Source organism: Chrysoperla carnea, chromosome 1, assembly GCF_905475395.1.
Source record: "Chrysoperla carnea chromosome 1, inChrCarn1.1, whole genome shotgun sequence".
In the NCBI taxonomy this organism is placed as follows: Eukaryota; Metazoa; Arthropoda; class Insecta; order Neuroptera; family Chrysopidae; genus Chrysoperla; species Chrysoperla carnea.
The window spans coordinates 93,971,728-94,115,906 of record NC_058337.1 but is presented as its reverse complement, the minus strand read 5'-3'; the positions used below and the strand labels follow the sequence as shown (position 1 = coordinate 94,115,906).

At 29.2% G+C, this 144,179-nt stretch overlaps 5 protein-coding genes and 2 non-coding genes across 9 annotated transcripts; 3 read left to right on the top strand and 4 right to left on the bottom strand.

The window, feature by feature from the left end:
* Nucleotides 1–76,027: 76,027 nt before the first annotated feature.
* Nucleotides 76,028–76,120, bottom strand: Trnay-gua. The gene is made up of 2 exons: nucleotides 76,084–76,120; nucleotides 76,028–76,063 (listed from the first exon to the last, which is right to left on the bottom strand). It is a non-coding gene; the product is annotated as a tRNA-Tyr (tRNA).
* A 1,427-nt stretch (nucleotides 76,121–77,547) lies between these two features.
* On the top strand, nucleotides 77,548–77,702 carry Trnaf-gaa. Its single transcript has 2 exons — nucleotides 77,548–77,585; nucleotides 77,668–77,702. It is a non-coding gene; the product is annotated as a tRNA-Phe (tRNA).
* A 1,287-nt stretch (nucleotides 77,703–78,989) lies between these two features.
* Nucleotides 78,990–79,712, bottom strand: LOC123306072 (protein lethal(2)essential for life-like). Its single transcript, XM_044887947.1, has one exon. It carries the CDS (start codon nucleotides 79,590–79,592, stop codon nucleotides 79,041–79,043), a length of 552 nt encoding a protein of 183 aa, XP_044743882.1. The 5' UTR covers nucleotides 79,593–79,712; the 3' UTR covers nucleotides 78,990–79,040.
* A 1,660-nt stretch (nucleotides 79,713–81,372) lies between these two features.
* On the top strand, nucleotides 81,373–82,180 carry LOC123306073 (protein lethal(2)essential for life-like). Its single transcript, XM_044887948.1, has one exon. It carries the CDS (start codon nucleotides 81,514–81,516, stop codon nucleotides 82,048–82,050), a length of 537 nt encoding a protein of 178 aa, XP_044743883.1. The 5' UTR covers nucleotides 81,373–81,513; the 3' UTR covers nucleotides 82,051–82,180.
* Nucleotides 82,181–84,227: 2,047 nt separating this feature from the next.
* Nucleotides 84,228–103,541, bottom strand: LOC123306060 (diacylglycerol O-acyltransferase 1). Of its 2 annotated transcripts, none has more exons than XM_044887931.1 (9): nucleotides 103,196–103,541; nucleotides 90,523–90,651; nucleotides 89,362–89,456; nucleotides 89,237–89,289; nucleotides 88,516–88,624; nucleotides 88,264–88,440; nucleotides 86,972–87,258; nucleotides 85,486–85,758; nucleotides 84,228–85,257 (listed from the first exon to the last, which is right to left on the bottom strand). In XM_044887931.1, exons 1-9 carry the CDS (start codon nucleotides 103,327–103,329, stop codon nucleotides 85,024–85,026), a joined length of 1,491 nt encoding a protein of 496 aa, XP_044743866.1. In that variant the 5' UTR covers nucleotides 103,330–103,541; the 3' UTR covers nucleotides 84,228–85,023. The 2 variants fall into 2 exon arrangements, with proteins under 2 accessions (XP_044743866.1, XP_044743865.1); XM_044887930.1 differs by having other exon boundaries at nucleotides 86,972–87,303; nucleotides 88,288–88,440.
* Nucleotides 103,542–111,878: 8,337 nt separating this feature from the next.
* On the top strand, nucleotides 111,879–114,123 carry LOC123292336 (zinc finger protein 429-like). The gene is made up of 2 exons (XM_044872963.1): nucleotides 111,879–112,535; nucleotides 114,109–114,123. The coding sequence occupies exons 1-2, from the start codon at nucleotides 111,879–111,881 to the stop codon at nucleotides 114,121–114,123; spliced, it is 672 nt and encodes a 223-aa protein (XP_044728898.1).
* A 3,373-nt stretch (nucleotides 114,124–117,496) lies between these two features.
* LOC123306070 (protein slowmo) lies at nucleotides 117,497–127,837 on the bottom strand. Of its 2 annotated transcripts, XM_044887945.1 has the most exons (4): nucleotides 127,576–127,779; nucleotides 127,343–127,508; nucleotides 119,366–119,702; nucleotides 117,497–118,959 (listed from the first exon to the last, which is right to left on the bottom strand). In XM_044887945.1, the coding sequence occupies exons 1-4, from the start codon at nucleotides 127,605–127,607 to the stop codon at nucleotides 118,949–118,951; spliced, it is 546 nt and encodes a 181-aa protein (XP_044743880.1). In that variant the 5' UTR covers nucleotides 127,608–127,779; the 3' UTR covers nucleotides 117,497–118,948. The 2 variants fall into 2 exon arrangements, with proteins under 2 accessions (XP_044743880.1, XP_044743879.1); XM_044887944.1 differs by lacking the exon at nucleotides 117,497–118,959 and having other exon boundaries at nucleotides 119,204–119,702; nucleotides 127,576–127,837.
* Nucleotides 127,838–144,179: the final 16,342 nt, after the last annotated feature.

Below are 144,179 nucleotides of genomic sequence, written 5' to 3'. Positions count from 1 at the left end.
AAAAGACAGGACGTAAAAAGTGAGGTCGAGTTCATAAATGAGCATCATAGGTCAATTGGGTCTTGGGTCCGTAGGATCCATCGTGTAAACCGTTAGAGATAGAGCAAAAGTTTAAATGTAAAAAATGTTCTTTATCAAAAAATAAACAACTTTTGTCTGAAACATTTTTTCGTAAACATCACTGTTTACCCGTGAGGGCGCCAATTAGGCGGAAATTTTATAGTATGTACCATACTTGAATATCAGTTATGTATGTGTCACATGTATGTATGTGTTATGTGATAAAGAAATCAAACTAACTATGCATGGTATTTCAACAATTAATTCAGTCAATTGTATGTTTTTACTTGTTTTTTTTGCAATGAAACTCGATAAAACTTGCATACGATAATAAGGACATATCTACTTGATATTATTTGTTATATGTGTGTTATGATACATTATTTTGGGATATTAAGGAATAACTTTTTTTTAAGAATTATGGGAGTAACATTCCACTGTTCATTGTAAATGTTCATTAAAACATTCTCCGTTTACACGTGGAATGCTACTATTATAGGTACGCCATGATCATTGTATGAGGTATAAACTCAATAATACAATAATATTTAAATAACATTACTGTTTAAATTAAATTTAACTGACTGAACTAAGTGCGTTATATTTGATTAGAATAGAGAAATATTCTAGAATAGGTACTTACTGTTATAGGTATTATATTGATTGAAGCTATACATATTAGGAACTTTTTGTACCAAGTATTGCAGGATAATGGATTACTTCAGATGCAATCAAGCAAATATAAAAATACATTTCTAAGCATATGCATTCCAATTGACAATCACATAAAAATCAAAAAATTTACAATAAAAATTCATTTGACCTGGATTTAATTTTAGTTTATTACAATATTAATTCTATCCACGACTTTTTCACGTGCATTATAAAACCAAGGTTTTGTATACACATTAAAAAAAAAATAAATACGTTTTGTAAGTTTATTTTAATTTATTGAAGTTAGTCGTAAGGAAATAAACAAGAAACCACCCTTTTTGAAAAATAATTCGATTGTAATGTAAATATAGCACGTTTATCTTGGCAATATTCCCAAGCACTTATCGTAATTGCCCAAATTCATCAAGGGTTAAGAGAAAATTATGTAAATGTTCGATTAGAAAATCAACGGAAACGTCATTGAGAATATTTCCGATATTTCTACAGCCTTGTTATGGAACTATAAAAGATATAATGAGGCTAAGAATAATGTTACCAAGAAGCTTCAATTTGTTGTTTTATTGAGCTTAACATCATGTGAAACCCATCCAATAATATAAAAAATGTTTAATCATGTGCCAAAAGTTATAAGTTATATAACTCCCAAATCTTATTTCAAAAAACAGAATTTCTTGTAGATAAAATTTTTTTTTTTACTCATAAAGGTACGTGTACGCTCTTTTTGCCCTGCTTTCTGTGCGACAAATAACCAATCGGCTTTTATATTTATCAAATTGGTTCGTAATTATAATTGTCATTGCGCGGAAAATCTTGTAGAACTAAAGATCTCGTGAAAAAAGTTTGTGTATTTCGGGCAAATTGTTTATTCATTCCCGTGTGTACACTACACGATTTTTGAACTTGTGTCACAATATGTTTAAAAAAGTACTGCAAAATGTTGATTTTCCTAATACGAAAAATATATTTCGGCAAAATAAATACGCTTTCTTTCCATCAAATTAAATTAAATTTTAAACCTTTTTTATTCCCGGAAAAATTCTTTTCGGATCATATTTAATACGCTTCGCTCGACATCTCAACGAAGTCGATACTAATTTTTGCGCTCGATGTCGATGACGAAAAAAATGACCACAAACGTTTGTACTTCCGTACAAACACACATAAACACACACATACTTCTTCTCCAAATTAGTGTTAATGCCTTGTTTAAACCATGAAACGTAATGATATGTTGATAATTTCGATTTCGAAAATCGGACCCATAACAATAAGTTCCTATTGTGGGAAGTTAATACCAAAGTATACTTGAAATACCCTGTATAAATATCATTCATTGAACATCGATGGATACATTATATGTATAATATATGTTACAATCCAAACATTTAGTAATAGTTATTTAGTTGTAGTTTTGGTCGAATGTATTTCAATATCTGTAATGTTTGGTTAATAATACCTATTACCAATTGGTAATATTCTAAGTACACAAACAAACAACACAACAAACAGTATAATATCATTTATATTTAAACACAATATGTAAAGCTGGTAAATATCGACAAATGTTTGGAATAAATATTAGTTGTATTTAATAATATGTATCCAAAGTATAGAGACTATAGGTAGGTACTGTACCTACTACTAGCATTCGAACATATTTGTACAAAATAGAATTCAATAAATGAAAATAAATTGAAATATAAAATATATACAGGCTGTTCCATTTATGTATCGACAAACTTCCGAGGGCTGGCAGATCTGGCTTCCGTTTCTCACCCATAGACGTCAATAACAAAGGCTAACCACATCATTATTTTTAATTTTTATTTATTTAACCTACATCCTAATACATACAATTAAATTATCCAAGCGACACCATGTGATCAATTTACCGCCCATTAATTATAATTGATCAGACTGCCGCTGCCTGGATCCGAAGCCTGTTAAGGAACATCGAATTGGTAAGGGACATTAATATAAATAAATTAATGCCAATTAAAAACGCTTCGTTTTCGATGTACAGAGTGTTGAAATTAGGGAAAACAAATTTATTTTATTAGTATCTATAAAATAATTCTTCGAATATTAATCAAATAATAGCTCTATTAAAATCGCTTACCATGAACGTTTTAAATTCATTACAGTTGAATACAATAATTCTAGGGACGCACTCACGGAGCAATTTTTAAAATTTCACAACACTGAAATTAAATTACTCCAACGGCCCTAAAATTACTATATTTAACTTTGGATCCAAAAGATGTCTGGGTTGCAACAAATTGAAACTTTTATTAAAATCAAATTTATTTTTGATATATAATAATAAAAAAATATTTGCTTTCATTTTCGAAAAAAATATTTGCAATCGAAGCATTTTGACCTACGTTTTTGGTCTAAAAATGTATATTTTGTAAGAACTATTTGCTTTCGAACTTCAAGATTCTGTATCTGCAAAACTAAACCTATTGGTGTATAAAGGATTATTCAAATTGACTTTCCTTAAATTTTAAAAAATACACAGAAAATTTAATATTTACTTTCTTGTATTTTTACTAACCGAACTTTAAGTACATATACTCAATTTAATATGAAAAATTATGCCAGCCATATGGCTGCCTCTGGGTGTTCTGCAGCAATTTTGTCGTTTGATGTAATTTTCTTTGAAATTTTGCCATTTTCTATGACATTTTTGAGTTATTTCGGCTAGCTGCGATACGCCTGCCCTACTCTATCTTCAATCCCTACAATTTCCTCGAACTTTTTCACGATGATACGAATTGTTCGCTCACTAGAACGATTGAATTTATCATAATCTTCTCGTATTATTCTATACACAGTTCTTAGAGAATTTTTATTGGAGTATAACAAGTGAGCCATTTCACCGTTGAGCGTTATTGAGTATTAATTAAGATTCACATCGTAAATAGAATGTTTCGAACTATTACTTGTCTTTAGAAACCAGCGAAAGTATTCACAACATTCTAAGGTACATAGGAATCCAAATTTGATCACTGTTTACATGAAACACCCAGTATGTACTTAGAGAGTAGATAACAGTTCATTACCACAAATATCTGTATGTAAAACGAAAAATATCCATTTCTGTGATATTTTGAGTAAAATTCGTAAATTTCATATATAGTAGCAATTCAATAAAGAATAATTAAGAATTATCTAATTAAATCCTATTCTACTATGACCCTAATGGGCTTTCCTTTTTTCTAATACAGGGTTGTTCAATAAGATATAATAGAACATTAATCGGAGAAAATTTGTCCAAAAAGATGTTATCACTTAAACGGCGGTGATAAGTATTTTAATAATGTAGTTTTATGTTAATTTATATATTATTAAATATAAGTTATTGTACAAAATAGAATATATATAGGTATATTATAGGTACTATACTACGGGAGTGAGTTTGTTTTAATGACCTATTTGAATTTATTGAAAATACTTATATTATTTAAAATGAATAAATTTCTACATAAATTTCAGTCAACTTCTTGTGAAAATAGTGAAACGAAACCAAAGAAAAAAGGTCTATATGAAGATTTTTTGATATTTGCTTCCTTTTACTGAGCCTTTGCGATCATCCGCAACTTCCTAGTAGAGGCTATCCAACATTTAAATTACTAGCAGTGTTTTGGTGTACGTGCTTATCCTTTTTTTGCGTTTAATGTAACGATAAAATGGTAACTCCAAATACTTTTAACTAATCGTAATCGTACAAATCCTTTCAATTTAGTCATCGCTCAGCCTTCCTTTCCATTGAATTCTTCCGCCTTCTTTAAAGGCCTCGTGGTTTGCAAAAGTTTCACAGAAAGCGATTTTCCTATACTAAAACTATATTCTCAGCTTTGACCGCCCGTAACTGGAAAACTACTCGTTAAATTTTTGTGGCCATGAGAGCTTTTGGTCAGAAAGATTCAAAGAACATTTTAAGATGGGTTAAAAAAATTTTTACAGAAAACCATTTTCCTATCTAATATTGCGGGAACCATTTAAACACCTGTTTCCTGTTTCTTTTTTTTTTTGTATCTATAAATCAACCTTAATAAAAATAATTGTTTACTTTAGTTTTTTATCTTTGAAATTACTATTACAGTACATTAAAATAATTGATGTATTTATTTGATAATTATTAAGTAAACTATGTATATTTTCATATGGTCGATACATTAACATGACACGAAACCATTAAATAAATAAATAATTGTACATAAACCAGAATAACCACAAAATATCATTAATATTAAAACCAAATGATGAGAAATTGTTAATCGAATTGTTATAACAAACATGGCAGGAGTAGAAGGTATACATATGCAGAAAAATTCACCTAGAAACTAGTCTTGGAAAATTTTTATTTTGTAGATAGGTATAGATTTTTTGAATCGATAATCTGAAATTCCTATTTTTAATTATTTGATTCGATATAGATGATTGAAGCAAAAACTTTTTAAAAGCTTTTATTTAGTTTCACCTGCCCCGTTGTCTGCCTGTAATCAAGTCAAATTTGATTATTTGAAACTTCCCGATTTCCGATTGAACTGAAATTTTGCATGCACATTTAGTCTAGATGACAATGCATGGTAAGGTTGTGGTTTTTGGTCTTAAATTCAAAATTTTCATAAAAAAAACTTTTTAAGGGGCAAGCTTTTATTGTACTTAAAAGTAGAAAATAATTTTATCTCTGATTCATTCACACCTGACTATTTGTAAAAGCTTGAGGCACTTAATATCAAGAATGAACCGAAAAATGATTAGGCATGTGGAGTAGATGAAGAGTTCCGATTCATTTTAGATTTTTTTAATTGAGCGCCTCAAGCTTTTACAATAGTCGGGTATGAGAGACTCATAGATAAAATTATTTTCTACTTGTTAGTACAATAAAAGTTTGTCCCTTAGAAAGTATAACTTATTAAAAAATTTTTAACTTCATAGTATAGAAAATTTTTGGCACGAGGTCCTTTTTTTGAATCGAAATTTTCAACAAATCCTTACGTTTCATCTATCAATCACTCAGCGTAATATATCTCAAATATTTGATGTATATATTTACGAAAATTAAATGTATGCGTTACACTTTTAATCGACAAAACAGATAGTCAAATAATTAACTGATAGCCGCTACATAAGACATTTGAATATTCAAAAATGACAACACGCAAAACTCCCACAAATAATTGCCCAATCTTCAATAATTTGGAAAAAACTATTGTAACCTAATATTTATTGGATGTACTCTTCTTCATATATTAAAGGCAGTTATTGTTCGCATAAATTACTTATGTCAAAATTAGTAAATCACCTCCATTGGTAAAGTTCAAAATATTTTATGGACGATTTGCTCAGAGCTATCGTCAAACGCGATACTTAACTAAAATAGAACGATGAACTGTCGAGACTATGTAAGCCTTCGTGTCAAGCATTAACAATTTAAAAAAATAATTTTTTTTTTTTTGCTTTAATGAAAATTCTTCAATTCAAACTATAAAAATTTAAATAAATTGAAATGTTTCTTAGCCGTAAATTACAATTCTAACAAATGAAAATACTATGCTTGTTCAGAATAAGATTTGTGTAATCTTCTTTGCCAACTCGTTAGCTACACAGATAATGATGTAATTTGGAAAAAATGGTGAATATTACACTATGAGAACGATTTTTTATTCAGTCAAAAAAATGATATGTTACTTCTGAAAAAAATTAATATTTCCAACAAACTCACACGACATACATGGAGTATTTTTGCCAAATAAAATTTGTAAAACCATAATTTGATAAGAATTTGGCAACGTCTTGGCACATTTTGTAAGGTATAAAACGTAGAATTAAAACCAAATCGCAACAGTAGAAGAGTTGCATATTACATAATCGATGTGAAATGAAGATATTAATTATTCAAAATTCAGGTTTCCGAATAATTTGCATTGCTGTCAATTTTTTTTGCTCAAGTTCTATCACCTATTTGTAATTTCGTAGTTTATTGTTCGAATTTATTAACTTCATGACAGTCATCAGAATCCAAAAAATTTAATTCTGTTCACTTTTGACATCACATTGACATCACAAGTTAGTGGATTTCAAAAAAAATTCCAATTAGATTGGATCTTTACCTGTATTATCAAAAAAATCACATCAAAATATGATATCACATCCAAATTTTATTCAATTTTTCTAAACCCAGTATGTAATCCTACTAAATTAGGATCATACTTTTCAAATTTGAGATCAAAATTAACCTAGCTCTAATTGGTTTCCAGAATGTGACACCCTGGTTCCGGAATTCAGCACATAAGTGATTACTAACGAAAAACTGGCATCACAGCTGAAAAGAATGAGCCAAAATTAGTGGGTTTCAAAAAAAATTCCAATTAAATTGGATCAAATTTGCCTGTATTATCAAAAAAAAACGAATTAATTAGCTTCATGACGTCATCAGAATCCAACAAATTTAATTTTGCTTTATCACATCCACATTATATGCAATTTTGCTAAACCAAGTATGTAATCCTACTAAATTTGGGTAATACTTTTCAAATTTGTAACCAAAGTTAACCTAGCTCTAAAAGGTTTCCAGAATGTGGATTCCTGGTTCCGGAATTGAGCACAAAAGTGATAGTTAACTTTTTAATTTAACTTTTCGACTTTATGTAAATTAATGAGCGCTTTTTACATTAGAAAAGAATGGCCCAAATTTATTAGAGCTAGGTTAATTTTGTATGACATTTCTCAATTTGTTTTCCATAAAAGACATCGCACATCATTGAACATACCTACGCGAAAGTGAAATAAAGATGAAAAGTAATAAAGGCAAATGTAAATAACGCTCTTCGAAAAAAAATGACACAGAAAATGAAAGGAACATGTAGGCGTTAAAATATAAATAATAATATCATATCATTTAAACGACGATATGATAATATAAACGCAATGAGAAAGTTTTATCATTGATCTGTCATATTATTTTAGGTTATGTCATTTTCCACTATATTACAGAGTGTCATAGCAAAATTGCATTTCCGTAAACTATTATAGATATTATGTAAGCCTACTATATCTTAGGCCAAAAGCATTTAACGACAATCTGTTTCAACTCTGTAATGCAACTCTTACATTCGAAGAATATTGGATTTATGGTGCAAGCAACATACTGTGTTAAATTCCAGTCAAGTCAGGCTACTAGAGATTTTTTCTCGACAAAGCCGGTTTTAGTAATTTATCCCCGTATGTTTTAAATCCTGAAGTATCCTTGACTCGTTCTGTTCAATTGAGTTTTATAAGCAAAAGTTTCGACAATATACACAAAAATAACCTAAATATATTCAAAAATTTTACACTCTGTATCTAGGAAAAAAAGTATTGGGAAATTGATTCGATTTAAACGTTATCTACCATTTGATGAAGTTCTGCTGTTTTAACTTGTACTACCCCTGCATCTCATCCTATCGACCAATTTTCATCCAAACTCAATCTCTTATCTAGTGCCGTTTTGCAACAACATTCATTCTAAGGAGCTAATTGGAACGAAAATAAAATCTTGAAAGTTATTTCAGACAATATCGTGGTTAACATTTAAATAATATGAGCATTTGTAATTAGAGCACTCAACTGATGTTATGCAATCTTTAAACGTCTTGTCGATCCAAAACAAGTATCTGGCCGTAAAATGCTCTGTTTGAGAATATTTCGTCCATTTCATGCTGACTATGTGGAGTCTGGATGATGACACTCTCATAGAAAAACTAACTCAGAGTTCATGAATACATGAGTATTACGGATATTGTGGCAAGTACTGGAGTTAATTGTAAAGATATTCTGTTTATATGGTGTGTGCAATATCAGTGCTTGTATTATTTTTTTAATTAGACAAATTCAAAAACATTTATATAGATTGAATTGGCGTTTTGCAACTACTCTGATTTCATATATACTAATAATAAAAATAAAAATTAAGCCGTTTATTTGCTTCACAATTATTGCAGTAATACAGTAAAAATATTCTCAATAAATAATAAAAAATGAAATGAAATTTCTCAATATTTAAATATATATATATCATGAAGCCCCCAAATTATTCCATTCTTCTCGATTTTGACAGGTCTTCTTCTTGAATTTACCAGCAATCTTGTTAAAACATCTCGCCACCGTATCTTTTGTCCCCCTTGTTTCGTTTTAAGATTGAGCGGGATACCGATTTCATATATACAAAGTATAAAACTATAATAATATACAAAGTATAAAAATATAATAAAAATAACAAATTTTTGTGTCCATTTTTATATGAGTTTATGCTGTATGTTAAATTATGATCATAACATTAATTTTAATATTATCTTTTTATATATTATTTTAATTTTAATAAAAATATTGTTAATCATTTGTTCAAACATTTTGTGCATTATTTTTTTAATATAATGTTTTTTGCTTCATTGTTATGTTAAATATAATTACTTTAAAGTACTTAAATTAAGTACTGTTGTCATGTATAACCATAAAATAGAAGTTTAACAATTATAACTCTCATGCCTTTCCTGTAAATGAGTCCCGTATTTGAATAGAATATAATATACCTACCTGTTTGTACATCTTAACAAATTTTTTCATAGTGAATAATGTATATTCCGATTTTTCTAGATTGATATGTTTGGATTCGTACTTTCATACCAAATTTTTAAAGAAAACACGATATACACGAGGTAAATTCTGTTGGACTTGTTTTTTTCTTTTCAATTTTTAGTTACAGTTCATTTTTTATGAAGTTTGGTTCACTTTTTACTCAGTCGGATCTGTTTGATTTTTTAAATTAATATTTTTATTTGTTTTTAGAGAGTACAGAGGGGCATTACAATCTTCACCGACAACCAAGCAGCCCTTAAATCCTTCAGCTCAGTCTATCTAACCTCAAAGGTAGCACAGGGCTGCCCTGCATCCTTAAATGAGCTGGCGGAACAAATGAATGTAAAACTGGTAGTGGTACTGGGGCACAGAGACATTCCCAAAAATTGTGAAGCCGGCGAGCTTGCTAGAAATGGCACAATGCTGCCAGGCACAAGCATCAAAAAATATCCGGGAGTCCCATTTGCGACCTGCAAGTTGCTCTTCAAAGAGGATATCTTAAAAAAAGTCTATCTTAAATGGATGGAGGAACGTACTTGTGATACTACAGGACAGATATGGTCTGAGTACAATTGTAGGCGCTCCCAAGATCTTATATCACTTCCAAGGGCCTCTATTACTGCGCCTGGCAGTTTATCAAATCTTGTCATGAGTAGATGGTCTTACTTGAGCCAGCCTCTCTTTGACGACCTCTCTGACCTAAAGTCCGTCGACGTCAAAGCACTCCTGCTGTTCTTAAACGGCTCTAAATAGTTAATGGAGTAGTAGCCGGGGATGGACCAACCCTTTTTTGGTATAATGGACCCTATGGTATAAGTGTGTCTCACCCCAGGACAGCAACTCTAACCTAACCTAACCTAATCTAGAAATTACACTTTTTTCATGAAGGAGTTGGAACCTAACTTGGAAAGATGGAAGTTTTATGATTACTCGATGAAAGTATTATATAAGTTTATAAAATTTTTATTCACAAAAAGTTGCAGATTTGTACCGATTCCTATTAGAGTAAGTATTTTGTAAACTATCTGTAATAGTCGCAAGAAATTCGATGAAAAATCGATAGTTATTAAAAATTTTGAAAGGAATGTTTTTAACATTAAAATTTTTTTTTTACTTAATGAAACGGGAAAATTATTATAAAAATATTTAAATTTATTTAAGACTCATTTTCTCGAAATAATCTAGAATATTTAAAGTACAATTTCCATGCATATAATTTATTTAGAAATAGTTTTACGTATCCGCAGTCTTTACCAATTCAAAATACCATTGAAAGTAACTTATATTAATTACATTAAAAAGTCGGTCATATTAGGAATATTTTTGCTCCATAAATTTTAATAGTGATTTTCTTGAAAACTTTTGAAAATATTAACAATTTAATACATACTCTTACTGTCTGTTATAGTATAGAAATATTTTAAAATTTAATTTAGCAAGTTTTTCACAACAAGTCCTTTGAGATTCTTTTTGAACACAAACTAGTTGTTAACTATCATCATATGGTTTAGTAAATTATCTTCATATAGAAATATTATCTTTGATAATAATATTTGTCCTATTGTATAGAAAGTTAAGCTTTTCGAACTTAGGATTATATATGCATCCACTTCAATTTACAAACTAACTGAAATATATTAGATACCGTAATGGAAATCATATTGTATTTATTAACTTCCCAGAGGAAGTTAATGTAATGGGACTGATTTTGAAAATTTTCATTTTTACATATTTCCGCGGTTTGAAGGCCGCAATATGATGTCTGTGTCTGAATTCAATGTGATGTCTGTGTGTTTGTGTGTACGTATGTTCGTATGTTCGCTCGGATTATTTCGCCTCGATTATCTCGCGAACCAGTTATGACATTAACATGGACCAGGTTTATTCGACGCGTTATCGCGTATTTAAGAACTGAAACAATTTTCAGCAGAATAAGTTGAGCCGTTTTTTAATGGTGATAAGAAACTGAATAACCAGAATCTGAAAAGTGGATAAAACAAATCATTTATCTATGCAGATAATGATCGTTCCAGCATAAGCTGCAGTACATGTTCGAAGAATAATCTATGAAGGCTAACAAAACCTTTTTTTAATGTTTTTTCCCTCTGGGAAGTTAGTCGTGTGGACTACAGGGGACGCACTCACACAACTTCAGTACCACACCGACTATGTACTGCCAATTTATTATTATACAAATTGAAGTATCAACATTCCATCTATGGTCTATCAACATTCATTGTTCAAATATTTCAATGATTTTCTTAAAAAAATATAGCTTAAAATATAAGAAAGAATACTTTGAAAAAAAAACATATGCTCATTAAAATACCAGCTAATATACGTCCGCTTTGCTAGACGATGGCAACTATTTTCTAAGATAATAACCACACGCTTTTATCAATATTTTTAAATATTTAAAATCCCAAAAAAAAACATAACGTGTAGAAATACGCCCAAATGGAACATCTTAGTTTACCTAAATCGGCCCCTTGAATGTTCAACTACACCTGTTAGAACGTTGTAGAGACCTAGTGAGTCTCTATTTTGAAAACAACATCAATAATAGCGACAAATAAATTAGTAACCGTGTTAATATTCTTGTTTTCAACTTGTTTTTTGAACATGCTAAAAGAAAGTAATTGACATAATTGACAGTTCAAAAAGTAAGAAAAATTGCAGGAAAGCCATATCTCTTAAAAAGGATTGAGAGCTGAAGTGCAATTTTACGAAAAAACAATACGATTTATCAACCATTTCGATAGTTGCAAGAAAAATTGTACCGAATTACATTTCATTCAACGTAAATGTTTCATTACCATTTCCATTATGGTAATGCTGTTACGCTACACATTAATGTACACACTATATCTACACATATAGCAGCCAGCACTAAAGGACTATTCCTTTCTGTATTATATCCTTTTTTTGTATTACGTCACACATACAGCAACATACAATATTATTTTAATATTTTATATTATACAAGCTTGATACCCGCCCGCTTCACTGGACTTAAAAGTAAAAACCACCGCTTTATAGCCTCCACCTCTCTTGATCTCACTTATCCCCCTTCCATAACACTTGAAGGGATTATTTTATGCAGCTAAAAGATATGTACAGTTTTTAATTTTTTAAATTTAGTAGTTATAATTCATTGAGTATATCAGAAAAGGTGGCCATCGTTTGACATTTACTGTTTTAAATTTTTAATTTTTGGTTCAAAATGATGATCATTCTGCTCTATCTGTGATCATTATTTGGAACCATAAATAAAAGATTTCTGTAAAAATTTAAAATAGTAAATGTCCGATTAAATTTAATTTTTTTTATTAAATATCTTTATCTTTATTATTTAGAGCTCATGTATTATTCTGATGTATGAGCTATATTGCTATACAGTTTCAATAAAAACAGTTCACTGGTTTTGGCGTGAAAGCGTAACAAACAAACAAACAAACATCCTCACTTTCACATTTATAATATATAGGGATATTCGTATATAGTGTGGTAAGTTTCGCCACTAAAGTAGGTTCTTCAGGTTTTATATATTCACGGCATCATCAACAATAGGAATAGAATAGATTATGTGTGTATATACGTAGTTGTTATAAAACTTCATCAGTATGCAAATTTTATTTATAATATATAAAGTTTTACTGTACAAAATAGTTCACACTTAATACACGATCTATACGGAGTGAACTGAAAAAGTATGCCAAACTTCACATATACGAAACTGGGTTAATCTTGATCTCGAAACTAAAATATCTTCATCATGAAACGTTAATTAATTCTTAAACAATCTTCATCTATGTTTAAACTAATATTGGTCCTGATGTTATTTCTAATATAGGGACTAGAATTAAATTTTATGCCTCCTCTACTAAAAGTATTATTCTCTTAAATAACCAGGGAATAAACTCCACTTCAGAAGTTTTATATGGGAGCCGGTGGAAATTGTTTGCCAGAGTGTACTTAACAAAGTCATATACATACAAATTTGTGCTTTTTTAAATTGTCCCCATAGAGTGGGACAGAAATATCCTACTTCCGGGTACCACATTCTCTTTATTTTTATTTAAAAAAAACTATTATATTTCATTTTATGGGCAATTCACAGTATTTTTTTATTCTTGACATTTTTTATCGAGCCTCACCATTTTCGAAATAAAAGCATTTGAAAAAATAAAATGCGTTGAAAACTCGTTATTGTGAAGAGTAATTAAGATTATTTTGTAGTCCCGGTCAATTTGATTTTAAACCAATTACTTATTATATTTTGGACAATTCTAAGCACTTCTAGACTCCTGATATTTTTTAACTCATGTCATCGTTGTCGATTTATAAACGTTTGAAGAAAAAAAGACGTGTTTTTGCAGAAAATTGTTATTATTGTTAACGAATATAAAGGTTCTTTTGTGATTTTGGCTAAAAATTTTATTTTAAAAGCACCTGACTTTATATTTTGGACAATTTTAAAGACTTTTTGACACTTGACACTTTTACCTTACCTCATCGTTTTCGATATATAAACGTAAAAAATAAAGATAAAAATGTTAAGAATCAAAAATTGCTGGGAATTTTCCATAATATAAAATATAATAGTTTTTTCGAAAGTAAAGTACAGAGACCGTGGTGTCCAGAAGCAGGGTCTTTCTGCCCCATCATATGGAGGTTATAACGGTTACATCTGAAAATGCTGAAATTTAAAACACGAAATAAAACCAAAGCACTATGGTTGGGAATTTATTCCGCAATTATATAGAGAAAAAACAACAAGCGTTGCTTAGGTAATATTTGTCTACAAACCAAAGTCATATCTATCGAATGTACATACTTTGTTAAGAACACTCAGGCAAATATTTTCCACTGGCTCCTATAAAAATCTTCTGACGACTAGTCTAATCCATGGTCAAATGCTTTATTTCCTACAGTAATTATAATGTAAATTCTTAAACAATCTTCGCTCAGACTTGGCCCGATGTTAGCTCAGTTGTTATTACCTACATAGACACTAGAATCCAATTTTACGTCTCTTTTATTCTTTTAAATTATAGTATTAATCAAAAAGAGTTTAAATATTTGTATACCATATATATGAAATATATCAAGGTATACTAACTTTAATCCCAAGTTCGTAACGCTTAAAAATATTGATTCTATGAACAAAATTTTGGTATAGGTGTTCATAAAATCATCTAATTAGTCCATTTCCGCTAGTCTGTCTGCCTGTCGTCTGTCACTCGAGAGCGCAAATTGTATAGTATGTATTATACGGGAATATCAATTATACATATATGTGCGACATGTATGTATATGTCATGTGACAGAGTAATCAACACTGTCTATACATGGTATTTCAACAATTAACTCAGTCAATTGTTTGTTTTCACTTGTTTGTAATACTGTGAGTAAATTCTTGTATTATATTCCATATAAATCATATGAAATTTTACCTTCTTAACGTCACAAGTACGAACAAAGTTAAATTCTTTTTATGGGAAAAATGTCATTTATATAAAAAAGCTCATGCATAATTAGATAATGAAAAAAAACATTTTTTCATAAAATATATATTTAGCAATAAATCATTTGAAAAGTTTTTTTTAATGTGAATATTATTACATAGGCGAAATTTTTAAAACAATAAATCTCCTAAGAAGAAATTGTTTTAAAGTGTTTACTAAGTTGGATACAGAGTGAGGAAGATTATTGTATTGCAAATATGCATACTCGGTTCAAACTGCTCGGTAATAATGAGAGCAAACTTTACAAAACACCGAAAAATATTTAGAAAGTTCCATGATAACTGGGAGTTAAAATTTTTAGAATAATAAAAAACAATTGAAATGTCCATACTTTCGTATAGTTTAGTCTGAATAGTCCTTAAAATGCTGTAAAAATCATATCGATGTTAATCTACTTGTGATGTTTTATCCTTTAAATTAATTTGGTATCATTTTGGTTTATTATTTGTAATATTATCAATAATTGTTTATGAAAACATCCCGCATAGAAGAGCTTTCAAACAATATGCGACTAAACTTGTGAAATAGTTTTTAACATTAAAAATTGAATAAAATTTGAAGCAATTCATCAAATTTTAAATCATTTTTATGTGTATATGAAATATATTAGATGTCATATAACTACTTTGTACGAAAAGTATCAGGCAATGAATATTGAGTTTAGTCTCAAGTTTGTAACGCTTCGAAATATTGATGTTACAAAAAAAAATTGGCAAAGGTGTTCATAAAATCACCGAATTATTACAATTCCGTCTATCCGTTCGTGAGCACGATAACTCAAAAATCAAAAGAGATATTGAGCTGAAATTTTTAATGGGTATTAAGGGCGTAAAAAGTTACTTTCAGTTCGTAAACGAGCAGCACAGTTCAAAAATAAGATTTTCTTAAGCTTGATTTGCATAAACGTTGCCTTGCATATCCTAGTCTGTATGCCTATTCAATATAACTCAGACTTATTTTTTCTTTCCAAATTGATATGTATTTTATAACTGTTCGTTCAATTTATTTTTGTTCTCAATAGATGAATGCTACTGTAAGTCATGCTCATGCAATTTCATTAGGTATTAACTTTAAAACGTTTGTCACATGCATATACAAAACAAACTCTTCAATCCCGTTCGAGTTAATTTTGGTGGTGTGTGGAAAAGCGAAACTAATTGTTAGTACAAAACTTTTGTTCAGTACAATTTTGTAGAAGATTTAACGTTCTTCAAACCAAATTGCTTTTGTGCTTATTTTAGTTGATATTTGCAAATAAAGTTTTTTTGAAGGAAAAAAAGTGACAAAATCATTTGAACTGCCACGTTTTTTTGTCAGTTTAGAGCTCTATCTAATACGGATCGAGAATGACGAGATTTTGCGATCTTGTGATCTATGAAACTAAACTCAGGATTACTCTTTTGTATGTTATTTTATTTTGTATCTAGAATTTCCATTAATAATCTTACATTGGAAAATGCATTGGTATTAATGAAACAGATCACATCCATTTCTCAATTTAATTTTTAATATTTTCGATGGGTACCAGTGGTATAGGTAAGATCTCAAAAATTGATCCCTTTTTCGAGATTTTACACCCTGCCTGCAGCTTAAAAACCGGTTATGGTACATCTATCTACAAATTTTGAAATAGAAAACGGGGGAGGTTGCATCTACGTAACAAAATAAACCAATTCAGATTAGATATCTTATAGATTTCGCTAGAGTACTCGAGCTTTTTACTATTTTATAAGTTATTAAAACCATAAAACACATACACAAGGTGATGTAACCACTATCGACACCCAATGTTAACATTGTACAAAAGTATGGGAACAGGCAAATAACTTGAAGAGAACAATTCGTTTTGAAAAACGAAAATACACGAGCCAAATATTTTTTTTGAACATATCTAATGAAATGAAAAGTTAGTTTAGTTTTTCAAAAACTGCCTTTTTTACGATTATAGTGTTAACGAACGCTAATCGAAAAAAACTACTACGAATAAACAACTGCATGATAATTTCATGGGAATGAACTAGCAAATGCTTTTTTATTTAATTATTTTTTCCGGAAACAAAAACGCATTTACATCAACTATGCATCGGAAGTACAATGCCCTATAGAAATAAAAAATATAATTCTTTATAGCTCTATAATACCTTCAAAAATTACGAAAACAAATTTTGAAAGAAACGATTATGGCGTAAACTATTAGAGAACCTGAACAAGTTTTCAAAAAATATTAAATTGGATTGAAGATTTTAAGGTTTAACCCTGCTCCTTCCAAACAGATCCAATTTTCAGAGATAAGAAAGATTTTTTTTTATATATTACTTTTTGAATGATACACTGAAAAAAAAAATTAACATAATGGCCACCTCATCTCGAAGTTGACCGTTTCATATTGAAATAAAGTAAAAATACTTTCAAATACTTGCCTTGCGATTGGAACAAGTACAGCTAAATATTTGTATTTACAATAGAATGGGATTGCATTTAAAATATAAATTCATTGATACAAAATCACTGAAGTTAAATAAACAAAATCATTACTTCTATGAAAGAGATTTTAGTTTAAAGTCATGCATTTAATTGATGGGAAATAAAATTGTACTTAGTTGGAATATATAATCGTGTAAATAAAGCGAATCGATGAATTAAAAGAAAGCTTCTTTGCGTTTGCTTTAAATAGAGTATTCGGTTATTATGATCTATCAAGTCTAGTCTATATGTGATTGAGAAAATTTCATGAAGATTGTTGTAACCAGTTAACAAAGAGTTTGAAATGAACATATTGATCATTTTTTTAAGATTTACCATATTTTTTTGCTATATATGTAACAAGCATCGATAGCGCAGTTGGATAAGCTGTAGACTTAGAACACTAAAATCAATAGTAATCCATTTATAGTTGTTTTTTTTTAACTAAACCTCTTAGCAGGTATAAACCTTTCATTTTTTTTACCTGCTCGTGTAGTTGTAACAATCACATCAGTATTTTGTTATAATATTTATAAGTGGTAGAACCAATCACAAAAAGATTGTTTAAACTATGTTGCAAAACAACAATATTTGAAATTTGTTAGACAGTTTATTACTTTCATACAAACGACTCATGAGTTTGTGTCAACTTTAGCACTCAATGCCGTACGGTAGTTGTATCATATTCGTGGCACCATTCGCCATATATGATCTCGCGATGAGGTTGAGACAACCTCATATCGGTTGATATTAAGAATATTTTTTCAGTGTACCGAAACTGGCCAAATGTATTCGGTTGTTCTCTAAATGAATACATTCTATTAAAAAATCAAAATGAATTTTTCGTGATTACAATACTTTCTTTTTTTTTTTTTTTTGTACCTGCAAGAGAGTAAAAACAGAGAAAATATTCATATATTCAGATATTCATATAAAAACATATTCTACTTCTATACACACAGGTATTTTGCCTACCATATATTCATTCTGTTTTAAATAATTTAAATAAGCATTTATTATAATATATAATGCCAAAAATGTACAACACGTTCCTGTATAAACTTCAGCCGCTTCTTCTCTTTGCAAAACAAAGCTCTATAACACACATCATATTAAATGTCCTTTATATAAAATAACAATCTCTTACTATAACTTACTTTTTCTTCACACATTCCTGTATTCTGTGCAAAGAAAAACTTTTGAATTTTAAGCGGCGTGAAAATAGTGTTTCTAAAAAAGCTTTGTGGTTTTCTTATGTTCATATATTTTTTGTAACATACAAACTTTTTAACAACATTATATTATGAATATCAAAAATATAATACGGAACAGAAATAAAATTATGTAAATACTGTGATTTATATGTAACTTTATATTCTTTTTATTAGTTGTACCCTGACAGGTGAGCTCAAATTCGCAATACAAGTGTACAAGATAAAAGTCTGCAATTAAAGATCGTCATCTATAAGAGAGGGTATGTCAGGGATAGGCTAGGTCAATGGGCTTTGAGCTTATTAAAGTGTAGCAGCCAGCTAGATTGTAGGAAAATAACTGGAGAAGATGACAAAAATACTCCCATTTTCTACTGCATGCCTATTTAAGAATTAATAATTAACCCTAATATATATAAGATAAGAGGGGTTATTGACAGCTGCTTGCTCGTCATAAGGACTTTTTGCAAAGCATTTTAGTGTTTTCCGCATATTAAATTGCATTGATGGCATGCACGGCGGAACACTCTGCGAAAATTGATATGGCCCCTCGTATGACCAAGGATGGAAAATTTGGGGAAACATGTTTTCCAGTAGAAAATGGGAGCACGTTATGTCATCATCTTCAAGTCTAGTACGCATTAGCTTCTAAGCAAGTGATCATATCAAATGGTGAATATTTTTCAGAAAACTATATTTTTCAGCGAATTTTATCATACCACAGGTGTAAATTAGGGTCTATTAAACGAACAAAATGGAAGGAGACACTATATATCTGTCAACATGATGGAAGCTTAATTACACCAAAAAAACAGAGATACATTTTCCTCGGTTGCCTCGGTTCTGTGCTACCTGTTAATACATTTCTTTTTTGTTTGATTAATTCCAGAGAAAAATTACATATTACATGATTCAGACGTAGATCTAAAGGATTAGATGTAGTACATTCTGATGAACAACTCATCCAATTGATTTTAACATCTGTTTAGTGAATGTACGTAAATTTACCATTTGATTCAAATATTGCCACTGCCGAGTGTTAGTGCCACTTCCGAGTGATAAGTTAAGAAATAACTCTTTTGATTATGTGTTTAATAAAGTTTTAAAGCTTACAGTATATATTATATATACAATGTATTATATGACAATTTTTCATATGAAAGTAAAAAATATATTCAACAAACTTGGCGTAAATATATGAAAATTAATAAAATTATTATATTAAGTCATTTGGACTGTGCCACTAATGAACGAATAGACTTTATATAATGATAGGAAGTTAATTGGGTACCTTTGATCGCAGTTAAAAATCCTAAAGTCTCCAATAATTTTATCCGTCAAAATATTTTAAGAAAGTTGAATCACGTAACTATAAACGGCTTGCATTCAAATTCAGTAGGTAGAAAACATGGATTAGACCGAAATAAAAGGTTTTCCTTGTAGTAATAACAAAATAGCGGCTGGTATAAAGCGAAAAAAAACCATTTTTTTGGTTTCTTCGCAATTGACTTAAGCCCAATACAAAAATTGTAGAATTTTGAAAAACCTATAAAATGGCGTGCAGCAGAAGTGAAATCGGTTTAGTAGTTGATTTGTAAAATTACGAAATACGGTAAAAAAACGCATTGTTTTTCAATTTGTTTATTTAAAAGTGCACTTTTTTTAAAATTAAATTGTTCCACTTTTAATGGCCCGATTGTAATTTGCAAAAATCCATTTACCCTAGACCCGGGTTCGATTCGCTGCAACAGTGTTATTTTTTCGTTTCTGCTTATTTGTTTAAATCATTACTGTAATAATTATAACGGATTGAGTATTGTTTTTTCTTCCTAAAATAGACGTAAAAAAATGTCCAGTTTACTTATGGCGAAAAACACGAACTAGTTGATGTGTGATAGGTGGTTAGAAAATTTTACCGTCCTTATACACAATTATGCGACATATATCATGTATAATAAAATTTTATTAAAAAAGTTTTCTGTGTTAATAAAATCGTATAGTTAAGTTGAGTTGGTTTTGTTATATAATATGGTGGAACATATGACATGGTAATATTTTTAATTAAATATTAATTTATAAAATATAACATATATAGAATAATGTTATATAAAATGAATAATTGATAATATACAGTTAAAACTTTGCATAATAACGACACTTTCTAACTCATTTCAACGAAAGCAGCATAATCTTACTTAAATGCCATAAAGTGATAAATGGGTTTTTATAACCGTGAGAAATGTCCCCAAGGCATTGCATCTTGGAGTTCATAGTGCTCTTGAATCACAAAATTCAAAAGTAAAAGGTCAGGTGTGGATTTATTTCCTTAATGTGATTGCATAAACAAAACGCTGGCAGTGTGAACAATTTATAATTAATGGTAGTGCAGATTTGATCACATTGTCGTCGCTTGGATAAGAACGAAGTAACCGACTCCACCCACATCAAAAATGTAATTGTATATGTTTGTAATTGATTAAATAAAGATTAACAAATAATGATGTGGGTGGCCTCTGTGATTAGGCATGCGTCACAAAAACGGAGATTAAACCCCCATTAAAAAAACAAAACGCTGTTCATGTGAGTACAATCCTTACGGTTCACACTGAATTCAACTTCTCCGGTGATGAAAATAAATTTCCCTAACTCTCAAAAACTGCAATACGTATTATTGTATTGGAATAGAAATGTGCCGGGTAGATTTAAACACGCACATTCTATGCGAAAGATACTGACATTTTCTCTAGGTCCGTGAGAGTAGAAGTACTTTTGTCGCTTGTCGCAATTTATGGTTCAAAATGATGATCACAGATGGAGCAGTAAAAATATCAAAATGAATTTAATTTTTTTTAAATATATCTTTATAAAAATATAACTCATGTGTTATTCTGATGTATGAGATACGTTATTGTACTGTTTCATTAAAATACATTCGCTAGTTTTTACGTGAAAGCGTAACAAACAAACAAACAAACATCCTTACTTTCACATTTATAATATATATATAGGGTTAGGGATTTTATTGGCGTAGATAGGGTTTTATACGACATGCGTGTGATAACACCATATTAACGCACTTCAGCGATTGTCCAATTGCTACGCACTCGTTGTGCAAATTTCGTAAGTGTGCGTTAATAATGCTGTTATCCCACTAGTTTCGTAAATAACTCTTAAATATTTCTGTAAATATTACACTCTGACGAAACATATTTTCGGCAGGAATGTTTTTTCACTACCCTAATTGTTTGACGTGTTCAGTTTATCGACAAGACTCATTTGTCTCGCTGACTAAATCTCGCTGGAAAGCAGGAATATATCATAGCTCTAGAAACTTGTCCTACGGCGTACGGTTGACCCACATTTATTTTATGGATTCGTAATCTGCATACTCTGAAATGTAAAAATAGAAAATTTGGGGCGCTTTTGAAATTTTTCCACTAATTCGATTGCTATGACTTCTATTTATTGTTTTTTTTAAAACATTATTAGAAGTTAAAAACAGCAGCTAAAGCTGTTAAATACTCGGTAAAAAAGATACCTTTAAAAGATACTTGTAAGGTTTTCAATGTTTCAATCACGTACATCGTACGATTATGCTACTTAGAGTGTACATATTTGAAAGATTGTATGTCAAAGAGAGCCTCTTCAGATTTCAGACATCTCACATCCTGTATAATTTTCTTCACACTTTTCCCGGTATTTGTTTAGTATTTAATTCTAAAAAATATAATTAAATTTAATTTAGAAAAACATAATGCTGAGAAATAACAGTGCTATAAAAAGAGACAATTTCCATTGTGATGTTTTAAAAAATAGCTTTACAAAAAGACATTATTAATTTTTCCCCACGTAGTAACTTATAAAGTAAAAAGAGGCTTTGTTACAACATAGATAAATCTAATTTTAAATCCAGTTAATAAATATATTTACTTTGACTCTGTCATATCGGATATAAAATAATATTATACAATTTAATGTCATATGAAACGATGTCGAAATGTGATTATTTGTATAAATATGAAAATGAAAAGAGATAAAATTCTGTTAAAAAGTTTGTCATATTTATCGGAAATATCTCCAGGCTGTACAAATGTTCCATAAATTCAATAATAATGATTAATATTATTTGTATTCAAAATTTTCTAGGAACTATTTATATTTTCACATTTGTATGAGGTAGTTATTATTTGTTTTGTTTGTTTTTTTATTCATTTAAAACCTGTTGAAAACTGTACGCCTAAACTTTCTGTAAATGTACAGTAAATGGGTTATTAAATTACCCATAATGTTTCAGTCGACATTTAGGGTGTTTAAGTGGAAGTGTCCGATCAGCATGTAGGAAAGACATTCCAACTATACAATTTTATATCCGATGTGTAGGATCTTTCCGAAGGGAAAGTTTGCCTTAATTTGCACCTTCGTAGGAAGATACTGATTATCACAAAAAAGGCTTCAAATACAAACAAAATTTTTGAATAGAAAGTTTACAATTACATACCAAAAATTATATTTTAGAACTATAATAGCTTACAAAAATTTTTGAAAACGTTAAAATAGTCCTATAAAAAACAAGATGTAACACCCGTCAAATAAAATATAAAAGAACGAGAAACAAGGTTGACCAGTAGAACCACAAATGTCGGCAACTTTGCGTTTGGCTACCTCAATTGTTTATTAATAAATTATTTAAAACAAATCTTGTATTAACATAAGTAAGAATATATATCAAACTAATCTTAAATTTACGACAAAATTCTACAAGTAATTTTTTTTCTTTTTCAAAAATTTAATTTTGCTCTATCACATCCAAATTTTATCCAATTTTGATAAACCAAGTATGTAATCCTGCTAAACTTAAGTCATGCTTTTCAAATTTGTGCTCAAAATTAATCTAGCTTTTATAGGTTTCAAGAATGTGGAGTGCTGGTCCCGGAATTAAGCACATAATTGATAGCTAGTGAAAAATTTACATCACACCTTCAAAGAATGACCCAACTTAGTGGGTTTCAAAAAACATTCCAATAAGATCCTTGAATACATGTACATTTGTGCATTACACCTCAAAAAAGACAAAAGGATCCATTATAGTTGAAAATTTAAAAAAATAGAATTCATTATGTGAGTGCTACTATTCTTTGTGTAGTTAGAAACGATTAGATCGTGGAGCAGAAAGGGTGCTTTGTTAATTGATTAGTACATACTTGAAACTTCGTGTGAGGCTTCCTTTTGGCGAGTCTAACAAACTTCTCTCTACGACTGTTTTCGAAAATGATGCGTTTTCAAATGAGCATGATACCAAAAATCTCCAGCGATGCTTAACTACCACCTCGAACATGCCGTACTTAAGTATTTTTGTTTTTGAATAAATACATAATTCACTTTTGCCAAATTGTTTATTAATAATTAATGTTTTCAAGTGGTGTTATTAATGTGGTAGTGTACAACAAATTCCATGCCGCGTTTTTCAGATTGATAGCTTAAATATGGCTATCACCCTTTCTCTCTCACGGTCTATATCCGATTATAACGAAGTGAACTAAGCAAGACGACACCTATCAATATTATATCATATCATGTGAATGTACTTTAAACAAACACATTTCCTAATAAAACATTCACATAATATTATTATGACTAGACTGAGAAATATCTACTATTATATTGAAAATTTTATTCTCAAAATAAGGAGAATAGGTATTCGAATATCTCTCAAAGTAGGTGGTATATGTTATTATAGAAAGCGTATATTATTTGTTTTTCACTTAGAATTTGTGTGAGAATTCTAATGTATGTCAGCGTGTTTGTTATTCATACAAATGCAGCTGGCACTAACAATATCAAAGCTTTCTAATACACTTAAAGTATAGTACACTTCACCGAAACTTACGCTTTCTTCAACTTAAAAAATATTCCCTTTTAAAAAATTTAAATATGATGCAGCAAAATTTAAGTTTGCTTTAGAGAATTGCGAACTTTCGCACACACAAATAATGCAAATGTAATGACAAGTGAAATTTACAAAATTTAAAAATCCCCCGACAAATTTTTTGGGTACGGAACTCTAAACTCACACTTGAAACATAGCTAAGAATAGTCTCCGTTAAAATACCTTTTAAATGAAACCAAAAAAATTAAAATCGATTAATCCGTTTAGGCGCTACGTTGCTACAGACAGACAGACACATAGACACACAGATAGACATACACGCATAGCGGTCAAACGTATAACACCTCCGAACTAAAAAAGGGGTGTTATACGTTTGTATTTTTATGCAGTTGTTTGTTATGCATAGAAGTCACTGACATCAAATTTAAGAGAAAAAAACAAGTCTCATGAATTTGACACCATTCATATCAATTTTGTATAAAACCGATTTTTTCCCAATTTTTCACTATTCATTTTTGCTTACACTTGATATTTAATGTTCTATGTTCCTGATATTTAATGTTCTATGTCTATCAGTATCTCAAATATGGCAATGTTCATGATTACTCTAAAAAATTTTGCTATGGAATGTTGGAGGACAAATAATTTTTTTTTAATATTGAAATTAGGGCACAAATTTAAAACTTATATACAGCACTGAGGTTTGTTCATTCTTATAATGATATTACCTTCACTGCACTGCTTCACAAGCTAGCCATATCTTTAGTTTTCTGGTGATATCACTTGTGTTAAGGTGATAGTTACCTCGTTGGCGTGATACCTTAGCCGTTGAAATATGATGCACGACTTGTCACTTGATAGCTTCGTTTATAGTTTCGATTAGGAACTCTTGGTGAAGACGTTCCTTTCTTAGCACATTGTTCTGAAATCTAACAAATGATTCTAGAATCTAACGCCCATATATGATCATGGTAACATTAACATATTTAACTTTCTTATGGTAGAGTAGAATTTGATATAACTGCCTTTTTCTATCATCTACACCATGCACTTTACATTCTACTACATTATCTAAAAAAGAACTCCATGGCCCATCTCCGACCATTACTCCATATACCATTTCAAGCTGTTTAAAAACAACTAGGAGTGCTTTGACGTCAACGGCCTTAAGGGCGGAGGAATATCTGTCAGGTCAAGGCGTTCAGCAAGCTTGCTGTCTAACCACTTTCTTGTAATACCCGCAACAATTTTGCTGATAGAGGCCCTTTAAAACAGTATAAAATCTTCGAAACACCTGTACTCAGAAAATACATGTCTTGTAGTACCACAAGTACCACCCTCCATCTATGATTTTTTTAAGGTTTCAGTGTTCATTTAAGATTAAAAATGCGACAAAAAATTTAAAAAGAATAATACTAACAGAGCTCAGTCAACTTTATTGGCATTCTCGTCACGTATCCATTGTTAGCATCAAAACTTCTTATAACAATTACAGCTTAATTGTTGTAAAGCAATAAAAAAATGTTTAACCTATTTGCGATGACTTTCAAAGAAGCTTTGTATTACTCCTTAAAAAATTATATGAGTATGAATAAATTAAATGAGTTACTTTCAAAAATCGATTATAATTTCCCAGAAAATTTACAGAAATTTAAACATTTTTTAAGGTGTATGGGTTCAAATGTTTCTGATCGAAATTGTAGAATACTTTGAATAGTGAGACTATATCATCTCCAGCTAATACATATTGTATAGAAGTATTATAATATACGTAGAGCTTTTATCACCTGATATTCATGGAATAATATTCACTATATTAATATATAGGGTGATCCAGTTTCAGTTTCATATGTTTGCAACTCTGGAAATTAGAAAGTTGTGAATGAAGTTGTAAAATGTTAGTTTGAAAATTGATCAGTTATTCAAAAATTGTACAGAAATAAAATTACGATAGAACTGGTATAGACGTTTATGGGAAGATTATGACCTGTTTAGTCGTCCTTCTGAGCAAATCGCTCATTCGGAACATTCGGCAAAAATTCGAGAAAACTTGAAGTATTAGAGAAAACTTGAATCATTAGAAGCGGGTGTATCTTCGTAGCATTTTTTCAGCCATTCGTTCATGATTATTGCTTCTGTGAGTGTTGCTACACCCATGGAAATTATCAAATTGCCTCGTACGCATTAATTGCTGCCGAAACTAACTATGATCCAGTGGCGACCATTTGGCTTACATTATTTCTCACATTTATTGGATTAAACTTAATATTCGATTAATGAAAATACAACTAACATATTACATTTTGTGTGTGTGTGTGTGTGTGTGTGTGTGTGTGTGTTTTTAAAATAAAATTAGGAAACTCAAATTGGATCACCCTTTAAAACCGTTCATTTAGGTGTATGTTATATTTGTTTGTCACGTAGTAAATATCATTTCTGTTTATTTGGCAACTTAGCTAATTTTAATTCACTATTTTTTAGTATAATTTTTATTTTAAAAGTTATCTGTAAATTCGTTTCTGTTTCGTAGAAATGTAAAATTGTTCATATCAAGCTGTTCAAAAAAAAATATCATTCTGAAATTTTTATAGCATATAATTTTTTTAACTTGCAATATAGGTCAATTGGGTCAAGGATCCGTAAAACCCAAATCCTTAAAACTGTAAATGTTAGAAGAAGAGTTTTAATACACAAAATTTTCCTTACGTATAATAAAGAACTTATATTTGAAACATTTTTTCTTAAAAAATTGGCACTTCAAAACTTTAGTTTCTTTTCCAAACGGCTTTTGTTTTAGATTTCGAAATTGCGGTTGGAATGTTGCCATTTTATCGATATCTATTAATGAAGAAACTGAAGAAGATTGGCTCATCAAAACGCAGCTGAAACTGTTGCATCCAGAAGCATTTAATTTTATACACACGTTTCTCAAATGACGTAAGTATGCATTAAACAGGGATCTTTGAAAATTTATCCCCTAAGGGGATACACTTATGGATTGAAAGTTTGAATGAAATTAAAAGTTAATTTTGAAGTTAAAAATGTAAAAACTATGTATGACTATTTTCAAAAAATTCACACTTCACGGGGATAAAATAGGGGATTAAGTTTATATGAAACTTTGTCATTTTTGATATTAGAAATATATTAACTATTATTGACCGAAGACCGTGTTATATTCCAAGGGGATGGAAGGAGAGTGGATGTTTACGAGACGAACTAAGCCAGGACAAGCGGGTTTAATTATAGCTAATAGATTTCAAAGTTGGCATTGTTGTATAGTTAGTAGTATATATAGCAGATAAGTGAGGTAAAATTCGCTAAACGAATCACCTATGAAATCTATTGAAGTGAATCATTACGAGTTCACGAGCGAAGCCGTGGGCAAAAGCTTATAAATGTTTTTTTAAACTCATCTTATTCACAGCTCTGGTAGGGAAGTTTGAATTTGACTTTGAATTTTATTAATCTGATCAGAATTTTAATCAGCATACCAACTCCACAAAAATATCCATAAAAAACCTTCTTTTAACATTATATTACATTGTTGTTAATGCTCTCATAAAAAAATATGGAAAATGAAAATTATTTCACATTTTTATTCGTCTGGTATGGCTTCACTACACTAAATTCAATTATTTGATGAGTTCAATTTGCATGAAAAGCACAATAAATATAAAATAATACATAGACGAAATAACAAGTTTCTTCCTTAAAGCAAAATACTCTTCGCTGTGATATCCGTCCGAATATATAGATAGGTATGTAGGAACGGTATAAAATTTTTAGTTCTTTTTGTTTTAAATTTGAATCATATCTATTTCCTGAAACTCAATACGGCTAATACAGTGGCGCTTTTCATTTCAACAATTATTATTGACATAATCAGTTTTTGTCGTCAGTTGTTATCAGTTTTTAAATATGGACTATTTTCTAATGTCTATATTCAAAACATAGTTCGGAAGCGGAAACGTAATAAAAAACAATAGCCAAATTACAATATTACAAAATGAATTCAGCCAATACGAATAGGTTAATTGTTTCGAAATTTAACTAGGGCATCCTTTCTTTTACAAATAATTTTTATAAGCTACTGTTCCAATTACTTGAAAATCACATTGAAAGTATACTATACACTATTGAATAAAGGGACTAATAAAAATCATATTTACTTTTCCAAATGCCTTTCAAGGAAATTATGCGAAAACGTATTGACTATTTTGAGTATATCGATACTGAAAACTTTTTAGACTTTGCGCAGTCTCTCTCCACTTCGATCAGGGGCCATGATGTGGAAAGTGGATTTAGTTTTTGCATACACTAGTGTTGGAGCCGATGGAGGTCCTTCAAGGCCTTCTATTAAGATGGGGTTAGTAGGTGAAAGAGGGGTGATAATCAAAATGTCAATTACCTCTTTTCAGAAAAGTTCTTCACGGATTTACGGAGGGGGTGACGAAGAACACATTTCCTTGATGGGGCCGAAGATGTTGATGCTGGACACACACCTCTGCTGCTGCTGCTGGATCTTCTTGGGGCCATTTTTTTCGTACATATGCCATCCTTGCGAGATAGTTCATCTAACTCGCCGGACGTGTAACATTGGGTTGCCTGTCTTTAATTTTTGAATAGTTATTTCAAAATCTGTAACTTATTTGGCTTAAGGATCTGGCATTTTAAATCTTCAGCCATCATATTTAGAGTATATGTTAGCACATCGTTCCATCGCGTATTTTATACATTCTTCGAACTCTTGCCATCATTTAAATAAAATAGTCACGACATACCGCATAAGAATGTCGCACACTTTATACAGAAAAATGTTCCCCCTCAAATTGGTAAGTATATTGTTTTTGCATTGTCCTGATTAAAAGTTCCAATGGGCACCTAATTAACCGAATTAGTTTTCAGTTTTCAAGATTTTCTATTGTATCGGATGGATTAATTTTTATAAAGAAATGTATGATAGAAGACCTTCAGAACTTTCAGGCACGTTAAAGGCTTAAGTATAAAATGTTATGCTTACTTTTCACGTATGCGATGTAGGTATTAGGAATGACACGATAGGCTCAAATTTATTTTTATTTAAAAACCACATAGCAGTGTATAATATTTTTATCTAAAAAACGTTTTACTATTGTAGAAAAGTTTATTTATATATATATTCAACTGAATAATTTCTCGAATTGTTTTTAATCGTTAAGAAAGTTAGCCTTTTAAAACTAATAAATGTCTACTATTAAATTTTTCTAACCTACGCACGTTTGATTAAATATACCAACTAAGCGAAGAGTATCAATTTTATGAAAGGTAAGAAATATTTTTTCATATCAGTTTCCATATTTATTACATCCTAGACTTTAAATTATTTTTATTTAATGAATGTACATTCATTATATGAAAAAATATTTTTTTCCTTTCATACCATTCAGTCATAATCTCCGTGATTACTCAGAGCCAAGTAAAAGGAATTACGAAATAGATTCGTTTGAAAATTTTCTATTTCACATTTTCTTTATTTAAAACGGTATCGTCACTGTGTTTATAACACATACAAAATGTGCATTTAAAAATAGCTGAATACATTATAACACACCTAATTGTGATTCAAATTTATTTTATATATATGTATATTTTTTACATATTATGTTGTCAATTACAGCACAAAGAGTGTTATACCTTAAAAGACAAAAAGTATATTGAAAATTATAATAACATAATACGAGCTTAGATTAATGTTTCCTATAGGACGCGGTTTCTGACGAAGTCAAAATGGTACAAAAAAATATTTCATTTTCATTGCTTAGAAAAAAACTTATACCTATAATAAGTATAAAATCATTTATCTGTATCTGTATTACTTTTTTTTATTATTAACTTTTATACTAAAATAAATCGATGAAAAAACTTTTTAAGTATCCAATTGGTTATCTGAAATGTTTTGATTTTCTTTTGATTTTCTTCTATCGCAAGTCTGATTGAAAATTTATATCAAAAATAAACAAGAGGCACATTTAACTTTTCAAATGACCTTGGTAACTTTGCCATTAAATCTAAAATAATGATATTGTTTTCTTCGTCTCATAAATGGAAAAAAAAAAAACTTTTTCTTGAAAGTTTAAAAACAGCCGTTAAAATCACATATTGTAATATACATTTGATACTGACACATTTCCAGCATGATGTGTTTAATATTTTCCAATGTTTTACTTCCATATTCAGAACTTTTACTACAGCTTATTCGCAACGGGGAGATCAAAAAAACTTGAGGGGAAAATGAATCGATTTCATTTTTATTAATTTTCTTGTGATTTTAACTTTTTTCCAATTTTCAACAAGTTTTTAATAAAACCAGTGTACAGAGTCAAAAAATGGCGTTTTAATCAAATAAATTACTTTAGTCTAACGGACAGCGAGTTTGTGACTCCATCAATATACAATGTTTGAATCAAATCAATTAATGTTTGAAATCTCGCTAATTAAAAGTTTTTCTGTAGTTTTTTACGGAAAAAGTAATTCATAAAAAGTGCACAAGCTTTGCACTTATTGAGCCCATTTTAGAAAAAACTTCCTCAAAAAGTATAAATTTAATGGCACTATATACCTAGTTTTTAAACAAATTAAACAAAATACATAAAAAATCACGCTTTTTAATCAAATTCAGACGTTTATTTATTTTTTTAAATAATTTGGTTTGTGGAAGATTTTTAAAAATATGTCCACCAAGCGCATAATACTTTTTTTTTAATAATCTTGCGCTGAACTTCGGCAAGGATTTGATAATTTACACAATAAACTAAATAATAATCTTGCGCTGCACTTCGGCAAGGATTTGATAGCTTACACAATATACTAAAATGCAAATCATTTTGCTATACGATACCTAACTGATAATATCAATTCAGATAAATAATCCTCGATCTATTTGTGACTTAATGAAGTTATTAACATGAAATTAAAGCACTTTAAATTGTTAAATAGCAATGCTTGATGGAAATGAAGCCAATAAATGAATATTTCTCAAAAAATTTCGAAATTTCTGTCTTTTGGCTTTGGTGGCTAGTAACATGAATTTATTTGTGTATGAAATTTTTATTTAAATTCAAGTTACCTAAACTAGTGTTGTTAAAAAAATGGAAATACTTCTTTATTTTTAAAACAGGTAACCATAATTTTTCGAAAAATGTCAATTCATCAATTGACACGTAATTCAACTTTGTAAAATTGAGTTAGAGAAACTTTTATGATTTAAAAAAAAGAAATTACATAATTAGTATAAACTAAAAAGCGTAACTAGAATAAAATTAATACCACGTACCTATAGTAGTATTATTTAAGTTACTTGATATGTTTACTATCCACAAGTTTTTAGAAAAAAACTCTTTAAGACATAAAATATCAAACAACATTTTTATAATTATATGCATTTGAAAATTTAAATTTCCACAATAATAAAGCAGTCAGTACCTAACTTATATGTATATTGGACAAAAATTATTTCAATTCTCTTTAATTAAGATTACTAGACAAGATATTTGTCAATATTTAGTTTACGCTGTATGTATCATATTAAAAATCATCAATTATAATCGAGAGACCATGATGTAAATAAATAATTTCATTTCTAAATGATTTTTGGTTTAGTTCTCAGCCATACGTATACTTGAAAGTACATAAAATAATAATAAGTAGGTATGAGAGTGTTTCAAAACAGTTTTTTTTTTTCAAAAATTTTATTTTAACTTCATAAATAATTTATCGTTTTACATATTTTATTCACTATAAAGTATACATTTATATTCGTTATTTTTTTCTTTATATGTTATTTAATTAAAATCATACATACATAAAAATCGTTTTGTAGCGTTATGCAGCAGGCATGCGTGTTTTTTTTATCCATTTAAAGACGATATTTGTATAATTTTTCGTTTATTCTTAGTCACTCTGAAAATCAAATATATCTACTATTACTAACGCAGTTAGTGATTAAATAATAAAAAAAATATAAAAGAATGTGAACATTGTACATTGATGAAAAAATTATTTGATTCTTTTTGTCAAAGGATTTATTTTAACATGAAACAGCTGCAGTTTTTCATCTTTCTCGGTACCGCCACCATAAGTTTTTTTGATTGTCAAGGCCTGCTCAAAGGGTGATTAATTGAATATGATTCAGACAAATTGTTACAAAATTTTTATTAACTTATCATTTTCCTTATTCTGTCATTCACAAAAATCAATTTGACTTATTTTTTCAAAGTTTTGTGTCAGGTGAAAAACTGTCAAGAAATATTTTCTGTGCGTAGTTTTGAAAATCTTTGATTGCAGTTTCTTTTTCATTATCATATCAAACACTCAAACACTATGCGAGTTCTTAAAAAATCTTTATTCTCTGTATATATGTACATATAACAGGCCCACTATTTTAGTCCCAAGCTTGAAACGATTAGAAATATTCATGACACACCAAATTTTGGTATAGGTGTTCATAAAATCACCTAATTAGTCCATTTTTAGTTGTCCGTCCCGCCCATCGACACTATAACTCAAAAACGAAAAGAGACATCAAACTTTTATAACGTGCTCAGGACGTAAAAAGTAAGTTTGAGTTCGTAAACGAGGAACATTGGTCAATAAGGTCTTGGAGACCCATTTTTGTCTCTCTAACGGTCCCATTATGTAAACTGTAATAGATAGACAAAAGTTTAAAGGACAAAATATTCCTTATACAAAAATAAACAACTTTTGTTTGTAACATCATCCTTGAGGGGTGCGCAAATTAGGACAAAACTTTGGTTTCCGTTTTCTCCAAAACTTTAAAAGATAGGTAATTGCAGATAGCTTCAACTAGTGGTCTTGTGAATTATTCTCAAAAAACGAAAAAAAAATCTAGAAAATGCCATCAAAAACTTTCGAAAACCAGATGAATGGCGGCCGAAAAGGCTCCAAAATTGAGATGGTTTTTTAAAATTCTAATTTATAAAAACTAATTCAAGCACTGACATTCAACACTTTCTATACAGGGTATTTCAACAATTAACCCAATTGTTTGTTTTTACTCGTTTTCTATGAGTTTCTTAATTTTACATTCATTCATCACCTACTCACCATTCTTTTTGAAAACAACATAATTTTTAGTTTTTTAAAAATTTGGTTTATACTGTAGCTTTGACATATAAAAATTAAAAAAATTAAAAAAAAACAATGTTAAATATGATGGGAGTGTTTCAGTATTGATAAATAATTTATATTGATAAAGTACCAATCCTATTTTATATAAAATTAATTACCTATTATTATCATGGACATTTGGCGATAGTAAAATAATAATAAAAATTAAATATATATTTATTATTAAAAATCTATATGATACAGATACAGAATGAACGGAAAACTGTGTAAGTTCTTCAAGTATCGTGGATTAAATAGCAGAGTTATAAATAACATTGAATCACAATTTATACTAATAAAGTCATATTTTATCCGAAAATATGAACTAAATTGCTATTACGAACAACAACAGCTCAATTAGGCTCAATTACGTTGAGCACTTTTTTGGGTGAACAAAAAGCATGGAACTCGCTTCATCGTCACTAATCGTCCTCGTTATTGCTCCATACATACCACATTGAAAACAAGATTTCTCGCAAGGATGAGTTGAAAGCACTGTGTGTTTTTGCTTTTTTTTATTATTCATAATAGTTTTTTATAGTCACGTTAATATATATTTTAATTTACAAATTAAGAAATTTTAATTATTTTTATTAGTTATATATAATTAATTAAAAATTTTTTTTTAAACACTTCTATTCCACAGTTTTAGGTTTTCACATTCTTTTTTTTAGAATCCCGTTTCATTTTCATCTGCTAAAATCGTTGACTCAGGGTCATCAACGTAACTTTTATTTTCTATCTTTCTGAGTGATGTCACACGGCATGGATGATTACCAACAGCAAATGAATATTATAATTTTATTTTTCACAAACGGTTTTCTAACATTCTATCTTCCATAAATGTCTTCCGAAAGGGCAAGCAATCGATAAAATGATTATTCATGTGCTCTTCTTTTCATATAAAATAGAATAAATGCTTTATAATCATTTTTTTCAAACATCCAGTATTAGCAATTTTATTTTTATACAATTATATAAACCCATAAAATTCATGGAAATATATTCGATATATGGTCCACCCATAATTTATAAAATAATAGATATTAAAATGTTCATTAATATGATTAATTATTAAATTCAAATAAATATTTTAAATGTATTATTATTATCAATATTATTATTAAATATTATATGCTTTATTTATATATAGTAACATATTCAAAAGAGAACTATTGTCCAATTTTAATATGTTCCAATTCTGTTCCATTTCATGCCAGAAAACGATTTCAGTCACTCCATAACTATTATTTACATTTTCCAATAGCGATTTTATAATTTTTCATCAGATAAGAAATTTTATTGAGAATTTAATATTTTGTTATAAATCGTTTAAAGGTCAAGCAACCTCTATATACGGAAAATACATATATCTGCGTGCCAATTGTGTGTAGAAAACAAATACAGCATAACTATAACAAAATTTAGTAGGTTTAAAAAGCGGTTCAAGCAAAACTCGAAACCACATTCATGGCTGCCAAGGTTTACATAAATTTTTTTCTCATAAATAAAACAAATGAAAGGAGTGTTTATAGATGTTCATCGTAGAAAGCTAATCAAAACTTCACAAGAACGCATATACTTAGTTTTTTTTGTTTGAATTATGCTTATTATACCATGTATATATGAAATATACATAGTATATTAAGTTTCGTCCCAAGTTTGTAACGCTTAAAAATATTGATGCTACGAAAAAAATTTTGGTATAGGTGTTCATAGAATCACCTAATTAATCCATTTTCGGTTGTCCGTCCGTCCGTCCGTCCGTCTGTGGACACGATAACTCAAAAACGAAAAAAGATATCGAGCTGAAATTTTTACAGCGTACTCAGGACGTAAAAAGTGAGGTCAAGTTCGTAAATGAGCATCATAGGTCAATTGGGTTTTGGGTCCGTAGGACCCATCTTGTAAACCGTTAGAGATAGAACAAAAGTTTAAATGTAAAAAATGTTACTTATAGATAAATAAAAAACTTTTGTTTGAAACATTTTTTTGTAAACATCACTGTTTACCCACGAGGGCGTTAAATAGGTGCAAATTTTATAGTATGTATTACTTAATATAGGAATATCAGTTGTGTGTGTGTTGTGTATTTAAAAGTGAATATCTTTTGTTATTTACGTGACGTCAACACTTTCTATACGATTGCGCATCAACACTGTCTATACATGGTATTTCAACAATTAACTCAGTCAATTGTTTATGGTGTCTTTAAAATTGCATACCATTTTTTGTTTTTTTAGGTTAATGATTAAATTTGTATTAAAGTGAATCTGTTTTTAAGATTTATGTTAATTATTTAATATTGCGTGAAGTATTTACTTTTTTAATTTATAAATTTATAACGTTTTATATAATTTATTTTAATTTATATACACTAATTAACTGTATACATTGATCGAATCGAAGTATTTTTAAATACCCACTAATTAATGTTTATTATTTAATTAATTCGTAGTGTAGGTATGTAATCTGGAGAAAGTCATCCCTTTTAAGGAAGTGCACAAATAATTGGTTTTCTTTCTAATTGTATCAAGAAAAAAAAAATTGAAGGAAAAGTTTTTAACGAACTGTGTATTTAAAATAAGAAAAATACTTTGGAATATGAATAAATAAAAATACATAAATAATACATTAATATCGATTTAGAAAATATTTCAAACGATTTGGGATTTTCCTTGACCTAAGAGAGTCCGGTTCCTAAAATGGCCCATAGTAATATCAAGTTGAGATTCGTGGTTGAAATTATTTGTTCTTTATTTTCAACTTTGATCATGAAAATACGAAATTTTTCGTTATTTGTCTTGGTTATCGAAATATCGAAAGCTAAATAATTAAACAAAATTTTCAATTTTCGATATTTTAAAAATTACTCCACATATCGAAAAATTTTAATGATAATCATTATGTTAATCATTTACAGTGGAAAAAAAAGCATTAATCATGTGAAATCTGTAAAAAAAACTTTTCGCATAAGAGATTAACTACAACATAAATGTAGTAAAAAAACCGAGGAAAAACCTGATATTTGTAATATAACATTTTATAATAGAAGCCAAAAATTCTTAATAAATAGGGTCTATGAATAGTTATTACTACACTGTATCCGAATGACTTAATGTGTTTCGGTTTAGAAGCATGTGTTTTAGGTTTATACTTATTCGGTTTTCTCACTCAAATCTCGGATAAGTATAAACTTTAATTTTTTTTTAATGAATTTATTAATATGATTTTTTGCAAATCAATTAAATTAATTTGAACACGCATTTATTTTGGAATAAGTTAAATTTATTTATTCATTAGGTTAATATAATTTTCTCACTGATATTGCCTGTTTAAATTCTACCTATATATGTCGGGTCATATGGCGATGTGGTGAGCGAGTCCGACTCTTAGTACTAAGATCGTAGGTTCGAAACCCACTAAGGTACAAAATTTATTTTTTCCTACGTTATTAATTTAAGTTTGTGTAACAATCCCACAGGTGTTTTAGTCACTCAAAGTTTTTCATTAGGTTTGTACAGCTTTATCACCGATAATGTCTCTTGATATTGTTTCATCATATAAGAGGTGTCGCAGCTCGGTGTTAAGCGGGTGCGACTCGTAGATCGAAGGTCTATGGTTCAAAGCTAGGGCAAATAAAAATTTTAAATTTTTTCTCTACATTTCATGTTCTGATTTATTCAAATTAATTTCATTAATTTAAATGCGTGTTAAATTTCCGCGCTTTTTTCGGGTGTGGTCAATCAAAATTATTCATTAGGTCAGTAGTGTTTCATCGTTCATAGTGGACAGTTGGTTACATTTGTGCTTTGTGTTTCACCTTCATTTGACTTCCAAACGTCAAATTTCATTTTCGAATTTGTTTCTGAGTAAGTTTTTGTTTTAATTTACATTTTTCTAATTCTTTTTTTGTACATTGTAAAGTTCTATATTATATATTTGTTTCACATTTTGTCCAAATACTTTTTTACACAAAACTTTTAATATTAATTTAAAAAAATTATGTTTGAATCATTTGTTTATTTTTTCCAATTGAAATCACATTCTAGAATTAGTTGTTTTATTATTAGTGATTGACTACAAGTATTTTTATTTGATTTCAAAATTTTTCGAGCTTGTGTTTATTCCCAAGAGATTCAATCTCATTTATACAAAATTTATTTATAATAAATATAACAAAATGAATATGTACTATGGTTCGATAAAATTTTTTGACGTTAGTGTTATTTTAGATGTAGAGTTTACTAATAAACACACAGTTTTAATATTAATAATTATAATTTTTATTTAAAGACGTTCATTCATCAACCTGTTTTGCTATGTGCGTTTATATGGAAACAGTATTTAAATTTGAAATAATTTTGAAATTTTATTAAAATTTTTAATAATTACTAACTGATAAAAGTTTCAAGTATAGTTATCGATATAATTTTTGAGAAATATCGATTTATATTTTCCATTTAAACCTATGTTAAAGATTAATTTTTGTCACTTTTTGAATTTAAAATTTAACATTAATGACGTTTCGATTAATTTATATAATTGTATATTTTTTCTTTCTTAAATCATTCAAAATCATTTAAACTTTTTTATCATCATAATTATTTTTATTTGTCTACTTACAAGTCTCATGAATGTACGTCCTTAAATGAATAACTAAATAACTCTACAATCACTTGCACAATATTAATGAAATGTTTTAATATTATTGTTTTAATCAACAACTCCGTTACTAAATATCGAAAAAAATTCTATCAAAATAATAAATAAAACTAAATTTGTATTCAATTGATTTCAACACTCCGCTCAATTCAAACAAAACAGATTCCTATGGACTTAGCAAATTTGTGAAATTTTTGATTTGATAAACCTTTGGTACAAATATCAGCCAGTTCATTTTTTGTAGGTATATAATCAATTTTTTTTCAAATTCTGATCGAATGAAATGTTATTTAAGTTCGCGTACATGCGTGAACCTGTTTTGCTACGTGCGTTCATAGGGAAACAGTATGTAAATTTTAAAGAATTTTAAATTAATAGAAATTTTTTTGAAATTCTATTAAAAGTTTAAATAATTATTACCTGGTAAAAGCTTGTAAAAAAAAGTATTGGTATCGATATAATTTTAGAAAAATATCGTATTTATATTTTCCATTTAGTCCCATGTTAAATCTTACTTTTAATCAATTTTTTAAACTTAAAATTCAATGAAAATAATTCGATAACAGGTTATTTTTCTTGTCTTAAATCATAGAAAATCATTTAAACTATCGCATTACCATATTGTTTTTTATTTCTCTACTATTATCGTTGACGCATGTACGCCCTTCAATTATTTGGAAATAATATATTTTGAAAATCTAAAAAACAGAATATTGTTGCATTAGCTAGCTGCGGTTTGTAAAATGAATGTTTTAATATGATCGTTAAACCAGTAATTTTTGAGGATAATCAATCAAGTATTCAATAAGTTAAGAATTGGGAAAGTAAAAGAAGTAAATATAGTGGCATTAAATACCATTTCATTCGATCAGAATTAAAAAAAGATAATTTAAAAATTGAACATATACCTACAGAGAATCAATTGGCTGATATTTGTACATACACTAATAATAAAATTATTTTTAATTATTTTAATTATTTATCACTAAAATATATTTATTCATTAGGTTGGTCCAGTTTTATCACCGATTATGGCCGTTTAAATTGTAACAAGCATCAAGTCGTGTGGCAGAGAGTATAGCGAGTCCTACTCCTCTTACACAGGTATGGAGTTCAAAATCCAGGTAAGTAAAATTTTTATTTTTATTTTCTAAATCTCATGTGATAATTTATTCTTAGTAATATAATTAATTTGAGTGTGTGTTTTACTATTCACTATGAATAGCTTATTTATTTGACATTTATCTATTCCCTTCATTTGAATTCCAAATCTTAAATTTCATTTTCGGGTTTGTTTCTAAGTAAGTTTATGTTAATAAAGGTAAATTAAGATTAAATGAGCCATCTTTAATTGTTTATGCATAAATATTATTGCAAATTAAGCAATTTTTAACTTTTATGCCCAGAGATATTTTTGGTTTTTTTCAATTTATTTTACTCTAAATATCAGTTCATTAATTTAAATTTGTAAAATCGGTCTGCCCTATATCCTGAGAAGCGACGTTGACTAACTAAGGTTAGTATGATGTTTCTCAGGAAAAACTCGTTCGATTTGTTGCATGTGTTATAACACTATGAGAAATTGTGTAGTCAAAAATCAATTTTTTCTCGTTATGTCTGTCTATAAGCCAAGCGCCTCGATAGGGGATTGTATCAACTCATGATGACGTTGAGACGGAACTTGCAACGTGCGCAGTCATCACTTAAAGTGAGTTAGGTATATCTAGACAGATAATGTACGGAAAAAATGATCTTGATTACATGGATTTTTCGCCTGTGTTATAGCCTGTGATATTTTGGATTGGTTTCATTCTGGGGTAAGTCTACTTATAACTGGGTTGAAAAATTGCCCAATTTTTCTTTTTAAATTTTTTTAATTTTCTTTTTTAAATATATTATTTAAAATTTGTAAATTCGGTCTGCCCTAAATTCTGAGAAGCGACGTTGACTAACTAAGGTTAGTATGATGTTTCTCAGGAAAAACTCGTTCGATTTGTTGCATGTGTTATAACACTATGAGAAATTGTGTAGTCAAAAATCAATTTTTTCTCGTTATGTCTGTCTATAAGCCAAGCGCCTCGATAGGGGATTGTATCAACTCATGATGACGTTGAGACGGAACTTGCAACGTGCGCAGTCATCACTTAAAGTGAGTTAGGTATATCTAGACAGATAATGTACGGAAAAAATGATCTTGATTACATGGATTTTTCGCCTGTGTTATAGCCTGTGATATTTTGGATTGGTTTCATTCTGGGGTAAGTCTACTTATAACTAGGTTGATATGGTTAATTCAAATGGACCTTCAGAAATATTTATGCATAAAGGTTATTGTAAATTAAGCAATTTTTATTTATTCCTTTTCTTTTTAAAATAATTGAATTTTTTTCCAGAGATATTTATGCTTTTTCATCTCCGACATTCTCATTTGTATAATTCTGTGTTTGTGACTTGTAAAATTCATATCCTATCCTAGAATTATCTTTTTTTATCATATCCTATCCTAGAACTTTCTTTAATTGTTTATGCATAAATATTATTGCAAATTAAGCAATTTTTAACTTTTATGCCCAGAGATATTTTTGGTTTTTTTCAATTTATTTTACTCTAAATATCAGTTCATTAATTTAAATTTGTAAAATCGGTCTGCCCTATATCCTGAGAAGCGACGTTGACTAACTAAGGTTAGTATGATGTTTCTCAGGAAAAACTCGTTCGATTTGTTGCATGTGTTATAACACTATGAGAAATTGTGTAGTCAAAAATCAATTTTTTCTCGTTATGTCTGTCTATAAGCCAAGCGCCTCGATAGGGGATTGTATCAACTCATGATGACGTTGAGACGGAACTTGCAACGTGCGCAGTCATCACTTAAAGTGAGTTAGGTATATCTAGACAGATAATGTACGGAAAAAATGATCTTGATTACATGGATTTTTCGCCTGTGTTATAGCCTGTGATATTTTGGATTGGTTTCATTCTGGGGTAAGTCTACTTATAACTGGGTTGAAAAATTGCCTAATTTTTCTTTTTAAATTTTTTTAATTTTCTTTTTTAAATATATTATTTTAAATTTGTAAATTCGGTCTGCCCTAAATTCTGAGAAGCGACGTTGACTAACTAAGGTTAGTATGATGTTTCTCAGGAAAAACTCGTTCGATTTGTTGCATGTGTTATAACACTATGAGAAATTGTGTAGTCAAAAATCAATTTTTTCTCGTTATGTCTGTCTATAAGCCAAGCGCCTCGATAGGGGATTGTATCAACTCATGATGACGTTGAGACGGAACTTGCAACGTGCGCAGTCATCACTTAAAGTGGGTTAGGTATATCTAGACAGATAATGTACGGAAAAAATGATCTTGATTACATGGATTTTTCGCCTGTGTTATAGCCTGTGATATTTTGGATTGGTTTCATTCTGGGGTAAGTCTACTTATAACTAGGTTGATATGGTTAATTCAAATGGACCTTCAGAAATATTTATGCATAAAGATTATTGTAAATTAAGCAATTTTTATTTATCCCTTTTCTTTTTGAAATAATTGAATTTTTTTCCAGGGATATTTATGTTTTTTTTTATCTCTTTCTTATATTTTAGGAATACCTGTCCTGTAATTATATTAAGTGATGTCAAATTTAGGCTGATAGTATTTGGGGATTGTGAATTTTTTTTTTTTTTTAGGAATTGCGATAATGTTATCCAATTTGTCATGTTCCGGTCACGACAAATTGGATGATTATTTATCTTTTTCTTCTGTTTAAATGTAACCGGATGCACTTAAATAGAAGGAAAAGATCGTGGATTAGGCCTATAGGGGATACCACGTAAAAAAAAACGCGCTGATGTATCCTACCTCAATGGTAGTGTGGAAACGGATACAAATTTCTTTTATAATGATTTTCTTTTACAGTGAGAATTTTGGGTTACAAATGACAATCTTGGCTAAAAATGCAACGATCTGCCAAAATTTCAAGTATATCCATCGAATATAAATAATATCAACAAACATTTAAACAAACAACAGACTTAACAGCACACGTGAGTATTTGTTTTATGTTTCTTGTAAATAAGTCATCCAAAACAACATTTATCCAACTCAACAAGATTCAATGGTTTTCGTGATTCAATATTTTGTTTCATATAAATTATATTTGAAGGTATCATAAAGTTTCAATGCCGGAAAATATAAAATTTGTAATAAAATTTGTGCTTTTTATTTCTTTATAAATTAATAATTTATTAATTGATCACTAGAAAATAAAATATTGGCTTAGGATATCGATTCTAAGTGCTGTTAAATTAGTTGCAAATATTATTTTATTATTTTAACATTTGGACAACTTTTGCTTAAGCATTTTTCTGTATCTTGCGTTTTTTTTTCTTTCGATTTAATGCAACAATGATATATTTTTCGTATTTCGTCGTATTTCCTCCGAAATCTTACAATTTTCGAAAGAATATTTTCAACCAATTTCCTAATTTAATGTGTTATGCTATCTCTTACATTTTAGGATTAAAATTGATTAATAAAGCAACCCCAAAAACTAGATTCAATCTGAACGAACTATTTTAGCCATAATAGATTAAAATGTTCTACCCTGTATATCCAGAATTCATGTTCCCAGAACATTTTTCCCAACTAGATTAATCAGTCCCTATATGTGTAAAATAGTATAAAATGCGAAATTAAAAACCTTATTTGTATCTTCGATTGTCAAGAAAGAAACAAGCTTTAAACTTTTTATTATTTTTTTATTTAAAATTTGCACTGAATTCTTAAGATCGTGTTAAATCGATCTTTACCGATGTCATTCACAGGTAATTACAGTAAAATTTGTGTTATAAAATACTTGATATTAAATAAAATGACTTGCAGAGTTGCAGTACATGTAATAAATTAAGGGCATTATTTAATACTTGAAACAAAATATGTAATTATGAATATCATGAATTTATAAATAGGAGCCGAGTCGAGCTGAGCCGGCATCAACACAGTAAGTCTTAACAAAATTATTTACTTTCACTCATAGCACGTCGATCGACCACCGTTGGCATTGTGCATGACTGTTCTACGGGGCAGAGGCGGTGTAATACATATCGTTTTCAACAGTTAAACAATTTTTTAATTTTATTACAAGATAATTACTTTAATCTGATTACTAGACTCTTTTTTTTTATTTGTTTTCTTTCAAATTCAGTTTCTTTGTCGATATGTCCTAGATATCTTTCTTATTTATTCCAAATATTTTGATACTTTGATTTTTATCTTAATTAAATTTTTCTTGTGTAATTCAATGGCACGCCTCACATAGTTCAAGTATCTTACAAAAGTGATTCAAGACTCAAACAGACTTAATACTCTTTCTATTTTTTATCAGGGTAAGCTTTCATTTGGGAAAGTGGGATCTTAGATTAAAGCAATTCTGGGTAAAATGTAAACGCAATTAGCAACTGTCTATGCATGGTATTTCAACAATTAACTCAGTCAATTGTTTGTTTTCACTTGGTTTTTAGGTAAAATTTTATGCCTAGGATAGCGGGTTCGTTTCCCGCCGTCACAAGAAAAAATTAATTTAATGAGTTGTTTTGATGAGCTGGTGTAGTGCATGGTATATGCATGAAGGAGGTGTACTCAACCAGTTCCTCCAAATAATTAAAGAGTGCTGATAAATGAAATTATTAGCGGAAAAGGATGTAAATAACTTAACCAAGAAATACACAAAATACATTCATTCACTTGAATGATTCACTTACGCAAAAATACACACACAGATCTGGACAGACCAACGGCTAGGTGGCTTTTTTTGGAAATACATTGGAACATTCCAAACTTCCATGGAAAACGTCCTATATGTTCGTAAACACACAGAGGTAAAAATCCAAAATTGAAACAGTACCTGACAAAAAAATGTAATTTAATAAGAATGTTTAACGTGAATGTTATTTGTATTCTCCTTATTTTCCAAATAATTTTTTGTTTTGTAAAAATCATTTTCTGCTACTTTGTTCTTTTTTCTGTCCGTTAATTTTATGAAAAATATCCATTTAATAAATTAAAAATTTGATTTATATGTTAAGTTATTCTAGTAAGTATATTTGAAAAAAGTTTTTATAGATATGTTTCTAAATTATATTATATTTTGTTTTAGCACAAACGATAGAGAAATTTAGTAACTCTGACCTCAAAGTCAACCTCACTTTTTGTATTAGTAAAGATGTGAAAACATAAACAAAAATTTGACATAAAATAACATGTCAAATTAAAAAAAATATAAAAATAACAGTGCTCCTCCAACAACTTGGAAGCTATGCATTAACTAAAAACAAACAAATGTAAAAGTTGTACCTTCCTAGAAAGAAAATTATCTGAGATACGCTACATTATTATAAGCATTTTTTCATGTTATTGTGTAAGATGATATGTGCGATATATGATATCGAAATATGATATTGAATGGCTCTAATTTTATAATATTGGGTAAGTAATTCAAAATAATCTTCGATTGAATTTTCATTTTAATTTATAGAACGCTCTATAAAAACTAAATAACGGCATATTTCTGTTACCTATCTTATATCCTCATAGTTTGGATGCACGTCAACACAAACCTTCCTAGATAAATATATCTTCGAAAAATTATTGTGTGGCTCAATGTTGCTTATATAGCCTAAAAACTTTTTCCTTTGTGAAATTTATCGTAACCTAAATTAATACCTTGTTGTTTTTTTTTTATGCTAGGACACACAAACCGGCAAAGTCAATAGTCGTTTAAGGATGAACAATCTTATAAATTATTTCTCTAGCCTATTTTTTCTTGCTACGCGATATCTTCCTTCGGTCAAATTCCGTGATTCACCCTTCATTTTCAAGTTTATCGCGCTGGCTACTGACGAAAAATAGATTCACGGACCCAAAATTAACCGTTTAAATTTAACATTTATTTTTGTTCATTATGTAATTTGTATATCATATCTGTAATAAAATAGCCTATAAAAATAATGAAAGTAAATTACAATTGATAATATTATTTCTATAGCCTGATTTTAGCCACGGATACCTTACTTCGGAATTCTGTAGTATCTAATATCCTTTTCTAAACTGTCAGAATAAATATTTTATACGTTTGTTAATTAATTAAAAAAAAACTATTGATTTAATATTCATTTAATAATTTTATGAACATGCACAATAAAAATAATTTCTAGCTGAAAGAATATGTGATGGATGCAAGTAAATATTTTCTTGGGTATAGAGTTCGTAAATAATGATTAATAATTTCAACCCCGTCCATTATTTTCAATATTCGGCGATCCTACATATTCGAACACATAAAAAAAGGCTAACAATCATAGTGAAACACACTCTGTTCCTGCTGTAATAAAGAAAATTATTTACAAATCTTTATTAAGATGAAATGTAATGAATGGAGTTTCAGCATATCTTCACAGGTCCCCCTGAATATGAGTGTCCGGTCCTGAATGTAAGATAGAAAGTTATGTAAAAATTTCACCAACCACCACATTCGTATCAGATATCCATCTATACTAATAAAATCAATATTTGTGAAGATAATTCGCATTGATATAAATACACATAATACGGAACGCTAAAAATAAATAAAGTATTATTAAACTACAGACAGTTGAATTATAAATAACTATTTCAAATCAGATTATTTTTACACGACTAGATAAACATAAAATAAACATGAAAAATACAGGGTTATTTTTTTAAAAGTTGTGAAAAAGCAGAAAACGCAAAAATACATTTAAGCTCATGTCTATAAATAATGATACAGTATTTTCTTGTTAACAGTTTTTTGTTAAATTGAACTTGTAAGACGTTACTCTTACATATGAATGCTGGAACGTGAAGAGAAAATGAAAACAACTTGGAGGAAATGATGTCTTGAAATCCACTTTCTGAGGGTAAATGGTTGTTTGCGTTACCAAAGTAATATATGCGAAATGGTAACCATGGATCTCGTTGATCTTATAAAAATTAAAAAAAAAAGAATCACCAGGTTGTTTTCAAAGTTGGTGAGCAAGATTTCTCCGAAACGGCTAGACCGATCGGTTTCAAATTTTAACACAATCTTCTCAGATATTCTTCTCAAATATTAATCAAAGTAAAAAGATTTCTGAGAATTATTTCGATATTTTAGACCACTTAAAGTTGCAAATATTTTGAAGAGTTTTGATTTTTTTTCTTTTGTGAAAATTTTTGACTATTTCTTCGATTAATACCTCCATTCACATATTGGCTAAAGAAATTTTCTGGATTTTTTTATTTTAGCTAATCCAAACCACAGAGATGGTGCTCACCGCCGGACATCTTTAGAGTATCTTCCGGAGGCCTACAGGAGCAGTATCGTATATAGGTATAAAGAACATTATAATTTTGATTTAAATGGAACAATGAATTTTAAAATTCGTTGTTCGATTTAAAAAAATTTGATCCCTGTTTGATCCTACATAAAAAACCCAATTACTAAATTTTCTTTTTCCGTAAAAATGAGCTGATGCATGTTTTTTTGCGTTTTTTGATCCATTCCGTTTTTTAATATAAGCATGAAAACTTTTTAAAGAATCATCCTGTATAAATAAAAAGTTGTGTAGATTTGAAAAGATAAATATTTTTATTTGTATAATTTTTTTTATATAGACTTTTTAAATATGTTAAAAATGGAAAAAAATATACCTAGGTGTAGGGTACATACATAATCTACCTTCATTGAAGCTTAGAACTAGGATAGTATTATTGCAACAGCTACTACATGCATTGATAAGCTCACAGAAGCCTGGTAATTAGGTATATACATATACATAGAGTCAAGTTTTAAAAAGGCTCTTTTACTAGTTAGTTAGTTTCTGCTATCATCCTCTACTTGAATAAGAGGATGGTATTTTTTATTAGATGTAAAGCATAAAAATTGAATTGGAAAAATCAGATTAGTACCTCTATATTGAAACTATTTGATGTTATGATTCTACACTCCTTGCTTGTTGCAGGGATATCACATTCTAGAGATATCATGAAAAACGAGTGCCTATATGAAATAAGTTATTTTTGACACTTTAATATTTTTATTGACAGAAGATAGTATTTCCAATCTCATTATATGTTTGAAAGTTAAGAAAGTACATCTCTGTATAATTGTACCTATATACAAAGTATTCGATATCTCGAATAACTCAAAAAGTGCCATATGAACCACAATATTCTTAGTAAATCGTAGGTGTTTTCTGTACAATATCACTTACGATAGGCTAAGAACTGTAAAAATAGTATAGAAAAAAAATATTTTGTGGATAAAAGTTACTTGCTTTTCGATAAAATTTTCTTGATGGAAACTTTTCATCCGAAAATACCCGAAACCTCACATTAACGGCTAATTTTTGTTTAAATATAGGTAATATTATTACATCAACGATGAAATCATTTTAGACCTCCTGCAATTCTTAGATCTTATTGTAAAATCTCAATCTCATTTTGTTAGCCATAAGCACAAAAAATAATTTTTTGAATTGTATGTGAATGATATTTATATATAGAGGTCTGGCGTTCGCCGTACAAAAAATTTTACCTTCATGTGTTGATGAGTAATGATACGTGAAGATTTGAAAATTCTAAATATTCATAAGAAAAACTAGAATTTTAAAATGTTTTATTATCATTTGCATTTTTTTTGAAAGAATTGGATTATGTGCACTGCACAAAAGATGCTTAAGTTTCAGTGTCTTATTTAAAAGCTCAGGGTTTTGCAGAATTAAATTATCATCATAATACACGATTTGTTATGTTTTTCTATGCCATATTGACATTTGATCACTTTAGTCATGACGTCTGGTGGTTACAATTCTAATTAATTACACTAAATTTACACTGTTTTTTTTTTTCATAATTGAGGTACTCTGAGTTTTAAAAAAATTCTGATAAATATCTTACACATCACTTTTACAAAATATTTATTATTATTGTTTTACAAAAAAAAAAGCCTACAACAATATCAAAAATGAATCGCTTATGCTTTTTTATACCATGTATATATGAAATATATTATACCATGTATATATGAAATATACATAGTATATTAAGTTTAGTCCAAAGTTTGTAACGCCTAAAAATATTCATGCTACGAAAAAAATTTTGGTATAGGTGTTCATAGAATCACCTAATTAGTCCATTTCCGGTTGTCCGTCCGTCCGTCCGTCCGTCCGTCTGTGGACACGATAACTCAAAAACGAAAAGAGATATCAAGATGAAATTTTTATAGCGTACTCAGGACCTAAAAACTGAGGTTAAGTTCGTAAATGAGCAATATGGGTCAATTAGGTCTTGGGTCCGTAGGACCCATCTTGTAAACCGTTAGAGATAGAACAAAAGTTTAAATGTAAAAAATGTTCTTTATAAAAAAATAAACAACTTTTGTTTGAAAAATTTTTTTGTAAACGTCACTGTTTACCCACGAGGGCGCTTATTAGGTGCAAATTTTATAGTATGCATTAATATGGGAATATCAGTGTGTGTGTAACTATTTAAAAATGGATATCTTTTTTTATTAACGTGACGTCAAAAAACAAACGATTGCTTCATCAACACTGTCTATACATGGTATTTCAACAATTAACTCAGTCAATTGTTTGTTTTCACTTGTTCTAGTATTAATTTGTGTCTGTTAAGAAAGAGCAACAATAATTACCTTACATGACCTAGTCCCAGTATCTTTCAGAAAGGTTTGGAAAAATGAAGCATAAATGTTCAATGGATCAATTTTAGTCCAAACACGTAGATACCAAAATCTTCATTTTCTAGCATGTTGAAATTCATAAAACAAAGGCTATTAAATTCCAAATATTGTTCCAAGATTACGTCACTGGAATGACTGTATTCCTCTGTAATGGATCCAAAAAGTGTCTTGCTAGCAAAAAACTGAATATTCGACTTATTGAATATTTTTTTGATATTATTTAAAAAAATTGTTTTCGCAAACTTCAACACCTTGTACCTTAAAATCAAGCAATTTGGAAACTAAATTTTGAGCTTAAAACGTTTGTTTTGATGATTCCATGCTCAATTCTTTATTCTTATACAATTGTTGCAGACAATATAATATTTAATCCCTACTTTTACCATCTAATTCTTTCTATTCCTTGTTCTTTCTATTTAATAGGGGCGATATAAATGTATTAGTTTAAGACGCTCCCGTCGTTTCAATGTATCGACAATGACAACAATCACAAATTGCCATACATTTTAATAAAAAATACATTGTATTATATGAAAGTCTTCGAATTATATGTATTTTTTTTTACATACAAACATATTTTAAAACTCCATCTTTTAAAATGATATGAAAAAAATTAAATAACTATTTTATAAAATGTGATAATTTTATTGCCAGTAAAATGCTAAAAAAAAAATCTTAAATAAAATGTTAAATAGGTAATGCAAGGACAGTTTGAACTTGTAACAAAACTTTAGTAAAATCTCTCTAGTTTTAATTGAAACTATAGTTTTTTTATTGGTTTTCATTTTATTGAAAATACAGATCTCATTATTTTAAAATTTTAGTGGAATGAATAAGTAAATAAAGGCTTAATACTCCTTCGTACTTACAGATACAATTTCACAGCCATTTTTTTTTTTTTAGAATATAGGTTATATGAACGGATAACTAAAATTAAACTCGTAATTAGTATTATTTGTACCTTAACCGAAAGAATAAGAGACGGTCAATTTAAAATTGAGTTGCAAGATTTCACCCGAACAAACATAGTTACACATATAAATTGAAGTGCTCCAAATCATTGTAATATTTTATATTAAGCGTCTCAAGCTTTTACAAATAGTCATGTATGAGTGACTCCTAAACAAAATTATTTTCTACTTTTTAGTACAATAAAAGCTTGTCCTTAAAAAGCATTTTTTATTTAAATTTTTAATATTCGATTTTTATCTCATATGAAAATATTTTCTATATTTTAACAACAACGTTTTTAAAACAAGGTAATTTTAAGGATATTTTTGTAATATTTCAGTAAAGCCTTTGCACTATTTACCTTAAAAACAGGTCCTTTTTGGGCACTCTATATAGAAAACCACAGGTATAATTGACTTTCAATAAATATTTACAAAAATGTATATATTTACATATAGTCGTTATTCAATTAATGATTGAGTTAATTATCAAGTACATATCTACTAATTATACCACGAATATTAATTACAATATTATATAAAATAAACTTTTTTAAATAACAAATTCATTAACTAAACAATATCAGTTACAGTTAATGTAAAAGTTCATTGTGTAACTGTTTAGATAGTGGAAAAAGCACTCTTTCTGTTAAATGATCCATACTTGAAACTTTATGAGTGGCTTCCTTATGGCGAGCCTACCAAACTTTCTCTCTACGTCTTTTTTCGAAAGTGCAGCGTTTTCAAATGAGCATGATAACATCATAAGTAAGCTATCGTTCAACAAAGGCTTTAGTACTAGTATTCTAAAATAATATATTTGCTATGGACGTTCGGATTTAATCCTTTGAGACGCTGTCGAAAATTCGAGAAGTGTCAAGGGCATTTTAATATTTCTTGCTGGAAAATTTTGTTTTGCTTATAAATCTTCATTGCGCCTGCAAATCTTCACTTCTTGGCGTCTGAGATAGTGAATCTTTTCTAAAATAGTCTGAAATATTTAATGGCTTCTCATAAGTCACGAACGTACTCTCATAAGGGGGCGTCCATAAATTACGTGAGATGATTAAGGGGGGGAGGGGGTCGAGTCAAATATCATCTAATCTCACGTTGGGGAGAGGGGGGGTCTCGACAAATATCACGCAATTTTTTTTTCTGATTGAAACAAAAAAATATTATACTATTTTGTTGAATTTAATCCAAATTGTATGTACATGTTTAAAATTTAATCTTAAGCGTTAACGTAATATGATTACGATTATTCACTAATTCGTTCGGAAAAAAATTATTTCATTCATACTTCGACGTTATATATCTACTGAATGTCGAACCACCATATTTATTTTATACTAAATAGCTCAATTTAGTCTGAATTCACGGTACAGTGTAGCCTGTCCTTTGTTTTCGCGCCACTATCAGCCGAACTTGCGACTCGATGAAGTTGAAGGAGCGGATGATTTTACTGAAAATCATATGGACATGTTGGTTCCAATAGTCTCTCTTGAGACCGCGCATAATTCTCCATGGACTGAATTAGAGTAATTCTTTTTTTTTAATCACAGTAGACATAATTTAAGTATTCTATTCTTAACTTTTTATTACATTTATAACTCTCAGCAATATTGATTGGTAGTCTTAACTAGTCGTAAATAAAAGCACAAACCAAATTGTTTTTTTCTTTTTACAATAAACAATCTAACGCGTTTACGTAATAAACCCACATTCTGAAAAATCTCACGTGAGATTGGGGGACGGGGGAGGGGGTTGACTAAAACCTCACGACATCTCACCAAGGGGAGAGGGAGGGACAGAAAATTTAAAAAAACACCTCACGTAATTTATGGACGCCCCCTAAGTCATGAAAGTTATGTATTTTAAAATGTAAAATATTAACAATTACCCATGTAAAGAGTTGCCTAAAAAAATATAGTCAAGACGACTTTTAATAAAAATATCAAAACTTAGAAAGCTTGTAAACTATTTTTTTTGTCGATATTTCGTGCCACCGTATTTGCAATAAAATTATCTCTATTTTGATATGCGAGTCAATGAAATAACAGATGAACGCAATTAGATATTATCAACTATTATCAACTTGTATATATGCGATAATAGTGGACGAAAAGATGCAGATAACTCAGCTGCTGCATATTCCTTATGGCTTTTACATTCGAGTAGAATGTCTGCATATTCCTTATGGCTTTTACAAAATTCGTTAAATATGCGTCAGTCAAAAATTCGGTAGTTTTTGCGTGAAAGAGTAACAAACATCCATCCATTAAACCATCTAAACTTTCACGATTATACTATATATCAGATATGCAAACTATGGTAAGTCAAAAATAATTTGTATTCTTGAAAGTTCAGAAAGTTAAGAAAGAATTAAAAACTGGAAAGGAAAACTTAAAGATATGTGCAATGATGTTAATTTTATGTTCTAATTTTGATTTGTTTTATAAATTTACATGCCAGATAATAAATCTCATAATATAATACGCCCATAATATGCACGAGAACATTAAATATAATGAGAGCCATCTGTAGCATCAAGTATAAATAATGTATCACAGTGCACTGCGAAATTTTCTGAATGAGTTTTTTTGAAAGCCTGTTAAAAAGATGGTCGTGCTTTAGTAAAAACTAAATTTTTAATAAGGTCACGTGTGCTCTGCTTGATCAATATAGTTTAGACTTAAGCCGTGTCTGCATTATTTAGCAGATTTTCGTAAATAAAACAGTTTCCTTTATTAGAATCCATGGCTCAATGAACGAAAATCAATTATTCTATTAAGTTTTACCGGCAGACAATTTTTTAACAGTTATAATTTTTTAAGTCTTTATCGAATACTATGCGATAAGCTACTGCGTATCAGGCGATAAACATTTTATATCTTATGAGCAGGTACTCTAGAAAACCTTTAATGAATAATTAACTTTTATTATAATAAAGAAACATACCATTTTTGAGACGTATGTTAGAGACGTATGTTTAAACGAGCTATTCAGCATAACCAGCATAACCACAGCACCACACTTTATGGCGCTCGTACATCGAAACTGTTGAATTTATGAAAAAAAATGGTTAAGACTTAAATTGTTGGAAATTTTCTCCAGTTTAATTTTGTATGTAGATATTTTCCTCGTAAAATGACTCGGGAAGAAGATATTGTCAAAAGCCGCTTCTCGGTGCCATTTTTCCCATATGGCGTAGAGAGGCAAAGATACAAGGTAGCAAAGTTGGAATTCGAAAAGAGCATCTCAAAATCTAGGAAATAACTCATTTTCAAAACTCCCAGAAAATTTGCCAGATAATCCCTTTTTTTTAACCAAATGACTATAGCATTTTTCTATGAAACAAACCACTCAATCAAAAAATACTCTTATGGAAGATTTATATTATTAATTTATGCTGCTTTTTTACCCATCTTCGAGCAAAAAACGCAAATTTTCTTGATTTTTTATGCATTTACAGCAGCTACATTTCAATAAAAATGTTACATTTGGCTATACCTGTATGCATATATATGAATAATAATGTATGCTTCGGTTTTAATCAATGAACTGATCAATTGAAATGAATAAGCTAAACGAAACAGTTGTATATTTAAATGAAAATTACCAACATACATCTTTATATTCAATTTTGGCTCAAAAAATTGAAACAATCTTAAACGCAATTTATAACAGTTCTAAAATATACGAATATCGAGTAAACTATTTTAAAAATATTTTATTATGCTTGAAATTTAAATATGATTTTGGGTATGAGCATATTGTGTCTGGCTCGTATGAAACCTAATCTGAACCTTGAATTACCAAACTTTTTATCAAGCCACTTTTGGTGTAAATCAGTAATATAAAGAAAATATTGAATTTCTAGTTATCAGCATCGTATGTGTGTGTGTTTATCAACAGAAAATATTGACTTGAAACATTACCATAGTATATGTAGTCAAGTTTCTTTTCCGCATCCTGCATTTTCTTGGCTTCGTTCAAGGCAGCTACGGTGTTATCTTAAACTATGGAGTATCGTACACAAATTACAATTTTTGTTTTTTTTTAAGCCATTTTTAAAGTAAATTAATGAAAATCTCTTCTTATAGCACAACTTTTAAATTTTATAAATACTACAGTGATCCATTTCCCTGAGCTCAAGACCATAATAACATGTCATTGGTCAGACCGTAATGTATCTAAGATCACTCTCATGGACCTTACCTAATGACGCTTTAACAATTAGTTAATCCTTCTAGGAAACAGTATCGTAAAATAAATGCCATTGAATGCTAAATTTTTCTCTCACAGGCTTGGTCTAAGCGTTCATCTAGTGGTATCTTCAAATGCTTATTGAATAGAATAATTGCTCATTCTCAACGTTCACTTTAGGTATTATGTAATGGATTCTTAAGGTAGGCTTTCTTGGTGAATATACAAACTATATGGCATTTGTAACGCTTATTAAAAAATTAATGCTTTAGAATCATTTAAATTGATTTAAAGTGTATATCATACATATTAATATACATTCTATGTGTAATAATAATTTACATTATTATTAGTATTAGCTACCAAATAACTGACCTACAATACACTATGTATGCCTATATTGCCTATTGCCTATCTGTATGAAGATAGACACAAATAACATATCATGTTAGACATACGTCATAATACAAATACCTATTTGTAACACAACTATTGTAAACATTGCATATATTATTACATTGCATGTAGTTATTAACAAATACATGACTAATAAAGTAATAATTGTAAAATCTGCTTTATATAGTATTAGTTGCTGGCATGCCAGTAAACACCCGCCTAGTAAAATTTTATTCAGGAATTAATTCCAATCAACATGATGGAATGGTTTTAATGAACATTTTTTGAGATAGTTAGAGGCAAAGCATCTATTTTCGCACGAACTTGATAAATTAAATAAAAAGATTTATTTAAATAGCTACTAGCACATATTTTTAGCTTAAAGTGATTCAAAATGAGTTAATCTGATACGAGGCTGTATAAAATTAGAGATTTCGATACGTCCAACACAAAGCATTTCAATCCAGTTCGTTGAATTTCGACGCTTGCTTGAAATCTGCAGCCGATACTACGACTAATTTAAATAGAAGTCAAAAATTACATCAGCATCAGTACAGCATAGTAATTTTAGGCACTTACGTGGTAAGGAGGGCATTATGGTGTGATTACCAATATTTTCAAGGCTTTATTTCCAAGACATCAAAATGACATGATTTTTAAAATTATTAAAATACAAATTGTCAAAAAATTTCAAAAATAAAAAAGTTACCTGGACCCTTAATTAGGATGTAATGAAGAACAGTGTTAGATTCCCAATTATGCAAGTCCTATAGAACGATCCAACTCTTAAGAAGAACGACAAAAATCTTTTTTGCATTTATACATTTATGATTATTTGTATCAGTTTATTTATTTTTGTAATAGGCTATCTTATCATATCATACATTTTAACATCGAGCTATCTGGAGTTCTCAATTAGATCCTACCTAGGAAAAACTTGTGAAAGATGACTGTTTTCGCATATGGCAGTCTCAAAAAGGCCGCAACCAAATTCAATTTCTACTCGTAAATAATTACTAAATACATTTTGATAAAACCTAGCAGTTAAAAATCAAAAAATGATACCTATTTATTTAGCCAGATACAAAAACTTTTATCGATATAAAACAGCCGTTTGGGCGACGAAATTCGTGCCGTTATGAAGTCAAAATCTTAATTTAAAATACCAACAAACAATGTAGTGCTTAAAGTGGCTCAAGTTCATATTTATATGCACATATTTAAGATGTAGTTTTGAAATTCTCTGGAAAAAGAAGCTTTCTGTATTCTATGCATATTCCTTTGTGTTTCAAAATAGCTAATACAGAAGAATTCACAATTGACTGCTTTAAATAAGCATTACCCGATAAATGATATCGTTAATTTGCCTGATGTTCAATAAATGCATACCCCATAAACTGTAGATAGTGCTTCCTAAGGCTCTAATAACTGATGTCCATAGTTTAAAAGTTATTTAATCTGAAGTCCATCTTTAGACTTAACGTTTTTCTTTTATATTTATTTCATTCCAATCTTCTGATGTCTCGATCATATTATTTTACATTAAACCCATGGAAATACTAGCAAACTTATCATAATATAAAAAATTTCATACAATTTCTTAAAATTTAAAGCTTGTTCTTGGAAGCTTAAACCTTGGCAGAGACATTCCGAGAAATGTGACGAGGCAAGGCTAGCAAATCAAAGAGGCTACTTGAAAAGGCACAATGCTACCGGACACAAACATCAATAGACATCCGGGAATCCATTTGCCAAATGCAAGTTGCTCCTCAAAGAAGATATTATAGAAAAAGACCAATCTTAGAAGGAGGGAAGAACGTACTTGTGGTACTACAAGACAGACATGGTCTGAGTACAATCGTAGGCGTTCCAAAGATCTTATATCACTTCCAAGGGCTTCTATTAGCAAAATTAATGCTACTACTACAAGACACTGGCTAGCCTTTCTTTGACGACCTTTCCGACCTGAATTTCGTTGACGCCAAAGTACTCCTGATGTTCTTAAATAGCTCCAAATGGTTCATGGAGTAGTGGCCGGGGATGAGCCAACCCTTTTTCGGTATCGCAACGGATCCTTTGTCGAAGTGTATACCATTTCAGGACAATCACTTTAACCTAACCTAACCTAAACCTTTTGTCCACCTTCCAACTAAACAAAATTTCTATAAAGGTACATAATTGGCAAACTAACAAAAAGAAAACGTGCCAATTAATATTTAGATTAGATGGGGAATGAAATTATTTGAAAAATAAATTACATTATCAATGTATTTTGATATTCCTACTATTTTTAAGATTAACATAAACGTTTAGGAATGTCATAAATACGAAACATGCACTACATTACACATTTGAATGTTTAATATAATATAATATCATGTATCAAGGAAGTTTTACTATTAATATTGTAAATATGAATTATTGACATTTGAGTCTAAATGATGATAGTATTATTAAAATCAAACTAATAGAGTATGATGTGATGTATTTAACCTAGTTGTATTGGCGACATATACGATTTTATTGCGAACCAGCAGTTACTCGCCATATTTTCTGAACAATTCCTACAGATAACTACAAAATAAACAAACGTTGCCCCCTGTTTCCGATCTTATAATTCAAGACATACAAGACACTGTATCTTAGTCCCTTAGCTTTCTTAGAAATACTTCTCAATATTTCATCTTAACTCTAAGGAGGCCACATTCACATTTTCACCCCGATACTTCATTCTTATTTCGAAAATTAAATCTGGGATATCAAAAATTTCGGTAGCAATGCAAGCGGGTCTTTAATACGTATATTATATCAAAGAGTACTATACAAATACGTAACCAGTCCTGACATGTAGACAAAATTGGCAATATTTCAGTCTTAGCAAACAACTATCTAACAAATAGATTCATTAATACATCAGTCTGTATTATAAAATTTTTCCTTTCTTCGTAAAATTAAGGATTTTAGATCAAAGAAAATAAAGAAAACCACCTCTATAGCTTTAGCATTTTTCCAGGAATTAGCGCACACAGGTAAACCCATTGTAAGTTCGTAATGATATCGAAAATAGATGGAATACGAATATCTATATTAGTATTTTATGCAGTGCAGGAGTGTGGGTAAATTGTCAATAACTCAGGCGAGCGTAGTTAAAATCACAACCAAGGTGAGCCCCTCTTTGGATATTTCTTTGGCACCCAAGCGGGGGTAATGAAGCGAGTCAAACCCAGGCCAGAAACTGTTTTTGCATAAAGTACGGAATACGAAAATTTATCATTGCTTTGTAACATATTGAGATAATTAAAAATTTATTTTGCTTGCTTTATAAACACAAAAAACTTTTGTATAAGGCATAACCAAGACAGGATATGCAGCGGCAGAAAATACAAATAAAGGGTCGCAGCTTCGAGGGCAAATGAAAACTTTTGCACGAGGGCTCACACAAAGCCAGTGGCGCTCCTGACAACAGCAACTGTATAAACATGATTATAAATATTTATATAATTGTACAAATTTGAATTCAGAAATTTATACTTTAATATTAAATAATATTTATTAAAGCAATTTTAAATGTTCAAATTAAATTACTGTTAATACTTTTACTTAGAATTTAGCGACAGTTACGAGATAAAATATTTTGGAAACATAACACAGGTGTTTACATATTTCAATTACAACTTTATCTTTTTAGCAAAGTTGACTTCATCTAAGAAAAATCTATAAAACAAAATCATATATATTCAACTTCCAACCACTCAAACTCAACGCAACATGGCTCATCTTCATCCAAATTAAGTCATGACATAGTGTGGGCAAACGAGTATGCTGCTCAAGTAAAGAACAATGTTTATGGATTTGGTAATTTTATGCCAATTGGGCTATCTATAGTTTAAGTCTCAATAATCAGTTCTCAATTAACGCCGGGGATATTCTGATAACTGAGATTGATAGAAATTAGCAAACAGCAAAAATGCCTCATCTGCTTTGCTAGAGACATAAAATTTCCTCACCCAATAGCAAACTTATTGACAAAACATTTTTTATATAATTTGGGATTTACTTAAAAACAAAAATTATATGATTTTCTTCAATATTTAAGTAATTTAAGACAAAAACTTTTCATTTAGGATGGTTATTGGTATATTTCTTCAACATTTTCAAAATCGTCCTGACTTTTTTCATAATGGATGTAGTCCAATATAGTCCATATTTGGACTAAGAGCATGTTACTTTAAGTTCATAAAAACTATTAATTTTTTTTTAACATAAAAAAATATGTTGTTGAAAAGTAAACAAGTAAACTCGAGAGGGATAATGAAGATACCTTCTAGCATATTAACTAGTATGCAACATATCATAAAATTCGAGCATAAAATTTTATGTTAATTTATATTAAATTAAAGTAATTTGTATTTAAGAAAGCTCAGATTAAGTTATATGGGTGTATAAATTTTCTGAAATTAACACTGTTAACAGTTATTTCATAACTAGCTGAAACCCATAAGAAAATCGATGGTACTACAATAAAATCACCCGCAGGCAAGTGCTTACTAAACCCTATTAGAGCCATGGCCATTCCAACGTCTGAGTATTTCAATCACAGGGTTATCGTTTTATCTGAGTGGTTTAGATATTGCAGCCTCTCGGAAGTTATAGAGTAACCATTCCAAGAAGAAGACTAGAAGGCTTAGGCGTGTCGCAAAACTAAAACACAAACGAAAAAATCCTTTAAATGTTTTGTAAATTTTGATCGGCAAATCTTGCCCTGTACCTACTATACAAGCACAGTAGATACCTTTTAAGTCATTAATTTAGCAGATAATTCTTAAATTTTATATTTATTATTTGAGTAATTTGGGACTTTGACAGTATGTAACAAACTGAAGAAGTCATTGCGTAGTAATGAGAGCTAAGCGCGGGTAGGAGATTCCAATTGCAAAGATATTTTGAGATAAAATAAATATATTATACCAGACCTTTATAACCGTACTTTGTCAATTCTTATTCTAAACCTCGAAACTAAGAATATGTCTTTCAATATTAGGTTACTATACAATTTATCAATGAACATAACAATTGAATCAGGACCCTTGTCCCTAAAAGCTATCGCACAGTAAATAGAATGTTGAACATCAAACAGGGAACAATGTATAATTTCATATATACTACATGAAATGAAATACACAAGTACAGGATGTTCTAAAATACGTTGTGCTTTAAATACCGCAATTGGATTCTCAAGAAATAAAAGTGAGAATTCAATTACTGTTTAATGAATGTAAGTAACAAAAACATAATCTATTAAGTCAATGTCTTTTACTACTCGCAAACAGATGTTGTCTAAATAGATTTACTACTGCTAGTTATTTGCACTGGTACTTAACTTAAAAAGAAGCACTAGTCTTTTGGTGCAAAGTATAAATGCGCCATAAGAAACATCAATTTATTATTTATAAAAGAGTTTATAAATTTCTTAGCTATCAAAAAAACTATTTAAACCACATTAATTGGTAATATTCACAAAATAACATACTTTCTGACTCTTAATTGTTGAACCAAGTAAATCGAAGCTTATATTATTTTTCGTATTCTTCAGCCATAGTTATAATTTTAGGTTGATAGTTAGGTTGACTGGCAAGCTCGACACTTACTCGGAGCGGGTAATTCTCAACTAGTTCACTTATATTTAAAAAAAAAATAGTATCAAAATTAAAGTTTTTTTTTAAATAATTCGTGACTGTACTTCCCTTTTGTTTCACTCTGTAGTCTGTGTATTTCAAGATTTACAATTATTTTAAGTAACAATTCAACTTTCTAGTAGTATGATACTAGAATACAGTGAGATGTAATGAAAACTAGATATACACTCAATTTGAAACATTCTGAATGTAGGTATTTACAAAAGACTTGACTATGAGACTATACATTTATCTTTATTGTATAAATAATATTTAGCAACACTATTAGGTCTATTTGCTGTGCTGCATATTTAGTAGAAGAATTTTCATTTTATTAAAATAGTGCATTATTATTCATTAAAAACTAAATACAACATCATGTAAATTTTATTATTTATTTCTGTATATCTTTTCCTGTATATGGCTTCGTCCTTGGTACTACAAATTCGTTTTAAATATCTAAATTTCGACTTAGATCAGGCTTCTGCTTGAATTACGTTAAATTATAAAGGGTGAAATTTTAAGTAGGTGTTTCTAGTACTTTAGGTAAGAACGAGGTTGCACACCTTGACTAATCATGCCTAAGGCAGATGCCATAGGACAATTTTATAACAGTATGTAAAAGGCAAGACCCATCGAAAGGATTAAATAAATTAACAGACGATGTTAAAGATGGAGCCCGCCAGCGCCTGGCTTGCTTACGCTACTGCAGTAAGTTCTACTGCCTTTCCCGTTACCTCACAATCCATTACAGCAGCACCTTTGAACTGCACGTATTAATTGATCCACGACGTTTTCCCATCAAAATAAAGTGGTTTTGTGTGATTTTTAATATTTATTTGTCGGTATGAACCACTAATTTATTCTACATACCGATTTTCAGTTTTTAGCTCAATTTTTAGTACCTGAGCAAATGCGCGAAACCATAAAAAGGATTAGGGGGGATTTTGAAATATTTGATAAGGACCATAAGACTATTAAAAAAAGATAATATAACTAAAATTAATTTGCTACGACAATTGAAAATGACGCTGTGCTCCATGATAGTTACCGGAATAAAAACAGTAATGTTGATACGTTTTTGGAAATATTACAAATTGAAGAAGTTTTTTCTGGAATATACACACCAAGTGTTTAAAACGATTTTGAGTATTCTTCTTTGAAAAGGCAGCAAACAACCTTTTGTAACTAATTTTCCACCGTATCAATAATTGACGTTTGCTTTGAATTTTCAATAAGCCTCTCATTTTGGAAGAAGTTTAAAAGATGATACCTACAGTTTAACATTATTCAAAGGGATATCGAATTAACGAACATCCTTTATGTATTAGGATACATACCCACACGTGAAGGGTTTACGTTAGATAATCATAATAATAAATACTAATAATATTACAAATGTACCTACTCGAATTTGCCATTTTTACTACAGTCATTTAAGACAAATTTCCTCATCAATCTCTCAATTTTTATAAATTTCCATTTTTGTCCCAATTTCGTATTGGTCATATTTTCAAAAATTTAAAGTTCTCTGGACAGAAAATGATCAAACTTACGCCACCTTTGAAAGAGAGAGAAGAGAAAAATTTAAGAATGAAGGACATAAAATCAGCAAGGTCAAGCTTGTTTTTTGATTCTTTCAATGATGTCAGTGTATGTAAAATAATTGGTGAAAATTTTCAGAAAATAAAAAACGGGCTTTAGCCTCGTAATAAATTCTATTAAGTTATGTTATAGTGGCTGTCCACGAGAGACGCACTAAGGTCATAGGGCTCATTGTTATACCATATATGTGTTTTAGCACCTTTTCCGCTGATAATTTCATTTATCAGCTATTCAATTATCTTGAGAGGCTGAGTACAACTCCTTCATGTATATACATACCATGCACTACACCAACCCATCACAACCATTAATTAAATTAAATGTTTGTTCTGACGATGGGAATCGAACCCGCTAACCTATGTATTTCGCGTACGAAATTGGTTACGATTTAACCAACTGAGCTACTAGGGTTGATAAAGAGAATAAATTATATTATTTTCAAAATATTCACACATTATTAGGTATATCTTTAAATGCGATTCATATAGGTACTCTAGAGGAAAATTTAAACATTTGAATGTTAAAACAAATAATGTTGTACAGATAAGAATGATTTGATGATGATAGTTTAACCGTAGGTATCTACTTACACTAAAGTAAAACCAATATTTAAATAAAAGTTATCTACAAAAGAGTATTATTATAACTATTATGATAATCGTAAATGTATTATAATGGTTTCGCATATCCGTACATACGTATACATGTATTTCAAATTTATATTTCATACAAAGTGTATCAAAGATTTTTAGTTTTTTTGGATAAAAGATGATGGAAGTTTGGTAAAATTTCTTCAAATATTCATCGCTACCTATACTATATGTCAAAAATATCCATCGTTAAAATTTATATATATCTTTTTAAGTTTGATTTGAGTAAAATTTGGTATCAAAAAGGGTTTTGGTATATGAAAGGTCAAGTTCGTTAATGAGAAAAATCGACCGATAAACAAGGAGTAGGGGGGTCCGCAAAGTACAAAATTTTGAATTTTTTCAAAAAAAAAAAAAAAATTTGTATTATTTTATCAGTTTTAAGCAAAAAAGTACACGTGTGATTTTTTTCTAGACACTTAGATTTCGGAATACAAATTCTTGAAAAAAAAATTAAAATATTCGATTTAAAAAAAAAAAATCTGTTATTTTTTCAATCTCTGAGGGAATTCGCTTAGTTAACGCAGATCCTGCGCTACTAATTTTTTTTTATTATGAAAGCGCAGAAGCAATTAATGTTTACCAATAAATCAAAAACGACAACATTCATTACCGTAATCCCAACATATTGAAAGTGTTAAAGAAAGGTTGTTTGTTTGTTTGTTACGCTTTCACAGCTCATACATTCGAATAATATGAAAAAAACATTAACTTTATGTTTGACATTTCTCTGCACCATTAAAAAACATCATTTTAAATGCTAAATTAAAGATATCTGTAAAAATGGTGAAGGAGATACAATTTATGGCCATCTGTTCTGATATACTTAATGAATTATGACTATATTACATTTAAAAAAGAAATTGAAAACTGTTCATATATTTTACCTATGTAAAACAATCCCTGTTACAGTTTCCAGAGTTGTGAAAGAGATGTAAGCGAGAGCAGTGAAGGTGAAGGATATAACGCGGTGATCTTTACTTTTAAGCCCAGTGAAGTAGGTGGATATCATGTTAGTTATCTATATATATATAGGAGACTTTCTATAGATATAGATAGTCACTCATCACGATATCTCTGGAACTATACGACCTAGAGACTTGAAATTTGGCAGGAATATTCCTTTTGCCAAGTAGAGGTCAGCTAAGAACGGATTTTACGAAATTCCACCCACAAGGGGGGTTGCGGGGGTGTTCATGAATAAAAAATTCATATTTTTAAATTATGGCTTTTAATAGTTCAAAACTTGGTCAGAATGTTTTAAATTACATTTAGAAATTTTTTTAACCTTCGGAGGGTAGAAAGGTGTAGCGAGAAAGTGGGAAGGAAATATCGAATATTTACAAATATACCTAAGTGGGGTATCAAATAAAAGAGCATGACGTGTACATTACAAAAATGTTATCCAACGCGAGGAAATGTGGAGGGAGAGGTGCAAGTGGGAATGTTGCCCAGCAAAGCGGGTATATTTTACGCCACGCAAAGCGGGCGGGTAACAGCTAGTAATATAATAATTTAAATTTCCACACTTACAGATTATGTCCTACCAGAAGAGCGTATTCTGCTTGAAATTGGCCTAGTCTCGAATTAGCGTCGAATTATTGGAGACAATTGATCACCTGCGACTAATATATTTTACTTTATAGCCAAAAAACCGCTATTTTTGTAATGAATTTATGCTGAAACTCAATTTCGAACAAAGTTTAGTTGCTTTTTTACTAGGAACATTTTTCTATTTTAAAATCTTCATTACTTGTCAGTAACGAGTTTGAATTTACTTTTAAATGCTTCTAAGGTTTAAATTCAAATTCAAGATGTATAAAAGATGATCCCTACTGCCCAACATTTATTGTTTGAAATTTTTTTAGGCTTCGTTAAACAATTTGGAATGTTTCGTTAAACATTTTTAGGCTTCTCATAAAAATTGTTTTTTCAACTCTTCATAAATCAAATTGGAGCACTTCTCCTACAAATTTATCTTTTTCTCCTTCGGCCTTTCCCTACAAGATTTTCTATGACTTACTTTTATCAGCTGCCCTAAACGTTTGTATCAATTTAATATAAGCCATTCTGTAAAACTTAAAGAACACGTCGTTTCTAAAACGGTATTAACAATATCGTTAAACACCATAAAGTTTATCTAAAATTTATAATTTTTGATGGTGTATGTTTATTTGTAAACAAAATTATTTTGTACATGTTATTTTAAATTTTATACGTAGGTTTTAGTTTTGGTTCCTAAAATGTGATACTAAAACGTTTTCACCTTTCTATGTTTGGGGTTATAAAGTTTAAATTATTTGTATGATATGATATTTATATTTCACAAATAAATTTTGTGAATATTTTATTGTATAATAAATATCTCTGTTATATAGGTGTGAAATAGTATGTATGTTCGAAACCAAAGTATGAACACCTCCTGGACATTCATTGAAAATAAATTAATGACAGATTGCAAAGAAAAATTATATTATACAGACTTGTTTAAAAAAAATGTTACCACTTATACGTGAAATTTATGTGTTAAACAAAGATAGTAAAATAAGTATATAAGTGGTAATCTCTTTTTGATATGCATTTGACTATTTTGTTTAATATATAAGTTTGACTTAACCAATACCCAGACTTCAACCATTTAATACAAAAATTTTAGAACTAAAGCCATGTATGCATTGATTTGATCTAAACCAACGACAGCCTTAAATTTGCCACTTTCTCTCCATACATAATAAGAGTGGCAGAAAAACAAATCGAATGAAAAATTATGCATAACGAGAGAGAAATTTTCCACTAAGTAATTTATGCATCTATATTGGTAACACTAAACAATGCTACGTTGTTTGTGATGGTTAATCCAAGATTTTGATCTGTTGCTTAAAATTTGAGAGTTCGAAAAAGTAGCTAAATTTGTATAGCTGCATTTACGAAAATCTTGGGTGCACAGATACGGTTCGACTTTGAAAGAGGTAAGGTATTATATTAGGCAAATTAGTCCTTCAAATTTGAGGTGGAAACTTACCTAGTTTTTGGAAATTTTTCGAAAACGTTGATTAAGCTTTGCACCAACATCATACACAATTCAGCAAAACGGCAGAACTACTTTTTTACTAGCCAAAATTAATCTAATAACAGACAAGAGAGTTTATAAAATTTATTAATGTGATCAATTGTCATTGTCAAAATTGACAACGTCAATCGAATTCGTTCTTAAAATTGCCTTTAAATCGATTTTTTTAAGAACTTTGGGTACAATTTTCAAAATTACTGAACTTATTAAATTATGTAATAGATAGTAGTCCTCCGAATCAAAGGCCAAAATGGCAGTGAAGTAAAATATGGCAGTGTATGTAAATAAATCGTAAATTGTTGAAAATCAATCGCACAACCCCGATTTCATAAATTGTTTTTTGCGTGTTCCTTGGACCATCAGGAACATAAATCACCCCTAAACTCTGCATTCATTTGAAAATTGGGAGAGTTTCAGAGCTACGTCCTCAACCTTGTATATCTAATAAATTTGCTCATCTAATATATATCGAATAAATTGTATATCTAATATTTGTATATCTAATAAATTTGCAATCATTATGACGGTAATCATATACTATAACTATAATATATGTCCAGCTTTCATCAACCGTAACTCGAAAACTACTCGTTAAAAATTTTGTAGCCGTGAGAGCAAAGATAGGAAAAGTATTTTCCTATCTAACCGTAGGGGGTGCATTGGGCGCTATACAGGAATAACGCAAATCTGTTAGCAACTTTAGAAGTTATGGTGAAACTCATATGCATACATGAACCATAAAAACGTTACACTTCTTTTTTTGATCAGCCGTATTAAAAGTTTACTGTTATTCAATGATCTTCCCCTCCGATGATATCAAATATCCTCGATCATACTTAAAATGAATTATTTGACGTAATTGTTACACAAAAGCAATTTGCATTTGTTTCTCAACTGTATATGATTTTTTGAAAAGTGTAATAAATTTTACATAAATTTAAGTGAAAAACTATATATTATGATAAATGTTTATATTATAAACAGTTGAAAATAGTTTTCAACACGTCTTGTACTTTTCCACTAGTCTCATATAGTATACTTTACTCTTAATATTTATATTTTACAGGTAAATATATTCCTGTATACTTCTTATACACATATCTTTCAAGATTTGTTTATTTATTTTAGTGTTGAATCTGTTAGTGTAAGTATATAAATATCGTCGTTTGTATATATTAAATGGAAAAACCTTTCAAACTTTTTACAGTGTATGATATTTTAAAGTATGGTTGAAGGGAAAACCAATTTGGAGAAAGAACTCACTTGACTAGACTATGTGACCTATAAAAATGTGTTTTCAAAAGAAACCGCAATAAGAGTACATTTTTTATTTAATTTTGGACTGAAAAATGATTTTTGAAAATGAATATTTTTATTTAATAGGCTATTTCTGGTGAAAATCTGGTCCTATGTAATTTTTTTATTTTGTTTCTCAAACCCTTTAGCAGGAAAAAGCAACAATTAAATGTGGTGGAACCAAATTTACGTTAAGTTAGTTCCACCACCATGTTAAAATGGCGTAAACCCAGAAAGTGAATATAATAGAATAAGTTTTTTTTTTGCTCTAAAAATCCGATAAAACCTTTCACAAAAAGTATACTTACAAGAACTCAAAGTTAAAGCATCGTGGCGTACTAATTAAATTTTTTTTATTTAATAAAATAATATGATTGATTAAATAATTTGCGTTAAAATCGATGCTAATATGAATTTAGCTCAAATCTCATAAAATAAAAAGCGTTAATTGTATTATTAATAGTCATTTCATAAAACAACAGATTTAAAAATTTACCACGAATATGTGAATATTATTACAAATTTCAAGAAAGTTTTTCATATATCATACTTTCATATTATTATTTCCGAACACTTGAACAATTTAAAAGATTTATTGTAATTTCCAGTGCTACGTATTTCAAAAATTAGAATTTCTAATTCAGTTTTAAAAGGTTCAGTACACGAAATTATTGTTTGCAAAGTTTCTTTCTTCACTTTGAACAGCATCACAGGTTATTTCATTTTTTATGTATCCATGTACATTGCCAAACAGTATCCTACTTATCTGCATAAATGTGAGATTACTAAGAATACTCTGCGTCACAAAATCTGCACAAGTTGATTATCCATATTTATTAAATCAGTAAAAGTTTTTGTTGATAGGTATATCACATGTATATCAACAAATATATTTTAGAGAAAAAAGTACGGCACCGTTTTTAAATTTGCTCAGTGCATATTTTTTGACGCAGAGAAGCTCTCTCTTAGCCATATAAAATATATGAAGTAAGAAGAGTTTTTATAGACGTTCTTATGTATAAAACAAAAGGAGAATGTGTAATGTGCGTTATGGTTATGTGTGACTGATTGTAATTGGTGTTGTATGTGTACAACTTCCAGTGATGAGTCTGACCGGCTGGGTTCATGCATACAATCCCTCTTTGTTTTATACATAAGGTTGAACTTACATTTGAATGCTGAAATGTGGAGTAGAAATAATAACGACCTGATTGAGGTCTTGAAATCCACTTTCTGAGGATAATTGGTTGTTATGGTTACCAAAGTAATATACGTGAGAAGATAACCATGGATCTCATTGATCTTGCACACGATCAATAAGAAATAAGAATCACCAGGTCGTTACAAACTCTTCTTACTTCATATAATATAAATGGCTTACGATATAGATTACAAATTGTATACATCTATCTGCGCAAGAACAGTTAATTTAAATAAAACTGACCAAGTTATTTGACAACAAAATATTGTCTATAAAAAGGCTTTAAAAATCAAATTCATTTTTATGCCTTGTATAATATATATTATATAAAATACTTATATGATGTAGGTACCTAATTAATCCATCCTAATAATCCGAAACGACGCCATAATTGTATTGGTTGTTCAAACTTTTCTTATTTATTAACAATAATGCAAACACTGGCATTCAACACTTTCTATGCAGGTTATTTCAACAATTAACTCAGTTAATTGTGTGTTTTTCATATTTTTCACTTCGCTACATAACCTTCTGGTTTCTTTGAACCAATTATTTAAAGAGCTTTTATTTTTAGCACATTAATTATAATTTTATCAATTGACGTCTTCAAGTTTGATCAATAACAATAATAATTTGTTCAATTTTAGTATGATTGATGAGTATTTCTAATATTATTATATTATATATCAAGCCTTATACACGATATTAATATTATATGCCTCATATTTTCAAACAATACTCGAATTCAGACTATAGTTTGGCCGTGTTCTCAAAGTCAGTATTGACATATTCAAAAGAATGACCAACATCAATTTCATCAAATTCCAAAAGAAAAATTTTTTTCCGGTATTCTCTATTTTTTCAAAGGGGTACCTCTTAAAAAAATTGCAAAAAATCGATAAATTAAATTTATCTCCAATTTCGATAAAACTCAGTATATAAGGTAATTTTGACCCAAAAAGTACAAAAATCGGGTGCATTTGATGACTGGTCGAATAGTTTTTGAGATACTGACTAAAATCGATCCAAATATTGTGATATCTCAGAAACTCTGCGTCCAATTATTAAATTAACCTAATTTTTATACTTTTTGGATCAAAATTACCCCACCCACTGAATTTCATCAAATTCCAAAACAAAAATGTTTTTTGAGATTTTCTCGATTTTATCAAAGGGGTCCCCTTAAAAAAATTGCAAAAAATCGAGAAATTTTTTTGATCTCCAATTTCGATAAAATTCAGTATATAAGGTAATTTTGACCCAAAAAGTACAAAAATCGAGTGCATTTGATGACTAGTCGAGTAGTTTTTGAGATACGGACTAAAATCGATCCAAATATTGCGATATCTCAGAAACTCTGCATCCAATCATTAAATTAACCTAATTTTTTTACTTTTTGGATCAAAATTATCCCACCCACTGAGTTTCATCAAATTCCAAAACAAAAATTTTTTATTGCATTTTTCTCCATTTCATCAAAGGTGTACCCCTTTTACTATGTAACTGAAGTCCAATCGATTTGTTTACCAAAGAAAATTTTAAGAGCCTTGGTACTGTTGCGCCGTTACCGTTGATTTTGAGTATTTTTTCGAATAGTACTCGAATTTATACATGGGTGCTAGCTTATACAACAATAAACATTTAATGTATAATCAACCTCACATGTATACCAACATATCGAACTGTTTGGTTGGTTAGTTTATATCCAAAGAGTTACGTGAACAACTTTGTAATCAATCACAATTTGAAGATCAATTCATGATGACTTATTATAATTATCTTATCAATTGATAAAGTTCAAATGGCTAATGCTTACTTGTTATTAATTTAGATTTGAATATTAGCATCACACACGACTATATACAATTGTAATATTATAGATGTAAATATTATAATGCCTATGCATACCTTCAATGCATTTACGAACGTGCGGGCTAAATTTGCCAAAAATATAGCCCGAAAGTTAGTCGTCTCAGCAGCTGTTTTTACATTTTACATAAAATTTCTAAGAAAAAATTAGTCAAAAATGTCAAATTTTTTTTTCTCATTCGGCTAATTGTAACATTCTGCTAAGGTTGTTGCATTCTGCTAACATTAGACATGCTATTAATGAAGATAATGTGTATTAATTGCTGGTAGTCATGAGAAAATTCACCCTTGGTATAGTTTTCAAAAACTAAGAGACCTTGCCTATACCTACATACAGTAACAAGATGAAACCCAAGATTCCAACATCAAGTTTGAAGCCATATTTATGACCAAAAATAAGTGTAAGTGTAGTTATGCGATAAATCCCGAGTAAATTATTCCATCAAGGTGTGATTCATGTCCCGATACGTTCTTTTCCAAACAATTATTGTTGTGTGATAGAAAGTAATGTAAACATTGCTACTCTTCATTACTAGAAGACTCAGAAACGTAAAAAGTGTTCCTTATCGGTTGCAGAACTTTAGATTATACAAATAGACTAACTTAACTTCAATATAACAAGTCTCAGTTTAATGAATTAGGGGGCGTCCATTAATTACGGAAGGCATTTTTAAGGACTTTTTTAACCAAGCCCCCTCCCCCTTGGAGAGATTTTTGTTGGCTCCTTCCTCCCTCCCCAATCTCACGTGAAATTTTTCAAAACTTTTACTTTGGGTATTAAAGTATTGGATTTATTTTAAAAAATTTGCATAATTTGCTAAATTGCCTATATTTAAGACTAGCAAGACTTGTATTTGCGAATATTGCTGTAATCTTAAATTACAGTGATAAAATTAAATAATAAATTGTTAAATGAAATTTAATAAAATATTTATTCTAATTCAAAAAAATTACGTGATATTTGCCAAGACCCCCCTCTCCCCGAAGTGAGATTTAGTAAGATTCGGCTCGAACTCCTCCTTCCTATAAATACCTCACGTAATTAATGAACGCTCCTTTACGTGATACAACGAATATTTACTTGTTCCCTTCCGATTTTGTATATCGAGATTGCACGGTAATTAAAATAACTATAAGTGTAAAAAATCAATGTTGCACAAAACCACTAATGTTTACAATCATGTAATATTATCCACTTTTCAATAAATCAGTTTATCGAATTAAATTTTATATGCAGTTACCCGCTCGAATCAACTTTAGACTCTGCTCTCGGTACTCTTATTCCATATACAACACACAGTACCTGTGAACTCTTAGCTCCCTTTCATCTATCAATCCACCCCTTTGACTCAGATATCCTTCTCAAGTACTAAAGAGGCAATCGTCCAAGCTTTGTTTTTCAGCCACAGAGCTCTTTTTCCACTATATAATATATTTATTTAGATTTATGCCAACTTCCTCTCAAAGAAATTAAAAAACCTATAAATATGTCTTAGAAAATAATTGATAGATAAACGAAAACATACCGGTAGATAGTTCAATTTTTTATTCATTGCAAATAATTCATTGCATACAAACATTTTTCACTTTTAGGACATTTCAAAATCCAAGAAGATAAACAGACAGGCAGGCAAACAGAGTTACTTTCGCATTTATTTGAGATATAAACTTTTTCTGTACTTCCAACATTTGTGTCATTTTTCTTCGTGATCAATTTAAATATTGTTTCCAAACCAAAATATGCACAATGATTATCAAATTTGAACAGGAATGTAATCTAAAATTGTTTAAGAAATTATTACAATCATTCAATTTTCAATAAAATTTTATCTTCTAAAATAGTTTTACTGAAATCAGTTTTTATTACGATGATTTGAATTTAGCTTTATAAGTGGGTTATTTCTATAATAATAATAAACCAATTTGAGGCTTCATATTCATAATATGTCAAGACATCGTAATATCTTCTCTGTTAGTATAGTGTTGTGTGTTTGACATGGTGTTAAGTCCAATATCAGAGTATGAAAACGATGGACATTGTATCGTAAACGACTTTGCATCATTACTATACGATTTTGCATTATAACATGTAGGGTAACATCTTCTCAGATATGTATAGTAATCCCAATCCAATTTTATGTCGTTTCTCTTTTACAAGCTAACATATCGGTAAATTATACTTGTAACAAAATGCATATAAACGATAATGTAAGTTTGTGATTTTTGTTGCAATATTACACAAATGGTTATTTAGACTGCAGTCCTAGGTCCCTAAAATTAACAATTAATTCACGAACTATTCAGCAAAATCATAAATATTTTAATAAATATTATTTAGGCAAATCTTGCAAAAAGGTTATTATTTAAAAATTAAACAATTTAGGTCATAAAAACAAGAAGACTCGATTTTTAAAACAACGTTTGTGAACGAGAAATAGCTGTCTAAGGAACTCGAAAGGGACAAGAAAGCAGATCCAGAAGAGATGAAGATGATAACTGCATGAAGTACGCAACAATAAACAAATTTGAATAGCAGCTGCTCGCCGTTTTCGTGAATATGAAAGCAATTTAGCATATGACGATGGTATACTTTCCCTATAATTGAAAATAAAAAAGAGATATGGCGGGACCAAGGAGGACATTTGGAAGTCAACAGGGCTCTAGCTGAAGTAAGGGAATTGGTCGATTGCTTACATTACAGCGTGGAAGAAGTAATTACCCCCAAAATCGTCATAAGTATCATCAAATAAAAAAATTGGTAGCGCAAGAGCTACGTAAGCTAAGCGAATTCCCTTAGAGATTAAAAAAATAACCTGAAAATATGAAACTTTCTCGAAATTTAAATGATTAGGGATTCCCTTTTCCATGATTACTATACATTCTTTATCTATATACAATGTATATGAATGGTAAAGTAAAAATTGGAAATTATGCACTCCTTCGGTAATATAGAAACCGTATATATTGCATTACCTACATATATTTTTGAGTTTGATGATTACAAATTGTTCAGCAGAAATATCATTCTCACAACTAAAGAGGCTAAAATATCCTTGTGGTACTTTCATAAGGCAAGAAAGACACTAGTAAGGTTTAATATCAGGGATTTTGCTATTAAAAAGCTAAGGAAACAGTATTTCAGCTACTAAGATATATCATAGGTTATATTATTCTATCGGTATATCATAAAAACTTTAACTACTACAAATAAAAAACAATATAAAATGAAAACCTAGGACACCAAAAAGTTAAAGCCGCCGCTGAGCTTAGTCGACACATTTTCTAATAAACGCTGACTATGGACTTCTAAAGAATCCAATTTATTATATGTACCACCTAATGTACATATTCCATTTCTTTCGAATGAGACCAATTCCACACTCGTCTGACACCCCGCCCTTTACGACCCTGTTATTGGGTGCTGAAATGCACGCATATAACAAGTATCACAGAATACATATTCCAATTTGCATTTTAATGTAGAATAGTCTATGATAGTGGATTAATAGGCTTGGTCCATATTGAATGGTTTGATAGTTATTTCAAAAGCAAAATCTTCTGCTACTAATTTAATCCTTTAAAATTGAATTATTATTTCATTTCGTATATTCAGTTTTATGGAGCACTTAAGGTAGTATAGCAGTATCGAGGGTCACAGTCAACTACAACTTTTTTTAATTTATTCGAAAATCATAATTACTTACGTTAAGAGAAAAAAACTAGATTTTTTTACCGAACCGTTAAATAACTGAAAAATTGGACTTTTTTGGAAAAAGTATATCATACACTTTTTAAAGTACTACAAAAAAAAACCTTGCAATTGAAAGAAGTTTCAAGTCATTTACACGAAAATTAACGGAGTTATGATGAAAAGAAAGTATCTCATACCTTTTTTCTATGTTTTATCCAGCACAAAACTGATTAATTTGCCACGGGAACTAAAATAAATGCTTGCCGCTTCCCAATATACTTTAACTAGAGTGATACCCATCCGCTTCGCTGGGCTTAAAAGTAAAGATTGATAAAAATTGCTCTCGCTTATCCCCTTTCTATAACCCTCGAAAATATTGTAAAGATTGTTTTACACAGGTAAAATATATGTATGGTTTTCTATTTTTTAAATGTATAATAGTCGTAATTATTCATTGAGTACATCAGAAAAGATGGCCGTGAAATATTTTATATTGACTATTTTTACAGAAATCTGTAATTTATGGTAATGTCAAATCACTAATTTTACAGAAATATGTTATTTATGGTAATGTGAAATTAAATTAATTTTTAAATTTTTTTTTATTTTTTATAAATATATCTTTATAAATTATATCTCATGTGTTATTCTGAAGTATGAGCTATATTGCTGTACAGTTTCATTAAAAACCATTCCCTAGTCTTAGCGTGAAAGAGTAACAAACAAACAAACATGCTTACTTTCGCATTTATAATATATAGAGATTAGGTACTGAGAACATTTTCAAAAAGTTCTAACAGTTTTGGAAATATTGCAATTTATATGCCAAAAAAAAAAATAATATAAAGCATCACTCGGATTTAGCCTCGTTTATTGGAGTATAATACACTAATATCGACTTAAAAATTTTACGAAGTTGTTAATTTTTCATTTTATTTCTTTTAAATAACTATTAGTTTAAAAGAAAAGAAAGTTTAAACACATATTATGAGAAAAGATAGATTGAAAAAAAAATTATTGTTATTATTTAACTAGAGTAGTGGTATGGCTTTTACTACCTTATACTGGCTATACTACCTTAAATGAAGAATTCAGCTCACATGTTTCGATATCTTTTGAATATCGGAAAATATACGTTTGCTTGTAAATAAAATATATACAAGCATAGATATTTTGAAACCCCTAAGGAGACATACTTTGACAAGACCATTTCTGTCCACATAACTAAAACCAATATAACACCAGATGGACTTGTTCATGATTATTCAAATGTGTTGAATTATATACAATTTGATTCCCTTGGACAGACAGGGTTGTATTAATATATATGTCATTGCAGATGTATAGTGTATTGTGTATATGTATGTAATCTTGTGTATGTAAATAAGATCTTATTAATACCATTGATACATATTAACATATTTATTACCCAAAGTTATTAGAAAGTATCATAAGCTTTTATTACCAAATACTTAAAATTGGAATAAATAAGTGGTTCCCATTGGACAATTTCAAGTTGAACTTGAAAGAACGATCAAAACTAATGTTCAGAGTCAAACTTACGGCCATCATTATGGACTTTTAAAATCCACTTAATTCCAGACACCTGTTCCGAGAAAATCAGCCGATCACTTTTTCAATGACATGCAATACTGGAACATATAGCCTATATTTATTTTTCATTTGGGATCATCCATTAATAACTTCACATGCTAATTAGGAGGCAAGGGGTCAACAAAATGTGACATTGTGTGACAAGGAAAAGGAAGGGAGTCAACAGCTTTTTGCCGTCACATGTTTAAATTTAAAATAACGCAAAATTTATATTTAAATACAAAAAAAGAAATAACCCCATAAAAACCAAGCTGCCTTTCTAAATTCTCCCATACTATAAATTTTTGTAAACGAAAATTTGAATCTTTTACTATCGTAATCAATCGTTTATCGTTAATTTTAATCTTTTAATTAATCTTTTGTTCTGTCTATTATTTAATTATCTGATCTATTGATTTTTTTTAAAGATTTTTATTAAGAATTTAAAAAATTAAAAAAAAATTTAACTGCTGTTTTATTTTAATTATTTCTATTAAATTATAAAAAATGTGACGTCACGTCAAGGAGAGGAGATTTCAAAAATGTAGCCATCTATGACAAGAGGGAGGGGGTGTTAAAAATCGTAAAATTTGTTGTGGCGTTAATTACGAATTACCCCTTAAATTTGGATACTTATCTTTTCGAGTTATTTGTGGTTAAAAATCGATATTTGATCCACTTATCGAGGAAATTTTAGGTATTTATTGGCACTCCAAAAACCTACAATTATCAATTATATTTATTACTCAATAGTAAAAAAAATTAACAGTTAGCATAACAAAAAAGATTCCTTCGAGCCGGATTTGAACCAGCGACCTATGGATATCAATTGTATATTATACCTCTACAGTCCACCGCTCTACCAACTGAGCTATCGAAGGTTGTTTGTAAGTCTCATTATTTTAAATCACTTTAGTGAAATGTGTATTCTGAGTTTATGTTATTAAGGTTATTCGATTTATAAACAATAATATAATTTCAATGAATTTAATTTCACATAATTTTATAACAAGCAAGTATATTTATATTTTTGAGAATCTCTTAGAAAAATTCAACATAACATTGAAAGCAATTGCATAAAACACAATGTGAAAATGTGGTAAAAAAATAAAAGAAGAGCGAACAGGCAATCGCGAGCGAAGCTATATCTAATAATATTTGGTTCATTACAAAAAATTCCTTTCAGATAATTATTATCTTGATTTGGTGTAACCCAACCTGTGCCAGAATCTCCTGTTTATTAATTTTCGAATTTAAAAGGTAATTTTGATTATATTATTCAATATCTTTTCAAACACAACATTTTATCATATAGTAAATACTCTGTATATATCAACATTTTCTTCAACTAATAGTACTAATAAACAGTAATAAAATTTTTTTATAAAAAGTTCTATAACAATAATAAATAACTTGAAAAAAGTTTTCCCTTCTTTAAGTTAGATAAAAGTTTTTTAGTTGGCAATTATTTTAAAGTTTTGCGCAATTTTTATAACGACAAGAATATTAATAAAATAAAATAAAAAAATAATACTAATTTTATCTATCTTTATCTGATTGCTGAGTAAACAAATTTTTCTTGAAATAAAGAATAATTTAGGAATTGTATAGGTATGGAATTACCATAAATAGTAAAAACTCTGAGCGCTAAAGGCAGACTAATTCGCGCTAGAAAGTAGAACCGTACATTTTGAAGAACAGATGTCTTTACCTACACTTGTCTTTTACGTATTTTGAAATAAAGTAAATACAGCTACTTCTCTAACGTGCTGAAAATAACAGTAAAGTGTTCAAGGGTTTTGTAGTGGAATCTGTTACCACCTTTACGTTAGGCAAAGACGTATTTGCCACTTAATGTTTTGTTTTTCTTACGGTCCTTTAATTTGATTCCTCCTTCATTTTAAATTGTGGTACGTTTTTATTTCATACAGAATGTCAATTAAAAGATACACAACATATTCTATCTTTGTCAAATAACATTAGTTTGACAAAAGTCGCAGAAAAAAACATCACATCAGACATAAAACCGACGTAGAGATGTAAAACAAATTGAACCGATCATATATCTTACGTCTTACATTTTGACATAATTATCAAAATTCGTGGTTGAGAAGGTGAAATACTTGACTCTGAATGGTTCATTGGTTCATTTTATGTGCTATGGCCATTATTAGTTACTTAAAGATATCATAAAATTTAAAAAAAATAAATAAATATCTAAAATTTACTTTAAATGGGTACTATTGGGTACTAATCGAATAACCTTTATCAAACGTTTTAATACACATATTTGGTATCATTTTATAATACTTCGATAGCTTAGTTGGTTAGAGCGTTGGACTGAATTTATTTACTGATTGCATTTGTATAGTGCATATGGTGCTAAGGTATCATATATACTATGTTAATGTCATTAAATACGTTAGATATCCAAAGATATTGGTTCGAATCCGATTCGAAGTGCTTATAAAATTTTTTTTTGGAACTTCGCTAATAAAATACAAATATTCAATCTAGACACATAATTGTTCTATGATATACGATTGCAATTGTTTTTTTGTTACAATAGTATATAGTAATGCTAAAATTAAGGTTATGTTTAGTAGTTATACTCATTTAATCAAAGCCTTGTATACGATGACTTATATTTTATAGCCGACATAAATGAAATATTTTTATTATAATTTTTAAAAAAACAAATTTTACAACACCGCTCTATCCTTAAAACTTAAATAATTAAAAAAAAATGACGAATATTTCCAACTTTCCAAGCACCGAATAGTAGGGCACTGCTCTCTATTGGCAACTAGCCAAAGCTAAATTACAGTATACATTTATTTTAGAACGAAGTGCCATCTGGGAGCAGCAACTAGTTATTAGTAAATAATTTATTTCAAATACTTTATTTACTTTTGAGTGCATTGTTATTATTAAATTTTTTCTAGAATATTTTTTTTTAAATTTTGATTTTGCAATTTACTGTTTTGAATTTAAAAATAGTAGCGTCAATTATGATAACGAATGCAAATGTGAATAATCGAGTGCGTCAGACCTTCAAATATATCATTGAACTACAAATGCATATATAAAATACATGAAATACTAGAAATAGGTTCATGTAACCTTATCTGTTGCACAAATGCAAAGTGCATTGAACTTCGCAACGAACTTATTGAGGGTTTATGAACCAATAAAATTGCATGTATATTTTACTCGTACATCCGTTCGATAATAATGAAACTATTATTTTATTGGACGATATGGTGTAATTGGGGAAAAAGTCATACGTGCATCATTGATGATTTCAAAATTTCATTCCATTCTGACATTTCGCGCATCATTATGAATTTGAAAATATAATTTTCGGTTTTCAATAACTATAGCGACCTCAGAAATGGGAGTTAATGATTACATAATACTAATTTTCAGTAAAATGTGTGTGCGAGTATTTTCCATTTTCCGGCGAAGAAAAAAAATCAATTTTTCATATTTCGCAAAAAGAAATAAATGGGAATAATTCTATGAACCTTGCCTATTATCTTTTTGTTTTCAAAAAGTTAAAACTTCGATAACTGAAAATTACTAGTTTTTTTGTTTTAGTTTTGAAAATTTTAAAAGGGATAGAAAAAGAAAATACGAAAATACTATTTATAATAACTTATTTTATTAAATTTATTAAATTACATTGACAAGAAAGAGAAAATATTAAAATTCTAACAGTCTTTAAAAAAAATTCCAAATTTTGGAAAATGGAGATAATATAAAAAAAAAAAAAATCATAAAAATTACTGAAAAAAGCATTTACTGTTGTTGTTTCGCCTGTTCGACAGCTTGTTTCCGCACTGGACCAGTTTGAGTAATAGGAATGGTTCTTTCAGCAGTACCATTTTGTTCAATTGCCAATTTTGGAGCAGATATTGTTAGCACCCCATCTGATGACAAACTGGATACTATATTTTTACCGTCATATCCTTCTGGTAAAACATATCGACGTGTAAATTGTCGTGAAATATATCCATGTTCATCTTTCTTCTCCTCATGTTTTCCTTCCACAATAATATGGTTATCATCGATGGCCTTAACTTGAATTTCATTGGGAGTAAATTGTTGTACATCCAAAGATACTTCAAATTTATTTTTATCAGCTACTACTGTAGAACCTTGATCCAACTTGGCTAGTGCTGATTTCCATGGTCGATAATAGTTACGATGCAATAACGATGGAACTGTTAACGGTTCAAAAATATCATCACCATTTAATCCCAATCCAAAATGTTGATCTAATATACGAGAAGATCGATTTGCCCATGGATCACTCATAACATCACCAATTAAAAATGGAATAATCGACATTGTTGAATATTATAATTTCTAAACTTTCAAAATTTTAAAAAAGAAGTTAATTGTTGACTAGCTTGTTTGTTTGTTGCTTCGATGCGCTTCGTATGAATGCTGTATTGAATCTGCCGTCTTCAGCCGCTCCCACTTGTATATATACAAGCATAGAATAATCTAGCACTTTCTAGGAGGTTCACGAATGTTATCGTCCTTTGTGAACTACATGCAATATACATTACCTAAATGCAATAATATTATTTAACAGCTGTGTGTTATTTTAATACTATAGCTCATTCAATTGATCATGCAAATTGATACCTGAAAAATTCTAACTTTTTTGTTTTTAATTGTAAATTGTTTTGAAATAATTTCTTAAATTAGTTGTGGTAGCAATTGTATTCACGCATGTATAAGTAATTTTCCAACAACTCTTTTTACTTACCTATATAAAGTGTATTTTTTGTCATAAATATTCACTACCAAAATGGATTGAATCGGTCGAAAAAAAATGTCATTTTGAACGTATGTATATCGGTATACCATACAAATACAAGCAAATTTTAAAATAAATAGAACTAGAAAATTTAAAAAACTTTGTAAAAAATTGTACCATCGTTTTTCTCAATCTTGAAATTTTTGTCCAATTCTTATCTAATTCGAATTGTCTTTTTAGGCCTTTTTATTTTGAGGACTTTATTCTTCACCAGGCAGTTCTAACTTTCCTAAAAATAATTTTCAAAATAATGTAAAAAATATTTGGATATACAAACGTATAGAACAATACAAACAAACTGTGCCTCCTGCAATCAACTTTCGGATTCTACATACAACACTTAATCAAATTTAAAATTTGGGGTCGCTGGTTGGGATGTAGATTCCGTCGGTCTATTTTTTATTTACCAAAAAAATTAAAACAAATTAACTTTTTTCCTTCTTTTCTCCATTTTGCTCCTTTAGATGTTAGTTTGTAGAAGTAGACCCTTTAATTTTATTAATTTCAAGTTGAATTCCATAATCTCAAGTTTTTAAATGTCAGTTATACGATTTTATTAATACAAACCTTTTTCACCCTTTTCAACCTTTTTCATCTCTTTAAGGATTGATTTTAAGAAAATAAAATAGCCTTTGTCCATTTCCAGGGCTCAAGGTATTCTCATACTAAATTTCATTGAAATTGGTTTGGATATTTAGCCGTTGAAGCCATACAGTCAGATAGCTTCTTCTCAATTTACAATTTAAGTAAAGATTTATGAACTTGGACAATTGTTGGTTACATGAAAGCGAAAGTTTAACGCTTGAGAGGGCAATAGATAATCCGTATAATTTATTTGTCACTGAGTCACACTACCATTTTCACTCGAAAAAAATGCAAAAATTCATTAGTAAACGGAAGGTCAAGGGGCAAACAAAAGAGAGAAAAGTCCAAATAGGAATAAACAACATAATATTACCCATTTGTGTCTTTTTATGACTCAATTTTGATGACATTTAATTTCTTTAAACTGATTAAAGTTATTTCCTTCGTGATGAAAAATGAGGAATTTTACTTATTTGATTCCTAACCAGATAATTAAAATAAAAATGATCTATGTTTTATATTGTGTAATATTCTGGAATATTTTAAACAGGGTAGGTATTATTGAAGAGACTATAGATAATGATCAAAGTCTAGACATGAAAACAATTTATTTACATTTACAACACAAACTTCGTTACTATGACGATAATTCCCGAACATGATAGAATATTCTTGAATATTGTAGAAAAATTGAACGCCGGTATATAAACAGCTGACAGCGCTGTTTGCCGGCAAATAAACATCAACAAGCGTTGAGTTCAAAGCAAGCAAAATATTAAAAGTGATTTCCAAGTGTTTTTTCAATAAGTGAGAACTAGTAATTCATTGAAGTGAAGTATTTTATTGTGAAAAATCAAAATGTCAATTATTCCATACATAATTGGAGATGTTTTAAGTGATCCATGGGGTAATAGATCGTCACGTCTTTTGGATCAACATTTTGGACTGGGATTAAGTGGTGATGATATTTTCGAACCGCTGACAGTACCATCATTGTTGCACCGCCATTATTATCGTCCATGGAGATCAGCCCTTTCCAAATTGGATCAAGGTTCAACAGTAGTAGCTGACAAAAATAAGTTTGAGGTAACTTTGGACGTACAACAATTCGCTCCAAATGAAATAACAGTAAAAGCTATCGACGATAATCATATTGTTGTGGAAGGAAAACATGAAGAAAAGAAAGATGAACATGGATATATTTCAAGACAATTCACACGACGATATGTTTTACCAAAAGGATATGACGGCAAGAATATAGTGTCAAATTTATCATCAGATGGTGTACTTAGTATTTCAGCTCCAAAATTAGCTCTTGAAGAAGGTGCTGGTGAAAGAACCATACCGATTGCCCAAACCGGTCCAAGCAAAAAAGAAGATAAATCTAAAATCTAATTTCAATTTAGCATTTAATTTATCAAAATTTTTGTAATAATTTATTTGAATCACAAGACTGTTTAGCTAATTTATTGATCAATTATTGTATTGTTAAGTTTTTTGCAATAAATTTATAATTTGTTAATTTAATTAAGGTTTCTTTAATTGCTGTTCTCGTCAGGTATTCCTTTTCCTAAATAATTGTAATAATTTATTTCGAAGATTTTGTGAAAAAATTCTAAAGGTTATGATATTTAGGTAGGTATAATATCTAAATTTATTGAGAAAAAACCCAAAAATTTGCAAAAATTGATAAAACTATTCAATTGTAATCGATTCAGCTCAGAGTCAAAGTTTTAACTTCTTGGGGAAAAGTTACTTCTTGAAATAAAATTAATTTTTTCGACAAACTGGATCTTCTAAAAGCGACAATAAGCAGTTATTTTATCAAGTTTTTCAATTTACAAACAATAGTAACAACGAATACAAATTTGTACGAAACAATTTGCTCAAGACACACAAAAATAAAATTTAAGGAAAGATAATATATTAATAATTATCAATATTTTACTCTGTTTTCCCAACAACTCTATTGTGTCAAACTCTAAGGTAATAAATATTTAGCAAATTATATCGTATTATTGAATAATTAGTAAAGTGACAAAAAATACTAAATCGGCAAAAATAAACATACGCAAAAAAATACAGGACTTCAGCAACAATATCTGCAGAAAGAAATAAAAGATTTGCATATTGTGAAATGTCAAGTAATTTTTTATGTGTACCACTGTTGTATTTTTTAAGATTTAATTTTGGCTATTTTTTCATATTGACAGCTTGACTTCATTAGTGATCATCGTAATAGATAGAGCGATTCTAACAGAAATGAATGACAGAATAGTCTGGCCTTCTGAATACTCAAAGAGATCATACTCGTACCTGGTAAGAGATGGAGAAAAGTTTATATCATAACGTTTTCATAACTTCTTAGATTTACAAACTACATTTCCGCGAAATATTTTCCAACCGAATTTATTAAATTTACGGAAAAATGTTTCCAAAAACGTCTATGCATAACGCGTTGTGAAACATTGTCTATACTTCCAGATAATGTATCATTTTATTCATTTGAAATTGGTACAAAATTTTTATGGTTAAACATATAAAAATGTTCATATACATGCTCATGAAAGTCAACAATCATTGGGCGGGCATTGAATAATTTTTATACAAAATCTTCTATACATAGACTATACGATTAAGTATATTCTGTCTACGATCACAAAACATTTGAATCTTCACTATGTTGCAACGAAAGTATTTGTGTTGAATTTATCATCCAGTTCAGAAAATTTTAATATTTCTCGTTGAATAGCAAGTTTTAATTTCCTTTGGAGATATCGAGATTGTATGTTTCTTAATTCACAACCGACAAAATCTCCAAAAATTTGATACTCATCGGTTGGTCTAGTCAGGATATCACCTTTCGTTAAAAAAAATTGTCATTTTCAATTTCATTAAAATTTCTTTTTATTTTCTGTTTGGCTTTCTTCACTGGCATCTCAGATATTTCTTACGGATCAAACTTATTAATTGTTTCATTATTTGCTAAAACATCAACATATTCTAGTTGCATTTCTTCTTTCAACTTAAACACTAAGAGTAAAAATTCGCCTTAGAGCACTGTGATTGGCATGGGTCTTACTGTAGTAAAAAACGTCGGCTGTACTTCCTCAAGGATGCGAAAAATTTATACTTGAAACAAATTTTGTAGAAAAAAAATTCATTTGCTTTACGTGAAATTTTTTTACTGTAACAAATAGCATCGTAACTCTCCCTCTCCGTTTGGTCGATACGTATTTTATAATAATTTATTTACCTTAACTTAAATTCGTACATGGAATTTTTTTAGTCTAATTAATTTCGTCTAGAAGCTTAATAATAATTAAAAAACAAACAAATTTTATAAACATTACTAAAATTATTTATTTACAAATTTTCAAAAAATATGAGATATCTATACAAAATATAACACTTAAAAATACTTATATAAATGCTTGCATAATATACCCAATTAATATGGGCCATTATATAAAAATGTGCATAATGTATTCCAGACAAATTTTTATTGTAATTTATAAAAATATTATATACTTTTTTACAAATATACTTAAATTTATTAACTCTACCAGTCTTTTAAAATAATATTTTATTGCACGATGGAAAATTAGAAAATGTATCGAAGTTGAATCATAATTTATGGACAATAGAATATTATTATATACTTACTTCGAAATCTTATACTAATAGAGAAATTTACAAATTGTCATATTACGAGTTTTAGCTTACAATCAGAAAAATAGATTGGTAAAGTCTAAGTTACCCATTGTCATTTAGAATAAGCCTTCCTCTCTTTTAAATCAATTTTTTCTAAACGAAAAACAAGGAGGCTATTTTTCTCGATCGAAATTTTTATATTTGTAAACACTGTGGGCCTACAAAAACTTGTACATTTGAACAAATACATATGGGTATCGTAGATTCAGTATGTACAAATTTAATGCACACATTTGAACAAATTAAAATGTTTTTAAAAGGTCTTTAAGATACCCAGTAGTTTTAGAAATGGAAAGCAATAAGGCTGTGTGGTCTAATTGCCTCTAAGACAGGAAATGATTATAAAATATATTTTGAATAGCTTTTGCGTGATGTGTACGCAGATACTCGAAACTACTTATACAAATGTTCTCCAATGGAAAAAAAGGTAAAATGTCTTCCGACTCGAGAAACGTAAAGATTGCCCACACCTTGTCTATCTAGCATAATATTCAAGATTCGTTTATATTCAACAAAATAGAAAAAAATTCTGATTGTAACTAAACATGGCAAGGTAGAAATTATATAGCACATGAATAAAATTAAGCTATTAAAGCTTTTTAATAATGAAAATCTATATATATACGAAGTAATTATGGCCAATATTTTTATAAATTACACGTGACTGAAACTTTCCCAGAGTTCTTTACGATAATGCGTAATCACATAATCGTGATAATACATCATAATACATAAGGGTTGTCCAATTATCAAAGATGACCATACAACAAGATTACCCATACGCGGTCCAAATTTCTTTTCAACAAAACGTGAAAAAAATGATAATGGAATTTGACCCATCATTCCAGTAAATGCCCAAATTTTATATGTTTGTAATGGAATGCTAACCTGTAAATGGAAAAACATTAAAAATCAACGACAATAGCATATAAAAAACTAAAAATTATTATTAACTGCCTCAACTTATATAAAATTCTTTGCAAATAAATATCAATGTCTTTGGGGGGTATTAAATTTTAACGCAAAGATGTCAGCGCCACGAGTAAAAAAATGTAAACCATACATGTTATTGAATGAGTGTCTTTAAATAACCGAATGATTTGTATTTAAACTTACCAAATATTCGTGGAAAAATGCAGAAATAAAGAATACAGTAGTACTAGCTAGCATTCGATTATAACCACGATCAACAATTGGTATATAAACGTGACGTACTGCCCAACGATGCACAGGCATATTCCATGAACGCCAAAATGTGTCAATATTATTTGCATTCCACCAATCGCAATAAAATTTTCTATCAGCAAAATGCATTATTTCACCAACTAAATTTAAAAATGAATGGAATATAATGTAAAAGAAACATAACCAGGCTAAATGATTTGGAATCTGAAAAAAAAAATTATTGAAATTAGATAAGTGGAATACTAAAAAATTAAAAGAAAGAAAAATGGACCCGGAGATATTTTTGTCCATAAAATTTAACTGTATTTTCGGCCATTATTCTGTTACGTCGAAAAACATTTTAAAAAAATCCAAAAAACCGTTTTGAACACTCGTAAAGTCCGTAAAATATCAGACATAATAAAGACATCAATAGACCGTTTACATGGCATTTTGAGTATCGTAATTCCTGTACAAAGTGATGACCTTTTTAGTTCACAATTGATAAAAACAGCATCTGAGTGTGCAGACAAAGATGAAAATAAACTAAAGCGACCAAAAACACAATAGACGACTAGCAAGGTTATGACGTCCATATTTTGGAATGTGTTTCGTTGTATAAAGACCTTTTTTAAAAGAGTAAAACCATAAATAGCGAATAATATATAGCGTTATGCTTTCGTTTGCAGTTTCACCAAGAAAATATGCACCGTGTCATATATTTATCGCAACGATGCGATGGTAAATCGATTAATTGGCCCCCAACGACTATTAATTCTTCGCAATCCTCCAAAAAAATTCTCAGCGGTAAGAGAAATGGCTCCAAAAAAAAATATGATGGCCAAAACTAAACCGTTAAACTAATCATTCTATAAAAATACATTATCAGAGCGCACTGGAAAGATGGTTTCACTCTAGAAGCAGACTATGTAATTAAATAGGGCCTTAATATATTAATAAACCAAAAATTCCATATTCACGCTCGCCACCCATTTTCTAGGAAAAAATCAGTTTTACGAAAAATGAAAAGCATTTTTTATAAGGAGCTATTCATAAAATACATCACGTAAAATTTCGTCTTTTTTAACCGCTACCCCTCGTTAAGTTTCACCATGTTTTCTGCACTCATTGTATAAATAATGTTACAATTTCTATACCCGCCCTTAGACAAAAATTTAAATAAAATTTACAACAAACTGCGAACGACACGTTTTCTTGTATTGTATCCATTTCCCATGCCACACTTGCGTAACAATTTTGTATTTTATGAATAGAACTTGACATCTCTAAAGTATAATGGGCATAATCAATAAAGTTATAATATTTTGAATTTTTTCATTTGTATTTTTTGAAGTTTGATTTTCCTGGGATATAACTTGCAATGATTTATCGTGAAAACGCAAACATATTCAAATATTTAATTTGTAAAAGAACTTACTGAAAGTTTTAATAGTCGTTCTGTTGCTTTTGTAAATTCCATATTAGAAAAGGATTCTAATGAGTTTTTAATAGAAGGTACCATATATTGTTGCAAAACAGCAAGTATTACTTGAAAACCAAACAAAACCTCAATAATACGTTTAATTAAAAATCGTTTACGTATACGATTTGTTTTTGGGAAATTTAATTCATAACATAACGTTGGTGCTAAACAAAAATAAAAAATGTCTTTTAACGTCAAATTATCTGGATATTGAACTAATGACACTTCTGAATTTGTTTCATCTTCTGAATCGGATAATTTTTCTTTATTACCATCTACTTTACTATCTAAAATAAATAAAATACCATTTTATTTTCGTAAATCGAAATAATAAAGCATGTTTATAAAATTAGCAGAACTATACGAATTTATTATTTTTATTATGAAATTACTTAATCATACAAGTTTTGATCTTTTCTTGAAGGAAAAATATGTAACTTTCCAAAGAAAATTTCAAGATAGTATTGGAAACACTTCAATAATTTTTTTTTACAAACGCGGCAATTGTTCATTGTGGGCGTTAAATTTACCTGACGCACGCAAATATTAATTTAGAGTGCGATAAGTTAATTCAATCAACAATTATTTATTTGTCCTAGAGCGGAAGATCGAGTATAAAAAGAGAACTGATCCCAAATTCGTAAACAAACACAATTGCAATCGAGAAAAACGATTCTTTTAAAAAAATTCAAACTTTTACGACATTTCAAACAGCTGTGTTTTCGAATATAATGGTCTCATTAATCGTTTATCGTTAATAATTAGAAAACTTGTACTTTTTGAACGCAGAGGTGAACAATTTTGATCATCCCCTATCGCTTTGTATCGAGCGTTGGAAGGATGAGAAAAATTATCTTATAATTTTTTATGAACCTTGAAAGCGTACAATCAAAAAATATTTTACAAGAAATTCAATATGTGCACTTGAAAGCTTTTGCAATTCTCTGCTAAATGAGTTATTACGACGCATTCTTGCTCGACCTTTTGTCACCAAGCTACGCATTGTCAAAGGAAGTTTTACAGTTCGAGTTTCGAACGTTTTAGTAAAAGCTTTTTTGTTTTCTTTCAATTACCAAACACAGTTGAGAATGCGAAACTTTTCTCTACGGAGGATAATACATAATAACTGATGATAGCTACTTTATAGTTGAGAAATAATTGATTTGAATATTGTGGTAAACTTGAAAAATTTATATAGCTCAGATCTGTACGCGTGAGCTTTGTAGGCTAATTGTTCTGCTAATTACATCGATTAAAATAATATGACTTACGGATACTACTAACTGAAAGTGACTGTCTACGTAATCCGCCTGGACGATACTTCTTTGCTTTTTGTGCAGCACGGCACCAACTATTTACTTGTACGTATGACCATAATTTTAAAAACAGAACACTATATATCATACAGACTGTCGTGGCTCCAACTAAAAAACAATTAATAACAATATTATTATAAAATCACATTTTTTATTCTACCTGGAATAGTTGGATTTACTTACTCAAACTAAATGCATGTGCTTTTAAATTTATGACAACCACTGGCATCATAACTAAGGCACATAAATTAATAACATGAGCTACAGCACCTGGTCCACTAGGAACTAATTCCTAAAAAAATTAATTCAAAAATAAAATTATATTGCAAACATTATTCTAGGATATGGCACGTACAAAAATCCATGAGCCCTAACTTTCTGCCGCTTGGCAAATAAGCCCTCGAATCGATGTGGAGCATTTTCTCTATGTATATCTTAGAGCCGCCATTATGGAGATAAAGGAGAAGGGGGAAATAAAATGAGTAAAAATTTCTGCTCCTTGCCAAATAAATTCCCTAACGACCGCACAAATGTAACGTAAAGCTAGCAGACATATCCCCCCTACCCTTCCCGAAAAAAAGCAATTAAACCATCTAACCCTTATTTTTATCAATTTTTACTAGTTTTATTTCCTCCTTCCCCACTTTCCCGAAAATGACCGCTCTTCCATTAATGAGAGAAAATGCTCCATTTCAACTCAGGAGCTTATTTCCACGCGGCAGAAAGTTCGGGTTCATTGACAAATTTCCTATACTAACACAATTACTGTTTAGAGGACTATCTCACTAAGCGCTTTTCACATGAGTTATAAATACAATTCAATTATTCTTTGATCGAAAAACGACAAAGGAATTTTCTTCTTAAAATGCATTAGTTTTTGCAACCCTGTATTCAAAATACTTACAATAGACAATCCTTTTTCAATAACTAAACTGATAACAATTGGAACAGTAGTATCTGTGAATATAAATGAAATTTACAATGATAAATTGAATCAATCAATAAAATTAACTAATTTAATATATTTACATAATAAAAGAACTATTGATGGATGTTCTGCACCACCAGCATCTTTTCCTGTTAATACAATAAACCATTGTATAGGATCAACTCGAATACCATACCTATATGAAAAAAGAACCAATTTCGTTATACAGGATTGTTCAATACGATGTTACCACATAAATGGGAATTTTTTGGCCGAACATATTTTACCACTTAAAAGAGAAACACGTTATCCAAAAAATGTTGCCGATTAAATGAGAGAGGCGTGTATTTTAAAATTGTAATACAGTAGAATCTCGATAAGTTAAAAGTCCAAGGGAAACACAAAATATTTTAAGTTATAGAGGTTTTAAGTTATCAAGTGTCTATGTTAGGTAAAGGTTAATATAGAGGTATGTACATGTTTCTATGTACCCTAGTTAATATAGAGGTATGTACATGTTTCTATGTAGTTACTGAGGGCCTATACAGAGATTATTTATTTAAGTTATAGAGGTTGCGTATTTTAAGTTATAGAGGTTTTGGGCTCTGATGGGAAGGGAACATAGTATTTTTTGAAGTAACAGAGGTTTTTTTATTAATTACCGAGGTTTAAGTTATCGAGATTCTACTGTATAATAATTAAGGTAAGGTGTAGTACCTAGAATCAAAATTTACACTTATGTGTTTTTTAAAGCTATACATTAAAATATTATAATTGAAATTGTCTCTATTTATAGCACTGTTATTCTTAAGAATTATGTATTTTTTGTGAGAATTTAAATGTTAAACAACTATTAAAAACATGTGAACCATGTAACATAATGTGTGAACTATGGTACATCATACTGAATCATGCATGGTTCCCATGCTAATGTACATAGAATCACATCCATCGATTGTACTTGTAGGTACTCTTTTCAACATGTAATCGTTATACAGTTAGCTCTAGAACCGCGTCCTAGAATTTATGTGATTGAAGAATCCATGAATGAAACTTCTTTTTCCACTTATATTTTTATTCTATCCTTGAAAGAAAGATTTGGTGGACATATAACTACTTAGCCATTTGTTACTGCACAGCAACCCGTAATAGGTTGATTTGTTTAAGTATTGAAAGGGAAATAATAGTCACGGAGAAGAAAATCATTCTTCCTTGAGCTACCAGATTTTTTTAATTTAGAAAAATAAAAATTGTACACTTACTTGATAAAATTTTCTAAAAGTAATCGTAATGCACCTATACTAAGTAATAAGAAAGCCCAATTCACGAATCCAGTAAAATCTTCGAATTCTGATGCCCATGAGAACAGTGAATCTTGTGGTCGATGACATCTAGAACAATAAAATAAATGAGAAATTTTAATTAAGAAATAATAATAATTTTCATACTTTAAACCATAGTGACTATTGTATAAAAAATTTAGGAAACGTACGTCGGCAACATGCTTCATGTTTTCTTCTTCCCTTACGTATATTATATGACTGTTTATAAAATACTTTTTTTTTTGTCATACAGCAAAAAAATTAAACCATTGAATTAAAATGTCACATTAAAATTGATTTTTCCGGTAATTATTGTAAATACAATCAAAGAATCAATGGAAACTTTAATTTTATAGAAGTTGACCCAATTGTTAATCATAATTTATATATTTTAGATTTTAGGTCGTTAATGACTATACAGGACTTTACAAAAATTTTATTTTTAAGTATTCTATAAACAGCCCTTCTAATTAGAAGTAGGAATAGTTGGGCTTTATTACCAAATTTTTACAGTTCTTGGTTTTTTATTTTGTATTTTAGCTTTCAGCATTTTCAGATGTAAGAGCCAGATCTTACAGATTCTATAGTTTCTGCAGAAACATTTCGACTTCTAGATAGACATTCGCAATCTTGGGGATGTGCTTTAGGAGGCACCACAGTGATACCTCAGGTTTTGAGATTACTGAAGTATTATGCCTATTAATATTTTACAATTATTTACCATGTCAGAATTTTTCGCATTAAGGCATATGCATGATTATGATTTTCGCTTAAGTTTAGGTAGTATTATTCACTATAAAGGGTTATATATAGTCGTGATTTGCATTAAGTATAGAAAAATTAATAAATTTTAATACAAATTTCTGAAATAAAACACATGAAATCATATAAGTTTTTTAATTTTCTGATAAAAATGTATTATTTTCACACCGAACATCGAAATCAAAAATTTAATCATATCCTTGTGTGTTAAATTAAGTGATTAAGCACAGAAATTTCTTATGAAATATTTTGTGAATTGTAATAAAATTTAGTACATATAAAACTATTCGTTCCGTGCATGAGTTTTATTTCAGGTAGTTACCATATTAATCTCTATTTTATCAATATAATTGTATAGATGGACATACAAGTCTGTAGATTGTATACCGATTGTAAGCTATCTCCTTAGCTATATAAAATATATGAAGTAAGAAGAGTTTTTAAGGACGTTCTTATGTATAAAACGAAGAAAGAATGTAGCCACTCAATAAGAAAGTTATTCATCTGGCCCCTAAAGTCCATATCCATTATGGCTTGTTTACAATAATACAGTAATTGTATATTTATTAGTGCTACTACATAATCCACATAATAACGGATTATTAACAAATAGTCAACAGTTAAAATAGAATCCACCCTCTTTATAAAATAAGCGTATTCCAAAAGATAAATTAAAATTCTCTAGACATATTATATTCTATTAGTTATAAATTGAGGAAGGTTATTTTATAATTTGTATTATTCATTGACTATTTATTTAAATATAAAAATCATATTTCTAACATTTTAGACGAATAAAGAAGATGCATGTAGGATTAAAGATGTAGGGAAAGGTGGGACACAATGGATCACGGAGCACAATATTTGTACCTAATTCAAAGATAAATTTTTGACTGAATTCAATACATTTATTATGAAGTCGTCCTATTAATGTAATTGTATCAATAATACAACTTCTGGTATGATATTTTACATAAAAAGCCAAACAATTCGGATTAAATTACTTTAAAAAAAACATAGTACGTTTTTAAAGCACACAGTTTAATTTAAGTGGTTCGATCTTTTAATTCTGATTTAAAATAACTTATATTTAACAAAAACAAGTGAAAACAAACAACTGACTGAGTTAATTGTTGAAATACCATGCATAGACAGTATTGATTACTCTATTACATTGCACATACATAAATGATATCTCATATAATACAAACTATAAATTTACGCCGAATTTCCGTCTCACGGGTAAACAGTGATGTTTACGAAAAAATGTTTCAAACAAAAGTTGTTTATTTTTTGATAAGGAAGATTTTTTACACTTAAACTTTTGTTTTATCTAACGGTTTACAAAATGGGTCCCACGGACCCAAGACCCAATTGACCTACGTTGCTCATTTACGAACTCGATCTCACTTTTTACGTCCTGAGTACACTGTAAAAAATTCGGCTTGATATCTTTTTCCGTTTTTGAGTTATCGTGTCGGCAGACAGACGGACAGAAAACCGAAAATGGACTAATTAGGTCATTTTATAAACACCTATACCAAAATTTTGTTCACAGCATTAATATTTTTAAGCGTTACAAACTTGGGACTAAACTTAGTATACTTTGCATATTACATATATGCATGGTATATTAGAAATTCGAATCAATTAAATTGTTCTATTCGGTTCGAAGCCAAACTTTAAAGTTCAAAAAGTTGGTCTCGGTAAAAAGCTCAAATATAGTAGGTAATAGGTATACTTAAATTTAGGCATACTTAATTAATCCTCGTAATAGCTATACTTAAATTAAGGTAATAGGTACATTTATATTAAGGCCTCGTACACACAAGTATTTTTTCTATCAAGGATGACGGGTGTTTGTCCGAGTTTGTAAAAATGATACTATAAACTTTGTCACAAGTATACTACTATAATAATATTAGACGTGAATGAGTCACACAGAGTTCAAAGTCAACATAAAATGATTATTTTGAAAAATAAAAATATGAAAAAAAAAAATACATGACTTTCTTTTAGTCATTTTACAGTTATTTTTAAATAAAATATTTCTACGAATTAAGGTGTAGTAAATTTCCTTTTAATTTCATTAAAAAATATGTATAGCTATATATAAACAGTTTTATGTTAGGAAATTCCGAAATATAAACCGTCTAAAATAGTAAATACTTCCTTAAAATTTTTGGTTACAGTAACGTACCTATGTGCAATTATTCAACGTGAATTAAAATGGTTCAGTAAAAAAAAAGACCAAGTGAAAACAAACAATTGACTGAGTTAATTGTTAAAATACCATACATAGACAGTGTTGATTACTCTATGACATTACACATACATACATGTTACATATACGTGACTGATATCCCCATATAATACATACTATACTATTTACGCCTAATTTGTGCCCTCACGAGTAAACAGTGATGTTTACGAAAAAATGTTTCAAACAAAAGTTGTTTATTTTTTGATTAGGAAGATTTTTTAATTTTAAATATCTTATTCTATCTCTAACAGTTTACAAGATGGGTCCTACGGACCCATAGGTCAAGCCCCAATTGCCAATGCCCTATTACTAAAATAAACACTTTTAAAAAAAAATTCCAAAATTTTTGTGTAAATGTTTGTTTCAAAACATGTACATCCCAAAAACCAAATGCACAAAAGGGCTTCATTTCTCTTTTCGAAAAAATTGTTGAAGATATGTAAAAATTAGTTACAAAACATATCTATGTAGACGTTTTATAAATTTTTTTTTAAGATGAGTAAAATTTGATACAAATTCTTTTTGAGGGAAAGTATTAGAATCTGCCACTAAAAATATGTAGTCCTATTTATAAAAGAGAAAATTTATCAGCAAGGTAATTTTTCTTTTCCCAAAAATAAAATGGCTCGAGGATTTAACCGTTTTTTAACCCCCGAACCAAAAAAAGAGTTGTTATAAGTTTGACCTCTATGTGTATCTCTCTGTCTGTTTGTGGTATCGTAGCGCCTTAACGGATGAACCGATTTTGATTTTTTTTTTGTTTCGTTTGTAAGGTAATTTAATGGAGAATGTTTCAGGCGTGAGTTTATGGTTCCGAACACGAAAAATTTCTCGGGGGTGTCTTAAATTTTGTAAATTTCACTTAATGATATTCCACTTCGATTTTGAAAAAATTTGCTCGAAACTTTTTAAAAAATCACTATGTAGAAGCGTATCCTGTACATGGAAATGTAGTTATTTAAACAAAAAAATTTTTAATCATATAAATAATATTTTGATCAAGGCCATAAAGTTATAAATAGAGGTAAATACTCACATTAATTAATGGATAACGGCAAAACAACAGCGACGACTACTTTTTATAAATTGACTAATAAAGGCTTTGTTTTGTATGTTTATTATTCTGTGTGGATTTTATCTCGACTTAATAGGGTATAAAAAAAAATAAATATTAACGATTGTATTTTGACTGATTTTTATGGAAATAATATTTATAATGCGCTTCAGATCGACCACATATCAACAATTTAAATAAATAAATCATAATTTAAATTATACAAAACTATTTGTCTAAATATACAAAAGAACCAGCTGTTTTACTTGCAGGCTTCGTTGGACATATCATTTTCCTATTTTTACCCCATCTTTGTTTGTAAGGTCAGGTCCAACATAAAATAAACCAACTCTATAAACTATTAAATTACTTATCAAACAAAAGAAGTTAAAATCGGTTCATCCGTGTAGTCGAGGATTAAAATTAAAAAGTAAAAACATTTATTTGTATTTTCCGTTCTACTAGCAATTAGCCTAATTATATTACACGAGCAAACAGAGATGCAATAGCCGGTTTTGAATATACAAGAGAAGATACTATACTATAGGTATATAGTATAGTATAGGCTATTGAAAATTCTCATTAGGAGTTTCATAATCCCGGTACTCATTATTAGTCCTTGGCACAAAGAGGCCAGAACAGTAATTTATGGTCTAGAATCAAAAATTGTTTACCTAAAGTTTCTATTACTTCGAAATTTATTAATAAACTCGAGTATTTTGGCTTAAATACAATTTAAGTATTTTCTTTAAAAATCAGTGCTACCAATTAATATTCAGCAAAAATATTTTACTTCGTCAGTCGTTTTCACAACACGAAAACTTTTTAGAAGGATAATTATCGCAGTTATCATGTAAAAGTATTGAAAAATTTTATGTTTAAAGAAAAAACGGAGAAAACAAATGCACTCGTTAATTTGCATACTCTAAACAAACCTATCACACAAAACAAACAATTATTATTTTGCTCAAGGTTCAAGGCTTTTATATATAGACATTAGACGTTATTATATTTTATTAATAACTTTTTTTTCAACAATGGCATAAATAATAGGTATCTTTTTACATGATTATTATTATTCAAGTTCAAAAAGTAGAAGGATTAAAAAATCAGAATTTATATTTAAGGATACTGTAGAAAAATATATAGCATAAATTGTTTCATATACTGGTTGTTTAATTTACATCTTGCCATAGTAATGCGTGTTATAGGCATGTTTTCTTGCTATGGGTTGAATGTAGCTTCGATAAGCGCCAAGTTGTATACAACACACACAGCAGCAGTAGAATCGTACAACTTAAAGGGAACCGACTCTACAACACTTTCAAGAAACATGTAACGCCTATAACACCTCTTTCTTACACGCATTGCTTAACGTAGGTAGTCATACTCGTGGGAGATGCCTATGCCAAGATATAAATTAAACGCATGGTATATAGCAACGAACTTCTAGACGTTTAGATACTCAATTTTTAAATGATTCATTTAAAATTAAGTTTGATTGAACTGTAGTTCCTCAAATTCTGACACAAAATTTGAAAATAATAATAATAGAAATATTTATCAGAAGTTTGTTACAAAAAATTTTATGTAATCATTATTTACCACTGGTCTGTATATAACTGAATAGAGGATCTATATTGAGTAAAAAAATAAAATTAAGTATCTTTTTAAGTATCTTTCTATCTCTATATTGATTGTACATCCCCAGCGCATCAGAATGAGTAGCTGGGACCTAAATAAAAATCATTCAACGCATGCTTTAAGTTTTATTTTTTTAGTTCTAGCCACTCATTTGGTGGCACTAGTATATATCTATGTATCTGACTTATATATCTCAAATTCAGACTAATTTCAGTTCCAATTTCAATACATGGGATCGTCTATCTATATGTTACATATCTATGGTATTTGCAAAGAAAACGATGAAAATATTTATTATAAATTGTAGGTCTAACGCAGCGGCCATACATGGATGGATTCACGCAGTGGTTTAAAACCACTGATCTTATATAACAGAAGAGATCAGTGCTTAAAACTAAGGCAAACAAAATCGCAGTGAACACAATCCATTCATTTAATCTATTTCCATTGATGTTTGGTGTTTTCCTTCATGCCAGATCGCAGGATTATATTTACAAATGCATATTATATTTACAAAGGCATAACATAGAATTTAACATATCTACCAATAAAAGTTATAAAAAAGGGAAAACAAACAAATGGCTGATATTCCCATATAATACACACTAAAAACTGTTCGAACCTAATTTACGCCCTCACGGGTAAACAGTGATCTTTTCGAGAAAATGTTTCAAATAAAAGTTGTTTATTTTTTATAAAGAATATAATAATAAGGAATATAAATAAGATGGGTCCTACGGACCCAATATTCAATTGACTTAAGCTGCTCATTTTCGAACCTGACGTCACTTTTTACGTCCTGAGCACGCTGTAAAAATTTCAACTTGATACATTTTTTCGTTTATGAGTTATCGTGTTGTCAGACAGACAGACAGACAGACAACCGGAAATGGACTAATTAGGTGACTTTATGAACACCTATGTCAAAATTATGTTCATAGCATCATTATTTTTAAGCGTTACAAACTTGGGACTAAACTTAATATACCTTAATATATTCCATACACATGGTATAAAAATATTAGTCATAGCAAAATTGTAGAAAATAAATTCACTATAATAGGCTTTTGTCCTAAATTTGAAAAATCAGATACGTTAGTATCTGATTTACACCAAGAAAGTATTATTTAAAAAGCTATTTACCTTATATATTTTGCATTTTAAAAAGCATTTCAAATTTACTTCTAAAACAGTGTAGAGTGGCATGAAGTCTTGAATGACAACATACCGTGACATACAATCATTTTTGTATATTCAACTTTTATAAAAATTATCTTTGTGTTTTGTTATTTACATGTCATGATTAATCATTAGCAACTTTTATCCAACTAATTTGTTCTTAGTGCACAAAAGCCTATTCACTCCGGAGCAGAATCTTACGATACACGTGATTGAAACATTGAAAACCTTACAAAAGCATATTGATCATGATCATTAATTTTTCAATGAATACAAAAATTTGCTGAATCTTTAAGATATTATTCTAGCACCCAAAAATAATATCACACACGGCTGACACAGTTTGTATTTGTCGTGATGCAGTGTAGATGAATGCAGTTACGTTCTTTGTAACAATTTTTTAAGTATTTAACTAACCTTGAAATTTTTTAGCATTCTTGTTTATTTCATTAATTAATCAAGACAAAAATAAAATAATTAATAAATTTACTAAATAAATAATATATTCTTAACAAATTTTTGTTTTGAAATTTTATTTATACATGATTTTTTTTATTTTATTTAAGGTCGCTTTTTAACAACTAGGTTACTAGCGACTGCAGAGATGTATGCTATTTATTTAATCAAAAAACTTTTAATTGCAAAAATGTTAAATTTTAATGAATCAAAATAATATGTCTTTGAAAAAAACCAAATTCAAACTAAATATCTATACTTTGCACGATATCTATAATACACATACTATAGGCCTTCAAGACATCCATTACAATGTATAAAACTGTAAATGAATATTAATTATCGCATCCCATAGGGATGTGAGCATCAATATTGGATATTCAATATCGGACCCGCTTTGTTAATTTAAATAAAATAAAAACATATTAAATTTAATTTTTTTTTTTTCTAAATATTGAGAAAGAATATTATTATTTTCACCTCGAAAATAGAAATTTAAACAAATGTTTATGACACTTTACAATATTAATTTTTTCACAGATTTCTATTCACAAGGGATTTTTGCCCACAAAATTACAGTTTCTAGCCTTAGGTATATAATTACAATTTTCGATAGGCAAAGGTTACGATGTTACTGAGAGCTTTCCGCTGCGGCACATTATGATTTTATGAAAATAGATGAGAAGTTTAACAGCTTGTAAATTTTATAAAATTTGACAACCTCCCGATAAAAGACTTCAGATTGTTCATCCCCATTTCCATACTACTCCCATATCCCCTTGCGTCGGGGGTTATAGTTATGTAGGTAATGTACATGTCATGCTCTTTTATTCGATACCTTACTTGGATATATTTGATTGTTCATCCCCACTTCCCCGTCGATAAAAACCATCCTCTAAGTGGGTGGTATATCGTGTAAAAATTTTAGCTGAATCGATGCAGAACTTTTTGAGTTTTTGAAGCGTACACAAATCAAGATAACATTTATACCTACATATATAAGATTTAAGAGGATATCATACGAACTTTAAGATTCAAAACTTCATTTTCGTAGGACAGGTAGCAAGTTAATAAAAAAAAACGTCTTTTTTCAAATTTCTTAAATAAAAATATAAACTTATTCATGCGAATAATAGTATTTTCCATTGAAACGTAGCATAAGTTATAAATAATATATATTACATATAGTAAGGTCATGATTTCATTTTATGGCTAATATCTATACACGAACACCAATTAACAAATTCAAAAAAATCTATTTAAAAATCTCTAATTCTAGTATAACAAAATTATCTTGGAATTATTAAATTTGTACTAAATCGCGTGTTTTTTATAGAGTATGGACTTTTATTATCAGAATTATGATACGATTTATATATAAATTCACTTTATCTAAAAAAGAGTATTAGAGAGACTTTATAGAAAAATATTGAAATTAATTATTTCACAATTATAGTTATCCCTATATATTATAAATGTGAAAGTACGCATGTTTGTTTGTTACGCTTTCACGCAAAAATTAGCAAATGGTTTTTAATGAAACTGTACAGTAATATAGCTCATTCATCAAAATAACACATGAGCTATAAATTATAAAGATAAAGATATTTAAAAAAAAAAATAAATTTAATCTGACATTTACTGTTTTAAATTTTTACAGAAATCTTTAATTTATGGTTTGAAATGATGATCGCAGAGGAGCAGAGCTATGATCATCATTTTGTACGATAAATTAAAGATTTCTATAAAAATTTAAAATAGTAAATGTCAAACAATTCATGGCCACCTTTTCTAATATTCTCAATGAATTATGATTATTTTACAATTTAAAAACTTGAAAACTGCATATCTTTTAACTTCGTAAAAAAAATCCCTTCAAGTGTTATGGAAGGGCGATAAGTGAGATCAAGAGAGGTGGAGGCTATAAGGCGGTGGTTTTTACTTTTAAGTCCAGCGAAGCGGGCGGGTATCAAGCTAGTATTGAATAAATAGGAGCATTTATGAATTTTAATACGAATGTGATAGTATGACACCATAATCTGTCTATCTATGAGTCTTTCTTACTCGAATCAACTATTAAAGTATGTACTTACTTACCTTTTAGCATCTATTAAACGTAATTGTTATCTAAGTTAATAGAAAAAGGTGTCAGCTACACAGGCTTTAGTAAATATTTTGTAAATAACCTAAAAGCGCATACGTAAATTCGCTAATTAATCACTCAATAAGAAAAACGTGGTAAGAGAAGGCTTACACCCACTAAGCTGCTTGGCATTTCTGTACAAGCATCTCAAATTCTTCTTATAAGCCGAAATTGGAAAAAAAATAGTTATTAAAATTGCTGCATACAATGACCTATACCTATAATCCGAAAAGAGCGATGAAGATCAAAATACCGCCGACTATAAAGTAGAACGCGACCGCGAACGCGAATGTGGGAAACTCACGAGTCCTTTTTTACTCTCTCATACAAGGCCCCATGGATACAAAATGTCCCAAGTCTGAATTGAAACATTAGATGGATATAAAAAACAAATATAGGACAACTATGTCGAACTATCGACTAAATCATTTATCAGTCTTTTCCATAAATTGCGAAACAAAGGAGTTACAATTTCATGAGCAAATAAAGGAGTTTACAGCCCAATGTAGAAAGCTTTATAATTTATATATCATAACTACACATAACCTGTCAATTTATATATGTCGCATCCAACTAGCTTAATTAGACGTTCAGTTTACAGCCTAGCTTTTTTAACCTAATAATGCATGCAGTTTCACTCTGGCAATAGGCTTAACTGAGTTGGGATTGAATAGCTCTTAAACTAAAATCCGGAATGAGCTCTTTTCACTGGTGGTCTGGATTTGCGTGCGATTTATATAAAAATTTAAATAAGGTCGTTATGTCTTTCCTCTACTGATCAATTTATCTTTGCAAATTTTTTGTTGCTATCAAGGGTGGCAGGTTGAAAAAATATTGAGGAGAGGTGTGCAACAAAATTTTTTTATAAAGTGAACAGAGAGAATAGTGATTTCTAATCGTAGGAAAAAACGTGAAACCACATGTTGATGGTAAATAGGGAGTAATTTACGATTAGAGTAACAATGGTGTAAAGGTTACGGAGATGAACTATGGAGATTACAGAAAAAAATGTGGTATCATAGAATATCTCTACCAAATTTTCAAATATTTATTCCAGTTGCCGAAATTTCCGGGAAACATGACCTCTCCAATAATATTTTAGGGTGGAGAGCAAAAAGTGCCTTGCCTTTCCCTTTGTAGTTGAGGCCCCTGGCTGTTATGAAGGAGTTGTGAAGTACGTATTTTCAAAAAGTCTAATAAATAATAAAAACATCTCCGTAATTTTCCTATTAAAGCCTATGATTACTAGGAAGATAGGTCAAATATTAACAAATGGCTTGATATAAATTTGAATATTTGATATCAAATTTTGTCCATTTAGAAAGATAAAATCATTTTTTTTAATTCGTTTAATTCGTTCTGTGACATAATAAATATTAAAAATTTAAAACTGAATAATTAGTACTGTAATAAATAAAAAATATCAGTAATAAATAAACAAAAATAAGTTATATAATTTATACTTCAAATATTTTTTGTTATGCATAATTAATAAAAATTGTGCAACATTTTCTACGGAATGAATTATTATTTCAACAAACAGAGACAACCAATTTACAACAAACACTTTAAGCTAAAAACACACCGTTTTGCTTGAATGTAATCTATATGATAAAGTGACAAAGGCCAATACAGGTTCTTTATGTCCTGTACATAAAAAACAATTCTTCGAAAATTTCAATATTCAAGATGTTAGTTTTCCTGTTAGAATAAGGGAAAGATTATAGATTGTTCTCTTCGAAGAACTTCCTGTTAGAAAAAGAAAAAACTAATATTCGCCAATTTTCTCGTGCCAGAGAACACCGTGCTACCGAGAATTTTGGTATCTAAAATGTTGTCACGTTATCAAGTTTTTTAGATGTAGACCGTTTTTGAAGTTGAGGAATTTAGGTTTATTAAAGAGTAGCTAAAATAAAAACGAGAAATACGACGCTCTTAATTGTTCAAACAGTCGATACAGAAATAACAAAAATATTGCGTTATAAAAAAGATTAATTTTTAAGCTGATTTTATAATTAAAGTCAAATACACTTTAATAAAAGAGTGCTTCAATTAACAGTTATTTAAAATAAAACATTTTGTACCTCGGAATTCTTTCTTTTTCTAACTTTAAGTCAGTTTTTGTTAAAGCATTTCTGTATCTCTATATTTTTGTTTTTAAGTTTTCGAGTTGACGGACAAGACAATTAAAATAAAAGAGTATTAAACTAACAGGTGTTAACACGAAAAATGATTTGGGACTCTGCTCTTATCTTTATTGAGATTGTAAGAAAAAGGGAGTTATCGTTATGTCACTAGGGAGCCATTCTAATAACCTTGTACCGGATGCTGCACCATAAACTTTCCAGGTCAGATATCTCTTTCTAAACTTTCCATAAGTGTTTCATTTAAATTTTTATCTCAATAATTTAAACAAAAGAATTCTAGAATAAGGAGTTGTTGGAAGGTACAACAGAAGCTACCTCAGAAGGTACAATAAATTGGAGAAGAAAACAGCTCAACTAATCTATGAATTATGGCCATCTACATCTATAATCCTAAAAAAAACTTATAAGTTATGGTCCCGTATATAATTTAAAAAATCTTATTTTCAAACTTTTTAATAAGATCTTAGTATGGTTTGAAATGGGAAGATAATGAATCATTTATTAGTTTACAAAGAGCACTCGGAAGTTTACGTAAACACCCGGTATACCAATTAATTATCAATATAAAATTGAAAATATTTGATAAGCGCATAGACTATTCACTTTTATTTCAATTTTAAATAAACATGAAGAGAAATTCCAACAGTTGCTAAAAGGGTTGTCTAGTTCAAAGTCCCAACTCATTAGTAAGGCCTGAATACTGGTCTATAAAAACGTTGATAGAAATACTTGATCTAATTTGAAAACATAACAATAGACAACATTGCTTGATAAAAAAGCGCGTTATTTTAAATCTTCACCGAACACTATTTCTTATGTGTTACAGTGGAAAAATTTTTTTAATAAATAAATCATTAAACAGACAAACAAAAGTCAGGAAAGTAATTAATTTCAAATAGTCTCTTATCATAATTTCTTGTTTTAAAAAAAAAAACTAACTTATTGATAAAAGTCTAAATACGTACGGTTTATCAGGTTGTGATCTTCGTGCTTTTAATTCTTGTAATTGTATATCTTCAGCTCGTGCTACACTTTTTGCGCGTCGATGTTTCACTTTCCCATTTAATAATTTACCATTTGATTGTTTAACATCACCCATAATAATTAAATAACTTTAAAACTTTTTAAAAAAATAAATAATAATAAAAAATTAAAATATTATCTATGTCACCACTTTAACCCATGTGCTCTCATATCAGAACTAGACACTAGTTTCATTTGTCTCTGTGCTAACAAGAATGACACCATACATTGATAATAATAATAATGTCTTCTTATTATTAAATGTACTTGGGATGTAATGTTGTATGAATATTGTGTTCAACTGTTACTAAAATGGTGATTCCAGTATATTAAATATTACAAATAACAAACAAGTTGAGTACACAATTAAATAGTTGTGACTGAGTGTACAAAAGTTGATGAGTAGATTTCAGTTTATCATATTTACTTTTAAATCTCTGTGTCACAAAAAATGCACGAGTTATACCCAGCGACGGAGTATAACATAGGCTGACTAAGCTGAGCCTATGGGCCCCAACAAGATAAAAAATAATTTAGTTGCTGACAAAAATTTTTTTAAAATTACTCAGTATTAATGACGACAAATGCTACTGATGAGAGATCGTTCTCGAAATTAAAACTGTTAAAATCGTGTTTGAGTCTTCTATAGGTCAAGATCGACTTAATAGTTTATCGATTTTGGCCATGGAGAACGACTTGTTACAAAAGCTATCATTTGTTGAAAAGTTCGAATTGCTTAGTAAGCTATAGTCAAGATTTCAAGAAAATCATTCTAATCGCCATAACCAAATTATACGAGATTATAATAAAATAGATTAGCAAAAAAATATACATATTTCTTACTGACAGACATTTTTCCAAAACAACCCAGCTCGTATAGTTTTTTAAATTTTTCATTATGCAATTGATTTCAAGTGCATAATTCAATGAGTTGAGTCGATTCTGTTACTTAGGATTGCATATTCAAAGATCAAATCAATTGCCCGAGCTGAGTCAATTTGCTAACCTGGACACTAAGGTGATTTATCTTCTTTTTTTTTAATTGACCCAATGTGTTAATCCGGCGCTGGCTTATATCATTCTAAGTGTTGTAACTATTACATTATATGTGAATCACATGTAATTTTATAGTAATTACACTTAGAATGGTTTAAATTTTGCGTTTATTTCGACTTAGAGATATGCGATAAAGTCAAGTAACTCTTCCGTATAAAATGGGGAGTAAATATACTATTGTGGCAATTAAAAATATATATTAGTAGCTGTTTCCCATCCGGTACGCAGCGCAATTTCAATTTTAATTTGAAAACAAAGACTACCGCGCTATAGACTTCACTTCCCTGACTCTCACTTCTTTCCACTTTTGTTCACAACTTCAAGGGTTTTAATTTTTCTCCAGGAACCCTAATTTTTTTTAAATAAAATACGGCCCACGTTACTTGCTGATAGTTGCTTTCTATAGGCAAAAGAATTTTTAAAATCGATTCAGTAGTTTTTGAGTTTATCCATTACAAACAAACAAACAAAAACAAACAAACAAATTTTTCTCTTTATATAATTAGTGTAGATGTGAAAATTCAACAAATTTGTGTCTTTTTCGGGCAGGCTATATATTTTCGGTCCAAGGGCCATACGACAAAAGGGTCGCAGAAGGTTGCACGAAGAGTAAAACAACGTCCACGACCTTCACCACTATAAATCCCTGTATTCAGTCTCCGACTTTTTTTCCCCAAAGTTTAATTCTACATCCTCGCCTGAATTTTGTATGTTCAAATTAGGTTAAGGTCCGTAATATGAATAATATCTAATAATGCTCTCCGGATGTTGCTTATTCAAATTAGGTTAGTGTCTGTAATTTGAATAATACCTAATCGCGTATGCGAATGTATTTGTGAGTTTTTAGGAGACCACACACATACATCTACAGCTAAAGATTAAAAGAACACTACACTGTATTGCTTAAGTGTTTGCTATACTATTATTGCCAGTGTCGGAGCCTAGTGCCGGTTTAACAAAGAGGCTCCACATTCTATACGCTATTGGTATTCTACCATGTTGTTTAAAATAAAATATTCTTTTTTTGCTGTTTATTTTACCTTAAGGTTTTACTTTAAAGTTCTTTTGCTTCCCCCAGTAAAACCGATTTCTAGCGTCGCCACGCTATATGATGGTATATATATACAGTCTATATGCAGTAGTGTGTAGATGTGATCAGATCTACTGGCTATGCAGTAGTGTGTAGTGCACAGTAGATCTGATGTTATGCAGTAGTGTGTAGTGTGCAGTTATTTTCTGCATATTACTTTTACAAAATAATGTCGATGTTTGATGTTTCACATCTGCCAGGCGTAACGTGACGGCTCACATTTTTATACCATGCATATATGAAATATACATAGTATATTAAGTTTAGTCCCAAGTTTGTAACGCTTAACGATGTTCCAGCAAGGTATTTGCAGTTTCTATGTTAAAGCAATGGTACAATTTTTTTTTCGACAGAATTTAACGAAAAATTAAATTTAAGAATTTAATAATGCTTACTATTAATTCCCAAAGTTTCAGAAATTTTGACCGTTTAAAATGGGAAATAATTATGCCAACGTCCCAATTTCGATCAATTTACGTCAAAATTAATACCTCGAAAGTGAAAATTAATTTCTAAATTTTTTTTTTAGAATTGTATTGTATAAACATTTTTTTCTACTTTTTCTTCAATATATAATAATATCATAAAAAATAGTTGGAGAGACCGGACATTTTACATGCTTTAAATGGGACATGAACCTCAAAATCGCGAACTTTGTCTTTAAATATCTCGCGATCTAAACGGTCAAAAATTATGAAATTTTAGGAATTCATAAATAAAGCTATTATAAACCCGAGAAAAAAAATTCGGCCAAATCTGTCGAAAAGTGATTTCATGCTGGTACTACCTTAAAAATAATGATGCTAGGAAAAAAATTTTGTCATAGCTGTTCATAAAATCACCTAATTAGTCCATTTCCGGTTGTCCGTCCGTCCGTCCGTCTGTGGACACGATAACTCAAAAACGAAAAAAGATATCGAGCTGAAATTTTTACAGCGTACTCAGGACGTAAAAAGTGAGGTCAAGTTCGTAAATGAGCATCATAGGTCAATTGGGTCTTGGGTCCGTAGGACCCATCTTGTAAACCGTTAGAGATAGAACAAAAGTTTAAATGTAAAAAATGTTGCTTATAAAAAAATAAAAAACTTTTGATTGAAACATTTTTGCAAATTTTATAAAATTATGCAAATTTTATAGTATGCATTAATATAAGTGTATATCAGTGTGTGTGTGTGTGTGTTTATTTAAAAGTGAATATCTTTTGTTATTTACGTGACGTCAAAAAAACAAACGATTGCGCATCAACACTGTCTATACATTTTTGTATGTGTTATGTGATAAAGAAATCAACACTGACTATGCATGGTATTTCAACAATTAACTAAGTCAATTGTTTCTTTTCACTTGTTTTTTTTTTTTTATATTTCCCTAATCTATATTCTTTTCAAATTAACCGCAATTTATCGAAAGACTAATAGAGTACATTTATTTTTGAAATTTAAATAACACTGTGTTTCCCACATTTTCGAAAAACTTTTAAATAAAAAATGTTAGTTTTTTTTACGAAAATCACCTTTCTTATTTAAAATGTTATTATATCTCTAACCTTTTAGACCAAACACTAGGGAAATACTTGTACGTATCAGAGTTTACCCTATCAAAAATCTTTGTCTACGGCTATGATGAATATTATTATGTTATTAATACTTTGCAATTAATATATATTTTATTATAAGTATTTTCGATTGTATCTCTGTTGCACTTCTTAATTTATTTATATTTCTATCATGCTTTTCATATTATTAATTTAATACTACTAAATGAGTTTGTAATATTAGAAATAGCTATTGATAACAATTAACATTATATAATTAGATGTTAATAATTATGATCGACACCATCAACTTCCCAGAATTTAAAAAAAAATTTTTTTTAATGTATCTTTTCGCTGATGGTGGGGAATAACTTTCCATTACTGTCTCAAATACCGAAATATTAATTACTTAATTAAAACAAAGATCTGTAGCTTATGGGCTAAGCACGCGCTTGCTATATTCAAGGAAGACTGGAATCAATAAAAAATATTGTCAGATAATCTTCAAAACAAAATTTTTTGTTTAAGGTAGTTCCTCCGCGACAGTCCAGTCAAAAAGTTTTGGACTAATACTATCATTCAGTGCATTAACTGTGCTATGACTATTATACATATACCATATATTATTTTCACAAGACTGTAGTTCCTCACTAACAAATCTTCTATACGTATACACACACACACTATGATATATAACTTTACCATTAGTTATTATATCCTCTCCATAAAAAAATATCGCTAAAACGAGTTATTTATTTAAGTTTTTTATCGAAACTATATGGTAAATAATTTTTATTTTTTTAAATATATTTTCTAAATATAGTATTCTACATTATATTAGTTTTTCATAGAGATGGTGAACGTCATTCATTGATAAATAAATATAATATTTGTAAATTTGTGTATTTTTATACGCTTCTCCCATGTACACGTACAAATTGCGTCACTTTTAATTGCTAATATCTCATGTATGACATGGTAAATCATCTTCTAATTTTAACAGCATGTGTATTATGTATTAAATATTTTATATTCTGAGTTTTGAGAAATTCTTGAAATATCACTTTCGTGTAGGTACTACCTTAATGCAGTTTCAACAACTTTCCTAATGACCAAAATTTCCAGTTTCTTCCTTAAAAAAATAACATTCGTTTTAACACATTAAACAATCAATTCTTTTGAAGTAGTTTAAGTTAGGTTAGGTTATATTGGCTGTCCACGAAGGACACACTTGGGTTATAGAGCCCATTGTGATACCATATATGTGTTTTACCACCTTTTCCGCTGATAATTTCATTTATCAGCTCCTCAATTTTTTTCAGAGGCTGAGTGCACCTCCTTAATGCAAATACCATGCACTACACCAGCCCATCATGATCATTAATTAAATTAATTTTACTCTAGTCATACCGCGAAATAAGATAGTGAAGAAAGATATTGGAATTTCTCAGGAAAAATGCATTTGAATTAGTGAGGTATAGAAGACTTTTGAATAATTATTTTCAATTTTTTATCCGCCCGGATCTCATACACTCCCAAAAATGTTGTTGAAATATTATTAAAAAAGTTACTAATTTGCAAGGAATTTTTCCTAAACCCATAAAAAAAAGATGATCGGGGTGATCGTCTTTTGGTGACTCGATCCAATAGTAATGTTGGAGTGGGATGGTTTTTACGTATGTTTAAGTTTTGATTTTAATCCAAACCAACATGTCTAGTAATATCGTGACCGCACTTCTAATATAAATATCTTAGTACTTGTGATCATTAACCTACGATCATTTTCAACAAGACAAGCCTTTATGTAGATCAACAGTGAAAGTTGAAGCCATAATCTATACCAATAATTTTATACATATTATACAATTATATTTTGAAAGTAACATAACAAATTATATCTGTTAAGAAATAGATTTTCTTTTCTTCTGTTTAGAATATGCGTTATTACATATCCCTCAAGTATATGCTCAATGACCATCTTTATTTAGTAGATTAATCGCGGTAAATTAGGATAACGGATAGTTAACAATTATGCACATATTCATCGATTTACGACGGTTAACAAACCGTTTTTATACTTTGTTTGTTTTAAAAAATTAGAAAATAATTTTTTCTTCCACTTACGAGAAAGCCTGCAGTTAAGACTACTAGCATATGGAAACGTCCCAAATATCGACGAGGACGTCCAGCTCAAGATAAACTTTATGACGGCTTGTGTTCTATACTTGTGTGCTATCGGCAAAGCATCTATTGTTTTAAACTAACAATAACCTGTCGGACAAAGCACACTATACAACACATAAGGAGTAAACTCCAGTCGGAGCTGACACACATTTTTTTTTTCATAGAATATTTTTGCGTGATTATATCTATTTAATTTTAGTGATTCCGTCCCAAAAAAGCACCAGCAAGGATGCACCTGGTTTACGCTCAAATAGGAAAACTATCGAAATATACAGAAAATTTGTTTACATCTAAAAACAAGTCGTGGATAGGATCTGGTGCCACTCTCGAGGTTCACACGAATAACTTCCCAGCATAATAAATGTTAGAAAAACTATAAAAAATAAAAACCCGACCGACTCGATCGAATGTTATGAAATTTTTTCGGATCACACTTCGTCTCCAAATTGGTGTTAATGTCCTACCCATGAACCATAAATATATATAGAAAACTTCGATTTCAAAAATCGGGTCCATTACAATAACTTCCTTTACCGGGAAGGTAATATGTATGTATAGTATTTACACAAAATTTTCATTACTTATACAATTTTTGAAATTTTAATTAGAATGTAGTTACCATAAATAAAGACTCTGAAAAAAATTATCTACCCTGTCTATGATGGAAACCGTCTCAAAAACTTGATTGGTTTATATTAGAAAGAGTTATATTCGTCAACTTAAGCAATTTCATATTGATAGGAAATGAAAGCATATACATATCATGTTATTAGTAGCCTATCGCAGTACAAAATGCTTTGATGTGCCTAATATTAAAAGACACAGGAAACACCGTGACATACTATTTAATTATGTATTTGATATCCCTAAAATTAATGTTATCATCAATCCATCGCATCGTTTATATCACGTTCTAAAATGACCTTATACAATAATTGCCTTGTATACAACATATGTATAATAATTATATTAAAAGCATACATAAAACAAATGTAAATTAGAGATTCGAATGTTCGAGAAATGCGACAATGTAGTTATTACATTAATGCTTTTTCTATTACTATATTATATTCTAGTTTTATTTTTGCACAAAACTAGCTGTAACTGCAGTCCTCGTCGCTGCACTATGTCAACTTTATAAACAAGTTCTGCATTCTCCCTTGCACTCTTAGCAAACGCTCACCAACTTTAAACTCCATTGGCCGCCTATTCTGTTGTATAAATATCCCGATACTATATTTATATAATATCGAGATATAGAAACTTCAGAACTTAACCGAATCCTCTATAGTCGACAAACTCAACCCAACCAACTCGTGAATTCACGTTACCTATGAAAATAAATGTATAATAAAAAAATAGTTCAAAAAATATGATTGTCGTAAGAAAATTATTTACTGGTCAAATAATTTAATATTTTAATATCATTTATGCCAATTATTGAAAAATAATGAATTCTTGTAGCACTTGCACTGCTGTCTAGTAATCTTTATGCCGAGCTATAAGCGCCAGTGGCTGAATAGGGTATTATCGTTAGTCAAAAATAAATTATGAAATTTGAAAAAAAGTTAAAATTTATGTAAAAATATACTTAAATATTCCGATTGCAAGTCATAAATAATAAGTATTTATATCCATAGATAATAAGTATTTATATTTATTATAATCAGATATCTATGAATATATCTGTCAAACTTATTTGTGTTATTTCGTGTAATGATACCGATATTACGTCATCAAATTGGATGCCCGCGTTTTTGACAGTTTAAAAAAGGTTTAAAATTTAATTTAAGTTTTTGGCAAGAAAGCGCGTGTATTTTTCCGAAATAAATTTTTGGTGGCTTTTTATTAGCAAAATCAACATTTTGAAGTACTTTTTCAAAAATAGTAGAATAGCCTAAATGATTAAAAAAATTGAAATTGTTCTCAAGCTCTTTCAATTGATTGAAAACAAAAGACCAAAAATTAAGAACAAAAGACAGCCTGATTCGCAGTACAAAGTACGCAACGACTGAGGACTAGACTTCGCCCAGATAGGCGACTTTTTTTCTGCTGCCCTCTCCACTCAAGTTTCTCGTCCTTGTATATATATGTTCTTGTTTAGTGGTTTTCTATTGTCTGTTTCATGGTTATAAAGAAGGAGAACGATCGCTATAGAAAATATTGCCCCCAAAATATGGACAAAATAAATGAGGCGCTGGGATCGCTAAGTTGTCTCATTAAAAGCGGGCTGTTATGCGCTAATTTCAAATGATCTATCAACGTTTAATATAGGTGTATATAATATCATTCAAAGGAAAAAAAAGCAAATAATGAAATTATTAATAATTATTATTATTACTTACTAATGAATAAATTATAAATTATCTATTCTACTTTATAAATTTATCTATACTACTTTATAAATTTGAATGGTACTAACTTCATCTACTTGTACTCATAAACAGCTAACTTTGCAAGTACTACTTACCGACGGCAGCGCGGCTGGTGGCTGAAAAATGAACTATAAATTCTACAAATTTTCAGGGGCAGGCGCGCTTATGCTTTAGCGCGTAGCGATCGTTGTCGTTCTCTCTAACCTCCATGGTCTGTTTGGTGGGCATGAGAATTGAAAGTTGGCAATACTGATGATCTGTGATCTGTCAGCAGCATAGTTAAATAAGTTTTAAATAAAATATTATATGCAGTTTGCAAAAAAAAACGTCTACGAATGTCAATCAATCACGATAAACCAGAAAATTAATAAATTGATTATAAAATAATGTCAGAAGCAAATGTGGATCCACTTCTAATTGAAGATGAAAATATTAATAATATTGAAGCTAATCAAACAATGTTAAACGAAATATGGATGATTAACAATAAAAATATAAAACTTGAACCACAATTAAGAACAGAAGTAACATTTCTAGATGAAAATATAAAAATTGAAGAAATACTCATAAAAAATGAAGTTATGGAAGAAGAATCTTATTCATGTGACATTTGCGATGAAACTTTTACAGTGCAAAGTGAATTAGACGAACATCGACTTATTCACACCGAAGAAGATCCTTTTATATTGGCAGTTGAACATAAACCAATTCAAAATGAGAACCTGGAATATTCGTGTGATAAAAATTTTACGAGTGAACATCATTTAAATGGATATAAACGACCTAATTTTCGCGAAAAATCTTTTTCATGTGATATTTGTAAAGAAAAGTTTACTCACTTACACAGTTTAGGTTATCACAAACAAATTCATACCGGAGAACCACTGTATTCATGTGATATTTGTAACAGACCATTTCCTCGAAAAAATTATTTACTTAACCATATACGATTAATGCATGACAAACAACGACCATTTTCATGCGATATGTGTGATAAAACATTTACGTCTCAAAATCATTTGTATTCACATGAACGAATACATGTAAAAAAAATTGCATGTCATATTTGTAAGAAAAATTTTACTCACGAAAGTAGTTTTAATAATCATAAGTGTAAATATTCAACAGAAAAACCTTATTATTGTGATTTTTGTCATAAGACATTTTCATCTGAACATCAGCTAATTGGACATAAAAGGATGCATTCTGGAGAAAAGCCTTTTTCATGTGATATTTGTCACGCCAAATTCGCCCACTTACACACTTTAGTTTCTCATAAACAAATTCATGGCCGAGAACCATATTCATGTGATGCTTGTGATAGAACATTTCCACGATTAAACAATTTACTTAACCATAAACGAATCATGCATGAAGGGGGGCGACCTTATTCGTGCGACGTTTGTGAAAAAACATTTACTTGCCAAAATCATTTGGTCACACATAAACTTGTACATACAGGAGAGAAACCATATCCATGTGATGTTTGTGGTAAAACCTTCATGCAACTTACCAGCTTGGCTCAACATAAACACAACCATCCTCAAATGCGGCAGTACTCATGTAATGTTTGCGATAAAAGCTTTACTCAGAAAAATCATTTAGTTATACACAGACGAATTCACAATGGAGAACGCACGTTTTCTTGTGATATTTGTGGTAAAACATTTACCAAGCGATGTGGTTTAACTAATCATAAACAACGAATTCATTCGGGAAAATAACTTTTTTATGTAATGTATGCCATAAAGCACTTATCTAACGATGGTAGCTAGGTACAGAAAAATTCATTCTGGAGAAAAACAGAATTTTGATAATCTGTAGAAGATAATTTTAAACCCGTCAATTTTTATCTTTTTCAAACAAACAAATATTTATGTATTTTGTAAATATCTTTGTCTTCCCTCACACGCTTACGCTTCTTCATAATGTTTTTTCTAAAAATGTATACTCAGGCATTGTAATAGTGTACGGGGAGTGCTATATATCTGTTGTATAATCAGTTAGTGTCTCCTGGGAGTATTTTATTATCCAGTCAAATTACACTTTGAAGGTTAAAAAAATTCCCATACAGCTAAAAATTGGTATGAATGTTCAGAATACTATTATAAATGAATTGTGAAAAGTCCCCATCAATCCCCCTTGTGCGAAAAATTTTATTGAGGGGGGAAGTTTGCAAAAATAGGTTTTTCGCGTTTTTCAGCAAAACCATGAGTTTTGCAGCAAAAATAGTTCAGACAAAAATTATAGATAATCCGATTCTGTACCAAAGGTGTCTCTATACCTTTTTTTTCATAAGTATTGCCATTTTCGTGATATAGCGGTTCAAAGAATTGAAAAAATTGTTGAAGGGGAATTGATGGGGACTTTTCACAATTTTCATTTATAATAGTATTCTTACCAATAATTAATCTTGATTTTTAATAAATTTTTTTGTTTATTGATTTGATAATTGAATTAGTTTGCCATTCCCAACTCTAACTTTATTTGTGATATTTTGATTTTGTATATTTTAAATTGTATATTTTTAAATAAAAAACATAAAATAATTTTCATGAAATATTTTATCAATAAAATACAACCATAATAATTATCCAAGACCTTTCTTTTTTACAGGTGACATATTTGTAAATCCTTTCTGTACTCTAATTTTATCAAATCTACTTCTTAGTGTATTTGTGCCTTGAGTGAACTGAAAAGGTCTATGCAAATCCCTGGACACTGGCAAGTTTGATAATTTAATCATAGTAGATCGTCAGTCTTTACGATATGGGAAAAAGTTTGAATCAACAGAATATTCAACAAAAAGGTTTCATGGTTTATTCAACTTTCAACAAGTAGATTCGATTCTACTAATTATTGTGTGGCTGATAAATTAAAAGACTCTCACTAATTTCCAAATGTTTTATTGTATATAGCTCAAAATCAGATACAGTGATGAGTTATAAATAGGATATAATCGTTAGTCAAAAATAAATAATGAAATTCGAAAAAAGTTAAAATTTATGTAAAAATATACTTAAATATTCTGATTTCGAGTCATAAAAACACATTTTTCTTTTAAAATATTAAAATTAAAGTCGTAATTTTTAAACTATATCACGTAACCTAAAACGCGGGTAAGCCCTGCTGTGATGTCATAGCGGTATGAGTCATAGACTATCAATTATTTCAGTGTAGACAGCTGGGTATAATATATCCATAGATAATAAGTATTTATATTTATTATAATAAGATGTCTATGAATATATCTGTCAAACTTATTTGTGTTATTTCGTATAGTGATACCCATATTACGTCATCAAATTGCCCGCGTTTTTGACAGTTTAAAATTTAAGTTTTTGGCAAGAAAGCGTGTGTATTTTTCCGAAAGAAATTTATGGTGGCTTTTTATTAGCAAAATCAGCATTTTGAAGTACTTTTTCAAAAATAGTGGAATACCCTATTGATAGCATCAAGATATGACGACATCGACGTAATGTTCCCTCAATTCATATATACAAACTGTCATATCAATTGGTATGTTATGATATTCATCGTCTACATTTATTGGTGGGGAGGAGAAAAATTAAACTTAAAATTTTACTTTAAATTTTGATATTTAGTCAAGTTATGGAAAATCATCACTCATACAATAATTTATCCCCTGATCATTTTTCTGTGAAAGAAATATTTACGTTGAATGATTTTATGAATTTGTGTAACATTTAAAAAAATATTTTTCCTAGTGCCGGGTATTGATTTCAGTACCTTTTGCATAGATTGTGCGTATGTAACTTCTAAGCTACACATCTCTATTCCAGTACAATTGTGTGATTTAGGAAGTAAGGCAAAAGTATTTTCATCATCAGGGAATTCCTTTAGATCCAAACATGCAGTATAAGCTGCATGTTTGGATCATAAGGGCCGCACACACATGAATATTAGCTTAAAAAACATGGTATAGGATTGAAAATAAAAAAATTCTATAAAACGTAACATTTAGCAAAATTTCTCTTTATTTTTCTTAAATTTTATTGTTAAAATTTACGTCACTAATATATTTATTAGCAGTAAAATGATATTTATGTTTGTATAATTTTCTTTACATTGCCAAAATAAATGGCGGAATGTGTTTTGTCAATAATGATTCTTTTTAAAAACTATTTAAACATTTAAACAAACAGCGCACATTTAATTTATCGATTAATATAATTTGTGTGGGGGTGTCATTTTTTATTAATAAAAATGAGAAGTTTTTGTTTTGTAATAAATATCTTTCTCTAAATACAAGTAGAAAATTTTTTTTTAATAAAAATTATTCTAGCTTGGTCTTTTTTAAAATAACTTATAAATAAAATTTATAAGATGACCATATATCTATATACGAGGTGCCCCCAATAGCGTTACGTCAGAAAATAATTAAATTGTGATGGGAACCTTCTATTTTAATTGTTGCAACAATTGCCACGCATAGGTATAATAATTCAGCACTTATTTTCAACGGAATGCTTAAAAAAACGATTGTAATGGAATATTATTAGGCCATCGCTTCCAACTTAAATAAACGTTCACTTTCTTTTCAACGTAAAATCAACTTTTTTAAATCATTTCATTTTACTGAAAATCGGATTTTTATGCCTGTATACATTTTAAAAAATGAATTTATGATTTTGCGGCGGGTAATCTGCTTATTTTAAAAAAGATTAAAAATCCGATTTAAATTAGATATTTTTTTAACTTTTGTAAAAAATTGTATTGTTTTTAAAATTTTGATAACATTCATAGATTATGGTTAAATGAATTTAAATTAGGTCTCCAGTTTCTATCTCGACAAACGGAACATTATCAAAATTTAAATAGGAAGAAAACGATTAGGAAAAAATGTTTATAAATGTTAACAAGATTTTATACATCTTTTAAAAAATTATTACCTAGAAATTAGTGCCAAATAAAATATTCAAACTTAAAATTTTTTAAGATATGTGGTCATCTTAATATCGCAAACAAATATATATATATATATAAATAGAATTTTCTAAGTATTTACAACAACCAATTATTAACTTCGTCTAACGTTACATAGAATGTTGTATAGATGCGACAAAGAATAATTTTCCGTTCAATCATTATTGTACGAATATTTAATAGATCAAAATCTGGCAACGCTTTTGTTTACAAAAAACATTTTAGCAGAGTTCTGCTGCAAAATAAGTAAATTTCATCCCCATGAAATATTAATCATAAATTATCATTAAGTTCATCCAAAAAAGTTTTCACCTGCCACGATGACCTCGCATTTATGAATTTATTGTCAATTAAAAAAAAAAACATATTAAAATTTTTTAAGTATCCAAAAGTTAAAAAAGTTACAATAATTTTAGTAAAAAAAAAAAAGTTGTATTCCATTTTTTTAAATTGGCTTTGAGTATATTAAACGTTACATTTCGACTATTTTAAAATTTGTACTTGTATAAAAAGGACTGGAGTATGTTTAGAATATTTTTTAAAATCTCTTTGTGATTTTTGTTGCAAGTTTTTGGGATGAATTCTACTTAATGTGACTAATAATTTTAACTATTAAAAATTTCTGCGTTCTAAATCTAAATTAATTTATATTTCTTATCAGTTTAGTATGCCTCTTCCCATAACAATTAGCAGAAAGACCATAATACTAATGCCAGGTCTAATAGATCTTAACAATAGAGATTATTATTCATATAAAAAAATTTAACAATATGACGCTTGTGCATGTTTCTTGATGTTCTTTATTGTTTATTGTTGTGGAAACAAATTTTTTTTATAAATTGCTCGTTTATCTATAGAACCGTTATGTTAATAAATTTTACTATGTAAAAGTAATCAATATTATAAAAAAAAAAAAAATAGGAAAATTTAAAAAAATCCAATTGCAAAATTTTGTCCTCTTCCACTTTATAGTATTTTAACTTTAATAGATATTTTATTATTTGAACTTAATTTTAAAGCAAAAAACTGATACTTAAAATTTTAACAAAAAATTGATCGTTTTTTAATAATTTCATACGAATTCGTTGTCAGTTCTTGAACTATAATTTAAATTACTTAACAATAAAGGTTATCTATCATAATCTCACACGTATTTATAAATTAACACATTCAATTATTTTAATTATTTGTACCTGAGTGATGATGAAACCAATTAAATCATCGTGTCAGATTCCACAAAAATTATTTATGATGAACGGATAATCATTGTAAAAACACACATGTTTTAACTGGTCTTTGTTTTTCACGGTTTTCAGTTATCTTAATGGCGGCCAACTTTACTTTTATATGCATTTAAACAGAATGCATATACTGTAATACATAAAGAAAAACGGCCGATACGAAAGCGCCACCATTACTTTGGATGGAAACATCAGCAGGAAAGACGCTCCCGAACTACTTACTAGCGTGAAAAGCATTTACTATCATGGTAAATACTTTCACAAGCTTATATAATTCGCTTTAACATTTAACATCGTTTGGCATCTCTTTAAACTGCGAAGAACAAAGTCCTGATTGGAATATCTACAGTTAATATTTGCACACATATACAAACCAGTAAGAACTCTGAACGCATGCGTGATTTTGGGAGATAATTTAAAAACCAAATGATGTTTAAGTTTTATAATCATTCCGTTTTAGTCTAGATTTTTTTTTCTTTGATATATAGAACTAAATTCAAGGAATTGTATACCTGAGACTATTTCAACACGATTTGTTTTTAGCAAATTTTAAATCAAAGTGAATTTTTAGCCAAGATTTCATCTATATTCGTTAATATCTTAAGTATGCATAATTTCAATATTATATTCGTTTTTCTATCCGAAGTGATCTTTGAGGATATTTTGGGTTAGATTTACCTATGTGTGACCCTTATCGTAAGCCAATTGATTGATCACCGAGGTTTAAGTAAATGTATAGCCGCATTCAAGAGAGCAGTCAATTTTGATAAAATGCAATCCTTTAAATTCTATTAAATAGTTAATAATTATCAAAATTTTAATCTGCTCTACTGTCTTTTCTGATATAATATGGCAGTATTCAATTACTGATAAGGGTTTTACTCTACAAGTAAAGTATTAAAGCTAATAAATAAAACTTTTAATCTTATGTGATCCTCAGTATTCATTCCACTTTAGCAGTATTTTTCCGTACTTTTCACGTCTTTCAAATATTTCGGTATGAAATAATCTAAAAAATCATTCCTGTAAATTATTTTCACAGACAATTCAATAAACACTGTAATATAAGTAAAGAATTCAATTCTTTGGATGGTTATTATTAGTATGTGGAATTTATGACTTATTAGTATTATCACGCAAAAACAAAATATCATGCAGTCTTGAACGCGTCGTGATCTCTTATACCGTCAGTTGAAATTGGTGGAGTGGTCCTTATCAGAGGAATTCGAATATTCTCAGAGTTGGCATTATTTTCTTACTCGTTTTAATTATATGTATGCTGAAAATAACGGAAAAAAGCCAGTGTAAAATTATAATTAATAATACTTAAAAAAATATCTTTAAAAAAATAAAAGACGATTTCAGTGTGACGGAGAAGATATTTTTTTTCCAAAATTTCAATATTATCATTGTGAAAATCCAAACGAGATTAAATTAAAAAAAAATAAATAACAAAAAATATTACAAATGACAAGAATAAATTATGAATTAATTATTACTAAAAAAATATATTATTTTTAAATAATGATATCTAAGTTATTAAAATTTTGGTATACTCGTTCTAATTGAATTAATATCATCGAACGATTTTTTCGCTTTCGAAGAGATATCATCATATGATTTTTTAGTTTTGGTTGTAATATCGTCAAATGATTTTTTTGTTTGATTTAATATTTCATCAGTACTTTTTACAGCGGACGTTGCAAGTTCTGTTACTTCTGAATTGATTTTTGAAATCACCCATTCCATTGCTTGACGACCTTTTCCAGCATTTAATGAAATTTTATTCGTTAATAAATCCTCCATGTAATGATTTAATGGGACACCTTCAACAGTTACAACAGCTTCTTGTCGTAATAATGTTTTATTTGGATCGTTTGGATGTGGTAAATATTTGACTGTTTCATCGACAGCTATAAATCGTCCAAATGTTAAATTTATTGTTTTTAATGTCATTTGTCGAGCATTTGGATCCACTTCACTACGTTCACTTGCATAACATATTTTGGCAGTACCGATTATCTGTAAATAACGAAAAAAATTTATTAGATAATTAAACTATTACGATGGGAAAATTTTAACACGTTTAGGGTACAATTATTATTAATTAGAAGGACGTGCATAATTTTGGCACTTGTAAAAGGAAACATAACAAAGTATGTGAACTATAATATTTTTGAACGTAAATATTCTATTGGGAAATTATTCAAATTATTATTACTGGTGAATCGAATTCCACTTGTCAATTTTTCAATTAAATTTTACGTTTTATATATTTGTATCAATAAAAATTGATTATACAATTTTTATGTTCAAAAATTCAAGGCTAATTTATTTTGTTGTACATAGTTTTTATCATAGGCTTTTAGATACTGACACAAAATGTCAAACCATTTGTTACAGTATGGTGACCCGTTAATCATTTCCCATCTGTTAGCCACAAAAATCATCATTTCATACGACGGTTTCGACGATTTTTAATCAGCCGCCATATATCACCCCCAAATATACCGCTTTTGCGGAGATAAGGAGGTATTTGAAACCTCCAGTAAAATATGGATATGATGATTTTCGTTAATGATAAAAGGAAAGTATTGGTTGGAAAGCAATGTGTAAGCTTTCAAACTTTTTAGAAAATTTTAATACAACTTTTCTCATCTTTCCAATGCTCGATTAGCAGCGATGGCAGTTGATAAACAAAATTTTGGTCTTCGTAGTCGAAAACTAAAAACCTAAAGCATTTGAATAAGTTTTAGATCCTGTCAATAAGATCATTTTGCTCGCAGATACAGATGTTTAAAATTTCACAATTGAATTTTTTTTAAAGGGACGATTTATTTGATGTCGAGTGTAGTTAAGAACTGTAATAAGTATGTAAAACATTTCCTATAAAATCAGTCACAATTCAACCTTGTAATAATAAAACATTTTTAATTCAAGAAGCCTTGACAATGTTTTATATATTTACCAAACTACGATTAATAAGAAAATATTTTAAAAGGCAAGGTCTGTGCATATATTAAATATAAAATGTAAAGTTGAATGACTTTCAAAATCATTTATTTCAATACTTTTCTCTTATTTTTTATAAATACATAATAAAAAATGTTATTGTAGTTTATTATAGATAAATATGTGTACGTAATTACTATGTACATACGTATCAGTCTGCTATTCAGATAGTCAAAATGGACTTTGATCGTTTCATGACGAATTTGTGATGCATTGTAATTAGAATTATTTTGCTGTTATTACAAATTTTTGACTGGGGTGAAATATTCTTTGATTGACGTGAAACTTTATAATTTTTTAAAGAATTCTCTTAAATATTCATTTGAGGAAAATAAATTTATTAAGAAAAGCAATTTTCTAGATAAGAATGGTTAAAGTTAGAATTGAATTTCAAGCACTGCAATTATACCCTTTACTCTATCGATTTTAAATTTGGGTATGTTGTAGGTATTCATATTCTATCTGCCCTTTTTATTTTTCGAAAATTCTATTAATTATCCCAATTTTCATTTTTCACATCCAGGAACAGTGGAATAAGAAAAATTTCTATAGTACCAGGGCAGGTAAAAATGATGAAAGAAAAGTTGCAAAATATGAATATCTATAACATATACAAATTTCAAATCGATAGAGTAAAATGGTCACAGTGATTGAAATTCAATTGTAACTTTAACCATTCTGATCTGGAAAAAAGGTTTTCTAAATAAATTTTTTTTTTCCACCAATGAATATTTAAGAGATTTCTTAAAAAAATTATAAAGTTTCACGCTAATCAAAGAATGTTTCACGCCAGTCAAAAATTTGTTCATAAACGCCTCAAAAGCCTGCAAATTTTATCACAATAATAGGGCTGCTTATTATAAAAATGTAGACAAACTAGACTGGATATAAGAACCAAATTTTTGCCAGATTAGATTATACACCTCCTAAAATTTCGGTTGGAATCAATCAACTATTCCATGGCATTTGGATCAGCCCTGGATCTCGAGAGTACAAACCTGTGTACTTGTTCCGGAAATCATTATTTAATGTATTTGAAAAAACGATTAGTTTATTTTGAACACATCTGCAGATAAATGGAGCCAATTTAGTACGAAAATATTCAAAAAATTTGAATGTTATTAATTTTTGCCAAGAACTTGCCGTAATTTAAGAGCTTGTCGTCGAAATTTTGTGCAAGCATGATTTACCAGAAGCGTTTCCTAATGTTAGTACATCTTTAAAAATATACTGCATAATACCAAATAATAAAACCAATCTGCGTTCAACAGTCAGGAACGTTTATCTGGCCTCGAGGTTCTAGCCTTTGAATATAAAATTGCTTTTGAAACAGACTTTGATGAGCTAATAAATTCTTTTGCAGAGAAGAAAGCACGCCGTGTAAAGCTGTTAGATTATTAGAGAGGAATGTCTCGATTGTCAGTTGTCTTTTCTATTTATATGTTTCCTATATTTAATTTTATGTCACACCAATTAGAATTATTAGCTAATAACTACTAAAGAGTGATAATTTATTTTATTAAAGGGTTTATGTTTCCTCACAAAAAATTTCACCCATTTTTATATTGGAGGTTTTTTGGAGAGAGACTGTGCCACTATCAAGTTCCTGCTCCGGTTTAGAAAAAGCTAAGTGCCAAGTTAGACTGTTCGTTTGGGAGCGATTTTATAGTACACCTCCGCTCCCCCACACAACAGATTTTTGTTTAATAATATCGTATTTTTGGAATCAAAGAAGATCCTTTAAAGGCAGAGACCCGTTGAAAACAAAAATTTTCAAATAAATTTCTCTATTATAAAGCTAAGTAAAAATTGGTCACTTATAAAATGCTGATTGTGTAAAAATTTATTCAAACAATTCAAAAAAAATTTCATAGTTAATTTTTTTGAAATTAAGCATAATAATAATTGAATACAATAATTCTAAGTGGGAAGTCAAAATTTAATAATAGTCAAAAATATTTGGTTTGGCATTTGAACAAAATAAGTTACATGATTTCAAGGTTGTCACAGAAATTGTTAAAGTTGATTAGAATTTTTTCATTTAAAAATAATATTACATGTGATTGTTTCTAATACGATTATCAATAGCAACAATAGCAATAGTCTTAAATAATAGAGTATTTTATACATAACGTAAACTGAGGTAACAATTCTAATTATAAACGGAATAGCAGTCTCGTGCCTGCCTGCATTCGTCATTTGCTGCAACAGTTTTGTATTTTGTTCGATATACATATCATTTATGCGACTCACGTTTTATTTACATATGTTAATTATTATTTAATTAATTTCAATAAAACATTGTTATTGTTTCAACGGTTTCGTTGATTTTTATACCCTGTATATATGAAATATATATCAAAGGTATACAAATTTTAATCCCAAGTTTGCAACGCTTAAAAATATTGATGATTCGACCAAATATGTTCATAAAATCACTTAGTCCTTTTCCGTTTGTCCGTAAAGACGATAACTCAAAAACCAAAAGAGATTTCAGCTTAATGTAGCTTAAATTTATCAACTCAAGGTAGTAATAGCACCAAGGCAATTTTAGATTTAGGGTTAAAATTATTTGTACCTTATTTTCAATTTTGATGATGAATTTTGTTATAACTTCATAAATGTAGACGAAAAATAAGAAAAAAATTTTCCGATATCTGCCTTGGTTTGCGAAATATCGAAAGCTAAATAGTTAAACAAAATTTTCAATTTTCGATATTTTGAAAATTACTCCAGATATCGAAAATTTTTATATTTACTTTTCGTCTTATATTCTCAAGTTATAACATAATTCACCATCAAAATTGAAAATATATATTTGTTTAAATTCGTGTCCCCACTACCGTACTCACACATCCTTAATTAGTCGGACACAGCGGTTTTTTTTTAGTTTACAATAATTGTTAACGTTTTAATTTTAATTTAAACGCCTAACAGTGCATATCCAGAGTCGAAATCGAACTCTGTATATGCATTACTCTAAATCTAGACTTCTAAAGAATTAGTGATCAATATGAGTTGGAATTAAAGGAGCAATCGTCGAAAGCTATCGTTCTTAAAATAACCAACATCTTTTATATACTCAAAATATATATGCTATACTTCTAGAAATTCTTGAATGGCTTAGTCATTACCTACCAAATTTGGTCTTTGCGGGCCGAGATGGTATTAAAAATTAAATATTGATTTGATAGAAAAAATAAGCATCAAATTTAGTAACATTTTACAATTAAAATACAAGACGTAGATTGACTACAACCTTCGCTTGTAAATAATATGGTAATGAAATGTCTATACTAGTTATGTAGGCTTGAAAATTTACACTTATTACTCATTTTTTCTGTTAAAATCATCATTTTAATCATTTTCACTTTTCTTATTATTTGAACCAATGAAACTTTTTCTAAATTATTTGTCCCTTTGAATTTTTTGGTAATTTTTCTTAAACTTTATAAAATTGAAAAAAATTACTTTGATTTTTGCAATGGTCTTTTCATCAACCAAACCTAAATTTGTGCAGAATTATAACATATCTGAAGTCATGATTAGATGAATGAGATTTTTGGTGGTAAAAATTAAGCTTTATTTATCTGCAAAAATCATGAACTGTGCCTCTTCTAAATTATAATCGGTTTAGCGATTTTTTTCAGTGATAAAATTAACAAATATTCAGACACACTTTAGCACTTAGATTGATAGTATTTCCATAAACTTTAAACAAAAATCGATTTAGTTCTATGTTATCAAGAATATGCCCTTATCACTTATTTAGTTTATATTGGAATTTAATTTATCTTATAGATCAAAATTCAAAAATTATGGTGAAGAGTAAATACTTGTGAAATATTAAGCAAATAAATTTCTATTTTTTTAATCTAAAATTCAAATGGCAACAATTATGATATTGATATCAATTATGAATAATTTGTTTAATTAACAAAATGGTTCATTAAACGACCTCCTTATACAGTAGAATCTCGATAAGTTAAAAACCAAGGAGAATATTAAATAAGTTGAGTTATCGAGTTTTTAACTTACTAAGGGTTTAACTAGAATTTTAAATGGTTCATATTTCTACTTAGTGAGGTTTATTTATGGTCTTTGTTAACGGATTATACATATTGTGTTAGGTATATGTATTGTTATTTATTATATACTCTAGGGCTAGGTCAAAATATGAATAAGAAGTGAAAACAAACAATGAACCGAGTTCATTATTAAAATACCCTGTATAGAAAAATCAGTTCTTGCATTATTTTTTATAAATTATAAATCAAGAAAGAGTTCGTCAATGAACAACATAGGTCGATTAGATTTTGGGTCGTAGAACCTATCTTGTAAACCGTTAGTGCAAATATCTCGGTTTCTATTACAAATACGTCAAAAGTGATCAGAAATGATTTTATAGAAAATTTTAATATCTAAATTTTGTATTAAAAACTTTTTTCTGTATCTTCGTATGTTTTCGAGATTTTTTCAGAAAAATGATTTTGGGAGTAGTTTTTAGTGTTTTTCTACCCCCTTAATAGAATTCAATATTTTTTAACTATGCTTTCGTTTTGATGGTACTTTAAATCTTTATTTTATTGGACTAGGCAGTCTATACATAGAAACAAAAGGTCCGCAATTAATACTAAATTACGAAAAATGATAAATAAAATATTTGATACGGAGTCATCTGATAACAAAAATATTATTAAATACTTGTAATTTTAAATAATTGATTATTTCAAAACATTTTCTGATTCAAATTTAATTGAATATTGAATAAGCTTTCCATTCTATTAATATACAATTAAAATAGTTGTTTGAAAACAATTAAATAAAATTTCGAATTAATAAGTCAAAAATGATTAACTTGTGCATTGCAATCTAATTAATTAATAAAAGTGAATAAATATTAGACAGGGGAGTTTTAGAAGGTATTCATCTTTAATAAGGGTATTTTTAAGATTATTTTTTAATGAAATAAAACACATAAATATTACATTACGACCCTAGGCTAGAAAGGTGGATTTCCTGGCGTGTGTTATATAATGTAGGGTTATGAAATGATTTAATTAGTTCACTTCTATCAATTATTCCGCCAGTCTCTGTATCATATTTGAGTAAGACTAATTTTACTCAAAATTTAAGGCAAGTAGATTCAAAACAGCTTCGTTTTTTTTATGTTTTAAATCTTATGCATAAATATAACTACTATTATATAACTACTGTATCGGCCCTTACATTTAATACACCATAAAATTTAAATTTTTGATTAGCCCCAAAACCAGAATTGGTTTATTTAGACAATACGTCTAAGTTGTGTCTAAGGAGTGTAGAGATAAAGGAGCACAATCTCTGTGCTAAGAAAGTGACCCTAAAATTGCATTAAATTAAGATGGCATTGGTGTTCCAGAGGACCATACATACATATACATACAGTTCGTACATATACATACACATATACCCTACACTACACCAGCATCTATTTATTTAAAGATTGTGCTCCTTCGGTCTACCCTCCATAGTTGTGTCACTCGATTAATGAACTTGTAGCTAATATAACATTAAGAGTGGTAATTAAATTGCAATTGCTTAATTTTAATATCTTTTAACTGTTTTCGTAAAATGAGATATTTTATAAGCAAGACCTATAAAAGTAATGAAACAAATATGACAGAAGATCAAACTAGACAAATAATCTTCCTTTTGTGTCAATAACCACCGATTGTATAAGGAATTTGAACCATTTTCGAAGTTAGAATAAATCACCAAGAGATATAACTTCTCTAACTATATCGAAAAATGTTTATTGCAAAAATTGCAAATAACAAAATTATTCTTTTCATTCAAAAAGAAATAGTCTAATATACTTTTTGTTTTTGCAAATGGGTTTGATAACACAATAGGCACACTATTTTAAACTTTATATAAAAACTTATATCTAATTATAATAGCAAATATGATTGCCTTGGTTGCAAAAAAATAATATTTGGCAATATTTAACTAAAGAAAAATTTTAACCTTGTAATACAAGTTTTAATTTAATGGCACGTTTGAGGTTATGTCAAATCACTAATAAAATGTATGTTCAAGAGCCGAGCCAAATGAAATATTTTAATTCCAAGTATAGAGATTAAAATTGACTCAACACACGTGCTTTCTTATCTCATGATGCGACGACTATCTTATATCTACCAAAAAAATTTAAAAAGTTGACTGTGGTGTCACAAAATTTATGATTACATAATTTATACTTTAGTAAATCCTAATCATTAGTAACTATGGTTAACTAAATATATACAATTTATTTCAAAATCTCTTATTTAACACCTATTTCGAAATTTTAAAAATATTATAATAATTTTAAATTTACAGTTCGAGCTAGAACTCACAGATAGAGTTACTGTTTTATAAAGTTTTTCAATATTTTTCCTCGAAATTAATTGATTTTTTCACATTAAATTGCAGTCGATTAATTATGATAAGCGTAAAATATTACTACAACTTTATTTTGCCGATTAGTTAAATCAAAAGTGAATGAACTTTTTATCAATTCAAAAAGTAGGTTATATTATTTTCGAGAAACGTCGAAATGTCAAAATTTATGAATGAAAGTAATGTTAAAGAATGCAATTCGTACAAGCAAAATTATATTTACTTACAGCTGAAACCCATCTAGGAAAACCCCATTTCGAACTGACAAGTCTATGTGTATGTAAAATACCATCAACAACTTTTCTTTCTACAACGTCTGTTCCAATCACAGCTGGATTCATTGGATTTGGATATTTCCTCCAGGCTGCTTGTGCTACCGTTTCCCAAGGATGACTAAAAAAATGTGGTTATTAGTTACTTAATTACTTCTTGGTTTCTAAATAAATATTTTTAAACTCACTTGAATGTATGCTCCGAAGTCCAAATCTTCATGCTGTTCTCAATTTATTCTAATATTCCAAATATTAATTCGAGATGAATGAAAAATTTTATATACAGGTATTCACAACACAATGCTTGACTAATGCAAACTGACTACGGGATGGTGTTCAACTCAACATTTAATGTACGGTTACGATTAACTACCTACAAAGAGTAAATGGCTGTATTCACTCGTTTGCAAAAAATCCGTAAACATTCACTCATATAACGTTTAATGCATTTTAATGTCAACTACACAGTCGTGTGTAAATTTTTCAATTGACATATACACTTGTCATGGTGTACAAACTGTAATTTGCCACAACAGAAACCTACACATATTTTGAATAACTTTTGTTTTAAAATTTATAATTAATATTCAAAAATTAAATCCCTTACATGTTGGATGATTACTTTCTCACTTTTTCTTCCTTCATTTTTGTAACACTTTCAAATTTTTCCTCCAAAATAATTTGAGAGCTGAATTGTTTTGTTTCTCTTTTGAAATTTTTAAAATCTAATTTATAATAACAATAACCTAAATATGCATATACATAAATTTACTGAGTTATACCCTCATAAAATGTCTTAATTCAAATTAAAATTAAAAAATTAAAGTTGAAAATATTTTTGAATGTTCGCAACTTGTACCATTATTATTGTTTTAAATAATAGTATCAATTGATTTTCACTAGATGTCACACTACGATAAATGATTATCTTGTATTTGTAGCAAACTGTTTTATCAACAATTTACCTATATTTAAAAAAATCGTACCCATAGTGACAGAGAAAATATAATAGACTTTAGTAAAAAAGTTAATTTATCGAAAAATCTACTCTTTTTATAAACTGTTAACTTGTTTAAGAAAAATTTACATTCTTCTTAATCCAAGTTGTAATAGTGGTCCTAGAAAGTTTTAAGTTTGTGGCAAAATTTGTTTGATTCCCCGCGCATTTATTGTTAAGGAAACAATTAAAAAAGTTATCAAATGAGTAGGCATTACTAAGGACAAATAATTGGAAAAATCTTTGGGTTTTCACGCCTTTTTGCACCATTTTGATGCACTATACTCAAGTCTGAGTTCAAGAGCTGTTTAACATTTGAGGCACAATTATGTTATTATGTCTGAATTGAAGCTGAAGACCCATCCTCTCTAAGTTGCTTGGCAGAAGTTATTAGAGAAGGGTAGTGAAGTTCACATCAAACATCCTTTTGCTACACATGCGTCATTCTAGTCACTTATTATACCATGTATATATGAAATATACATAGTATATTAAGTTTAGTCCAAAGTTTGTAACGCCTAAAAATATTCATGCTGCGAAAAAAATTTTGGTATAGGTTTTCATAGAATCACCTAATTAGTCCATTTCCGGTTGTCCGTCCGTCCGTCCGTCTGTGGCTCGATAACTCAAAAACGAAAAGAGATATCAAGATGAAATTTTTATAGCGTACTCAGGACCTAAAAACTGAGGTCAAGTTCGTAAATGAGCAATATGGGTCAATTGGATCTTGTAAACCGTTAGAGATAGAACAAAAGTTTAAATGTAAAAAATGTTCTTTATAAAAAAATAAACAACTTTTGTTTGAAAATTTTTTTTGTAAACTTCACTGTTTACCCACGAGGGCGCTTATTAGGTGCAAATTTTATAGTATGCATTAATATGGGAATATCAGTGTGTGGGAATATCAGTGTGTGTAGCTATTTAAAAGTGGATATCTTTTTTTATTCACGTGACGTAAAAAACAAACGATTGCTTCATCAACACTGTCTATACATGGTATTTCAACAATTAACTCAGTCAATTGTTTGTTTTCACTTGTTTTGATGTATTTTGTGGACTCTTTTTGAGTCAAACAGCTATAAGAGATTGTGCTCTTTTACCTCTACATTCCATAACGCTTCACTTATTCAAAAAAAGTGCCGACACTAGATTTGCATTTAGTTGCGTCCATAGAGATATTGATATGCGTCATGGTTGCGACTTTTCCAAGCTTATGACAGCCATCTCGTGATATAAAATATAAACTAAAATCATACATTTACCAACAATTACAGGTGTAGGTAAAAAGTTGGTAACAAAAAAAAAACTTTTTAAAGTATGACTGAGTATGTGGTATGACTTATAACAAATACACCTGTTCATTTGATTGGTGACTGAGTGAATAGTGGTCAGGTAATACATTCAATACACTGTAGTGGTCCGTCCAAGACACTATACACTACACAGGTAAATACATTCAGTTCTGTTGAGTTTGAAATTAGAATATAGTTAACTAACTACAAGACACATTCCGTACAAAAGTTGTGTTGTGTTACCTTTTACAAATAAAATTAATACCAAGAGTATACAGAAATTATAGGTACTCTACAACTACAAGAAGTTCTGTGTGTATGTGTGAAGTGTTTCTGCATTCATAAGCGTAAACATTGCCTATATTAAAAGAAGTCGTCAAACTTTATATTAATTTACAAATGTTTTAAATAAAAGTTTTTCTTTTTTTTTCGTTTTCCATTAATTTTAAGTGTTGTTTTTGTAGTGTATTTAAGATAATTTTCATGGATATTTAACGGATATTTACATTTTTTCTGTATATTCCGGTAAGCTTTTGATGTTTATATTTTTGTTAATTTTTTTTTATAACTAGTTATATAGTATATTACACGTCGGCGATTTCTGACATGCCTAACCACCCGTTAAAGGCAATACACTTAACGCACGCCTTAAAAACCAATATTTTAGTTTTATTTTATATTTTTTGTTAATTAATTTGCTTAATTAATTGAATAATTTAGAATCATTAATTTTTGTTTCGGTTTTTTTTATCGGCACAAGAAGTTTGACCTTGATACATGTAAATATATAATTGTAGCCACATGATGAAAAGTTCAAAGAAAATCTTTATCGTTTTAAACTTGAATAAATATATTTAATCTTATCACAAAATCGAAATTGAATTTCTTTTACGGTAATTCGATATTTTAATTAATAATTTTGAATTTTATTGTGTAAAATAATACATTGATTTTCAAAACTTGAATATTGTATTTTATAAATATTATTTATTGGAAATGAGTTCAGTAACATACTTTCCAAAGTATTGCATACATTTTATGTAAACTTGTTGGATTTATAGAAAAACAATTAATTATAAGTACATAATATTTAATTAAAGATTCGAAAATATCGAATAAAAAATTTTTTTTTACCATTTTACCACGGAGCAAAAAAATGCACTATCATTTACAGTTTGATAATGTTTATCCAATTCAAAACATGCCACAAAAAATAAAATAAGGAAATTGAAAATTGATTAATTTAAGTTCAACCTATACATCCACCTATTTTATGGACCGAACACAAAATACTGCTTACAAGAGTTCAAATAATATACATATCTATGTATATCAAATAATATAAACGATTTCGATGGTCGATCAAATTCAGAAATATTACGTGATTTTATGAACACGTATATTATAGATTTTATGCGATTTTATGAACACGTAATTTTTCCCGTATCTTTATATAAATATATTATAGTTTTAGTATATAATTAGGAAAAAGGATTTCTGTGTAATTTTTTCAAACCGCCCCAAAATGTTCTTCAAATCGTCCTGAACAAAAGCTCTTACGACCACAAAATTTTTTAACGAGTAATTTTCGAGCTACGTGCGATCAAAGCTACACATACTCTATAGTTATATAGCCCGTAGCTCGAAAACTAGTCGTTAATAAGTTTTGTGGTCGTAAGAGTTTTTGACTAGAACAATCTGAAGAACATTTTGGGGGCGGTTTGAAAAGTTTCACAGACCGCCATTTTCCTAGCCATATACTAAAACTTTAATATATTCGTAGCTTTGATCTCCCGTACCTCGTAAACTAATCGTTAAAAATTTATGTAGCCGTGAGAGAACATTTTAGGGTGGGTTAGAAAAAGTTTCACAGAAAGCCATTTTCCTATCTAATCTTGTGGGGTCCTTTAACTAAGTTAATTTCATTTTTCAAAGATATGTTAGGAAGTATTGAAAGCCAGTTAGTTATCTTCGCTAAAATCAAATCGTTTTTTCAAATAACTTAAACAGATATAGGTGTTTTACACTTCACAGTAAAGATTGGAAATAAAGTATTTTCGGATACTTTATTTTTATGCAAAAGTATAAAGTATATTTATCAAACCTTCTGTTATTAATTGATAATTAATATTTATGATAATTCTTTCGATTTAAATTTAAATAATTTTTTGTTCATTTTTGTGTAAAATGTTTTAATTTTATTAATAATAATTAAAATGCTGCAATTTACTTCGTCAAGTTGATTGATCTGGTCTAGTGATTTGGTTTATTATTATAAATATAGCGGACGAGTAACTAACCCTATGTAAAATATCAGTAGCGTAGCCATAGATAACTTGCATATAGAAAGACCATAGTTCCAATTCAATGGTAGCGGTCTAAACATACACTGAAAAAAAAATCCTTAGAAAAATTCCTAAGAATTTTTTAAGTTTATTAAGAGATTTGTTGAGTTTACAATTTGTTGACTTCTATTTATGTGTAGAATCTGGTTTAGCGCGTTACATATTTTTGTAACACCCTGTATCTTGAAACGAAAAGAATGTACCTAAATATCTGTGCATTTTCTTGCTGACATTAATTAGACGCTCAATGATCATATAACACATATAATGCAGACAGATTTTAAATTTGGGAAAAAAAGAAAAAAAAATTAAGGATGGAATTGGTTTTGAGAGATTTGAAGGAAGTTAGTCGAACAAATTGAAAGAAACTAGCCGTACACAATTGTGGAGTTCAATTTAAGAATGGCGCTGCATTTTGCTAGTTGAGCCAGTGGCAGTTTTGTTAAATAGTATACAGGGTGGGCCATTTAAATCTACAATGGCTAATACCTCGTTTTGTAGTTCTTTAATCAAAAAATAACTTCAACAAAAACTGTAGAGTTTGATGGGAGACATCATGTTCTGGCATCAGATTGGGCTTAGTTCTTCGGGTTGTCTTAATAGTCAACTTAGATCCTAAGCGGTAAGAGATAGAATAACACTTTAAATTAGAAAGTTGATTCTCATTAAAAAAAAACTAACATTTTTCATCTAAACTATGTCATTATTGCTTTTAATCGAAAGAAAACACACCAACTACGGAAAAATGATTTAGCCAAAAGTTGTCAAGGGCAATAGAGGACATTCGCCTGTGTCCATGACTTTGACCTACAATTATCGATAAACATTAAGCGTGTTTTCTTTTTAATAAATATAATAATGATATATTTTTAAGTCGAATTTCCTCCGAAAGCTAACGTTTTTCGAAATGTTTTATAAAAAAATTATTAGTCTTTAAAGTTCATCGATAATTGTAGGTCAAAGTCATCAACACAGGCTAATATTCTCTATTACTCTTGACAATTTTGGCTAAAACATTTTTCCGTAATTAGCGCTTTGTATAGCTCCGGGTATTTCCTGTTTTTTGAGTCGATGAAATTTTGTTTTCATTAATATTTTCATGTTGTAAAAATGGGTTTGTAATTCAAAGTACTACTACCCCCCCCCCACCCGAGGACTTTTTTGGCCTCACAGCAATTACGCCACACTGCACATTATGGTGTGTGAGATTACTGCGCTTCAATGATATTCACAACAGTATTAATAATAATAAAATCAAATTATTATAATTATTTATTTTTGCTTTTAAACGAAAGGCGGATTATGCAAAAGTGATTTTGTTTGTACACATTTCAGCGGAGATAATTCTACTGATTTCAATATATCATGATACTACTTAATTTAATGATATTTATTGTTAGCTAAGCGAATTCTCTCTTAAGAGAAAAATGAAAAATGATATAACATAATAATAATAAATCACTTTAATATAAAAATTGCCGTGTTTTTTTAATCTGTTCAAACTGGGTGTCAGTCAGAATATACTCCAAGAGGGCTTGCAAGGCGTTCGTTTTATTTCCCTTATTACACAAAGATATACTAGGTTTTTCTTGTGCTTCCACCCTTAATTAAATCAATTGTAAGTGATGTTACGAAGTGCGCTTAGTGTAGCAACGGTGATAAAGTTGGAAGCGTTGGGAAGTTAACAAAGCAATTTTTAACCCTTTAGCGTAATGTATTCCCCATAGAATATTATAATCGAATCGTTTAGTGCTTCATGGTTGACCTTTTCTAAATCAAATTTTTTCATGGAAATTATATTGTAAAAGACCATTTTATTGCAAATTTTATCTATTTTCAGGAAAATTTGGTGTGACAGCTCTTATCCTGACAGGAAGGTCTGTCTCACCGGTTTTTAATATCTTAAGCCAATAAAATTTTACGAAATCACTTTCTTTCTTTTTTTAATTTGTTCGTTTTGAGTTCTACTTTCGAAATATCTCGGTATGACAGCTCAAAACTTGACCAAAATATCTGTCACACCAGTAAAAAATAAAAATCCTGGCAAAATATTTTTTGCCAAGATAAATCCTGGATTCCTGGCGCACCTAGCCCGTATGGTACCTATCGTTAAATAGTATTGATTCATATGCGAAATTTTGAAATCCGTGTAAGTGCAGTTATACTGTTACGGGCTCCAGGACTATAAGTGAGGGCAAGGGAAATGAAGGCTGTTACACAGTAATCTTTGTTTTTAAAGTTGAAATTGCCCAGCGAAATGCCGGAAAACTGCTAGTTTTTAATACAATTAGCTCTCCTATTATATACCTCTAAACGGTGAAGCTTCAGGTAACATTTAACTCATTAGTTTTATTATACTTGAAATTGTCAGCGTAAAAATATTTGTAAAAATATGATATTATGAAACTTGACATGATTATATTCTTAAATTGTAAATTAAAAATGATATAAATCATTTTCATGTAATTTATTTTCTTCAAACACAACAAATGAAATTAATAATTCCAAAAGAAAATAAAAACTTTCCATATAAATGATTTTTTGTGTTTGCTAATTGTAAATACAAATTATTAATATTACAAAAATAGAAATTGATATAATTGTAAAATTATTAATAAATTTTTTATGTTGTTTTTAACACTTTGGTAATAAAACAATTATTTTTTAATAAATGTAGGTAGATAAATTATTATTATACCTTCACGGCTTATTGTTAGTGAAAATATTAGATATACCTAACACATAACTCAAAGATAAAATCTGAATACTGTACCGATACCGACTAGCTGACACTGATCTGAAACAAAGTTGTTGCCAAAAAACAACTACCAAAAAACGAAATTAAAAATTTCCTAAAATTATTTGAATTTTGATGGGATTCAATATATTAAGATATTAAGTAGTTTTTAATTTAGCCAATATTAGCCTTTACCACTGACAGTACTGTAATGGAGGGTATACGTCATTTATTTAGGAAAAATGACACCGAATTGTCCAGCGAAGCGAGCAGGTAAAAAAATTCACAGTATATACATCGTGTTTCAGAGTACGTACGGCGTGTATCCTATGGTTTCATCTGACAAACTAGCGTATACCCTGTGTTTATTGACAATTTACCATATTTTAACTTTAGACTTCTAATATATAGTACCTTCTGATTCTTTTGGTTTACATACTTGAACCTTCTGCTGCTTTGACGATTACAACACTAACCAATGACGTCTAATTTTATTACGCTAACACTGACGTTCGGATGATATTCGTCTATGAAGTAAGTACACGATAAAAATACATGACGTTTATTACAATGCTGGTTTGGTATAGAGATAGATACATAAGTATCTACGTTAGCATAAGTAATATTACAATATTGAATAGGACTCTTCACCAGAAGTATTGTGGGTGTCGCCAACCAGTATGAGCCTGGCGCCCGTACTGCATTGGCTTGTCCGCCATAACTATTGCTAATATTACTGTTTCCATAGTTACACCGATACAGTATCGTGTTCACACCGATCCAGTATGGCACTCACATCGATACATTATGGCGTTTACACCGATACTGACATACAGTGTACTCTAGGATGTGCTGTGAATTATTGCTTATTTTGTTTTGAAGAACAATTTATTAATACTACGTATTATACGCACGATTCTCCGGTGTCATTTTTCCTCAAAAAATTGCACTCTTAAAATAGAATCAATCTTTTATTAAGTTTATCAAAATTTTACCTTTCACTTGTAAAAGGACAGGAAAAAAAATAAAATAAAAATATATTGAAATCTATGAAAAAAATATTTCAAACAAAACTTTCAAATTTAATGTTGACAAAAAAGAATCCGCTGTAAAATAAATGTGGACTTCCATTAAAAAAAATGAACTTGACCCTTCTTAAACTTTAAAAATGACCTTCAAGGTCAAATTTTCGTGTTATACCTTAATATCCACATAACCCTGTTCGGCAATCAATATCAACGAAAATTCACATTTCACCGAAATTCAGTTTCAAAAGGTGTTTAGTAAATCAGTTAGTAAATCGCACAACACACACGAAGAAATCAGAGAAATATTTTAAACCAACAATTTTTATAAAAATAAATATTTATATCTATCAAGATAAAATCAACTTAATTCAGGTTTTAAATTAACTTCAAGATAAATCACTTTCAATAAAAATTGTTTTAATTAATGTTATTTAATTAACATTATAGGTGCGTAAATATTATGCTGTTCTTATAAATTTTTCCTCCTCTATGTACAAACTATAATGTAATCAGAGGCTATGTGCTTATAATTAAGTGAAAATGATATCAAAAGTTTAAAATATTATTTATCAATCAATCATACTTTTATTCTTCTCTTGGGAAAAATCTTGTATTATCGATTGGTTAATGAGAAATTAACTGTCAAAGTCAGTGTTTTTACCATGAAGAGCACATTTCTCATAAGCCGTACAGAGAATTGATATGAGAATCGATTCACAAAAGTCGTATAAAAAGATATTAAATTGATAAATAAAGTTTAAAATTGTTGGTATCATTTAGAAATCATTATTATAACAAATAAATATATATTCTGTTGTAAGTTTTAAGGATCTAATTAGTTTCACAAACTTCATGTTAAAAAAGAAAACAATTTAGGTTGAGCAATATTCGTAAGAGTCTTAAGCAACGCGAGGTACTTAGACGGGTACTGGCGAGCTTCATCTCCACATTCTTGGTATTACTTCCATTGCTGTCAGATCGAATAGTTGGATACAAAATCATTGCCTCGTACAATTGGATTAAAAAAAAATTCAAATGTCAAGTAAACTTTGTCAATGTCAATGTCAAGTAAACAATGTCAAGACAATCAACAAAAACGAACTATTTAGTTATTTTCATATTCTATTTAATTTAAAATGACTTAAGATCAATAATTATTAAAAAAGACTACCCGCTCACTTCGGAAAATTTCACCTTTAAAAGCAAAGACTATCGCGTTATAGCCCTCACTTTGTATAACTCTTTGTCTTCACTTATCCTCCCTTTTGTTCACAATTTTATAAATTTTAATTTTTTTAATGAACGACCCTAACTTTATTAATAAAATACAGCCCATGTTACTGGTTGACAATACAGCATTCGATAGGTGAAATAATGTACAAATTTGATACGGAATAATTTCATAGATCCGACGGAATAAAATAAGGTTGGCTCTACTGACAGCCCTGACTATCTGTGTAGTTCAGTAACAGCACTAGCAGCTATTGTGGCTTTTATAAAATATTATTGTGTTATTGATAACGGTTAATTGCACAAATAATTGTTCCTGTTAATTTTACGAAAACTAGCTATTGCCCCTTCGATATCAGCCAATTCGGCTAACTTTGGCGAGTGTACTCACTCGGAGAGGATACTCCGCGAAAGTGTGGAAGAAGAGTAACTATCATATGTGTCATCTTAGCTTATTTCTCTAAATAAATTCATTATAACCATGTAATAAAAAGACGGAGGTTATTCGATGTTCTCTGTCTTTTTACTAAATTAAACTTAAAATAAGTAGTGTATATTCTACGTGCCTATGCGTAATAGTTAGTACTTTCCAAAAAAAAGTAAATGCGATTATGTTTTAATATGCTTTACGCATAATAAACCCAAGCTATTTATTATGGTAATTAAAATCTATTGAGCATATAGATTGATATTTAATGTTTTTTTAATTTAATTTTGTTAAAAGTTTAGTACCTACAACCTCCATAGTAATTATATTGTCAATGAATACCACTTAATTCAAGGGTACAATAGGGTATTTATACGAGAAATAATCTAAACAAGTGAAAACAAACAATTGACTGAGTTAATTGTTGAAATACCATGTATAGACAGTGTTGATGAAGCAATCGTTTGTTTTTTGACGTCACGTTAATAAAAAAAGATATCCACTTGTAAATAGCTACACACACACTGATATTCCCATATTAATGCATACTATAAAATTTGCACCTTATAAGCGCCCTCGTGGGTAAACAGTGATGTTTACAAAAAAATTTTTCAAACAAAAGTTGTTTATTTTTTTATAAAGAACATTTTTTACATTTAAACTTTTGTTCTATCTCTAACGGTTTACAAGATGGGTCCTACGGACCCAAGACCCAATTGACCCATATTGCTCATTTACGAACTTGACCTCAGTTTTTAGGTCCTGAGTACGCTATAAAAATTTTATCTTGATATCTCTTTTCGTTTTTGAGTTATCGTGTCCACAGACGGACGGACAACCGGAAATGGACTAATTAGCTGATTCTATGAACAACTATACCCAAGTTTTTTTCGTAGCATGAATATTTTTAGGCGTTACAAACTTTGGACTAAACTTAATATACTAAGTATATTTCATATATACATGGTATAAAATATATCATTAAGATAGCTTAAGAAAAAGCAGTCGGAAAATATTAGTTTTATTCAGTTGTTTAATCTGTTTTTAAACACCATGAAATGATAGCCGCCATGTTACTTCGTCATAAAACTGTGTAAACAAATAAATTTAAATTATAAACAAATACAAAATATACAAAATATTAGCGCATTTGTTTACATAGCTGTATGACGTCATGACCACAGAGCAATTGATTATCATTATTCGAGCGTTTTCGTCAAATTGTGCAAAATGTAAATTTTATTTTAAATTTTCCTGCAATAAAACCAATGCGATTGAGAGGTAATTTAAAGTAACATGTCTAGGTTCTTACTTTGTAATAAAATTGATCAATGTGGTTTTATGAACTAGAATTTGGGACTGTGAAAGTTGTGGGAGCGATGAGCAAAGCTTTTATATCAACGTTTGACAAGGAGAGCTTTCTATGATTTACTAGTCCACATACTATCCTCATGATTTTACTAGACCAAAGAAAATATAAGCGCCATTTGTGTCGCCTTCATTTATTTTACTTTAAAGTTCCAAATAGAAGTATTCGGGTTTTTTCTACTGATTACGAATACAAAATTTATTTTCAAATATTCCAACTCATGTGATAATTCGAAGTGAGAAATAACTGCATGGATTCATTTACTGTTAAATTCAAAAAAAGTATGTTAATAAAAAGCAAAAATAAATTTTCATTAATTTCTTAAATACTTTCTCTAATGTTTTGTAAAACAATGCGGTATATAATATCAAATTAAACGCCGAATATATTGCAATTAAATCATTAGTGGGTCTAATTAGTGTATAGATCAGGCGCCAAAAAAAATTCCATGGGAAATACCCTATAATAAATCCGTATGAGGAATGAAATCCGTGTAAGGAATACGAAGAATGTCACCGCCGATTTTTGGAACTCCTTTTTGATGAAAAGACGTGTAGGATGAAGACTTTTCCATCGTCGAAAAAAACCGTCGATGCCGACCAATGTGTCTGTAAAGTTACGAAATTCAATTGGTTTTACATAATTGAAATTTATTCGTTGATTGGGCAAAGGCAACATGATAGAATGAGCCTGACCTGAAAATTTTATACCTGTTGAATCCATACTGTGTGTTTGTGTGTACATATGTATGTACGTACATACGTTCGTGGTCTTTTTTTACGTCATCGATATCGTGCGAACAAAAAGTGATATCGACTTCGTTGAGGTGTCATCGAAGAACGGCAATATGATCCAAAAAGATCTGACCGATACCGCGCGAACAAAATAAATGATATCGACTTCGTTGAAATGCCGATCAAAACGTATTAACGACGATATGATACGAAATGAATTTCATAACATTCGATCGAGTCGTTTCTAGGCGTTCGAGTTTATTTTTTTTTTTTTTAAATTTAATTATGGTTTATATATTTTTATTTTTTTTATTTAACTATTTATTATTCGGGTGAGCCTTAAGGGTCGCATCTTACCCTTACCACGTTTATTCAAAAAATGTTTCATAGCGCCTACACTAAATAATTAAAAGTTAAAAAAACTTAAACCAGGTTCATTAAACAAAGATGATACGAATTGTGTTTTAAAAAAATGACCTTTGTTGCAAAGTAAATGAATACAATATAATTATATTTTTTGTAAAAATATTTAGTGGTAATTATGTTTTACAGATAAAATGTATATTATTGTAAACATGCTAATTAAATATAGAATGTGTGCTCAATTATAACTATATAATTAAAATAATTAATTGTATTATAAACGTATACATAGACAGAGTGCTCTTCCATCAATTTAAATTTTATGAAAAAAACTATCGAATATAGATTTTCTAATTTTTCTCGGACAAAAGTTATTTGACGAAATATTTTTGTGACTGACAGTTTTACTCTATTGAACTTTTTAGTATACCATTTTGAACTATTAGGGACATTTTTATTAAACCAAACTGTAGAAAATAAACAACCAGAAAAAAAATTTTATTTCTTGAGAAACTTTCAGTTTTATCTTCCAACAATTGATTCGTGGTCTTTTACATTTCTAATTTTTGATTAATGTAAATATTTATCAATCTATGATAAAAAAACGGAGAATTATTTTTGTATAATTTTAAATGTTGCTCAGAAAATTGCGAATTATGAATTAGATAAAAGGACCCCGCATATTTAGATAGGAAAATGGCTTTCTGTGAAAGTTTTTAAAACGCCTCCAAAAGAGTCTTCGGATCGTTCTGACCAACTGCTCTCGCGGCCACAAAATTTCTTTACGAGCAGTTTGCGAGCTATCGAACGATCGAAGCTACTCATATTATAGTTATAGTATATGACTACCGTCTTAATAATGATACCAGCAAGACAACACAACATAAAACATATACTAAAACTTTAATGTATGTGTTACTTTTATTGCTCATACCTCGAAAACTATTCGTTAAAAAATCTTGTGACCGTGAGAGCGTTTGATCAGAACGACCCGAAGACATTTTGGGGACGATTTTAAAAAGTTTTACAGACTAAGCAATTAGTCTGTAATTCTTGCATGGTGGATTTGTTTGTAGGTCTGCAAAAAATATCATTGATACTCTACCTTTCGTTTTTAAAGCTGCCAATGTACATAAACATTAAAATTATTCAGATTTTCAGGAGAGTATTAATAAACAGTTATTTTTTTTTTTATATATACGTTTAACTAAATACAAAGATAAAAATATTTCGTGTTTTTTATACTTTTATAGTCTACGTAAAACAACCATCTGTGATTCACAAAAGTTCAATATTTATGTTATTTTTTATAGTCTGATACGTAACGTGTAAATATAAAATTGAAATGGTTTTTGTTTGTTTGCTTGTTGGATACTTTTTTAGTTTTATTAAATTGGTCAAATACAGTTATATTTTGCGTATTATATGTTCCCATCTTCAGTTTATAAGAAGATAACCCATCTCCAATTAACTAGTATCATAGAAACGCTCAAAAGTTTCTCGGTTTTTTTAAAGATATTTTGGTTTTTTTGAAAGACAAATTTACGAATAATAAACTACAAATTTTGGACTACCCTGTCTTTTTTTTTTTAAATTTGATGGCAAAATTAAAAGTAAAGTTTCACGAACAATTTAAGATAATAAAGTTAAATTCTACATACAGTAGGAAAATTCCTAAAGCGGTCCGATACCTTAATATGAATCAATTTACATATTTTAGTTATTTTGTAAAAAAAATATAATACAGCTTTTACAAACATTATCTATTTCGCAGACGTGAAAAAATTTTTGATTGTGTGGAAAAAGAAAACAAACTCGTTTGTTGTTATTCTAATGAGAAATCACTAAATTACAAATGGCAAAATCATTTAGGGGTTGGATGTATTAAAAATAATAGAAGAGAATTTTCAAAACATGCCAAAAAACTGCATGACAAATAAATTTTTATAGGTATTGTAAATTTTATGGTGTGGTAGGAAAATTTTTATTAGTATTGTAAATTTTATGATGTACTAAGAAAATTTTTATTTTCGTCACTTGTAAAATATTTTTATGTGACCTTCTATTTGACCGTTAATATTAAAGCTGTGAATCCATTATTAAAATAGTACAGGAGATGGTGTAAGATCGACCTTCACCCATCTGATAACCAGACGAGTCTTCTTTTTTATGACATTTAATTAATGCTTCTGGCACATTTTTCTAGAATTTAGACATCATTTCGAATCCAACAAAAGCTATTGCACGTATTTTTTAGACCATTATTTCTATATTTCATCAATTTGAATTTGTTAACCAGACTAAACATCGAATATAAGCGAAATAGTTTTTGCACAATAATTTCGTACCATTCGTTACATTTACTTCTCTTAGATATTGTGTATCGATTTAATATAATCCCCTTTAACCATGAGTCAGCATAGATAAGAATGATTTATTTCCCCCTAAAAATATTGTACGTATCGATTCCAAATGTGTAAATGCATGAATTTATAGTGTGCTTGAGTAATTATAAAGAATTAAAAGACCAAAATTTATAGTTCATTTTTTTGGCAAAAAAAAAACAAATGAATTAAAAAAATTTTACCTTTAGGATTTAACCAACAGGCTGTGATTGGTTTCAATGTTATATAACATACTGCATCGTTCAATTTTAGTAGGGCCTGAAACCCCAAGGACAAACTTTAATTAAAAAACCCAAATATATGATCAGAAAACGTTTCTCTACATGATTAATTATTTAGAAAGCTGAACATTTTTAACCCTTGGCTAAAAAACAAGTATTATAAGTTTAATGTGTCTGTGTATCTGTCTGTGGCATCGTAGACCCTAAACGGATGAATGGATTTTGATTGTTTTGTTTGAAAGATAATTTGATTGAGATATTCTAGGATATAGCACGTAAACTTCATGAACTCTAACTTTCTGTCGCGTGGTAAATAAGCTCCTAAGTCGATGTGGAGCTTTTTCTCTTGTAGGGCATATATATGGCAAACTCCCTAATGATCACACAAACGTTGTATACTGCTGGCAGACATTTTAACCCATCTTCCTCCTCTTAAACACCCCAAAAGGGGTAACATGGTTTGATTGATATTAGTCGGGAAGGAAAGGAGGATATGCCTGCTAGCATTACGTAACATTTGTACGGTCATTAGGGAACTTATTTGGCAAGAAGCAGAAACTCTTTTCAATTTTTGCTCATTTTATTTTCCTCTTGACCTCTATCCTGAAAATGGCTGCTCTTCCATATATATATCATATGAGGTAAATGCTCCACATGGACTCAGAAACTTATTTACGACGCGGCAGAAGGTTAGGATTCATGGATTATTTACGTGCCATATCCTAGAATATATAGTACAAAACTTATTAAAAAATACTTGCAAAATAAAAGAGACATATTCAAAGTTAAAGTGACAGATTCAATCTTTAAAAGCTTTTCTGGAAAATAATAGTGTTCCATTTTATCATTTAGATTTTAGACGCTCTTTATGTAATTCAAACCTAAATGTAGGACATATTTGTAGGGAAGTTTATACTGCATTTTGTATTTTAAAATATCCGTTAGATCCATAACTGATGTTTTAAGCCGTGACTTCTGAGAGAATAAAGGTGTTATCTTACATTTAGTCTCTATTATTAAATTTTATTAAAAAAATTAATTTTTCGTATTTTATTTTTAGCCATGACATTCACAATCGTTTATAGTTTATAAACAAAACTAATCGTTTATTCTTTCTACTTATAAACCTGTTTTAAAAGTTTATAGGAAAAGTAATTTGCAAACCTGGTTATCTACATCTTTCATTTTTGCATAATTAATAAAACGATTTAATATGTATAAGATTTTTTCGTAAATAAGAGTTTTTCGTAAAAACTTTTTCGCTTTTAATACATTCATATAATGATAAATTTTAAGAAAAGGTTAGCAGAAATTTCTACGGAGCTTTTTCCGTATGTTGATACAATTAGTACCAATATACAAAATCCAGGACAAAAAAAACAGATGTTGTCGACGACAATATTTGTGAAAAAAATCTTTTAGAAATAAGTAATGGGTCTAATTTTCGAAATCGAAATTTTCAACATATCTTTACGTTTCATAGTTAGGACAAGGCATTATCACTAATTTGGGGAAGAAGTATTTGTGTGTGTGTTCGTACGTCCGTCCATAGACATTTTCTTCATCGCCAATATTGCGCGAACAAAAAATTATATCGACTTCGTTGAGGTGCCGATCGAAGCGAATTAACGGCAATATGTTCCG

What these genes read in the sequence shown, in the direction of transcription:
- LOC123306072 (XM_044887947.1), bottom strand. Translation starts at nt 79,592, where the DNA reads ATGTCGATTATTCCATTTTTAATTGGTGATGTTATGAGTGATCCATGG.
- LOC123306073 (XM_044887948.1), top strand. Translation starts at nt 81,514, where the DNA reads ATGTCAATTATTCCATACATAATTGGAGATGTTTTAAGTGATCCATGG.
- LOC123306060 (XM_044887930.1), bottom strand. Translation starts at nt 103,329, where the DNA reads ATGGGTGATGTTAAACAATCAAATGGTAAATTATTAAATGGGAAAGTG. An exon ending in AACGACTATTAAAACTTTCA is followed by an intron (nt 85,759 to 86,971) that starts GTAAGTTCTTTT and finishes TTTTTTTTTCAG; the next exon opens with ATTCCAAATCATTTAGCCTG. An exon ending in CATTTTTCCACGAATATTTG is followed by an intron (nt 85,258 to 85,485) that starts GTAAGTTTAAAT and finishes TTCCATTTACAG; the next exon opens with GTTAGCATTCCATTACAAAC.
- LOC123292336 (XM_044872963.1), top strand. Translation starts at nt 111,879, where the DNA reads ATGTCAGAAGCAAATGTGGATCCACTTCTAATTGAAGATGAAAATATT.
- LOC123306070 (XM_044887944.1), bottom strand. Translation starts at nt 127,607, where the DNA reads ATGAAGATTTGGACTTCGGAGCATACATTCAA. An exon ending in ACTTCGGAGCATACATTCAA is followed by an intron (nt 127,509 to 127,575) that starts GTGAGTTTAAAA and finishes ACATTTTTTTAG; the next exon opens with TCATCCTTGGGAAACGGTAG. An exon ending in TTCCTAGATGGGTTTCAGCT is followed by an intron (nt 119,703 to 127,342) that starts GTAAGTAAATAT and finishes CGTTATTTACAG; the next exon opens with ATAATCGGTACTGCCAAAAT.